This window comes from Rattus norvegicus, chromosome 15 (genome assembly GCF_021556685.1).
Source record: "Rattus norvegicus strain SHRSP/BbbUtx chromosome 15, alternate assembly SHRSP_T2T, whole genome shotgun sequence".
Lineage (NCBI taxonomy): Eukaryota > Metazoa > Chordata > Mammalia > Rodentia > Muridae > Rattus > Rattus norvegicus.
This window is the reverse complement of record NC_141548.1, coordinates 6,319,441-6,461,554: the sequence shown is the minus strand read 5'-3', so window position 1 is coordinate 6,461,554 and position 142,114 is coordinate 6,319,441. Positions and strand designations below refer to the sequence as shown.

At 42.9% G+C, this 142,114-nt stretch overlaps 6 protein-coding genes and 3 pseudogenes across 18 annotated transcripts; 8 read left to right on the top strand and 1 right to left on the bottom strand.

Moving 5' to 3' along the window:
- Positions 1-1,280: 1,280 nt before the first annotated feature.
- LOC134482247 (small integral membrane protein 14-like) lies at positions 1,281-1,580 on the bottom strand (annotated as a pseudogene).
- An 8,177-nt stretch (positions 1,581-9,757) lies between these two features.
- On the top strand, positions 9,758-16,952 carry LOC148000740 (disks large homolog 5-like). The gene is made up of 5 exons (XM_087586997.1): positions 9,758-9,899; positions 10,640-10,802; positions 11,956-12,087; positions 12,545-12,721; positions 16,362-16,952. Exons 1-5 carry the CDS (start codon positions 9,767-9,769, stop codon positions 16,444-16,446), a joined length of 690 nt encoding a protein of 229 aa, XP_087443123.1. The 5' UTR covers positions 9,758-9,766; the 3' UTR covers positions 16,447-16,952.
- A 6,761-nt stretch (positions 16,953-23,713) lies between these two features.
- On the top strand, positions 23,714-27,552 carry LOC148000739 (disks large homolog 5-like). The gene is made up of 4 exons (XM_087586999.1): positions 23,714-23,883; positions 24,634-24,793; positions 26,282-26,413; positions 26,857-27,552. The coding sequence occupies exons 1-4, from the start codon at positions 23,793-23,795 to the stop codon at positions 27,056-27,058; spliced, it is 585 nt and encodes a 194-aa protein (XP_087443125.1). The 5' UTR covers positions 23,714-23,792; the 3' UTR covers positions 27,059-27,552.
- A 16,005-nt stretch (positions 27,553-43,557) lies between these two features.
- Positions 43,558-53,734, top strand: LOC148000738 (disks large homolog 5-like). The gene is made up of 7 exons (XM_087587005.1): positions 43,558-43,783; positions 46,193-46,369; positions 46,495-46,722; positions 47,462-47,624; positions 48,775-48,906; positions 49,364-49,540; positions 53,154-53,734. The coding sequence occupies exons 3-7, from the start codon at positions 46,572-46,574 to the stop codon at positions 53,236-53,238; spliced, it is 708 nt and encodes a 235-aa protein (XP_087443131.1). The 5' UTR covers positions 43,558-43,783; positions 46,193-46,369; positions 46,495-46,571; the 3' UTR covers positions 53,239-53,734.
- Positions 53,735-58,668: 4,934 nt separating this feature from the next.
- Positions 58,669-65,078, top strand: LOC148000737 (glutaredoxin-1 pseudogene; annotated as a pseudogene).
- Positions 65,079-74,021: 8,943 nt separating this feature from the next.
- LOC148000736 (uncharacterized) lies at positions 74,022-76,377 on the top strand. Its single transcript, XM_087587003.1, has 4 exons — positions 74,022-74,156; positions 74,907-75,066; positions 75,559-75,690; positions 76,133-76,377. Exons 1-4 carry the CDS (start codon positions 74,066-74,068, stop codon positions 76,332-76,334), a joined length of 585 nt encoding a protein of 194 aa, XP_087443129.1. The 5' UTR covers positions 74,022-74,065; the 3' UTR covers positions 76,335-76,377.
- A 10,771-nt stretch (positions 76,378-87,148) lies between these two features.
- LOC148000735 (disks large homolog 5-like) lies at positions 87,149-100,215 on the top strand. Of its 4 annotated transcripts, XM_087587008.1 has the most exons (9): positions 87,149-87,195; positions 87,862-88,008; positions 89,976-90,201; positions 92,728-92,805; positions 93,078-93,158; positions 93,900-94,062; positions 95,196-95,327; positions 95,785-95,961; positions 99,621-100,211. In XM_087587008.1, the coding sequence occupies exons 5-9, from the start codon at positions 93,134-93,136 to the stop codon at positions 99,703-99,705; spliced, it is 582 nt and encodes a 193-aa protein (XP_087443134.1). In that variant the 5' UTR covers positions 87,149-87,195; positions 87,862-88,008; positions 89,976-90,201; positions 92,728-92,805; positions 93,078-93,133; the 3' UTR covers positions 99,706-100,211. The 4 variants fall into 4 exon arrangements, with proteins under 4 accessions (XP_087443134.1, XP_087443132.1, XP_087443133.1 ...); XM_087587006.1 differs by having other exon boundaries at positions 92,728-93,158; positions 99,621-100,215; XM_087587007.1 differs by lacking the exon at positions 87,149-87,195 and having other exon boundaries at positions 87,739-88,008; positions 92,728-93,158; positions 99,621-100,215.
- Positions 100,216-107,936: 7,721 nt separating this feature from the next.
- On the top strand, positions 107,937-108,363 carry LOC134482072 (glutaredoxin-1-like; annotated as a pseudogene).
- An 8,725-nt stretch (positions 108,364-117,088) lies between these two features.
- Positions 117,089-133,964, top strand: LOC120096905 (uncharacterized). 10 transcript variants are annotated; one of them, XM_087586990.1, is made up of 12 exons: positions 117,089-117,205; positions 117,956-118,115; positions 120,618-120,793; positions 122,030-122,176; positions 123,454-123,497; positions 124,227-124,480; positions 126,780-126,955; positions 127,170-127,307; positions 128,046-128,208; positions 129,380-129,511; positions 129,970-130,146; positions 133,369-133,956. In XM_087586990.1, the coding sequence occupies exons 8-12, from the start codon at positions 127,175-127,177 to the stop codon at positions 133,451-133,453; spliced, it is 690 nt and encodes a 229-aa protein (XP_087443116.1). In that variant the 5' UTR covers positions 117,089-117,205; positions 117,956-118,115; positions 120,618-120,793; positions 122,030-122,176; positions 123,454-123,497; positions 124,227-124,480; positions 126,780-126,955; positions 127,170-127,174; the 3' UTR covers positions 133,454-133,956. The 10 variants fall into 10 exon arrangements, 7 of the variants coding, with proteins under 7 accessions (XP_087443116.1, XP_087443118.1, XP_087443117.1 ...); XM_087586992.1 differs by lacking the exon at positions 123,454-123,497 and having other exon boundaries at positions 117,105-117,205; XM_087586991.1 differs by lacking the exons at positions 117,089-117,205; positions 117,956-118,115; positions 120,618-120,793; positions 123,454-123,497 and adding an exon at positions 121,306-121,402 and having other exon boundaries at positions 121,907-122,176.
- Positions 133,965-142,114: the final 8,150 nt, after the last annotated feature.

Sequence of the window (142,114 nt, the reverse complement as noted above, 5' to 3'; positions counted from 1 at the left end):
GGTCTCTTCCGCTCTGCAGCCTCAGGAGTGCCCACCTGACCAGGCGGTTGGGTCTCTCTCTCACCGGGTCTGGGAGCAGAGAGCTGCTGCGGGCCGGGATCCGCGGGTGTGGGACTTCCGGTAAACACAGACCGTGCCTCCTAGAGAAATTCTGCTTCCCTGTCCCAAGCTCACCAGGCAGCTTTCTTGCAGCAGAAAATTTGGTCTTACCTGTGGTCCCGAGGCTCAGGTTCGCTCGTGGGGTGCTGCCCAGGGGCTCTCTGCAGCGGCAGCAACCAGGGAGACCTGTGCCGCCCCTTCCGGGAGCTTCAGTGCACCAGGGTTCCAGATGGTCTTTGGCTTTTTCCTCTGGCGTCCGAGATGTGTGTGCAGGGAGCAGTCTCTTCTGGTTTCCCAGGCTTGTCTGCCTCTCTGAAGGTTTAGCTCTCCCTCCCACGGGATTTGGGTGCAGAGAACTGTTTATCCGGTCTGTTTCTTTCAGGTTCCGGTGGTGTCTCAGGCGCAGAAGTCCTGCCACTCCTGGGCCCTCCCCCACGGGAGCCCAGAGGCCTTATACAGTTTCCTCTTGGGCCAGGGATGTGGGCAGGGGTGAGCAGTGTTGGTGGTCTCTTCCGCTCTGCAGCATCAGGAGTGCCCACCTGACCAGGCGGTTGGGTCTCCTCAATCATGTTTATTTAAAGTATTAACATCAGAAATTTTTAATGGGAATTATTTTAAAAAATCATTAAACAACCAAATCGATTTTCCTATTCTAGCCATATAAGCCAGCTGGACTTTGTAAGGAAAATGATCTAAAGCATCAGTGTCAAGGACTACAGAAAACTGCCACCCACAGGTAAACTGCCACAGTAAAGTGACTACAGCATGGTTCTGTCATTCATACCAGACAACCCAGAATAAATACCTTATAAAAAGAATTAAAATCTATCCAAACAACTTAAAATACTTAAATGCAGAAACCTTAATTTTCCTTCAGTTGGGCCAGAAACCACCACAGACGCTATGGTCAGTGTTCCAGGGAGAACGAGTGGAATGTTTAAGCCTAGGCCAACCAACATAGCCCTCGACTTTTCAAAGAAATCGTTTACTCAGGTATACTGTAAACAAGGACTGTGGCAACACAGGAAACAAAGGCAGTTGGCAAGTGAAACTTCTAGAAGCTCATGAAAACAATACCATCCAAACTGCAGATGGAAAAGGAGAGACAGGTAGTGCCAGGTTCTCTGCAGTCGTTCGGTCCTGCAGGGTGTCAAACAATCGCTGCTTCCCACACCAGGATGTTAGCCCACAGGAGGGGCTGGCGGGACCTGTCCACTGTGAGGACTGGAGGGCTTTCCAGGAAGGCTGAAGCCTCTCAGGTTAGGAGGCCTCAGTAGAAAGAGGAGCACAGCGATCACCATCCAGGCCATCAAGATCACAGTGATGCTGATGCCACTGTCACCGGAGGGCCCTGGCAATTCCCGAAGGCATTCTGTGTCGGTACAATAGGCCCGGGACTGCCGGAGCAGATTGATGAGTCTTCTCATGGCGCGTTCACGAGAGCAAATACATTCACAGGGATCAAATCCTCCTTCAGTCATGGTTGGTTACCAGCTTGATTTTACTCAACTCTTTAAAGCCACCCAAACAAGTGGTGGGTGGGGAGGGAGGTGGCCTGGAGTATTCTGGACGCCCCTGTCGCTGCGGCTGCTGCTGGCCGCCACCCTCCTCCCCTCCGGATTAGATAGTCAATGTCACTCTTAGCCACTAGACCCGGATCTGCGTTTTGCCTTTTGTATGGGTGGATCACGAGGTTGTCAAGTGTGGGCAGAATCTGGGAGACAGCTTTGCCTATCGAGGTTGGTGTTAGTCTTTGTATGGTTGCCAGGAACCAATTCCAGATCCTCTGGAAGAACAGTAAGTGATTTCAACTGCTGTGATATCTTCCCTGCCCCTTCCTCTATACTTTGATCTTTCTTTCTTTTTTTTTTTTCTTTTCCGGAGCTGGGGACCGAATCCAGGGCCTTGCGGTTTCTAGGCAAGCGTCTACAACTAAGCTAAATCCCCAACCCCATACTTTGATCTTTCTGTAGTCTCTCTGACTCCATCTGCCATAATGAAAACTTCATCTCATAAAACACTGTGGACAATAGCTACTGTGAAAAATACCATAAGTTGACAGAGCCTCCATTTTCACATAAATATATAAACACATAAATACCTAAAGAAACACAGAGACACACATAAACACAAGCACAGAACACACAAAGACACACAGAGACACACACAGCCCAAGTCATCATATTCTTTAGTAATTCTGTCCAGAGCCAAGTGGTTATAGGGATAGAAGAAAGTACAATTCCCAGCAATTTCAACTGAATATCATGTAATGCATATTTATGAAATGCATACTTCACAGTATTTTAGGATTCGAGTACATTATACTATCTATCCTTTATTTTCAAAAGTATCGAAAGTTATGAAGAGAATTCCAGCCTAGTATCAGACTTGTGTCCATCAGAATCAGAACAGTTTGCTGTTTGAAACTTTCTTTTATTACAACTGTTTCCTAATGTCACATAGGAAAACCGGCTTCAGCCAGAAATGCCTTTAGCTACCACATGCATCTGAATCTCACCCTGGGAAAACCATGAGAATCCATGAGAGAATGTGTGTGGCTCTTTGATGTCCAGCTTTCCTGTAGGTCTCTTCTGGCTTGCACGAACACCACTCCTTGATTCCTCCCTCTAAATGGCCGTGCAACCTTCTTGCCTTGCTCTGCTGCTGGTCACTGACAACTTGAGGAAGGTAAAAATTGCCTAGTGTGTTAGTGAAGCAGGCCTTTGAATGTCGCTCTGAGGGGTTTTGGGGAGAGAATCGACGTAGAGCAAACTCTGAATGGTGGTAACACCATAACTCTCAGGCCAGGTGCCTGCACTGAATGGCACAGAGAGGAAGCTAAGAGCTAGAATTTCCCTATTTCTGCTCCCTGCTCCACCCACATGGTAAGAGTCTCATTCACATCCTGCCAGCCAGTCCACTTCTACCAACTGCACCTCTCACGGCTACACTCACCCCTTCTAGGATGGAGTCTGTGCTTCCCGACTCTGAGCCAATGGAACCCTCCTTTCTTAAAATGCTTCTGTGACAGAATGGGAAACACGACCAGTGCAGTCACTGCTTCCTTCTGCCTTTTGCAGTCTCCTCCCGCCTGGTTCCCTCACAGCCTTCGCAGTCCAATGTGTCTATAAGAAAACAGGCTAAAGATGTCACCTTAATTCTCCTTTGACTTGTCTCTGGGAAGAGCCTTTTGCTACATCAGCCCAGATAGAAGAGTGAACGAGGAAAAAGAGAAGAGAAGACAGTAGATGGCCTAGGCAAGGGATAACTGAAGTTCTCCTTGTAACACAAGCTACTTCCCAAGATATTACCACTAATCCAGTTTCTGTGTCAATATGACCCACAAAACCTAACCACCTATCATTAGAGCACATTTGCTGACAAAATTTTGTTGCAGTTAAATTTCTATTATATGTCTTTCAAAACACATCTAAAAGTGGAGTGGGCTTTTCCAGCTAGATTCATGACCTCCTCTCTCCCACACAGCACCCATATTCAAATCACCTGTGACATCTTGTTTCCTAAACACAGGTATGGCTGTCACTTTTACTTTTCTCCATGGGATAGTTTAGGTAGAATGACCTGACCACACCTGTCCATCAATGATTGGCCTTCTAGCTTTAATGACTTCGAAAAATTTATGTTTGTTGATAATGGAAATCCTCCCACAGTATAAAGTCATTTGCTCCTGCTCTCAAACAGAGGAAAAGAAAGAGAGAGAAGGTCTGCCTGCTAGGCATAGTCAAGGTAGGTCAAGGCCTGTTGGCAGATTTTTCAGCCTGCTGAGGTATGGAACCTTAAGAGAAGGTGTACTTGAGGCTTAAATTTCTATTGACCTTGGTGGATAAAAACGAGGTAGTTTGGGGGATGGGAATGAATGCATTGTTTATTTTAACAATTTGTTTCTGTCAGCTTGTGGTTATGCTTCCCACAGTGCTATAGTAAAATAGGGCTTTGAGAAATGTGCTTGTTGTTTCCTTGTACCCACCAGCAGCCCTTTCATAGCTGTCTCTTTCCTCTTTTTTTGGCCTTTCCTCATCTGCCCCTCAGAGAACCTTTCCACTTCCTACCAGTCAGTCCACCAAAGTAGGGCCATGCCGTTTCAGGAAACTGGAATTTCTGAAAAGCCCATTGAATATGGAAAGCAATATCCCCCAGGATATGTCCTGCAGCTCAGAGTAAGATGTTGCAAAAAGAGGATAACTAACTGATCTCCCACTTTGTGCTTTCAAAAAGAACAAATACTTCAAAACCATAGTTTCTTCCGCCTCTCCATTACAGAATCTGATTTCAGCCCTGCACACTGTGCTCTCCTGGATCCATGGATGCTAAGCTGCAGGTTCTGGAGATGCCAACCACTCAGATGAATTCAATGTCTGCTCAACTCAGTCCATTCATTCTCAGTTCCTGGAGTCAATCCGTCCACCGACCCAGACGCCCATCGCCGATCGAGAGTATTCCACGCAGCGGATCGAGTTCCAGCAAGCAGAAGGATCTTCAGTCACAGAGCACATTGCGGAACTTTCCTGACATGCTGGACAGAACTAAGAGGATAGTGAGAAACAAGTTTGTGAAAAGGATCCTATGTCGCCATCTTCTGGGAAAATACAGAATTACATCCTATTACCTTACTTTGGAGTCTGAGGCTTCCTTCTAGTCTCCCATGTGCCTCTGTTCAAGACATAGATGCAGATATTCACAGCCAACCATTGGACTAAGCCTGGGGACCACAATGAAAGAGTTAGGGAAAAGCCTGAAGGAGATGAAGGGGATTGGAACCCAATATGAAGAACAACAATATCAATTAACTGGAGCCTTCAGAGTTCCTCGGGACTAAACTACCAACTAAAGAGGATATGTGGTCCCGGCCATGGCTCCTGATACATATAGTGTAGAGCATGTGTAGCAACAACTGGCTCATCTGACATCTCTGGGATGGGAGGCAACTGGCCCTGTAGAAACTTGATGTCCCAGAGCAGGGGGATGCTAGAGGGGTGAAGTGGAAGTGGGTAGGTAGGTGGAGGAGTGGCCTCTTAGAAACAAAGAGGATTGGGAGGGTATGGGGGTTCAAAGTGGAGAGACCAATGATGGGGATGACATTTGAAATGTAAACAAATAAAATGACTAGTGTATAATAGATGGTGACAGATGTCTCCATAAGGACTAGATATTCATTATCTGTAACAGGTTCATTGAAAGTCAAAATCCATAACTGTTGTGACTTACTTATTATTGAAATTTCACATAGATGAACACAATCAACATTTTAACTTCTCTCCTTGCACCCATAATAAATCATTAGTTACCTTTATAAAACAATTTAAAAAGCAATTAGTGTTTCTACTCTCTTAGGCTTCGATACAACGCCTCATTTTACTGTCCCTCTCTATGTTCCCTCCATTGCTGCCCTCTCCCTGTCTCTTCACATTTCACATTCCTATCCCTGACAGTGTCCCTCAGCAATCCATGAGTGAACTTGTACTTCCCTAAATGAGGACAGTCTGGCCCACGTCCCTAGACCCTCACACTAAACTGATCATACAGTCACACAGATTGAAGAATCAACAGCTAACACCCACACCCACATTTCAGTGAATATGTATCCCATTTGTCTCTTTCAGTCTGGATTGTCTCATCCAGAATGACTTTTACTAGATCCATTCATTGTCCTGCATAGTGCATGCTTCCTTTTTGCCTTTTGTAATTGTTAAGCAGCAATGCAGTGTGTAAATGCACCATGTTTTCTTTATGCAGTCATCCGTTAAGGGACAACTTAAATATTTCCAAATTCTAAGCATTATAAATGAGCTTCACTGAACATGGTTGAGCAAGGGTCTGTATTCTAGGATGAATCAACATCTGGACATGAGACCTGGAGTTGTATCTTAAGGTACAACAATTTTCACCTTCCTGAAGAACCATCATACTGATCTCCGAAGTTGCTGTAGAAGTTTGCCTTTCCACCAGGAGAGTATGAATGTTCCCCTTGCTCCATAACCCAATCAGCTTGAGTTGTCACATGTGTTATTAACCTTAGTCATACTGACAAGTGTGAAAAGTGATCTCAGAGTAATTTTAATTTGCATTTGCGTGATGTAGAAGGATGATGAATATTTCTTATGAATTTCTGTCATTTGAGTTTCTTTTATTATGAATGTTATGCTTAGATATGTAGCACTTTTTAATTATTTTTCTTCATATACAGTGTTTTAGTTTTTCCAATATATATTTATATTAGCCTGTTGGGCCCTACCTTGGAGTGTTTCCCTTCCCCCTCGCTGTGCCTTTCAGCCTACTATGGCCAGAAGTTGTTTACACCCTTGGCAGCTTCTCTCGGTCCCTGATTTGGGGCCAGGACCTTCCATGGCACCCATTCCTCTTGCTGAGCCTTTCAGCTTCTTATTGTTAAGAAGTTGTTTACGCCCCTGTGTTGGGGCCGGGACTTGCCACGATGCAGATTTTTCCTGTTTTCCTATTTTCCTGGTTGGGGTTTTCACCTGCTTTATTGTTTTTCCACGGCTTTTGCCTCTGGTATATAAGGAGATCTCAGTAAAGCGTGGACAGCCTTCTTTTAACATGAATGACCCGAGTGTGTGTTTCTTCTTAACTCTTATAGGCCTATGCCCGGTTCTGAGTGTCCTGATGACACAGGCATCATCAAATGGAGGTCCCACCAAGATTGGAAAAGAGAGGACAACCTGACGAGATGGTCCCAGGAAGCCGGCCAGTGAAGGAGGGACGTATTGGGGAAAATGGGCCAGGAAAGGTCCCAGTAAGCAGGATACAGAAGCACCGTGGGCATTGAAAGCACGTGCAAAGAAAAATAAAGATTTGGGGTACTGGTGAGTAAACCTTGTAAAAAGGGACAAGGTAATAATGGTCAAATGTTTTTGTGTACGTGTTCTTTTAGAGTTATGCTAAAATCTAGAGAAGCAAAGTTAATTCTCATCGATGCTTTTAGTCTTTGGACCCTGATTAGAGACAGTTTACACCCTAGACAAGAGAGAAAATGGTTTGAGAAAAACATTCCTCCCAGACTCTCCACAGATGCTTTGGCAAAAGAAGGAAAGTGAGATTAAGCTTTTTAAGAGCTCTCCTGGGGACATCCTGCCTCCTTGCTGGCTCCTATTGGAGAAGTGCTTATTTCTGGTTCTGTGTCCTTTAGGTAGGGTATCTGCGTCCTTTTGGTGGGACACCATCTAGCTCCTTCCCTCTATGTCTATTGTCTGTCCTTGTTGCACCAAGCTGTCCATGGATGTCAATGTATGTCTGGGTTGTGCTTCTTGTTGCTTGAATGTTTTGTGTTTCATGTTTAAAAGAAAAAATGGTGAAAACTTTAAATGCTGGTTGATTTCCCCCTTGATTTAGTTTTAAGTCCTTTCAAGAAAGGAACAAATAAATAAAACAGTTTCAATTGACCTTTGGAGCCCAGCATCCTAGATAACTGGTTATCTCTGGTGTTAACTGCCATGTGTGTCTCTGACTGAATCCTGCCTCAATGGAGGAATGTAGCTAGGAGCCTAGGTCTATCCACTGGGGAAGCTCCCCAGGGGGCTGGCTCAATGTCTACACTAGCTGGCCTTAAAGGTGCCAGCAGCTTCAAAGCTTCTATGGTAATGGAGCTGTTAGCTGTTTCTCTTAGAGAAATCTTTGACTGTGATATTTGGAATCAACAGGTAACAAGGTGCTTCTTTTAAAATGACAGCTAAAGAAGTAAAAATGGTGTTTGATCTAAGTACTAAAGATATGTGTAGTCACTTCATTTTTTTCTGTTTGGTTTTAAATGTATAATAAGCTTTACATGTCTTGGCTATAAGTGACTGGCTTTTAAGTTATTGGGTATGGTTGAAAATTTGTAATATTTGTAATAGAATGTTGGCTTAAAAAAGGAGTCATTCGAGAAAACACGTGGCATGTGCCAACCCAGGGAAACAGGTCTAGATTGGGATAATATTTTAATATAACTCTTATCATGGAAACCGGACTTGTAAAAGAATTTAGGGCAATGTCTCTTTGGTGAGGTATTAGAGCCTGCAATATCGATCCTTCATATGCAAGGCTTGGCCGTCATACTTTATAGCATGAGGAATGGACTTGGTGTTTTGGAGAGACTGGATTTTGGAGGATAGTTTGGTGGAGGGTGAGTTTTGCTTTCCAAAGTTATGGCAGTGCTCTGATGTTACAAAGGAAACTTGAAGATTGTGGCTAATGATTGCCAGTGTTACATTGACTACAGTTTACAGTCTGATCACAGACAGACCTCGGAATTCTAACTCACACATATCTGTGCTTAAGAAAAAATCAAACAGGTGTAGATTGTCACAAGGGTTGATGAGGCTATGGAACTTATAAGAGCATGACAGCCTGCTTCCTCCAACTGCTATTTCAAGAAATACATATAGAATTATTATAGATTTAAAAGATTGGTCTTTTTTTCTTTTCTTTTCTTTCTTTTTTTTTTTTTTTTTTTTTTTTTGGTGCTGGGGACCGACCCGGGGCCTTGCTCTACCACTGAGCTAAATTCCCAACCCCTAAGAGATTGTTTTTATACTGTTTCTTGCACTCTTGGGTTGTTGTGAAATATTTCATTTCTTGTGTTTCCTTGGGTTTTGTTTGACTTGACCATACATTTGTATGCCTTTTTGAAAGAAAAATGTACTAATTTTTATTTATTTTGGTGAATTGTTCTTTGGATGACTTTTGTCTGTGGTTCCTCTGAATGCAGTTCCAACGGTGGCCAGAGAGACACCAGATACTGAGTTATAAATGATGGTTAAGCACCCTGTAGGTCCTCAGAGTGAAGCCAGCAGGTTGCCCAGGTTGAACTCCAATTCTAGCTCCCAGTGCACCATGATGTGCTACAGCTTCTCTGCTTCCTCCTGCTCTTCCTTGGCCAGCAGCACCTCTGCATTCTGCCCCTCCATGGCTCTCGCTTGGGTCTCAGTTCCTCCCTCACCTTTGGGGATTTTAACTTTAAGAATGGACAGAAAGTTTACAATTTGATGTTTGCTCTATACCTGAGAAGCTTTTTTGCCAGGAAAAGGGAGTTTCCATTGCACAAAATGGGATGGTAAGACAGAGATTTCAGGAAAAAACATGGGTGAATATATTGAAACCATGACCCCTCTCAAGGCACAATCCATGAAACAACAGGTCCAGCTTGCATACATTTAAAGGAGTAGGAAAAAATATTGGCCTCTAGGGAACAGTAAAAATTGTGGCAAATGGATTATATGTCACATGCACGGACCCTGGATTTATACATTTCAGGAAGAAGAATATCCCTCATCCACGGTCTTTAGATCTTTGGCTGTTAACCAAGATGTTCTATCCATTTCAAGGCCTGATACAACTCTCCCTCTCCTCAGCAACTGAGTTGTAATGAAGGAGTGAGAACTCTGAAGCTCTGGAAGGAGAGTGAGCGAATGGGTGTTCCCTGGCTCAAAAGTGAGTCTCTGGAAAAGCCACTGCAGAAACTGGTCAGTCTGGGTGGAGGTAGTTAGCAAGTAAGCTATGGCATTTCCCAGTGACATCACCGGTAGTGTCTTCCTTGGAAATTCTCTTGTATCCAGGAGACACTAGAATGTTCTGTGATGTCAGCAGTGTTGTGGTGACACCAACTGCCTGAGCGATTTCCCTTCATTTCCTAATGGGTTCCCGAGGAGGCATGTTCTCCAGGATCCTCAGTCTCTTTCGGAGGGACAATCATATCCATGCAGGCACCAGACCAAGGCAGAGGGAGGCTAGCCTTCCATCACGTTGGAGAAGAAGACGAATGGAAAGGTCCTTGAGGAGGTCAAGTGAGTACTGGGCAGGGCAAGGGGAGCTCCCTGGAGGAGGTTGGCTTGTGTTGGTCCTTCCAGGAGTAGGACGTATGATTTAGAGCCTCAGTCTTCCTAATGGCTGACCCAGACACAATAATTTCTGATCATTAGTTTGACAGAAAACCAAGAACTGTTATATGTCAAGGGGCTTTCCTTGGATCTCTTTAGTGTCCTGGGCAGTGTCAAAGAATACCAGGATGAGCCTTTATAAGAATAACAAAGTGTCTCTTCCAGGATCGGCTGTTGAAACACTTCATTCTCAGCAGTGTCCTGTAGATTACTTGGGTAATTGATGCCAAGAGGGATACTCTCCTGGTCATATATCAAGGTCTCAGTTACTTTGTCCTTGAACACACATGATTAGGGATTCAAGATGTTAAGCAGTTTGAACTCAAGGACTTACCTGCCTCACATCAGACATTAGCTGAGAAGGTCCTCCAATTCTTCTTGTTTAGGCCAGCTTTAGAATTTCAGTGACAGAGGAATGGATTTAGGAGGTGTGGTCTATATCTATGATGGCATATGTCATCATATGGCTCTGACGGTGGGAACAGGGAACTAGCTGAGTTCAGCTTAAAGATAGCTTTCTTGCTCTGTCAGGGATTCACTGTATCTGTAGAACTGTTCATCCTCAGACTTCTGTTTAGAGTAAGCATAGTTTTTCTTGACACTGTGTCCACATATATGCCTGTTTACTGGTATTTATCTACCTACAGAGTTTGATCAGAAGGCATCGTCCCAACCCTCCACGACACCTGTTGAAGAGGAGAGAATGAAGCGTTTAGAGAACATCAAAATTGCTCTCCAGAAGATGCAGAAGGAGAGAGATGAACTCAGGAGTATCCTGGCCGATTACCCGGGAAAGAATTTAAATGACAGGTAGTCACAATGCAAGTTCTGTTAAATCCACATTTCCTCACATCACAGTAGGCTACAACTCCAGGGTGTCCTCATGGTCAAAATCACTTTCCTGATTGCATCAGAATGTGAAGTTCAGATGGGAATGGGATGGTGGCACAGGCTATTTTAATTCCTACAAACGTAAATCATAGCCTGTGGCCTGATTGTATCACTGCTGAGAGTGAGGGTAGTAGTGTGTGTGCTCTCATTGTGTGGTTTAAGGAGACTGGACAGGTGTTGGCTTGTGGGAATTTCTAGGTGCTCTGATTATGACCAATCATTGTTGTAATTGACGTGGAGATGCTTTGGGTTCAATAGGTCCTGTGATGAGCTGGAGGGACCCAATCCCACTTGCTGCCTCACAGTGTGTGACTGGACTGACAACAGGGGATCATTGGTTTTCTCTGATTTTATTCATTGTATTTGGAGATAATGCCACATCCTTATATTTAATTGGCATTCTAATTGTATTTGAGAGAGAGAGAGAGAGAGAGAGAGAGAGAGAGAGAGAGTGTTTTGTGTGAGTTTGTGTGTGTGTATGCATGTGTGAGTGTGTTTGTGTGTATCACTTAAGATCTGGGTATTCTATGTATTGATTTGGCCTGAGAATTATCCTGTGTCAATTTCCATGGCATGATAATGATGAGGGTGAGAGCCTCACTGTGAGCAGTAGAACATTTCACATCTGCTCAGGTGGACGCACATGGAAATCTCCTGGTGCGTGTTATAAATTCTTTTCCCTGTAAATACTGTTCATGTTCCTTTGGGTTTTCATGTAGCAATAGATTCTATGATTGAGAATTGTTACCTAAGAACAGGAGAATAGTCTTCATGGGCTTAAGTTGGAGCCTGGATTGTGACACAGGGTCCTCGAATGTTCTTGGCAAGCTAGTCTATTCCTTCAAACCCCCTCAGGGAGCTCAAGCAAATCAGCTCCCTCCTTCTGTTTCCTGGCACTGCTGTCTCCGTGTTCACAATACTAAACTTAATAAATATCAAATGACCCAGTACCAAGAAGCAAGGGCGTGGCATGTCCTAGGCTGGGGTAGTTCAGGATTCAGTCTGAATTCATGTAATTCTTGAATCCTTCATTCATAATGTTATTTCATCTTTGGACCATGCCTTACCACAGGAACAACTTTGAGTCTGAGATGCTCACGATGCAGCACCAGGAAGTGATGACCGACATGAAGAAAATGAGCGAGCAGGTCAATAGAGCTTTGGTCAAATGTACACACCTCACACTGGAAAATGACTGGTACTGGTGAGTAACTTACAAGGTTGTGACCCCAGCACAGGGCACAGCATGTGTCAGCCCATTCTTATCTTTGAAGTAAAGTAGGATCAGGCTTTATAGGGTTTGAAGCAGACAAGGAAGCCTGTGTCTAAGGAAGGCTCTAGGACACACAGGACACAGAAAGATTGGCCTCCAAGCGACATTCTAATAAAATGGACAAATAAGCACACATGGGGATTAAGTCCTCTTCTGGGAAAAACTTGAATCAATGGTGTCAGGTTTTTGAGAAGTGCCCTGAGTCTTCTGGAATGTGGCTCTTTTCTCCATTTGACCTGTCTCTAGGTCATGCTCCATGGCTACTGTGGACTTGGACTATAATCTGAGACTCTCTTCAGATCAGGACCCTAGAAGAAGTAATGGACTTGGAGACGTGGGAGGAAGTTGGAGACTGGCTGGGAGTCACCATTTTTTCTTTGTGTCTCAGCCGCAGCTTCTGCCCCCTCCTAACTGAGTTGTTTGAGCTGAAGAACAATGCCCAGAGAGCACGGCATGAGAACAGGGAGCTTCTATGGGAACAGATTGCACTGGAAGAGTCTATTAAGGAAACAACAAGGTTCTGTGGGGAAGCCAGTATGAAAATCCGTGTAACAAGCAGCCTCAGGTAGGATGAATGAAGCATCAAGGGCAGGTTTTCCTGATATCTAAGCATAAACCAAGTCAAACCAGTTTAACCTTTCTCCACCTTATCCAGACACTCTCCTGGGTCTCATCCAGTTGTTCATCTCTTTGAACATTTACAAAACTTTCTGTGATGTTAGCTTCATGCAAGAAACTGGAGGGTTGACAACCAAATCCTCCTGCTCAACTAGAAAATGCATTTCCTTAAGGGGGATCTGTTGATCACACATTGCACACTTACATGCCATTATGCTAGAGGGATGCCATGAGGTAGCCGTCTTTGTAGTGCACAGAACTGATTAGAGTTCAGTTCAATTGCCAAAAGAATGGCTCTCATTGTCAATCATGATGGGGCTTGTGAACTTTCTCTCCTTTTCCCCGTACATTGAAAATGGTCCCTCCTGCCTGTCCAAATCGTGGTTTCTAGTGACAGAGCTTGAGAAGCAGTTTGTCCGTCCTGTTTTATGTCAGTGTTTTAGTGTTCTTTCCTGTGGCTTATGTCCTGGAGCTGACTGGATGAACAGGGATGTAGGAAAGACTTCTCTCAGGGTGAGGGTTTGTGTGAGATGTGTGAGGATTAGAGGGATATTTTTGTCCAGCTCTCTCAACCTAGTGTGCCCAAGAAGTGCATTCCCTACACAGGTTTACTCTATAAGGGATGGATAGCAGTGTCTAAGCTCTCACTTGACACATTTCCTTTGCCTCATCTGCATTCAACAACTGTTCTTCCAGCATGATGGCCTCCCCATTCTTTTCTGCTTCTCACTTATGATTTCTGTTCTCTCTCTCTCTCTCTCTCTCTCTCTCTCTCTCTCTCTCTCTCTCTCTCCCCCTCCCCCTCTCTCCCTCTCTCCCTCTCTCCATCTCTCTCTGACTCTGTGTGTGTGGGGGGGTGTTTTTTGTGTGTTTGTGGGTACATATATGTGTGATCATGTTTATGACTATGGTGCATATTGTACTTTGGAAGTTGTTTGTTTTAATTGTTTGTGATATGGGGGTCTTATATATATAAGTGTGTGTATATGTGTGCTTTTTCACATGTGTGTGTGAAGTCATCAAGTTTCTGAACACAGACACATATATATATTTATATATATTGTATAAGTCTATATGTGCATATTTAGAAACATGTAAAAGTATACACACACTAACACACACACACACACACACACACACACACACACACACCACAAACACTCTGAGAGAGAAAGAAGAAGAGAAAACATAATCTTTCCAATTACATTTTAAACTGTTCTTAATGGGGTCTTGATCACTATTCAAACTATTTACACTGGGAAAACTATTCATAAATATTGATATTACTTGGAGAAAACTTGAATAGGGTACAGGGATGTGAGGAGAGGCTGCTGTGTGAAATCTATATACCTCAGTATAGAAACTGATGACTCAGAGCTCTTCTGCCTTCTTTGCTCTCGGTGTATAGTAACACTGGAAGGTCATGTGGCTTGTTGTGTCTTCTCAGCATCCTGGTTATGTTAATCATTACCTGCCACCACTTTCTTTCCAGATTGGCCTAAACTTGGTTGAATATACCTTGGCTTTGGAGTTTGGACTGGAATTTGTTAATTGAAAGATTAATTTGCTTAGAGTTGAATCTGCAAGCAGAAGATGTCCAGGAGTTATGCTGAGGTGGAATCACATCTTTGCCTCAGACAGAAACTTAGGCTCAAAATCGTCCAAAGCACTCACCCTGTGCTGTGTTGTGGCACTCTTAACCATTGTTATTCAAAATCATTTGATCTGAGTGAAAATCATCTGTAAAGAGGGTTTAGAACAGTGATGACCCTCAGACATTGCTGGAGGTGTCAAATGGGTAGCCCTGTGAGAAGCTGTGTACAACTCTTGTGAAAGTTCAACCTTTTGACACAGCGATTCCAGAACAAGAAGTAGGTGTGAGCAGAGAAACTGTGGCATATTAGTGTTTAGTGGTTCACCTCAGAGCAGCCATGAAGCAAAATTACCCAGATGTCCATCAGTCAGAAAGTGAAAAGGTACAATGTTGTCCAGCCCTTCCATGGACTGCGGCTGAGTTTGATTATACCTGCCAGCATTTGGCTTTGAATTAGCCTTCTCTTACTCGAATTATATCTGATAGCATCCCAGTACAAGTTTTACCTTGGATTGTGGTTATGGAGATTTCCTAGCTGTTTGTGCTGGTAGTTTGTTTCCCCTGTCAGGTACTGTATGGTAAAGGGACCTCATATTGGAAAATGCAGCTCACTTTGCATGCACTGGGAAACAGTGAGCAGAGGACTGAAGAGGCTCACCTGCCCCCCCCCCCAGTGCTCTGTTGCCTGAAATCAGCCTCCTGTGCACGGCCTTGTGACCTTGCTAAGCAGGCTTGGCTAACAGGCCTAGATGTCACATTTCTAATTTCTGATTTTCAGGGGAATACACTTTATTGGCTGAGCTGTCTTTAGGCTATGCTCACTGTGTACTTACTCCACTCCAGGTTTTTTTTTTTTCTTATGCCACAATAGTAGACTGGGTGATCCCTTCTATTACCATTAACTGGGAAACTAACCACATTCTGCAAATTACTCTGCTTGTATATGTGAACAAATATATTTGGGTGAGTTCAAAAGTGTGTATGTCTGGGTGTTTGTCTGTCTATGTCTGTATACATGTATGTCTCCATGGACAATATAATCTTCTAATGACCAGGATGAGGAGAAAATGGAGGAAAGTCTGCAGGACCCCCTGAATCAGCAAAAACTGGTCACTGAGCAAAAGGCCTAGTCTGAGAAGATGCAGCATCATTTCGGTGTCACTGAGAGGATTTGAAAGCACAGGATGAGAGGACCCAAGTAGATTCCCTGTACTTATAAACTGTCTTATTGGGTGTGTGACTTTCTCCATAGTTCTCAGCACCTGTCACCTAGGAGCAGCTCAGAATATTTTTCTTGTCCATTTTAAAAGAAATTCCGTCCATGAAGTGTATGTGATCCATAGAGATTCTGGCTATTGTGTACTGATCCCTCCAGTCTGTGCTCTCTTGTATTATCTGAGCCCAGTGCCTTTAGGTCTCCCCACAAATAGTTTTACGATACACATAAACAAAGGAGTGGTATAGTTTATTTTCTGCATGAGTATCTCCTTTGGACTTCAATGCCTACCCTCGGCAAGATTTCCATGCAGCATATTCTTGCCAAGTATAATATCACTTCAGTGTTCATGTACTTCTTGAGATATTGTTCCTCTGGGTCTTTACAGATTTTGAGGTTGTCATGTGGACCCCAGGCATATTCCTGCACTGGAGGAATTATAATAGTCTTCATTTCAGTGATGGCCAGACTTCCAAGGCCTTCCTATTGTTTTCTAGTTTGTTCATATCTCTCCTCATCTGACATTGAGACATTGCTACATGATATTAAAATATAATGTATACGTATGATTGGAATTATCTGCTGTTCACTGTTTAATTTTTAGCAGTTTTAAAAGCTGGGAAAATATGCAGGCTTGTGGGATCTCTTACCCTTCTCTCTTGGGCATGAGAGAATGACCTCAGATGAAAGATCATCCTGGATTATCCTGCTGAATTGTGCTGCTGTGTATGGGATAAGTGACATGGCAGGTTCTCACCAGGCCTTTTCCACCCCTAGGTCTGAACACTGCAGCAGAAGCTTTCCCAGGGCACAGAGCAGGATTACAGCTCTCAGAGACAGGACTGTCCACCAGGAGCACTGAGGGTGCAAAGATTGACACCACCTCCCACATCTCAGTCCTTGTAACCATACCAATCTTGGGCTAAATTTGAAAGACCTTGAGATGTGGCCAGGAACACGCCTCACGTTTAACCTTTTGACGACTTGTCCATCAACAACCAACCACTCCAAGTGAGGCAGGTCTACATTCATCTTGAGGAGATTTTTACCATCTTACCTGCCGTTCTGCTGTGTTTGCAAGGCCAGCAACAGGCTGGAGTTATATGTTGAAGAATCAGCAGGAATTGAATGCTGACTAATTTACTTGTTATATTTGTTTTTAGTTTGAAGTTTGGTTTTATGCATTTGGTTTTATTTGTTTACGTTTGAAGTTTTGGTATTTATTTGTTAACTTTAGTTTTTTAATTAATATGCTATATTCTTAAGGCTATATACATTGAACTCATTGACTCCCCACTTTAAAGTGTTCTCGAATAAATCAATTTTTGCCAATAAATAAAAATGTGACCTTTAACCCTTCACTCACAAGACCGTCCTGAGTCGTGTGTGGTTCTTCCTCCTGTAACAGCACAAGTATAAGGCAACAGTGGTGCTCTGCAAGTCTCATGCAGCTTAGGCTTTACCATCAGTTCACAGCCAGCCAGAACTGCACAGGAAACTGTGCTCTTGATGTAGACAGTGTATCGTGCTCTGTGGATCCCACATACATGACGAAAATTATCCTTGCTTTATCCTTGTGCTCACAAATTTAGCTTCCTTTATAATGACAAACAAAGGAGAAACACAAGTATTTCTCTAATACATTAGAGGAAATAAAAACATTCAGTATAGGAATATAAAAAGCGATCAGGACACACAGAGCTGTATGCCTCTGCATTCCTTATAATAAAGCATCGGTTATAACTGCACATTTATTGAATTCCAGCAATTTTGGAGGAACGATATTTTTAAATTTTTTTATTAGATATATTTCTTTACTTACATTTCAAACGTTATTCCCCATCCTTGTTTCCTTCCTTAAGCCCCCATTCCCTTCCCTCTCCCTTCCCCATATGTGTATCCCCTATACATCCCCCTTATTGTTCACCACTATTCCCCTGCACTGCCCCTGGAACATTTTCTTTATTGTTTTTGTTGGTTTGTTTGTTGTTATTCTTTTTCTCCCATTTTTATTAAATTGGGCATTTCTTATTTACATTTCAAATGTTATTCCTTTTCCCGGTTTCCTGTCCATCAGCCCCCTAACAACTCCCCTTCCCGTTCTAAATGGGTGTCCCCTCCCTGTCCAACCCCCATTACTGCCCTCTCCAACATTCCCTACGCTGGGGGTTCAACCTTGGTAGTACCAAGGGCTTCCCCTTCCACTGTTGCCCCAACAATGCTATTTACTGTTACCTACGCAGGGTCAGTCCATGTGTCAGTCCAGTCTTTGGGTAGTGGTTTGGTCCCTGGAAGCTCTGGTTGGTTCTTATGGGGTTGCAAGCCCCTTCAGCTCCTTCAGTCCTTTCCCTAGTTCCTCCAATGGGTGTCCCGTTCTCAGTTCAGTGGTTCGCTTCAGGCATTTGACTCTGTATTTGACATGTTCTGGCTGTGTCTTTCAGGAGAGATCTATATCCGGTTGATGTCAGCATGCACTTCTTAGCTTCATCCATCTTATCTAGTTTTGGTGGATATATATCCATATCTATATCTATATCTATATCTATATCTATATCTATATATCTATATATCTATATCTATATCTATATCTCTATATCTATATATCTATCATCTATATATCTATCTATCCATCTATCTATCTATCTATATGGACCACATGTGGGGCAGGCTCTGAATGGCCGTTCCTTCATTCTCTGCCCTAAAATTTTCCTCCCTATCCCCTCCTGTGAATATTTTTGTTCCCCCCTTAAAGGAGTGAAGCATCCACATTTTCGTCATCCTTCTTGAGTTTCATGTGGTTTGTGCCTTAGATCTCGTGTATTTCGAGTATAACTAAGAGGCGAGGATGCAAAAGAATCAAATGAATAGCTTGAGGCCAGAGGTTAGTGGTGAACACCAGAGGGAAAGATCATTCTTCCAGAAAGAATTGGCAGGTTTCTGGTAACTCAGCTTTACCAGACTACTTGTCTTGGGTCCACAGAACTCTCTGAGTTGCCAACACCAAGGTATGTTACGCCTACATACACTGGACAGTGTAGAAGGAGATGTCAAAGCCAGATGTCACATTTACACCTATGTAAATAAAAAACAGAGATCATTTACCCAGAAAGGATTGCATACAGGTAGCCAACGCTAGGATAAATTATGGGAACCTGAATTAACTGACACATGGCCTCCTAGAGTCAGATAAAAGTACCTGCTTGTTTTTATTGATACCCTTTCTGGGTGAGTAGAAGCTCACTACATCGGACTGAAACTGATCATAGAGCAACTAGAAAGCTCTGCTAGGAACTTTCCTCCTAATTTTGCCACTCACTAGGAATGCTGTCCTATAATAGCCCAGCTCTCACGGCCAAAGCCTATGAATAACAGTCAAAGATGTATGAATAGTTTGGAGTCTTTGTTGTGCAGAATTCTGGGTAGGTGGAAATAATGAACAAGACATTAAAGGAGACACTAAGAAAACTCTCATTAGAGTCCAGGAAAGGTGGAAAGGCTCTTTTCTTATTTTGGGCCTGCTGTACTCCATACAAGGAGGGGTTGAACCCTATAATATTATGTTTAGAATACACGCCCCATTGCTTCTAAGTCTTAGAGATCAGAGGTTGGCAGAATTCTTCAACTATTTCATTCTTGAAATCCTGTCTGTCCAGTTCTCTGTAAAGTCTATTACTTTGACTATCAGAGAGACCCAGTGAACCTCTAAATCTATCTACAATATCCCCTAATTTGGACCTGGTGGTAGTGGGCAACGAAAGGACAATGAAAGCAATTTGCAATGAACTTACGTGGCGATGTTTTACACTCTTACAGTTATGAGGTTAGGTGGAATTTTAACAGGGATTCCTCACAACTAGGTCAAGAATGTTGAAGCCACAGATGACAAGGCCAAATAGACTCCCTCCAGAACTTCTGGACCTATTAAAGTTGAGCTTTCACCTGACCTCAAGTCCTTCCACTCCCTGCCCAACCTCCTGGATCTTACATTTGGCATGAATACAGGATCATGGTCCAAACTCTAACACCCTCAGGCCTGGCCCTGGGAACTCAGGAAGGTGGATACTAGAGAAGAGACGTCTAATGGAACTGCGGAAGAGCAATCTCCGTCCACGTTGTCCTTTGCTCACTAATATCTGGTTACTTTTTGGAGAAAGGATTTGAAAGTTTATCATTTGAAGTAGGTGCACAACATTTAAAGTTGTATATTCACTGTGTAACTGGGTTCACTATGTTACCAAGATCATTGCAACAGAGGGATGCAAAACAGAGACTTTGTGAGTACACATCCATGAATATATGTAAAGAAAGACACCTTGGAAGGAATGCACAATAAGAAAATGAAATCCAATATCCATTAAATTAAAGGTCTGGAGGGAAATACTGCCTTTTGGGAAACAGGAAAACCTAGGAAATTGGAATGTATGTCACAGGACTGGATCTGGGAATAAAATTATTATGCAGAAGAATCTTCCACCCCATGTCCCTTGATGTTTTCTCCCCATGCCAGGCCCCTGACACAATCTGCCCTTTCAGAGCATGTAACTACTAATGGAGCAAAGAGAAATCTCTAGCTTTAGAGGGAGGAGATATGGAAAGGGTTCCATTGTGTCACTGGAGAGCCTCCTGGACATGGCACCTCAGAATCTGGTCACCATAAGGAAAGCTGGTTAGCAGGAGGCCCTGGCAGTTCCCAGTGACGTCATCCAAATGCTCTCCTGTATGGTGGCCTTCTAGAAAGAGTAGCGTAAACTGCAATAAAAGGATACACTTGAAAGTAAAACTTGGAGGAAATGCCCTGGCTTATCTACATTATCACTGTGAACTGTGACATTGCTCTCTTGGCTTCTGTGGCCCGACATGAGGGCTCTGAAGCTATGCTGCATCCTGTGGAACTGTGAATGAGCTTGTGTCACACGAAGCATGTGAATGGAGTGAGAAGACAGTAGGAGGACATTGTGACATTGCTCTCCCAATGGAGACATGGAAGTGTTGACAATCACAGTGGGTGAGTCTCAAGCTGCACTTTGAGACCCAGCCAGGCTACGTTTCACCTGTCAGCTCACTTCCTGCACATCCACCACAGGCCAAGGGCAGGCTCAGATGAAGCTCTGTTGAAGACAGGTGCTGTCCCTTGTGAGCTGCGTCTCAGGGTATGCGGAAGACCATTCAGCCTCCGGTGATGTGGGAGATCAGAGTAGTAAGAGGCAGACAGAGGGGACAGTTCTGTGTTTGTTCTTCTGGGCTACCATAACTACATCTTCCAGGCTAAGGATTTGCTCATGGGAGTCTGCTGTGTCACATGTGTAAAGGCCAAGCTGTCGGAAGTCTCAATAACACAACTGGCTCCAGGCTGCTTTCTCAGTCACTGGGATTTTCACACAGTCCTTCGTACCTTGTCTTCTAGAACCACACATTCTTTTCTGCCTTCATATGGACAAGGCATATTTTCTCACTCTCTCTCTCTAGAGACCAGTAGGAACACATATATTGGATAGCCATGCTTACTGTCTAAACTGGCAGGCGTCCAGGTAAGGCATTAGTGGGTACAGCATCATATCTCAGGATCTCTTCCTGTAAGGGTTGGAGCAGAACTCCCCCATCTCATCCTGGGTGACGATGTAGATTAGACCCATCAGATTAAATAAAGAATTGAAAAACTCTCCTGGGGGTGAAGTGGTGAGGAAATCATGTTGCCGTCCCATAAATGCACTGCTATGAGCAAGCTTCAGACAGCCTGGGGGGTGCAGCCTGCAGCAGAGACCACAGGCCTTTGGTGGAGAATGATTCAGTTCAGAACTGGGAAGGGAGAAGGATGGTTGATATTGTTCCAGTAGATCTCACTGCCTATAAAAAGAGTTTCTTCTAGATCAATGAATGGTTCTTGTAAAGCAGCTCCTGGACTGGACTACTGAGACCAACCATGAGCCCACCAGACTGGTGCTTTCCAACCAACAGACAAAAGTATCCACTGTACAAATGATACACAGATATATACACAGAATACCAGATGGATACAGAGTTTCTTCAGTTCCATGAATGAGGGATTCAGCAGATGAGATGGCTCAGCAGATAAAGGTAATTGTTGCCAACTCCCTACACCTGAGCTCCTTCCTAGGACCTACATGATTGAAGGAAAGAACAAACCTCTCACAACTTGTCCTCAGATTGTTATGTAGTTGGATTTTTCCGGTCTTGGTCCACAGAAGCAAAGACATCAGGTTTTCCAATTCCATTTGACACGGGACCAGCACCTTCAACCGAATGTTCCTTCCTGGAAAGCTGCAGCCTGTCGGCGTGGCTCAGTGGTTTGTGAACTGCAGGTGTCCGTCTGGGAAGGTGGTCGTGTTCATCCAGCCCACCTGCCCCTATTGCAGAAAGACCCAAGAAATCCTCAGTCACCTGCCTTTCAAACCTGGTCTTATGGATTCATGAACATCACAGCCACTAACAACACCAATGAGATTCAAGATTAATTACAACAGCTCACTGGATGGAGAACAGTTCCTCAGGTCTTCATAGGTAAAGAAAGACTGCATAGGCAGACGCAGCGATCTGATCTCCATGCCACACAATGGGGAGCTGATGACCCGGCTGAAGCAGATTTGAGCTCTGCAGTTAGGAAAGGGGTGCAGGCAGAGCCCATGCCGAGAGCCATCATCCAGCTATTCTGATGGCCCGGACCCCTGAGAGATGATGTGCATCACAGAGGATGTCAGTATTTTCTGGTGACCAGACTTTTCAACAAATTGGCTTTTATATCTTCTTTTCCTCAGTGCTAAAACTTGTTGCTGTTTGCCTTTAACCATGGGGCTGAGAAGCTTAACAGACAACACTGGCTTTTCCACTCTTCCTGAGCTGACATGTCTCTGCCTCTAAGCCCATGTTTCCCATCCAGTTGATCTAAATCCCCATTGAATCTGTTTCTGGTTTCCTGCCATGCTGGTCAGCTGAAGTCATTTTGCAGAAGTCCACTTCCTGAATGGTCATTAAATCAATGGATATTGTGATTTTGTTTATGACCTACACACAGGCCTTTCCCTCCATCCTGCATGCACCGTCCCACTTCTCCATTCACAGCCCTCAGCCAGTGTTCTCAACCTTGCCCTCGCACAACCCACAGAAGTCCACACTTGTATGAGCACGCTGTTTGAAAAATCAGATGAAGAGCTTTAGCATACTTGGTCCTCACTGTAGCCATAATAACATAGACGACAGAGCAGATTGTGCATTCATCTCTATTCATAAAGGAGATTAAGAAAATCCCAAGTTTTATGTTGATCCTCGTCAGAGTACCAGCACAGTCAAATATGAAATGCAAAATTGCATCAATTGTATCAAGGGGCAACCCCCAATATCCTCATGCCTGGACTTGGAAATTAAGGAAGACAGATATTGGAGAAGTGATGGCTGTCGGGCTACAATGTAGGAACACGCAGTCCAGGTTGACCTTTACTCACTGATGACCAATTTAATTGTCTGGCTATATTTGAGAAAGGAATGATGTCCTACTTAATATGTAAAAGAAGGGACAGAAATTTATGATTTTATATTTGCCCTGTAGTTGATCCCCTATATTCCGAAGAAAAGGGAGTTTTTATTGCAAAAAGTAGGATTATTAACATTGACTTTGTGAACTACATGGACGTGTATGTGGAAATAGCCCTGGCTATCAAGCAATGCACAATAAGCAAATATTATTCAGGTTTTATAAAATTAAAATTACAGGAGGAATATATTGTCCTCTAGGAAACAGAAAAATTTGGGAATTAGACTGTATATATGTGCACCGTCTCAAGTGTAGATTTATTATTGATAGAAATCGTCCTCATTTGTGGTCCCTAGAGATTTAGATACTAACAAAAATATCTTATGCAATTCAGGGTTGTAACCAACTCTCCCCATCAAAAGCATTGATGACATCCGATGAAGCAGAGAGAAATATCTAACTCTGGAGGAGAAGTTGCCAAAGGATATTCCCTGGGTCACAGGAGAGGCTGCAGAAAAGGGCCCCATAGAAATTGGTTTCTTTTGGGAGAGCTGGTTAGCAGGTAGGCCATAGAACTTTCCAGTGACGTCATCAGTAATCTCTTCCTTGGACAATCTCTTGTATCTAAGAGAGCACTAGAATCTTCTGTGATGTCACCAGTGTTGTGGTGACACCAACTGCCTGTGGGATTCCCTCAGTGCCTTTTAGGTTCACAAACAGGCATGTTTCACCAGCTGCTCAAGCTCGTTCAGAAGGAGAGGGGAGACCAAGGAGAGACCAGACCGAGGCAGAAGAAAGCTGGCCTTCTGTCTTGTAAGTACAGAAGAATGAAATCATTCTGGGGAAGGCACAGTGAGTACTGGGTAGAGTTGGGGAACTTCCTCCAGGAGGGAGGTTTGAGCTGAGCCTTTCAGGAGTCGGCCTTACAAGCAGGAGCCTTGGAATTTGTCAATTGCAGACCAAGAGTCAAGAGTCCTGATGATTAATTTGACAGAGAGCCAGGAATTGGACAGCCTGCAGCTTCTTTTCTATGAGCTTTTTAATTTCTACTGCCAAGGAATGCCAGGAGGAAGCCCTATGAGACTAACAATGTGCCCATTCATGGTTGGGTGCTGAAGCACTTCATCCTCTAGATTCCTGTAGGTTACTAAGTCTGTGGTGACAACAACAAGGAAGGATGAACCCCCTAGTCATGAATTGAGGTCGCAGACACTTTAAGCTTGAACACACGATTAGGGTTTGATGGTGCTGTGAACTCCAGGATTGACCTGCTCCACGTCTGTTATCTGCTGACAATGTCCCAAATCTTTATGTCTGAGGTAGATTCTATCTTTCACGATGAGGGATCATGTAATAGTGAGTGAGGCTTATGTATGGCAATGGAGGTTGGGAAGAGGGAAATAGCTTAAGAGTCCACATTAAAGATAGCTTTTCTTCTCTTTCAGGGATTCAACAAGTCTCCAGCCTTTCCTCTTCCTCAACCTCCTTTTTGAGACTCAGAATGGTCTTTTCTGCCCATGGGCTATCCAATATGTACATTCACTTGTGTTTATCTATCTACAGGGTTTATTCGGAAGGCATCATCAGAAAATTTCATCAGTAACCATGAAAAGCGTATAAAGAAATTGGAGGAACTAAAACTTGAAATCCAGAAGTGTAAAATCAAGCGGGATGAACTTTCTCGAATCCTGGACCTTTATGTCAATGATGGTTTGAACTACAGGTAGTCATTATGCCCTGTAACCTATTGACTGTCTTGTGCTCTCTCTGCTAAGCCAAGATTTCCTCACATCAAGAAACTGTTTCGGGGCTGGGGATTTAGCTCAGTGGTAGAGCACTTACCTAGGAAGCACAAGGCCCTGGGTTCGGTCCCCAGCTCCGAAAAAAGGAACCAAAAAAAAAAAAAGTGTTTCACCTCTCATTCTGGATTTTAAGGAGCCTTGGCAGGTGCTGGCCTGTGAGAGAAGCTAGGTGCTGTGTGTTTAGGGTCAACCTCTCTTGTACTTGACCCTGAGCTCCTTGGAGTTGAATTGGATTTTTTCAACAGCTGGAAGGACCTGGTCACACTTGCTGCATCTAAGTGTGTGAATGAAATGCCTGAATGTCCTCACTCTTACTCTGATTTAGATCGTATATACTGATTCTATGGCACCTCCACGATAAAGTTGGCATTCTAATTATGTTTGTATATGGGTTGGTATGAACGTATGGATGTGAAAGTATTTGTGTGTGTTTTGCTCAGGATCAGGAAGTCTGGGAACTTTGATTGGGTCTGAGAATTTGTTTGATGAACAGTTTGCAGGTCATGATAGTGATGAGTCCGTGAGGCCGTCATTGATCAACAGAGCACTTTGCTCCTTCTGTTTACCTTGCTGGCAAATAGGACTCTCCTGAGGGGAGGAGGTGTTATGAATCCTCTTCCCTGTAAAAAGTAGTTTCGGCCTCTGGGAGTCTTGTAACAAGGATTGAGAATCCCTGCATTCAAAACAAGAGAAATGTCATCACATCTTTCTGTTGGACCCAAGGCTATGGCACAGACTGGAGGAAACATCTTATACTTCTTACACAACTATTCAATTCCTTCATGCTTACCTGGCCAGCTCTTCAAGGTCAGCTCCCTCCATTTGGTCCCCTAGCTCTGCTGTCCAAAGGCCAGGATAATTAATTTAACCAGCACCATTGGAAGGAGCAAGTTTGTGGTATATACTGGGCTTAGGTAGTCCAGAGAACAGTCTGAGTTCATTTATTTATTTATTTATTTATTTATTTATTTATTTATTTATTATTCATTTTCCTGCTTTGAACTTTATTTTCTTTTTTTTAATTATCCAAGGATGGTTTACTGTGACCTAGAAAAGGTCACTGTGGGAATAAATTCTTGGCACTTGTTATTCCCAAACATGCAGCTCTCAGACTTTCCCCCCTCCTATACAGAGGGTCTTTATAGGACCATATCTCACCAGCCTTTTAAGGATTACTTATTTCAAAACAAATGCATGCTGATTTGCAGAGAAATATTTTCTATGGGAGAGTGATGGTTTGAATCTCACTGTTGTGTTTTTGCTGTGGTCTTTGAGTTTTCCACTTTCTTCCCTAGCCCCCATTCCTTGAATTTGAATTTTTTATTGGCTATTTTTTATTTACACTTCACCTAATTCTGAAATCATGGGTTCAGACAGTTATTTGTTCCTTGGGTCATGTTCTAACACAGGCTGAGTGTTGAATTGCCAATGCTTAAATCCCAACATGAGATGAGAACGATGGACATGCATAAGATGACCAACTGGATAAGTGATGCCATGGAGAAGTACAAGGAGCTCATACAAGAGAACAATTCCTACCGGTGAGTCACTGACAGAAAGGAGACCCCAGCACTAGGCAGGGAATACTTCTGTCCAGCTGTGACTTTGAAAAAAGATCTGTGATCCATGAGAAACACATGGGAAGATTGTATAGCTGCTGGGTCTTCTATCAGCCCTCAGAGGGGATTGGCCCTCCACCTGCCAATGGTTTTAGAATACCATGAACACAGAAGCACCCATATGCACCATTTCCTCTTCTTTGATGTATATATACCCTCTTAGTGTCAAGATTTTCTGAAGTACTTTGATTCCCATGGAGTGCGGACTCGAGATTTGACCTGCCTCTAATTGGTGCTAACATGTAAACTGTGGCTCTAGTCTGGAGATGCCTGGGGATGGGGCCCTTGAAGGGATGATTGTACTTGCAGGAGTGGCAGGCAAATAGAAACTGCCTGGGATTTACCATTATTTGTTTTTGATTCAGCATCAGAAACTTCCACCTCCTGAATGAATGCAATGAATTGAAGAAGAATGTAAGGATTTTGATGAATGAGAACAGAAAACTGCTGGTGGAGCAGACTGAACTGCAAGCATCCTGTGAGGAGGGAAAGAGGTTCTGTGAGGAGGCCAGCAAGACCATCTACACCGCAGATATTGGATCCTTGTGTCCTGTTACTTTTGAGTAAATCGAATGTATCCTTGTGAATCAAACAGTGATCTCGAACTCGTCACTCTTAAGAACCTTCTTTATTGAGGTGTGATGTAACCATCTGAAATCCCACAGCTCTCAGGCAGAGATGGGTCTCTGCATTCTCACAGGGATTGGGCATCATAATGACTTCCCAGTCAGACTGAGATACAAAGACAATTGTACTTTCAGTGTAGATTGTGTGTCCAACTCTGAATACCAACTTCATGATGAAAAAATTATCAATGCTGTATCCTTATCAAATATTTAGTGACCACTAAAATATACTCTTTTGTGGATGAGAGTGTTGAACATATTAATGGAATATTCATCAGGTGTTCTGTAGTATCTCCCAGGAAATAAAACAATATTATAGGGAGTATAGAAGCAGTCATGAAACAGAATTGCTTGCTTTTGGTTTCCTTCAAACATGATATCAATTGTAACTGCACAGAAGAGATAATAAATTGCAAGACCTTTCAGGGGATAGGGTTTTTATGGTTGGTTGTTTTCTTGTTCTTCTTGATTAGGATGATGACTTTTGTTCTTGACAATGTACTATGTTCCATTTGGGATTTCAACTCAAGCAGACCACATAGTTTACAATTCAGTTTCTAGATTTCTTTAAAAGCCGGACAAAATATCCAGGCAAAGGTGCCCTATGAGTTTTCTCCTTTGGTTTTCCCATCTTTGGGTGCTTTTGTTTTTGTTTGTTGTTGTCGTTGATTTATTTTATATTTATGAGTGTTTTGCCTTCTGTAGGTCTGTGCGTGCTATTCCCCAAAGGCCAGAAGAGGTCATTGGGTTTCACCTGGAACTTAAGTGACAGAGGATTGTTAGGTGCCCTGCAGGCCTTTTGAGAAACAAATTCTCAAATGATGAGCCATCTCTCCAGCCCCTACCCTGGACGTTTGTCCTTCATCGTGTTCCTTATTTGTGGCAATGGATCATACCTGAACAAAGTGTTTCTTGAGATATGTAGGGACACATTTATGGGGTCTGCATGCTAATTATCTAAACTTCCAGGCATCTATGTGAAGTTTTTAGTTAGGGTTTCACTGCCGAGAACAGATACCATGACTAAGACAAATGTTATAAAGGGCAGCATTTAATTAGAGCTGGCTTAAAGGTTCAGATTTTCAGTTCTTTATCATCAAGGTGGGAGCCTGGCAGCATCTAAGCAGATATGGTGCTGTAGGAGCTGAGAGTTCTACATCTTCATCTGATGTTTGCTAGCAGAATACTCAGTTTCAGGCAGCTAGGATGAGGGTCTTAAAGGCCAGACCCACAGCTAAACACCTGACCCAACAAGGAAATACCTACTCCAAAGAGCCGTACCGTATAATAGTACCACTCCCTGGGCCAAGTGTATACAAACCTGCACATTCCACTCTGAGGCTTCCAGAGGCTTCTTCAAACATATGAGACGATGGGGGCCACATAGTGGTGTTTCTGAGACTTCCTTTTTCAATTCAATTTATCTGATTTTCTTAATCTAGGTCTCACGCAGAATCTTCAGACAAGTGCAAAAGGTAGCCACATTCTTTACCATAAAATCTCCCCAAAGAGTCTCTAAGCAAATATTGAAATTCTTCACAGTATGCTTGGGACAGAGTCACACAATTTAAACCACTTTCAGTAATAAAGTCTTCCATATTTGTTCTAGGATGGCCCATTAAGCCCTATTTAAAGCATTTCCACAGCTTTCCAGATCCAAAGTCCCCATGAAAGAGCCCGAGTTGGAACAAATCTGAGGCCGGTGGGAAAATTCGACCACCAACCTCTGAGCACAGAAGGACCCCTCCCTTCCAGGAGGAGTAGAGCTAGTGTAGTTCCTGCAACAGCTGCAAACCAGACTGTTGAAAAAGCCTCCTGTGACTCCCCATCCGACTCCCTCAGAAAGTCCCAGAACAGCCCACTGACTGCAAGTCAATTTGGAGGTTGCCTCTCCCCACTGATAGTACCCTATATAGTTACCTTTCTCCAAATTCTGCCCCAATTGTTTGAATTCTACCTTAATTGCAAGTATATAACTCCCTGGTAGACTCTACTCAGGGACTTCTCTCTCTGAAATGGGATGACCCTGATATTTTGGAATGACTAAACTCTTGCCTTTACATAGATTTCCTCCTCTGTGAGTGACATTTCAGGTGGTTCAGGTAGTGGTTCAATTTGTACCTCACATTTTGTGTATTGGCCAGTAAACTCCCCTCTTGGAGGAGACCCACAGGAGAGTGTGAATCGGGGAAGTGACAGCTTGAGCGATGTACCACAGTTGTCTACGTCTCCTCTATCTAGCTTCCATGTGTTCTGCTTTTGGTTAGATTCATATGTGCAAGCTTAAGGAGGGCTCGGACAGCCTCAGTAACAGGACTTTGATCTGGCCAGTGGCTGGAGCAGATAGCCTGAGTTATCCTGTCCGTGGCATGGACAGGCTGGTCTGTGTACTTCAGCTGTGAAAGAGGGCGCTTTGTGTTAGTTGTTCTTTTGTTTTCTGTGTTCTTGGACTTGGACTGACGAAATTTTTTGACATGGGACAGGTTGTTAGGACTAATGACCACTTAATGTAACTTAGAGTGGCCTGCTTTTGATGTTAAATGGCCACAGGACCTCCCCAAGGTGTCAGCAGTAGAGGATATAGTGTTTCAGAAGTTTTCCCTCCTCCTCCCTGCTAACACTTCTTTGTCAACGGGAACAAAATCTGAGTCCAGCCTAGCAGTTAGCTCCATCCGTGTTGACAGTGTTAGCTTTGGGGCTGGAGAGATGGCTCAATGGTTAAGAACACTGACTGCTCTTCCAGATGTCCTGAGTTCAATTCTCAGCAGTCATTTGTTGAGTTTCTTTTTCCCTCAGGACCAGCTCCAGGTTTTACATTTCTCACCGGTTTATCCCCTCTTCCCCTCTCCTTCTGCCTAGGGCAGACACAGTGCAGTCTGGCATCCAGGGTCCATGACAGGAGAGGCCCCAAGTGGTCATATGTATCCATTAACAGAGTTTGCAACTGACTCCTGCTCACATCTTTTGTTCAGTAAATGAATATCCTCTTGCCAAGAGAAATGCATGCTCCCTGTCCGAGTAAATGTGGTCTCTGAGTTTTTAAGATGAAAAAGATTTATTTTATATAAAGAAAGGGGATGCCTCTGGTAGGCTCATGTTGAGGCATCTCTTCCCCTGAGGGACCAGCCACAGGATGGCATAATGTAGAATAAACTGTATTCAGGACATGACACCAACTCCCCCGAAAAGTTCTTACAGGTTCTCTTCACCACAGACATAGGCCAAGAAACTGGCCCTTGGGCCCACAGGGAACCCACCCAGATTGGTTATTTAATGGGTGTAAGGGTTAGGGATCTCCTCCAGATTTGCCACCAGGCTCTGCAAACAGGTTTAAACAATAATTGGCCAGTGTTTAGATATGATATGAAATAAGAGAAAACAGAGAACTCTAGTACAGGGCGTTCTTCAATTAGTTAGTGCCAAATATTAGGTAAAAGTTACAGATACAAGCTAATAAAAGTTGCAAAGATTATAGAAGAGTGCAGATTAGACAAGAAGAATGAATTAGAGCCCCTCTAGCCAACAAAGCCCTGGATCCAGGAGAAAAGACTACCATAGAAATGGCCAATGGCTTATTTATCATAGAAACTGGACTCAGTGACAGCAGGATTGCCTGGTTATTATTGTTGCCACAGCACTGTTGGATAAAGATGCAGATAAGTTAACTTTGCGACTCATCACACACACACACACACACACACACACACACACACACACTTCTGATTGTTGTTCAGTAATGCCTACAGGCTTCATTTTCAGACTTTCTCAATTTACCATGGCTTACATATTTTCCAGCCACCTGTTTCCCCGAACCGTGCATTTCTGCTGCCCGACCCTGACTTGGACTGTCCACTCCATCAAAGTGATTCTCCTCTGCCAGAGACAGAACAGATCTGGTTTATTAACAAAAGCAGCTTTACCCATGAGGGTCAGAGGAGAGCAGGGGCAGTGGTGACACTGGAAATGGAGGTAGTCTGGACTCAGTCTGTTCCTCCAGACACTTGAATTCAAAGGGCCAAGCTAATAACATTAACACAAGCCCTCATCATGGAAAAAGAAACCAATGGCTAGAGATAACACATGGGCTAACAAGGCCGCTAAGGACATAGTCTTAAAGAAAACAGCATCTCTAGATTGGATACTGTTCTATCTGAACCACCTAGATCAACTGATATATGGAGAAAAAGAAATTAAATGGGATGGTGATGATCGACTGAATGTAAGCTAATATTATCCATCTCTTTAACAAGAACTCTTCTCAGAAAGATCCACAGAGTCACTCACTTGGGAGTAAAACGAATGACAAACTTTAAAGCTTATCAGCTGAGCAACACTCCCAGTCACCCCAAATATCCAAACTCCTGACTGAGAGGTAAGAGCCTGGAGGCCTCTACTAGGAAAATTGATTTTATAGAGATTAAGGAAGAAAGACATGGCTCAAAATACCTGCTGGTTTTTGTGGATATTTCCTCCTGGATAGACGGATAGAGATACTAGAAGAGATTTTCCCAGATTTGAAGCACCTAAAGTAATAGGACCAGATAATGGGCCTGCCTTCATATTTCAGAAATGTCAGTGACTAACTAAGATCTTGGGGACAAATTGGAAGCTTCATAATGCATATCATCCCCACAGTTAAGGGCAGGTAGAAAGGATAAATAGAACTCTAAATTAGACCTTAACTAAATTAGCCTTAGAGACTGCTGGGACTGGATGATGCTCCTTCCCTTTGCCCTATACTAGATGTATATGGCATTCTAGCCCCCGTTGTATCCAGCCTACAGTTGGCAGCTATTACAGAACTGAAAAATGATAATTTAATATTTAAGGTCAGCGGTACCCAATAGGATCATGACTATGTTTGCCCTAAATCATGTGCCCTCAACACCCTGGCAGTCCCCTAAATTGGGGAAATTATCCTTCACAGGACCATGAAGTTAGGGTTTTACTGCTGAGAACATATAGCATGACCAAAGTAAGTCTTATAAAGGACAACATTTAATTGGGGCTGGCTTATAGGTTCAGATGTTTAGTTCAATATCTTTAAGGTGGGGACGTGTCACCCTCTAAGCAGGTGTGGTGCTGTAGGAGTTGTGAGTTCTCCATCAGAAGGCTGCTAGCAGAATACTAACACTCAGGCATTTCTCTGACCCCAGATATCTTAATCAAGCAACTGGCTTTTGAAAATGCTAGTACAGTAGAAAAACACTGTCTCAAAAACCAACCAACCAACCAAACCAACAAAGACAAATTAAAAACAGCAGCAATGGGGTTGGTGATTTAGCTCAGTGGTAGAGCACTTGCCTAACAAGCGTAAGGCCCTGGATATGGTTCTCAGCTCTGAAAAAAAAAAAAAGACAAAATAAAAACAGGAGCAGCAGCAACAATAACAACAACAAACGAAAGAAAGAAAACACCAATGCATACTCTTATGTGACCTTACCTCCAAGTTATTTCTGAATTGTAAATTAAAACACGTATAGTCAAAAGCTGTGCAGAATTAAGATAGGTGTTCCCTGGTGGTTCCAATTGGGGGTGGGAGACCATGACAGACAAGGGTAGAAAGAAGAACATAAATAGAGGAGAAGCCACCATGAAGTAAGAATCTTTAAATAATGGACATGTGAGTGGGCTAATTGGAGTGAAAAGCATCCCAGACAAAACCATGGCAAATTATATAACAGAATTATTGGAAAAATATGCATAATAGTATAGAGGATAGCTATCTGCCCAGTTCTTGTGCTAATTAAGGATTATCATAGATATAAAGCTAGTGTGAATCTTTTATCCAGAAACTAACTGGGCAAAGGATGGGCAGAAATCCATGGTTGGGATCAAATACTTTCTACACACAAAACCAGATTCAGCACCTAGAATTACAATCTTCCCAACCCCAGATAACTACAGACCAGCATACAAACACAACCAGTAACAGCCAGGGCATTCAAATCTCTATTAGAGCCCATCAACACTATGACAGAAGGCCCTGAACATGTCAACATGACTGAAGAACAAGAATAAAACAGACTGTAAAACAGCATTTGCACATATCATAGAGGTCTTTAAAGAGAAAAATAAAGAAATCTGTGAAAACACTAACTGTGGAAGGAAATGAATGAAGGAAACCTAAACAGAGAGATGTGGATGAGTAAAATGTAGGAACTCAAATAGTCTCTCAGAGGCAGACCTTAATAACAGACTCCAACAGATGGAATAGAGAACCTCAGGCATTGAAGAGATGATAGAAGGAATGGATACGTAGATAGAGGAAATCTTAAATCCAAAGGGAGGAAAAGAGTGGAGGGGGAAAGGAATAAAGGAAAAGCAAAGGAAGAAAGGAAGGAAGGAAGTCAATCCTGGAAGAAAACATCCAAGAAATAGACAGGATTTTTCTGCAAAATAACAAATATAATAATGATAAAGACAATAAAGTATATAGGAAGGATGAAAATAAACTTGGGTCAAAGGCAAATAAAACAAAAAACAAAAACAAAAACCAACCAACAAACAAACAAACAAACAAAAATTCTCAACAAAATCATAGAAGAAAATGTCCTTAACTTAAACAAGAGACTCATCAAAGTAAAAGGAGCACACAGTATGAAATAGACTGGAGTGGAAAAGAAATTCCCCTGGGCATATATTTCCTAAGACAGTGAAGATGGAGAACAAATAAGTGTAATAAAAGCTGCAAGGGAGGGGCTGGGGATTTAGCTCAGTGGTAGAGCGCTTACCTAGGAAGCGCAAGGCCCTGGGTTCGGTCCCCAGCTCCGAGAAAAAAAAAAAAAAGCTGCAAGGGAAAAAGTACTGGTAACATACAAAGTCAGTCCTCCTATGAGAATCACACATTACTTCTCCCAGAGACTCTAAAAGCCAGAAGAGCCTGGATAGATTCACCGAAGACTAAGAGACCAGACTAATAAAGTTGGATTTTTGTTGACCCAAGGGCCTCCCTTCTTTTATCACATACAATATTATTAGATACTTCCTAAAATTGCCTTCAGAGCTTCTTTGAGGAAGCCTGAGGAGCTTAAGACCTCTGATAAAGTATTTTGTACAAAAGGACCTGCTTCCTTTTTCCTTATTTCTACTACAGCAGGATGGAGGCAAAGTTTTTTGCAAACTACTTTTAATAAGTAGCCCACATCATAGGTAATGGAAGAGAAAAGTTATTAGGATATGGGGGAAGAGGACCTGTTCAGCAATAGTTCTTCAGGAAGGAGCTTGTTTTTCTTTGGCAGCAGTTCAGGACAACAGCAAGCAGCAAACATGACTCCGGAGGGGATTTCACAGGGGAGGAAAGCAGGAGTGAGGTGGAAACATTGTGGCAGCGGCTGTGCAGACTCATGAGCTCCTGCTCAAGCTGCAACAAAGCACCCTGTGCTCTGAAGCACAGCAGCTTAGCCAGTTAGCTGGAGACCTGGCTCTCCCACTGCCCGCCTTACCTGGAATCCGCACAGAATACAAGAGGACAAACAACTGTGCCTAAGCCGAGCAGGCAGCGCAAAAGCGCCTGTGAAGGACCCGCAGATACCCACCACCTTAGTCAGCTTCATCAGAGCAGAGAGTCTAAAGTCTTTTCCTCCTTCAAGCATGGCACCCCAGCCCATTTTCTTTCATTCCCTGCCTTTATTTTGATGGCTTCTACTTCCCTTCATAAGTTTGTCGTTTAGTTTCTTTTCTCTCTTTTTTGTTTCTTTGTTACTTTCTTTCTATCAACTAATATAAAGGACCAGCAATTTGATATTTCTAACCTAATATTTGTTGTGGTTTATGCCGTACATATTTGCATATTAAAACTCTTTTTTCTTGCATTTGCCACACTTTAATCGGACTCATTAGCTTAGCTCAATTTCGGTTCTTGGGTTTTCTGAGGTAAGTGAATGTTGGGGTGACCTCATTCCCAACTCCTGATCCTTGTGCCTCTAAAGTCAAATGCTTATGAATTTTCAAAGTTTTCTTTGCCAGTGGATATGTGTGTGTCTGTGCACATATGTGCCACAATATTGAGTCCATGTTTGTACCATGGGTCCCAGGTATTGAACTCAGATAATCATACTAGGGTAGCAAGTTCTTTTACCTGCTAAGGACCTTGCTGCTATTGCACATGTGTGTGTGTGTGTGTGTGTGTGTGTGTGTGTGTGTGTGTGTCTGTCTGTGTGTCTGTGTGTCTGTGTGTTTGTGTGTGTGTCTAATTTTCATATATGTATACACCATATATTGCGCCAATCTCTGCCTCTCAATACCATTGTCCTTCCTTTCCTCACCTCTTCTATCATTTCTTTTTATCCCTCTGGACAGTTTCTCGTTGACATCAATTTAAAATGTAGGAACACACACACGCCATTTCAAACCAAGTTAAAATGAAAAAATAAAAATATGCAGTCTTTTTGATCAGTACTCCTTAGCAATAGCTTTTCTTTGATTTTTTTATACATTTGATATATAATAATTAATGGGCAATCAGCTTGCAAATTTTCCTTAATGATTATATCCTTGGAATTTTCATAAATGTTAGTATACTATCTGTGGATAAAAATGTCAACTTTTAATTTCTACTAGTGACGGGCCTTAAATTATCACCTTCCTCCATTCTGACCACAGCAGTCTGCTGTCTATAAGGGTGATCACCACTTAATAAATAAAAGGGAAACAGAAGAGTGGTCTTGTTCTGACCCCTTCTACCCAAATGGTGTTACATGTTTGTCCTGAAGAAATGAGGATATGTTTTGCTAGGTATGGGGTGCCAGCTTGTGGAAGTGAGAATTTAGTGCACCTGAGTGATGTCTTCTCCCACAGTTGCCTTGGCTGGAGGAGACCTGAATCATCCCAGTCACAAGCACTCCTCTCTCGAAAGAAACCCAACCTCAGCTTTAAAGGAAATGGACACTTAATATCCAGTGAGATTCGTGCACATCCCTCACTCTGGCATAAGTCCAAAAGACTTTCAGAAAAATGAAAGGGCACTTAGCGCCATTAGAAAATTCATGCCAGAGTCTTCTGTCTAGTCCAATGGAACAATGCCTCGAAATACCCAGCTACAAGTTGTTAATCTATACGCCATGCCGTGAATCATCTAAGGTGATAGTATATTTCATAACGCCCTAGTAGGTACTTAATTGCTTTTTTGTGGATCTTTTGTGATTTTTCATGGTGGTGGTCCACTGTTACTTCAAGAGTTCAAGCAGGAGGGCAGAGGCAGGGAGTAGAACATCCTTGTTTACATAGATAGTTCCATGCTAAATACAAATAAAAAGATCTTGGATTACAAATACAAAACCCCAAATGAACATGTCATTGCAGATGTGTGTCCCTTCTGAGCGCACAGGGTAAGACCAAACTTTATCCTGCCAAGAGAACATTCATAAGAAAATTGCTGGAGACACCAGGCAGATTAGAATAGAAGTAATGGTGCCAGAGAGGTGGTTCCACAGTTAATACTAGCTACTCTTCCAGAGGTCCTGAGTTCAATTCCCAGCAACCACATAGTGGCTCACAACCATCTACAGTGAGATCTGGCGCCCTCTTCTGGTCTGCAAGCATGCATGCAGGCAGAATGCTCTATACGTCATAAATCTTAAACAAACTAAAATAAAAATAAATAGGTTTGGAAAGCTATGTGTATTATATATAAAAAGTGCAATTACATCTACTGCTATCCTGCATAGATATACAGGGGCCTGCAGCATCCTTCTATTTCTGATAGTTCACCCACCACTTCAATATCTGAGACCAGTGTCACTTATGAAATACTTCATTTAAGTTATAAATGTACCATTGTCATTCAAGCCTGGAAATATTAACTCTTTGAATGAATGTACAGAGAATTTTAGTCAGTATGTTGCCACAGGATCTGTCAGGGGTTGGAGAGATGCTTCACGGATTAAGAGTACCAATTGTTCTCCCAGAGATCCTGAGTTCAAATCCCAACAACCACATGGGTACTTACAGAACTCTGCAATGTGATCTGATACACTCTTCTGGTGTGTTTGAAGATAACTACAATGTACTCACAAGTAGATATTATATAGTAAAAAAAAGGAAAAATAGGACTTCTCAGTTTAATCTGGCAGACCTAAATGTCATGGACTTACTGGATGGAGCAGGGTGGGCTTGATCCTGTAGGAATGTACCCAAGCACTGAAATTGGCACTTTGAGTCACTATGCCCAGTTGTGAAGAGTCCTTTCATGGTTGTGGTGAGCAACTTTGCTTATCCTTTCCCATCAGCCAATTCTTTCTATATAAATGAGATCATTTCTGTAGTGTCTGGTTTCAGGTGAATTCTGATTGGCTCTGTGATTCTGACATTTTGTGGCTCCAGTTGACTAAAGAGGAAGCCATCCATGGTTTTCTAGGTCTCTGAGTGTTTTACCTCTTTTAAAAATATTAATCAATCATGTTTATTTAAAGTATTAACATCAGAAATTTTTAATGGGAATTATTTTAAAAAATCATTAAACAACCAAATCGATTTTCCTATTCTAGCCATATAAGCCAGCTGGACTTTGTAAGGAAAATGATCTAAAGCATCAGTGTCAAGGACTACAGAAAACTGCCACCCACAGGTAAACTGCCACAGTAAAGTGACTACAGCATGGTTCTGTCATTCATACCAGACAACCCAGAATAAATACCTTATAAAAAGAATTAAAATCTATCCAAACCACTTAAAATACTTAAATGCAGAAACCTTAATTTTCCTTCAGTTGGGCCAGAAACCACCACAGTCGCTATGGTCAGTGTTCCAGGGAGAACGAGTGGAAAGTTTAAGCTTAGGCCAACCAACATAGCCCTCGACTTTTCAAAGAAATCGTTTACTCAGGTATACTGTAAATAAGGACTGTGGCAACACAGGAAACAAAGGCAGTTGGCAAGTGAAACTTCTAGAAGCTCATGAAACTGCAGATGGAAAAGGAGAGACAGGTAGTGCCAGGTTCTCTGCAGTCGTTCGGTCGTGCAGGGTGTCAAACAATCGCTGCTTCCCACACCAGGATGTTAGCCCACAGGAGGGGCTGCCGGGACCTGTCCACTGTGAGGACTGGAGGGCTTTCCAGGAAGGCTGAAGCCTCTCAGGTTAGGAGGCCTCAGTAGAAAGAGGAGCACAGCGATCACCATCCAGGCCATCAAGATCACAGTGATGCTGATGCCACTGTCACCGGAGGGCCCTGGCAATTCCCGAAGGCATTCTGTGTTGGTACAATAGGCCCGGGACTGCCGGAGCAGATTGATGAGTATTCTCATAGTGCGTTCATGAGAGCAAATACATTCACAGGGATCAAATCCTCCTTCAGTCATGGTTGGTTACCAGCTTGATTTTACTCAACTCTTTAAAGCCACCCAAACAAGTGGTGGGTGGGGAGGGAGGTGGCCTGGAGTATTCTGGATGCAACTGTCGCTACTGCTGCTGCTGGCCGCCACCCTCCTCCCCTCCAGATTAGATAGGCCATGTCACTCTTAGCCACTAGACCCGGATCTGTGTTTTGCCTTTTGTATGGGTGGGTGGATCACGAGGTTGTCAAGTGTGGGCAGAATCTGGGAGACAGCTTTGCCTATCGAGGTTGGTGTTAGTCTTTGTATGGTTACCAGGAACCAATTCCAGATCCTCTGGAAGAACAATAAGTGATTTCAACTGCTGTGATATCTTCCCTGCCCCTTCCTCTATACTTTGATCTTTCTTTTTTTTTTTCTTTTTTTTTTTGTCTTTTCCGGAGCTGGGGACCCGAATCCAGGGCCTTGCGGTTTCTAGGCAAGCGTCTACAACTAAGCTAAATCCCCAACCCCTTACTTTGATCTTTCTGTAGTCTCTCTGACTCCATCTGCCATAATGAAAACTTCATCTCATAAAACACTGTGGACAATAGCTACTGTGAAAAATACCATAAGTTGACAGAGCCTCCATTTTCACATAAATATATAAACACATAAATACCTAAAGAAACACAGAGACACACATAAACACACGCACAGAACACACAAAGACACACAGAGACACACACAGCCCAAGTCATCATATTCTTTAGTAATTCTGTCCAGAGCCAAGTGGTTATAGGGATAGAAGAAAGTACAATTCCCAGCAATTTCAACTGAATATCATGCAATGCATATTTATGAAATGCATACTTCACAGTATTTTAGGATTCGAGTACATTATACTATCTATCCTTTATTTTCAAAAGTATCGAAAGTTATGAAGAGAATTCCAGCCTAGTATCAGACTTGTGTCCATCAGAATCAGAACAGTTTGCTGTTTGAAACTTTCTTTTATTACAACTGTTTCCTAATGTCACATAGGAAAACCGGCTTCAGCCAGAAATGCCTTTAGCTACCACATGCATCTGAATCTCACCCTGGGAAAACCATGAGAATCCATGAGAGAATGTGTGTGGCTCTTTGATGTCCAGCTTTCCTGTAGGTCTCTTCTGGCTTGCACGAACACCACTCCTTGATTCCTCCCTCTAAATGGCCGTGCAACCTTCTTGCCTTGCTCTGCTGCTGGTCACTGACAACTTGAGGAAGGTAAAAATTGCCTAGTGTGTTAGTGAAGCAGGCCTTTGAATGTCGCTCTGAGGGGTTTTGGGGAGAGAATCGACGTAAAGCAAACTCTGAATGGTGGTAACACCATAACTCTCAGGCCAGGTGCCTGCACTGAATGGCACAGAGAGGAAGCTAAGAGCTAGAATTTCCCTATTTCTGCTCCCTGCTCCACCCACATAGTAAGAGTCTCATTCACATCCTGCCAGCCAGTCCACTTCTACCAACTGCACCTCTCACGGCTACACTCACCCCTTCTAGGATGGAGTCTGTGCTTCCCGACTCTGAGCCAATGGAACCCTCCTTTCTTAAAATGCTTCTGTGACAGAATGGGAAACACGACCAGTGCAGTCACTGCTTCCTTCTGCCTTTTGCAGTCTCCTCCCGCCTGGTTCCCTCACAGCCTTCGCAGTCCAATGTGTTTATAAGAAAACAGGGTAAAGATGTCACCTTAATTCTCCTTTGACTTGTCTCTGGGAAGAGCCTTTTGCTACATCAGCCCAGATAGAAGAGTGAACGAGGAAAAAGAGAAGAGAAGACAGTAGATGGCCTAGGCAAGGGATAACTGAAGTTCTCCTTGTAACACAAGCTACTTCCCAAGATATTACCACTAATCCAGTTTCTGTGTCAATAGACCCCCAAAACCTAACCACCTATCATTAGAGCACATTTGCTGACAAAATTTTGTTGCAGTTAAATTTCTATTATATGTCTTTCAAAACACATCTAAAAGTGGAGTGGGCTTTTCCAGCTAGATTCATGACCTCCTCTCTCCCACACAGCACCCATACTCAAATCACCTGTGACATCTTGTTTCCTAAACACAGGTATGGCTGTCACTTTTACTTTTCTCCATGGGATAGTTTAGGTAGAGTGACCTGACCACACCTGCCCATCAATGATTGGCCTTCTAGCTTTAATGACTTCGGAAAATTTATGTTTGTTGATAATGGAAATCCTCCCACAGTATAAAGTCATTTGCTCCTGCTCTCAAACAGAGGAAAAGAAAGAGAGAGAAGGTCTGCCTGCTAGGCATAGTCAAGGTAGGTCAAGGCCTGTTGGCAGATTTTTCAGCCTGCTGAGGTATGGAACCTTAAGAGAAGGTGTACTTGAGGCTTAAATTTCTATTGACCTTGGTGGTTAAAAACGGAGTAGTTTGGGGGATGGGAACGAATGCATTGTTTATTTTAACAATTTGTTTCTGTCAGCTTGTGGTTATGCTTCCCAGAGTGCTATAGTAAAATAGGGCTTTGAGAAATGTGCTTGTTGTTTCCTTGTACCCACCAGCAGCCCTTTCATAGCTGTCTCTTTCCTCTTCTTTTGGCCTTTCCTCATCTGCCCCTCAGAGAACCTTTCCACTTCCTACCAGTCAGTCCACCAAAGTAGGGCCATGCCGTTTCAGGAAACTGGAATTTCTGAAAAGCCCATTGAATATGGAAAGCAATATACCCCAGTATATGTCCTGCAGCTCAGAGTAAGATGTTGCAAAAAGAGGATAACTGACTGATCTCCCACTTTGTGCTTTCAAAAAGAACAAATACTTCAAAACCATAGTTTCTTCCGCCTCTCCATTACAGAATCTGATTTCAGCCCTGCACACTGTGCTCTCCTGGATCCATGGATGGTAAGCTGCAGGTTCTGGAGATGCCAACCCCTCAGATGAATTCAATGTCTGCTCAACTCAGTCCATTCATTCACAGTTCCTGGAGTCATTGCGTCCACCGACCCAGACGCCCATCGCCGATCGAGAGTATTCCACGCAGCGGATCGAGTTCCAGCAAGCAGAAGGATCTTCAGTCACAGAGCACATTGCGGAACTTTCCTGACATGCTGGACAGAACTAAGAGGTTAGTGAGAAACAAGTTTGTGAAAAGGATCCTATGTCGCCATCTTCTGGGAAAATACAGAATTACATCCTATTACCTTTGGAGTCTGAGGCTTCCTTCTAGCCTCGAATGTGCCTCTGTTCAAGTCACAGATGCAGATATTCACAGCCAACCATTGGACTAAGCCTGGGGACCACAATGAAAGAGTTAGGGAAAAGCCTGAAGGAGATGAAGGGGATTGGAACCCAATATGAAGAACAACAATATCAATTAACTGGAGCCTTCAGAGTTCCTCGGGACTAAACTACCAACTAAAGAGGATATATGGTCCGGGCTATGGCTCCTGATACATATAGTGTAGAGCATGTGTAGCAACAACTGGCTCATCTGACATCTCTGGGATGGGAGGCAACTGGCCCTGTAGAAACTTGATGTCCCAGAGAAGGGGGATGCTAGAGGGGTGAAGAGGAAGTGGGTGGGTAGATGGAGGAGTGGCCTCTTAGAAACAAAGAGGATTGGGAGGGTATGGGGGTTCAAAGTGGAGAGACCAATGATGGGGATGACATTTGAAATGTAAACAAATAAAATGACTAGTGTATAATAGATGGTGACAGATGTCTCCATATGGACTAATATTCATTATCTGTAACAGGTTCATTGAAAGTCAAAACCCATAACTGTTGTGACTTACTTATTATTGAAATTTCACATAGATGAACACAATCAACATTTTAACTTCTCTCCTTGCACCCATAATAAATCATTAGTTACCTTTATAAAACAATTTAAAAAGCAATTAGGGTTTCTACTCTCTTAGGCTTCGATACAGCGCCTCATTTAACTCTCCCTCTCTATGTTCCCTCCATTGCTGCCCTCTCCCTGTCTCTTCACATTTCACATTCCTATCCCTGACAGTGTCCCTCAGCCATCCATGAGTGAACTTGTACTTCCCTAAATGAGGACAGTCTGGCCCACGTCCCTAGACCCTCACACTAAACTGATCATACAGTCACACAGATTGAAGAATCAACAGCTAACACCCACACCCACATTTCAGTGAATATGTATCCCATTTGTCTCTTTCAGTCTGGATTGCCTCATCCAGAATGACTTTTACTAGATCCATTCATTGTCCTGCATAGTGCATGCTTCCTTTTTGCCTTTTGTAATTGTTAAGCAGCAATGCAGTCTGTAAATGCACCACGTTTTCTTTATGCATTCATCCGTTAAGGGACAACTTAAATATTTCCAAATTCTAAGCATTATAAATGAGCTTCACTGAACATGGTTGAGCAAGGGTCTGTATTCTAGGATAAATCAACATCTGGACATGAGACCTGGAGTTGTATCTTAAGGTACAACAATTTTCACCTTCCTGAAGAACCATCATACTGATCTCCGAAGTTGCTGTAGAAGTTTGCCTTTCCACCAGGAGAGTATGAATGTTCCCCTTGCTCCAGAACCCAGTCAGCTTGAGTTGTCACATGTGTTATTAAACTTAGTCATACTGACAAGTGTGAAAAGTGATCTCAGAGTAATTTTGATTTGCATTTGCGTGATGTAGAAGGATGATGAATATTTCTTATGAATTTCTGTCATTTGAGTTTCTTTTATTATGAATGTTATGCTTAGATATGTAGCACTTTTTAATTATTTTCCTTCATATACAGTGTTTTAGTTTTTCCAATATATATTTATATTAGCCTGTTGGGCCCTACCTTGGAGTGTTTCCCTTCCCCCTTGCTGTGCCTTTCAGCCTACTATGGACAGAAGTTGTTTACACCCTTGGCAGCTTCTCTCGGTCCCTGATTTGGGGCCAGGACCTTCCATGGCACCCATTCCTCTTGCTGAGCCTTTCAGCTTCTTATTGTTAAGAAGTTGTTTGCGCCCCTGTGTTGGGGCCGGGACTTGCCACGATGCAGATTTTTCCTGTTTTCCTATTTTCCTGGTTGGGGTTTTCACCTGCTTTATTGTTTTTCCACGGCTTTTGCCTCTGGTATATAAGGAGATCTCAGTAAAGCGTGGACAGCCTTCTTTTAACACGAATGACCCGAGTGTGTGTTTCTTCTTAACTCTTATAGGCCTATGCCCGGTTCTGAGTGTCCTGATGACACAGGCATCATCAAATGGAGGTCCCACCAAGATTGGAAAAGAGAGGACAACCTGACGAGATGGTCCCAGGAAGCCGGCCAGTGAAGGAGGGACGTATTGGGGAAAATGGGCCAGGAAAGGTCCCAGTAAGCAGGATACAGAAGCACCGTGGGCATTGAAAGCACGTGCAAAGAAAAATAAAGATTTGGGGTACTGGTGAGTAAACCTTGTAAAAAGGGACAAGGTAATAATGGTCAAATGTTTTTGTGTACGTGTTCTTTTAGAGTTATGCTAAAATCTAGAGAAGCAAAGTTAATTCTCATCGATGCTTTTAGTCTTTGGACCCTGATTAGAGACAGTTTACACCCTAGACAAGAGAGAAAATGGTTTGAGAAAAACATTCCTCCCAGACTCTCCACAGATGCTTTGGCAAAAGAAGGAAAGTGAGATTAAGCTTTTTAAGAGCTCTCCTAGGGACATCCTGCCTCCTTGCTGGCTTCTATTGGAGAAGTGCTCATTTCTGGTTCTGGGTCCTTTAGGTAGGATATCTGGGTCCCTTTGGTGGGACACCATCTAGCTCCTTCTCTCTATGTCTATTGTCTGTCCTTGTTGCACCAAGCTGTCCATGGATGTCAATGTATGTCTGGGTTGTGCTTCTTGTTGCTTGAATGTTTTGTGTTTCATGTTTAAAAGAAAAAATGGTGAAAACTTTAAATGCTGGTTGATTTCCCCCTTGATTTAGTTTTAAGTCCTTTCAAGAAAGGAACAAATAAATAAAACAGTTTCAATTGACCTTTGGAGCCCAGCATCCTAGATAACTGGTTATCTCTGGTGTTAACTGCCATGTGTGTCTCTGACTGAATCCTGCCTCAATGGAGGAATGTAGCTAGGAGCCTAGGTCTGTCCACTGGGGAAGCTCCCCAGGGGGCTGGCTCAATGTCTACACTAGCTGGCCTTAAAGGTGCCAGCAGCTTCAAAGCTTCTATGGTAATGGAGCTGTTAGCTGTTTCTCTTAGAGAAATCTTTGACTGTGATATTTGGAATCAACAGGTAACAAGGTGCTTCTTTTAAAATGACAGCTAAAGAAGTAAAAATGGTGTTTGATCTAAGTACTAAAGATATGTGTAGTCACTTCATTTTTTTCTGTTTGGTTTTAAATGTATAATAAGCTTTACATGTCTTGGCTATAGGTGACTGGCTTTTAAGTTATTGGGTATGGTTGAAAATTTGTAATATTTGTAATAGAATGTTGGCTTAAAAAAGGAGTCATTCGAGAAAACACGTGGCATGTGCCAACCCAGGGAAACAGGTCTAGATTGGGATAATATTTTAATATAACTCTTATCATGGAAACCGGACTTGTAAAAGAATTTAGGGCAATGTCTCTTTGGTGAGGTATTAGAGCCTGCAATATCGATCCTTCATATGCAAGGCTTGGCCGTCATACTTTATAGCATGAGGAATGGACTTGGTGTTTTGGAGAGACTGGATTTTGGAGGATAGTTTGGTGGAGGGTGAGTTTTGCTTTCCAAAGTTATGGCAGTGCTCTGATGTTACAAGGGAAACTTGAAGATTGTGGCTAATGATTGCCAGTGTTACATTGACTACAGTTTACAGTCTGATCACAGACAGACCTCGGGATTCTAACTCACACATATCTGTGCTTAAGAAAAAATCAAACAGGTGTAGATTGTCACAAGGGTTGATGAGGCTATGGAACTTATAAGAGCATGACAGCCTGCTTCCTCCAACTGCTATTTCAAGAAATACATATAGAATTATTATAGATTTAAAAGATTGGTCTTTTTTTCTTTTCTTTTCTTTTTTTTTTTTTTTTTTTTTTGGTGCTGGGGACCGACCCGGGGCCTTGCTCTACCACTGAGCTAAATTCCCAACCCCTAAGAGATTGTTTTTATACTGTTTCTTGCACTCTTGGGTTGTTGTGAAATATTTCATTTCTTGTGTTTCCTTGGGTTTTGTTTGACTTGACCATACATTTGTATGCCTTTTTGAAAGAAAAATGTACTAATTTTTATTTATTTTGGTGAATTGTTCTTTGGATGACTTTTGTCTGTGGTTCCTCTGAATGCAGTTCCAACGGTGGCCAGAGAGACACCAGATACTGAGTTATAAATGATGGTTAAGCACCCTGTAGGTCCTCAGAGTGAAGCCAGCAGGTTGCCCAGGTTGAACTCCAATTCTAGCTCCCAGTGCACCATGATGTGCTACAGCTTCTCTGCTTCCTCCTGCTCTTCCTTGGCCAGCAGCACCTCTGCATTCTGCCCCTCCATGGCTCTCGCTTGGGTCTCAGTTCCTCCCTCACTTTTGGGGATTTTAACTTTAAGAATGGACAGAAAGTTTACAATTTGATGTTTGCTCTATACCTGAGAAGCTTTTTTGCCAGGAAAAGGGAGTTTCCATTGCACAAAATGGGTTTTTTCAGGAAAAAACATGGGTGAATATATTGAAACCATGACCCCTCTCAAGGCACAATCCATGAAACAACAGGTCCAGCTTGCATACATTTAAAGGAGTAGGAAAAAATATTGGCCTCTAGGGAACAGTAAAAATTGTGGCAAATGGATTATATGTCACATGCACGGACCCTGGATTTATACATTTCAGGAAGAAGAATATCCCTCATCCACGGTCTTTAGATCTTTGGCTGTTAACCAAGATGTTCTATCCATTTCAAGGCCTGATACAACTCTCCCTCTCCTCAGCAACTGAGTTGTAATGAAGGAGTGAGAACTCTGAAGCTCTGGAAGGAGAGTGAGCGAATGGGTGTTCCCTGGCTCAAAAGTGAGTCTCTGGAAAAGCCACTGCAGAAACTGGTCAGTCTGGGTGGAGGTAGTTAGCAAGTAAGCTATGGCATTTCCCAGTGACATCACCGGTAGTGTCTTCCTTGGAAATTCTCTTGTATCCAGGAGACACTAGAATGTTCTGTGATGTCAGCAGTGTTGTGGTGACACCAACTGCCTGAGCGATTTCCCTTCATTTCCTAATGGGTTCCCGAGGAGGCATGTTCTCCAGGATCCTCAGTCTCTTTCGGAGGGACAATCATATCCATGCAGGCACCAGACCAAGGCAGAGGGAGGCTAGCCTTCCATCATGTTGGAGAAGAAGACGAATGGAAAGGTCCTTGAGGAGGTCAAGTGAGTACTGGGCAGGGCAAGGGGAGCTCCCTGGAGGAGGTTGGCTTGTGTTGGTCCTTCCAGGAGTAGGACGTATGATTTAGAGCCTCAGTCTTCCTAATGGCTGACCAGACACAATAATTTCTGATCATTAGTTTGACAGAAAACCAAGAACTGTTATATGTCAAGGGGCTTTCCTTGGATCTCTTTAGTGTCCTGGGCAGTGTCAAAGAATACCAGGATGAGCCTTTATAAGAATAACAAAGTGTCTCTTCCAGGATCGGCTGTTGAAACACTTCATTCTCAGCAGTGTCCTGTAGATTACTTGGGTAATTGATGCCAAGAGGGATACTCTCCTGGTCATATATCAAGGTCTCAGTTACTTTGTCCTTGAACACACATGATTAGGGATTCAAGATGTTAAGCAGTTTGAACTCAAGGACTTACCTGCCTCACATCAGACATTAGCTGAGAAGGTCCTCCAATTCTTCTTGTTTAGGCCAGCTTTAGAATTTCAGTGACAGAGGAATGGATTTAGGAGGTGTGGTCTATATCTATGATGGCATATGTCATCATATGGCTCTGACGGTGGGAACAGGGAACTAGCTGAGTTCAGCTTAAAGATAGCTTTCTTGCTCTGTCAGGGATTCACTGTATCTGTAGAACTGTTCATCCTCAGACTTTTGTTTAGAGTAAGCATAGTTTTTCTTGACACTGTGTCCACATATATGCCTGTTTACTGGTATTTATCTACCTACAGAGTTTGATCAGAAGGCATCGTCCCAACCCTCCACGACACCTGTTGAAGAGGAGAGAATGAAGCGTTTGGAGAACATCAAAATTGCTCTCCAGAAGATGCAGAAGGAGAGAGATGAACTCAGGAGTATCCTGGCCGATTACCCGGGAAAGAATTTAAATGACAGGTAGTCACAATGCAAGTTCTGTTAAATCCACATTTCCTCACATCACAGTAGGCTACAACTCCAGGGTGTCCTCATGGTCAAAATCACTTTCCTGATTGCATCAGAATGTGAAGTTCAGATGGGAATGGGATGGTGGCACAGGCTATTTTAATTCCTACAAACGTAAATCATAGCCTGTGTCCTGATTGAATCACAGTCTGGGAGTGAGGGTAGTAGTGTGTGAGCTCTCATTGTGTGGTTTAAGGAGACTGGACAGGTGTTGGCTTGTGGGAATTTCTAGGTGCTCTGATTATGAGCAATCATTGTTGTAATTGACGTGGAGGTGCTTTGGGTTCAATAGGTCCTGTGAAGGGCTGGAGGGACCCAATCCCACTTGCTACCTCACAGTGTGTGACTGGACTGACAACAGGGGATCATTGGTTTTCTCTGATTTTATTCATTGTATTTGGAGATAATGCCACAGCCTTGTATTTAATTGGCATTCTAATTGTATTTGAGAGAGAGAGAGAGAGAGAGAGAGAGAGAGAGAGTGTTTTGTGTGAGTTTGTGTGTGTGTATGCATGTGTGAGTGTGTTTGTGTGTATCACTTAAGATCTGGGTATTCTATGTTCTGATTTGGCCTGAGAATTATCCTGTGTCAATTTCCATGGCATGATAATGATGAGGGTGAGAGCCTCACTGTGAGCAGTAGAACATTTCACATCTGCTCAGGTGGACGCACATGGGAATCTCCTGGTGCGTGTTATAAATTCTTTTCCCTGTAAATACTGTTCATGTTCCTTTGGGTTTTCATGTAGCAATAGATTCTATGATTGAGAATTGTTACCTAAGAACAGGAGAATAGTCTTCATGGGCTTAAGTTGGAGCCTGGATTGTGACACAGGGTCCTCGAATGTTCTTGGCAAGCTAGTCTATTCCTTCAAACCCCCTCAGGGAGCTCAAGCAAATCAGCTCCCTCCTTCTGTTTCCTGGCACTGCTGTCTCCGTGTTCACAATAATAAACTTAATAAATATCAAATGACCCAGTACCAAGAAGCAAGGGCGTGGCATGTCCTAGGCTGGGGTAGTTCAGGATTCAGTCTGAATTCATGTAATTCTTGAATCCTTCATTCATAATGTTATTTCATCCTTGGACCATGCCTTACCACAGGAACAACTTTGAGTCTGAAATGCTCACGATGCAGCACCAGGAAGTGATGACCGACATGAAGAAAATGAGCGAGCAGGTCAATAGAGCTTTGGTCAAATGTACACACCTCACACTGGAAAATGACTGGTACTGGTGAGTAACTTACAAGGTTGTGACCCCAGCACAGGGCACAGCATGTGTCAGCCCATTCTTATCTTTGAAGTAAAGTGAGGATCAGGCTTTTTAGTGTTTGAAGCAGACCAGGAAGCCTGTGTCTAAGGAAGGCTCTAGGACACACAGGACACAGAAAGATTGCCCTCAAGCGACATTCTAATAAAATGGACAAATAAGCACACATGGGGATTAAGTCCTCTTCTGGGAAAAACTTGAATCAATGGTGTCAGGTTTTTGAGAAGTGCCCTGAGTCTTCTGGAATGTGGCTCTTTTCTCCATTTGACCTGTCTCTAGGTCATGCTCCATGGCTACTGTGGACTTGGACTATAATCTGGGACTCTCTTCAGATCAGGACCCTAGAAGGAGTAATGGACTTGGAGACGTGGGAGGAAGTTGGAGACTGGCTGGGATTCACCATTTTTTCTTTGTGTCTCAGCCGCAGCTTCTGCCCCCTCCTAACTGAGTTGTTTGAGCTGAAGAACAATGCCCAGAGAGCACGGCATGAGAACAGGGAGCTTCTATGGGAACAGATTGCACTGGAAGAGTCTATTAAGGAAACAACAAGGTTCTGTGGGGAAGCCAGTATGAAAATCCGTGTAACAAGCAGCCTCAGGTAGGATGAATGAAGCATCAAGGGCAGGTTTTCCTGATATCTAAGCATAAACCAAGTCAAACCAGTTTAACCTTTCTCCACCTTATCCAGACACTCTCCTAGGTCTCATCCAGTTGTTCATCTCTTTGAACATTTACAAAACTTTCTGTGATGTTAGCTTCATGCAAGAAACTGGAGGATTGACAACCAAATCCTCCTGCTCAACTAGAAAATGCATTTCCTTAAGGGGGATCTGTTGATCACACACTGCACACTTACATGCCATTATGCTAGAGGGATGCCATGAGGTAGCCGTCTTTGTAGTGCACAGAACTGATTAGAGTTCAGTTCAATTGCCAAAAGAATGGCTCTCATTGTCAATTATGATGGGGCTTGTGGACTTTCTCTCCTTTTCCCCGTACATTGAAAATGGTCCCTTCTGCCTGTCCAATACGTGGTTTCTAGTGACAGAGCTTGAGTAGCAGTTTGTCCGTCCTGTTTTATGTCAGTGTTTTAGTGTTCTTTCCTGTGGCTTATGTCCTGGAGCTGACTGGATGAACAGGGATGTAGGAAAGACTTCTCTCAGGGTGAGGGTTTGTGTGAGATATGTGAGGATTAGAGGGATATTTTTGTCCAGCTCTCTCAACCTAGTGTGCCCAAGAAGTGCATTCTCTACACAGGTTTACTCTATAAGGGATGGAGAGCAGTGTCTAAGCTCTCACTTGACACATTTCCTTTGCCTAATATGTATTCAACAACTGTTCCTCCAGCAGGATGGCCTCCCCATTCTTTTCTGCTTCTCACTTATGATTTCTGTTCTCTCTCTCTCTCTCTCTCTCTCTCTCTCTCTCTCTCTCTCTCTCTCCCTCTCTCCCTCTCTCCCTCTCTCCCTCTCTCCATCTCTCTCTGACTCTGTGTGTGTGGGGGGGTGTTTTTTGTGTGTTTGTGGGTACATATATGTGTGATCATGTTTATGACTATGGTGCATATTGTACTTTGGAAGTTGTTTGTTTTAATTGTTTGTGATATGGGGGTCTTATATATATAAGTGTGTGTATATGTGTGCTTTTTCACATGTGTGTGTGAAGTCATCAATTTTCTGAACACAGACATATATATATATATTTATATATATTGTATAAGTCTATATGTGCATATTTAGAAACATGTAAAAGTATACACACACACACACACACACACACACACACACACACCACAAACACTCTGAGAGAGAAAGAAGAAGAGAAAACATAATCTTAATGGGGTCTTGATCACTATTCAAACTATTTACACTGGGAAAACTATTCATACACATTGATATTACTTGGAGAAAACTTGAATAGGGTACAGGGATGTGAGGAGAGGCTGCTGTGTGAAATCTATATACCTCAGTGTCGAAACTGATGACTCAGAGCTCTTCTGCCTTCTTTGCTCTCGGTGTATAGTAACACTGGAAGGTCATGTGGCTTGTTGTGTCTTCTCAACATCCTGGTTATGTTAATCGTTACCTGCCACCACTTTCTTTCCAGATTGGCCTAAACTTGGTTGAATATACCTTGGCTTTGGAGTTTGGCCTGGAATTTGTTAATTGAAAGATTAATTTGCTTAGAGTTGAATCTGCAAGCAGAAGATGTCCAGGAGTTATGCTGAGGTGGAATCACATCTTTGCCTCAGACAGAACCTTAGGCTCAAAATCGTCCAAAGCACTCACCCTGTGTTGTGTTGTGGCAATCTTAACCATTGTTATTCAAAATCATTTGATCTGAGTGAAAATCAGAAAAAATTTTCACTCATCTGTAAGGAGGGTTTAGAACAGTGATGACCCTCAGACATTCCTGGAGGTGTCAAATGGGTAGCCCTGTGAGAAGCTGTGTACAACTCTTGTGAAAGTTCAACCTTTTGACACAGCGATTCCAGAATAAGAAGTAGGTGTGAGCAGAGAAACTGTGGCACATTAGTGTTTAGTGGTTCACCTCAGAGCAGCCATGAAGCAAAATTACCCAGATGTCCATCAGTCAGAAAGTGAAAAGGTACAATGTTGTCCAGCCCTTCCATGGACTGCGGCTGAGTTTGATTATACCTGCCAGCATTTGGCTTTGAATTAGCCTTCTCTTACTCGAATTATATCTGATAGCATCCCAGTCCAAGTTTTACCTTGGATTGTGGTTATGGAGATTTCCTAGCTGTTTGTGCTGGTAGTTTGTTTCCCCTGTCAGGTACTGTATGGTAAAGGGACCTCATATTGAAAAATGCAGCTCACTTTGCATGCACTGGGAAACAGTGAGCAGAGGACTGAAGAGGCTCACCTGCCCCCACCCAGTGCTCTGTTTCCTGAAATCAGCCTCCTGTGCACGGCCTTGTGACCTTGCTAAGCAGGCTTGGCTAACAGCCTAGATGTCACATTTCTAATTTCTGATTTTCAGGGGAATACACTTTATTGGCTGAGCTGTCTTTAGGCTATGCTCACTGTGTACTTACTCCACTCCAGGTTTTTTTTTCTTATGCCACAATAGTAGACTGGGTGATCCCTTCTATTACCATTAACTGGGAAACTAACCACATTCTGCAAAATACTCTGCTTGTATATGTGAACAAATATATTTGGGTGAGTTCAAAAGTGTGTATGTCTGGGTGTCTGTCTGTCTGTGTCTGTATACATGTATGTCTCCATGGACAATATAATCTTCTAATGACCTGGATGAGGAGAGAATGGAGGAAAGTCTGCAGGACCCCCTGAATCAGCAAAAACTGGTCACTGAGCAAAAGGCCTTGTCTGAGAAGATGCAGCATCATTTCGGTGTCACTGAGAGGATTTGAAAGCACAGGATGAGAGGACCCAAGTAGATTCCCTGTACTTATAAACTGTCTTATTGGGTGTGTGACTTTCTCCATAGTTCTCAGCACCTGTCACGTAGGAGCATCTCAGAATATTTTTCTTGTCCATTTTAAAAGAAATTCCGTCCATGAAGTGTATGTGATCCATAGAGATTCTGGCTATTGTGTACTGATCCCTCCAGTCTGTGCTCTCTTGTATTATCTGAGCCCAGTGCCTTTAGGTCTCCCCACAAATAGTTTTACGATACACATAAACAAAGGAGTGGTATAGTTTATTTTCTGCATGAGTATCTCCTTTGGACTTCAATGCCTACCCTCGGCAAGATTTCCATGCAGCATATTCTTGCCAAGTATAATATCACTTCAGTGTGCATGTACTTCTTGAGATATTGTTTCTCTGGGTCTTTGCAGATATTGAGGTTGCCATGTGGACCCCAGGCATATTCCTGCACTGGAGGAATAATAATAGTCTTCATTTCAGTGATGGCCGGGCTTCCAAGGCCTTCCTATTTTTTCTAGTTTGTTCATATCTCTCCTCATCTGACATTGAGACATTGCTACATGATATTAAAATATAATGTATATGTATGATTGGAATTATCTGCTGTTCACTGTTTAATTTTTAGCAGTTTTAAAAGCTGGGAAAATATGCAGTCCTGTGGGATCTCTTACCCTTCTCTCTTGGGCATGAGAGAATGACCTCAGATGAAAGATCATCCTGGATTATCCTGCTGAATTGTGCTGCTGTGTATGGGATAAGTGACATGGCAGGTTCTCACCAGGCCTTTTCCACCCCTAGGTCTGAACACTGCAGCAGAAGCTTTCCCAGGGCACAGAGCAGGATTACAGCTCTCAGAGACAGAACTGTCCACCAGGAGCACTGAGGGTGCAAAGATTGACACCACCTCCCACATCTCAGTCCTTGTAACCATACCAATCTTGGGCTAAATTTGAAAGACCTTGAGATGTGGCCTGGAACACGCCTCACGTTTAACCTTTTGACGACTTGTCCATCAACAACCAACCACTCCGAGTGAGGCAGGTCTACATTCATCTTGGAGATTTTTACCATCTTACCTGCCGTTCTGCTGTGTTTGCAAGGCCAGCAACAGGCTGGAGTTATATGTTGAAGAATCAGCAGGAATTGAATGCTGACTAATTTACTTGTTATATTTGTTTTTAGTTTGAAGTTTGGTTTTATGCATTTGGTTTTATTTGTTTACGTTTGAAGTTTTGTTATTTATTTGTTAACTTTAGTTTTTTAATTAATATGCTATATTCTTAAGGCTATATACATTGAACTCATTGACTCCCAACTTTAAAATGTTCTTGAATAAATTAATTTTTGCTAATAAATAACAATGTGACCTTTAACCCTCACTCACAAGACCGTCCTGAGTCATGTGTGGTTCTTCCTCCTGTAACAGCACAAGTGTAAGGCAACAGTGGTGTTCTGCAAGTCTCATGCAGCTTAGGCTTCACCATCAGTTCACAGCCAGCCAGAACTGCACAGGAAACTGTGCTCTTGATGTAGACAGTGTATCGTGCTCTGTGGATCCCACATACATGACGAAAATTATCCTTGCTTTATCCTTGTGCTCACAAATTTAGCTTCCTTTATAATGACAAACAAAGGAGAAACACAAGTATTTCTCTAATACATTAGAGGAAATAAAAACATTCAGTATAGGAATATAAAAAACGATCAGGACACACAGAGCTGTATGCCTCTGCATTCCTTATAATAAAGCATCGGTTATAACTGCACATTTATTGAATTCCAGCAATTTTGGAGGAACGATATTTTTAAATTTTTTATTAGATATATTTCTTTACTTACATTTCAAACTTTATTCCCCATCCTTGTTTCCTTCTTTAAGCCCCCATTCCCTTCCCTCTCCCTTCCCCATATGTGTATCCCCCTATACATCCCCCTTATTGTTCACCACTATTCCCCTGCACTGCCCCTGGAACATTTTCTTTATTGTTTTGTTGGTTTGTTTGTTGTTATTCTTTTTCTCCCATTTTTATTAAATTGGGCATTTCTTATTTACATTTCAAATGTTATTCCTTTTCCTGGTTTCCTGTCCATCAGCCCCCTAACCCCTCCCCTTCCCGTTCTAAATGGGTGTCCCCTCCCTGTCCAACCCCCATTACTGCCCTCTCCAACATTCCCTACGCTGGGGGTTCAACCTTGGTAGTACCAAGGGCTTCCCCTTCCACTGTTGCCCCAACAATATTATTTACTGCTACCTACGCAGGGTCAGTCCATGTGTAGTCTTTGGGCAGTGGTTTGGTCCCTGGAAGCTCTGGTTGGTTCTTATGGGCTTGCAAACCCCTTCAGCTCCTTCAGTCCTTTCCCTAATTCCTCCAATGGGTGTCCCGTTCTCAGTTCAGTGGTTCGCTTCAGGCATTTGACTCTGTATTTGACATGTTCTGGCTGTGTCTTTCAGGAGAGATCTATATCCGGTTCATGTCAGCATGCACTTCTTAGCTTCATCCATCTTATCTAGTTTTGGTGGATATATATCCATATCTAATATCTATATCTATATCTATATCTATATCTATATCTATATCTATATCTATATCTATATATCTATACCTATATATCTATATCTATATATCTATATCTATATATCTATATCTATATCTATCTATCTATCATCTATCTATCTATCTATCCATCTATCTATCTATATGGACCACATGTGGGGCAGGCTCTGAATGGCCGTTCCTTCATTCTCTGCCCTAAAATTTTCCTCCCTATCCCCTCATGTGAATATTTTTGTTCCCCCGTTAAAGAAGGAGTGAAGCATCCACATTTTCGTCATCCTTCTTGAGTTTCATGTGGTTTGTGCCTTAGATCTTGTGTATTTCGAGTATAACTAAGAGGCGAGGATGCAAAAGAATCAAATGAATAGCTTGAGGCCAGAGGTTAGTGGTGAACACCAGAGGGAAAGATCATTCTTCCAGAAAGAATTGGCAGGTTTCTGGTAACTCAGCTTTACCAGACTACTTGTCTTGGGTCCACAGAACTCTCTGAGTTGCCAACACCAAGGTATGTTACGCCTACATACACTGGACAGTGTAGAAGGAGATGTCAAAGCCAGATGTCACATTTACACCTATGTAAATAAAAAACAGAGATCATTTACCCAGAGAGGATTGCATACAGGTAGCCAACGCTATGATAAATTATGGGAACCTGAATTAACTGACACATGGCCTCCTAGAGTCAGATAAAAGTACCTGCTTGTTTTTATTGATACCCTTTCTGGGTGAGTAGAAGCTCACTACATCGGACTGAAACTGATCATAGAGCAACTAGAAAGCTCTGCTAGGAACTTTCCTCCTAATTTTGCCACTGACTAGGAATGCTGTCCTATAATAGCCCAGCTCTCACGGCCAAAGCCTATGAATAACAGTCAAAGATGTATGAGTAGTTTGGAGTCTTTGTTGTGCAGAATTCTGGGCAGGTGGAAATAATGAACAAGACATTAAAGGAGACACTAAGAAAACTCTCATTAGAGTCCAAGAAAGGTGGAAAGGCTCTTTTCTTATTTTGGGCCTGCTGTACTCCATACAAGGAGGGATTGAACCCTATAATATTATGTTTAGAATACACGCCCCATTGCTTCTAAGTCTTAGAGATCAGCACTTGGCAGAATTCTTCAACTATTTTATTCTTGAAATCCTGTCTGTCCAGTTCTCCGTAAAGTCTATTACTTTGACTATCAGAGAGACCCAGTGAACCTCTAAATCTATCTACAATATCCCCTAATTTGGACCTGGTGGTAGTGGGCAAGGAAAGGACAATGAAAGCAATTTGCAATGAACTTACGTGGTGATGTTTGACACTCTTACAGTTATGAGGTTAGGTGGAATTTTAACATGGATTCCTCACAACTAGGTCAAGAACGTAGAAGCCACAGATGACAAGGCCAAATAGACTCCCTCCAGAACTTCTGGACCTATTGAAGTTGAGCTTTCACCTGACCTCAAGCCCTTCCACTCCCTGCCCAACCTCCTGGATCTTACATTTGGCATGAATACAGGGTCATGGTCCAAACTCTAACACCGTCAGGCCTGGCCCTGGGACCTCAGGAAGGTGGACACTAGAGAAGTGACGTCTAATGGAACTGCAGAGGACCAATCTCCGTCCACGTTGTCCTTTGCTCACTGATATCTGGTTATTTTTTTGAGAAAGGATTTGGAAGTTTATCATCTGAAGTAGGTGCACAACATTTACAGTTTTATATTCACTGTATAACTGGGTTCACTATGTTACCAAGATCATTGCAAGAGAGGGATGCAAAACAGAGACTTTGTGAGTACACATCCATGAATATATGTAAAGAAAGACACCTTGGAAGGAATGCACAATAAGAAAATGAAATCCAATATCCAATAAATTAAAGGTCTGGAGGGAAATAATGCCTTTTGGGAAACAGGAAAACCTAGGAAATTGGAATGTATGTCACAGGAATGGATCTGGGAATAAAATTATCATGCAGAAGAATCTTCCACCCCATGTCCCGTGATCTTTCTCCCCATGCCAAGCCCCTGACGCAATCTGCCCTTTCAGAGCAGGTAACTACTAATGGAGCAAAGAGAAATCTCTAGCTTTAGAGGGAGGAGATATGGAAAGGGTTCCATTGTGTCACTGGAGAGCCTCCTGGAGATGGCACCTCAGAATCTGGTCACCATAAGGAAAGCTGGTTAGCAGGAGGCCCTGGCAGTTCCCAGTGACGTCACCCAAATGCTCTCCTGCAACCTGGCCTTCTAGACAGAGTAGCGTAAACTGCAATAAAAGGATACAATTGAAAGTAAAACTTGTAGGAAATGCCCTGGCTTATCTACATTGTCACTGTGAACTGTGACATTGCTCTCTTGGCTTCTGTGGCCAGACATGAGGGCTCTGAAGCTATGCTGCCTCCTGTGAACTGTGAATGAGCTTGTGTCACATGAAGCATGTGAATGGAGTGAGAAGACAGTAGGAGGACATTGTGACACTGCCCTCCCAATGGAGACATGGAAGTGTTGACAATCACAGTGGGTGAGTCTCAAGCTGCACTTTGAGACCCAGCCAGGCTACGTTTCACCTGTCAGCTCACTTCCTGCACATCCACCACAGGCCAAGGGCAGGCTCCGATGAAGCTCTGTTGAAGACAGGCGCTGTCCATTGTGAGCTGCGTCTCAGGGTATGCGGAAGACCATTCAGCCTCCTGTGATGTGGGAGATCAGAGTAGTAAGAGGCAGGCAAAGGGGACAGTTCTGTGTTAGTTCTTCTTGGCTACCATAACTACATCTTCCAGGCTAAGGATTTGCTCATGGGAGTCTGCTGTGTCACATGTGTAAAGGCCAAGCTGTCTGAAGTCTCAATAACACAACTGGCTCCAGGCTGCTTTCTCAGTCACTGGGATTTACACGCAGTCCTTCGTACCTTGTCTTCTAGAACCACACATTCTTTTCTGCCTTCATATGGACAAGGCATATTTTCTCACTCTCTCTTACTAGAGACCAGTAGGAACACATATATTGGACAGCCATGCTTATTGTCTAAACTGCTGGCGTCCATGTACAGCATTAGTGGGTACAGCATCATATCTCAGCATCTCTTACTGTAAGGGTTGGAGCAGAACTCCCACATCTCATCCTCCGTGACGATGTAGATTAGACCCATCAGATTAAATAAAGAATTGAAAAACTCTCCTGGGGGTGAGGTGGTAAGGAAATCATGTTGCCGTCCCATAAATGCACTGCTATGAGCAAGCTTCAGAAGCCTGGGGGGATGCAGCCTGCAGCAGAGACCACAGGTCTGTGGTGGAGAATGATTCAGTTCAAAACTGGAAAGGGAGAAGGATGGTTGATATTGTTCCAGTAGATCTCACTGCCTCTAAAAAGAGTTTCTTCCAGATCAGTGAATGGTTCTTGTAAAGCAGCTCCTGGACTGGACTACTGAGACCAACCATGAGCCCTCCAGACTGGTGCTTTCCAACCAACAGACAAAAGTATCCACTCTACGAATGATACACAGATATCTACACAGAATACCAGGATGGATACAGAGTTTCTTCAGTTCCATGAATGAGGGATTCAGCAGGTGAGATGGCAGCAGATAAAGGTGATTGTTGCCAACTCCCCACACCTGAGCTCCTTCCTAGGACCTACATGATTGAAGGAAAGAACAAACCTCTCACAACTTGTCCTCAGATTTTTATGTAGTTGGGTTTTTCCAGATCTTGGTCCACAGAAGCAAAGACATCAGGTTTTCCAATTCCATTTGACACGGGACCAGCACCTTCAACCGAATGTTCCTTCCTGGAAAGCTGCAGCCTGTCGGCGTGGCTCAGTGGTTTGTGAACTGCAAGTGTCCGTCTGGGAAGGTGGTCGTGTTAATCCAGCCCACCTGCCCCTATTGCAGAAAGACCCAAGAAATCCTCAGTCAACTGCCTTTCAAACCTGGTCTTCTGGAGTCTGTGAACATCACAGCCACTAACAACACCAATGAGATTCAAGATTAATTACAACAGCTCACTGGATGGAGAACAGTTCCTCAGGTCTTCATAGGTAAAGAAATACTGAAAGACCCCCTCCCAGAAAGGGAATTGTACAAGCCCAAGGCCCTGAACTATAGAAGTAAAAAGTAAGTTTTTAGATATGTGGGACAAGCTGACCCATCATTTAGACGAAACAGACCATAAAAGAAAACAAAATGCAGAAACCAGACTAAATTATGGGCACTGCTTCATGGGCCACCTGGCAGAAAAAAGAAAAAGTCCCTGACTCCCCGGAAGCCCTGACCACCATGTACTTTTTGCTAACTCACTGTTATGATTATAGCCAAAATAGGTAACATACACGTATGCCTCATTTACTCCACCAATCACATCCCTGTAACCATGCATCTGCTTCTGTAAGCTTGCTTCTGCTCCCCAAAATACTATAAAAAGCCCACCCTGGCTCTGCTAGGCGCGCCAGTCTTCCGAATTGACTGGGACGCCCACAGATACCTGTGTATCCTGATCAATAAAAATCCTCTTGCAGATTGCAGCCTGTGGACTCGGTCTGGTCATTGGGCTTGAGGATCTCCCTCCTGAGGGAAGATTCTCTCTGAGAGTCTTACATATGGGGGCTCGTCCGGGATCGGAGATCCTCTGCCTAGAGACCACCGACCACCCACCGGGAGGTAAGCTGGCCAGTGTTTGTCTTGTCCTGTCTTGTCTTGCTTTGTGACTTGTTCTGTAAATGCTTAGCTACTTGGCTTGGGTCTAGACCGTTTGTATTTGGGCGGGCCAGAGAAGGAGCTGACGAGCTCGAACTTCTCCCCCGCAGCCCTGGAAGACGTTCCAAGGGTGTTTAGAGCCCGGTTTTTCGGGGCTCAGCCTGTATCGGAAGGATTCGTGGTTTTGGGTTGGAGGAGAGAGGAGAGAGCCGGATCCACTGAAGGATTCAGACCCTCGTCGCCTCTGTCTGAATTTTTGGTTTCAGTTTGACACCGAAGCCGCGTGCTGCGTCTGTCTGTCTGACTGTTGGAATTGTTTGTCTTCTTTGTGTCCTAATTTTCTTTGAACACCTGTGGAAATTGGTTATAGAAATCTTTGTCTTGGTCTTGTTTGTCTGGGTTGTTTTCTGTGGTATTGTCGAGTGTCTTTTTGACTTTTGTTTCGTTTTTGAACTTTCGATAGACGACTGTGTTTAAAATCTTGGAATGACACTGTGTTTGAAATCATGAAACTGTTTGCTTTGTTTGTCAAGGAGTTTTACTTGGTCCTCTTGGTGCTTAACTTGGAAATAATTTGCTTGAGAAAAATTGTTTTATCTTTCTCTCTTAGCCTCCTCCCCAAGGAAAGATGCCCCTCCCTTTGCTCCCCTTGTCCAGTCTAGCTGCTGTTAACAGTTGTGTATGAAGAACTCCAGGTTAGTGAGTGACCCTGTCTGAAGCAGGTATTAACAAGAGCCTGAAAGCTTTACCTTAGATCCTGAAGAAAAATTCTCCCTGTTGCTTAAACATTCACAGCTTCTAAGGAAGGGACAGCACAGAGTAGGACAATATAGGGGCTGAGGGTGACAAGCATGCAGGCCTGCTAGCAAGCTGCAGGCTGCGCGTGGGCAGTGGCGCAGCTCAGGCCAAGTCAGCGTAAGAGGAGTTTCAAGGTGATGAGGCCGGCCGGGGTTGATGCTTTGACAACAAGAAGATAGCGTAGAGTTAGTGGTTGTTTTATGAGACTTTTGGCCCTGAAAAAAAAATAATAATTCCAGTTGCTGCCTTCAGTGACCAGACCTTCAACACTTGCTCACAGAAGGAGAGTGTTCATTAAGAGAAGTTCTTTAAGGGAGCCTGCCATATCTGCTGGCCCTATTCCAAGAGAGGAGTTGATCTCCAACATTAAGTAACCTTCCCTGTTAGTCATCATTGACATGGAGAGTGCCTTTGATCCTATCCCCACAGCAGCCAGTTCCTACCCCTGTGGTCAAAATGCCCCAGGTTTGGGGGCAGAGAAGCCCCTAAAATAGTTTCGAAAAGAATCTGCAACAAACTGTGAAGAACTTTGTTTTGCCAGTCAAAATTTAGAATTCAGGCTTTGGTTGTGGCCAAGGTCAGGATTAATGTTTTCTTTTCCATGGGCCTTTAGCCCACTGAGACAGTTTGGTAAAGGGCTGCTACTGAGGTCCTGAAAGTCCCAGGTGAACTGGTTACAATTCTTTTGTCAGCCACTTGGTATCTAGCACCCAGGTCCTAACCATCTCTCCATCCTTTTGTTATTAGTTCTTAAGTCCAGAGAGATGGTCGGTAACAGATCAGCTCCCTCTGCTTGCCGTTCTGTTTCACAGACACAAAGCTTGTGCTTATTTTTACAACAGCCTTTTTGTCCCAAAAAGTCCTCCTGGTTTAGCTGTGTGACTAAATGCTATTTGTCCTCTTCAGTGGACCTCTATTCTCAAGATTCTCTTGTTTTCTCACCATCCCATTTGAGATGCTTGTTAGTAACTGTTACAGGTCTTCTTTACCACTGAGGAAAGACAGAATCCTACTGGAGGCCAGAAAGAATGTTCCAGACATAGATGGAAGACCCTCACTCTTGACTGTTGACTTGAATACCCCTGAAGGTAGGGAGTGCTCCAGGTCTGCCACCAGGCTCCAAGGGTGGGTCTCTGAGGGGCTGGAAAATGCCCCACCAATCTGGCTAAGATAAGAAAAAGATATAAAGAGAGAAAGTTACAAAAATTTAAAGGGTTAAGCTAAGTTGCTGAGAGTTAGTGTAAGTTGCAGAGAAAGTAAAGTTGAAGTGTAGTTACATAAGTGGACAGCATCTAATAGCTGTAGAGGAAGATGCAGAAGATATGAGAGAGAGACTGAGGAAGAGAAAGAGGAAAGAAGGTAAAAAGAGCAGGAAGCTAAGGAAGAAAAGAGACAAAAGGAAAAAGAAGCTAGAGAGCTAAAGAGGGATAAAAGACAGGAGAGGAATATATACTGGCCACAGTAGTTAGGGAACCTAGGAAGACAGTACCTGGCAACAGAAGAGAATTCCTAGCTAAAGATCAGTGTGCCTATCGCAAGGAAAAAGGACACTGGGTCAGGGACTGCCCCAGGAAGAACAAGAAGGGCCTCTCCAGCAACCCGGAAGGCAAGCCTCTTGGTCCTAGAGTGCTGGCTATGCGCTAAGATAGAAGGGAAGCCCGCCCAGCTGTTTTGTGAATATGGGGGCCCAACACTCTGTGCTCCTACGCCCAAATGGGCTAGTGTCCAGCAAAAGACCTTGAGTACAGGGGACTACCGGCAACAAATGATACTCATGGACTACCCGAAGAACAGTGGACCTTGGCGTGGGCCGGGTATCCCACTTGTTCCTTGTGATTCCAGACTGCCCCTACGAGTCTAAACCCTGCAACCCTGCTCCCGGACCCCGACCTAGACACCCCCCTTCATGACTGTCAGCAGGAGCTCACTAAAGAGTGGCATAAAGATCGGACTGATCAGCCAGCAGAGGAGGTAGATGCCATCTGGTTCATAGATGGGAGCAGCTTCTTACAGAAGGAAAAAATGGGCTGGGGCAGCAGTGGTAGATGGAAACAGAGTCATATGGGCTCAGGCCCTACCAGAAGGCACTTCTACTCAGAGAGTAGAGCTCGCTCCCCTCACCAAAGCCCTTGAACTGAGAAAGAGACTTAACATCTCTGTGGACAGCAGCAGAGGGGCCTGCTGACATCTGAGGGCAAGAAAAAAAGAGATTCTGGCTCTGTTAAGGGCCCTACATGACCCAGCCAGGCCGAGGAAGAGACTCTGGTACACCTCAACAAGAAAGAAGATCCTGCTACAAAAATAGGCAGAGGCCATGATAAAACAAATGCATCAATAGACTCACTTAGGGGTAAGCAAACTCATCCAGACGTTTTCAAAAACTAAATATTATGTCACAGGTCTCAAGTATCTCGTGGAACAGATAGTGCACTGATGTATACCATGCCAAAAGGTAACTGTTTTCAGGAAAGTTGACTGTGGTAGGAGGCTCCGTGGGGAACGGCCTGGATACTACTGAGAAGTGGACTTCACAGAGATAAAACCAGGAAAATATGGTTATAAATGTCTCCTAGTGTTTATAGATATCTTTTCAGGAATAGATAGAAGCTTTCCCCACCAAACAAGAGACAGCCTCTACAATCATCAAGAAGATACTGGAAGAAATCTTCCCCCGATTTGGAATGCCCAAGGTAATCTGGTCAGACAACAGCCCTACTTTCGTTGCCAAGGTAAGCCAGGGTGTGGCCAAGTATTTAGAGGTCAATTGAAAATTACGTTGTATTTACAGACCTCAAAGTTCAGGACAAGTAGAGTAAATAAATAAAATTCTAAAAGAGACCCTGACCAAATTGACCATGGAGACTGGCACAGACTGGGTGACACTCCTTCCCTCTTGTTCTCTTCAGAGCAAGAAATACCCCTTCCAGATTCAGCCTTACCCCTTTGAGATCTTATATGGGGCCTCAGCTCCCCTGACTGTATTAGATGATGTTACTGAACCAACATGTCATAGTAATAATGATTTATATGCCAGGCTAAAAGACCTACAGGTGATACAGAAAGAAATCTGCTCACAGCTGACAGCAGCCTATGCCCCGGAGACCCCTGAGACATGTCATCAGCTCCAGGTTAGAGACTACAGCTACACTGAGCCCAGACACTCGAGCCTCGATGGAAAGGACCGTACCTGGTGCTGCTGACCACCCTGACAGCCGTCAATTCTCAGCCCTCACCAGCAGCGTACTAGCTGTTGGGGCTGAGAGCTGGGACCTAGAGGGACACTCAGATCTTCAAAAAGCTCCCTAGACTTAAGTGACTGGGAGGTTGCTAACAAGAATTTCATGTTTGCCTGTTTGCCCTGGGTTCCCTCGGAATAGGTGTAAGGATAGGCTTGATTTTTATTACAAATGATGTAACATTACATATGTTAGTACTCCTAACACTTCTTGGGACTGTGCCTCAGGGATCACAACCTATATAAGTTTAGAAGTTCTAAAAGACCTTGGTGTATAGGTTCAGATAGTGTCCAGATTAGAATCCTGATGCTAAAGACTTAATAAGACACAAAAGAGAGTTGAGAATTATTTAAGGCTATCCAGGTGCTACAAGGGCAGCACAAGGACATCTGCTGTTGCCTTACAATGCAAGGCTTATAGAGAATTCAGAACTGCCATTGACTCAGATATAAAAAGAGTAAAAAAGACTTTTTAGCTGACCTCCAAGAATACCTAACCTCCCTCTCAGAGGTAGTCCTTCAAAATAGGAAAAGATTAGACCTGATATTCCTTAAAGAAAGAGTCTGTGTGCTACACTAAAAGAAGAATGTTGTTTCTATGCAGATCAGACAGGAATAATAAGAGATACAGACTTTCAGTCATTCAAACTTTTGTGCTGAGAAAACAGTATCAGATGGTGAAAAAAAAAAAACCAGAGGTACCTAAAACAAGTTGAGTGGAAGATTCCACTCAAGGACAAAAAAAGAAAATGGGGGAATGAAAGACCCCCTCCCAGAAAGGGAATTGTACAAGCCCAAGGCCCTCAACTATAGAAGTAAAAAGTAAGTTTTTAGATATGTGGGACAAGCTGACCCATCATTTAGATGAAACAGACCATAAAAGAAAACAAAATGCAGAAACCAGACTAAATTATGGGCACTGCTCCATGGGCCACCTGGCAGAAAAAAGAAAAAGTCCCTGACCCCCCGGAAGCCCTGACCACCATGTACTTTTTGCTAACTCACTGTTATGATTATAGCCAAAATAGGTAACATACACGTATGCCTCATTTACTCCACCAATCACATCCCTGTAACCATGCATCTGCTTCTGTAAGCCTGCTTCTGCTCCCCAAAATACTATAAAAAGCCCACCCTGGCTCTGCTAGGCGCGCCAGTCTTCCGAATTGACTGGGACGCCCACAGATACCTGTGTATCCTGATCAATAAAAATCCTCTTGCAGATTGCAGCCTGTGGACTCGGTCTGGTCATTGGGCTTGAGGATCTCCCTCCTGAGGGAAGATTCTCTCTGAGAGTCTTACAATACTGCATATGCAGACGCAGCGATCTGATCTCCATGCAACAGAATGGGGAGCTGATGACCCAGCTGAAGCAGATTTGAGCTCTGCAGTTAGGAAAGGGGTGCAGGCAGAGCCCATGCCGAGAGCCATCATCCAGCCATTCCGATGGCCCGTGCCCCTGAGAGATGATGTGCATCACAGAGGATGTCACTACTTTTTGGTGATGGGGATTTTCAACAAATTGGCTTTTATTTCTTCTTTTCCTCAGTGCTAAAACTTGTTGCTGTTTGCCTCTAACCATGGGGATGAGAAGCTTAACAGACCACACTGGCTTGATTTTCCACTCTTCATGTGCTGACACGTCTCTGCCTCTAAGCCCATGTTTCCCATCCAGTTGATCTAAATCCCCATTGAATCTGTTTCTGGTTTCCCGCCATGCTGGTCAGCTGAAGTCATTTTGCAGAAGTCCACTTCCTGAATGGTTATTAAATCAATGGATATTGTGAATTTGTTCATGAGCCACACTCAGGCCTTTCCCTCCCTCCTGCATGCACCGTCCCACTTCTCCATTCACAGCTCTCAGCCAGTGTTCTCAACCTTGCCCTCCCACAACCCACAGAAGTTCACACTTGTATGAGCACGCTGTTTGAAAAATCAGATGAAGAGCTTTAGCATACTTGGTCCTCACTGTAGCCATAATAACATAGATGACAGAGCTGATGGTGCATTCATCTCTATTCGTAAAGGAGATTAAGAAAATCCCAAGAAGTTTTATGTTGATCCTAGTCAGAGTACCAGCAAAGTCAAATATGAAATGCAAAATTGCAGAGCTCTCCTACCAAGAATATCTGTATCAAAACTTGTTTGCAAAACACTGTCCTAAATAATTTCCTCCATTCACACTTTGACATTTTGTTTTGATGTCTTGCTATGACATTTAAGTATCATAGAACTGTAGGTCTCTTCTCTGGTCTCCAGTGAGAAGGACACATTCCTAATAATGATGTATCTGTAGATGACTAAAAAAGAAAAAAGAAGATCAGGATTAAAGTTCTGGGTTAAAGGTATGACTTCCTACCTCAAATATCCAGATTACAAGTAAATTTGAATTTACATTAAACGGAAATCCCTCACAGATTTCCCCTCTACTTTTGTGGTTTGGTAATCTCAGATGAAGACAATTTAACAACCAAGAATAACCTTTAGAGTCATATTCTCCTCCTCACTAATATTCTTGAACAAATGGCACACTAAAAGATCAAAAGGAAGGGATGGTTATAGTGAAAAGCTACATCTGGGTCAGCTCTAACTCTCTTAGTCAAGGTGACTTTGGATTCGCTCCTTAATGCCCATGGATTGCTCACATAGGACTCTGTAGAGTGTTGTTTCTACTGCCTCACTTTAAGCTCTAGGCAGACCAAGCCATCAGGTTTCTTTGGATTGCACATAAAAGACACACACATTAAGATACTTTTGATGAGATGGCTCAGTGGACAGGTTCTTCTAAGCCTCCTCCAAATAGGATGCCCTCCTTTTTACTCCCAACTCAGCACCTCTAAATCTGCCCTCAGCTCAGTTGCTCAGGTGCCTTTAGTCATAGCTCAGCTCCCCAAATCAGCTTATTGTGTTTCTAACCTCCTGCCTGCTACACCAAGCCCAGTCTGGGAGGCCACCAATTGCCACTCAGTCCTAGATCTCAAATGGCTGGTAGTTTTACTCCCTCTGAAGTATTAAATCCTTTCTCCTCCCTTGTGTCTCCTAGCCTGCCTGGAGGAAAACTAGAAGACCTGCCTATGCCACCCAGCTGGTTGGCCAACAGCATCTTTATTGAACTATCAGGGATCAGTGTTCACAGGAAGATTCCTGATCTAAGCATCAAAACCACACCCTACGGGACTCAACGCCTGTCTCTGGTTTGGGATAGGAGATAGAGTAGTTAGAATTGGATAATTGAAATTCAAATAATTATGATAGATATGTTACTAATTATGACTGGATAAAAGCATGCAAGAGAGTGAAAATGAGTAACATGTAAGGCAAAAGGGAAAAAGCCCTAATGCAGGAAACACAGTGGACCTGCCAGAAAGACTGGGGTCTTTCTGTGCATCTGAATTTGTACTTGACCTTTTTCCGACCACTTCTTGACCACTCCATGCACCCTAAGAAGAATAGAACAAAAAGAAAAACAAAACGAAATAAAACAAAATAAAATAAAAAACAACCAAAACGAAACAGAAAGCAAAAGAAAAAAAAAAAAACCCTTGCTAAAACAGGAGGACTGAGGGAAGATTGCTTGAGGTCTTCATTGTTAACTACAACTACAAGCTACCAATGGCTTTCAATGCAAAAAGTATTTATTATTTTACTTGAAGCTTCTGTCTGGGTCAAAGAAACAGGGTTTGGAGGCAGCACCACCAGGAAACTGGAACAAATAATACTATAGAGCTCACCACTGATTATTACCGTGGTGACTGAGGGCACAGCAGAGAATACTGGTGTGAGACAATGGGTCTTTTGGTGTTCTAGATGCTTGCAATATCTATGACTCTGAAATGAGTTAGAGCCATCCTGAAATCATGACTAAATGGACTCTTCCATTTCTTTGGAGCACAAGATCTGTCATCCAATTGACTGACTATGATTAGTACTTGGGACCTGGCCTCTGTACTAAGGCTAAGGCTTCTGATGGAAAAATCCTTCACCAAAACAGTGAATGGGCCATGGTGGTGCCAGCCAACAGCCATGCCCTGTGTCCACCCTGCAGCCTCAAGAAGAGGTTTGAAGAGGTCAAAGTTACCAACATTTTATTTGTGGCTTTGACTTGTCACTTTTTATTTTAAATAAAGTTTGATTTCTGTCATAATTCCTTCTAATTTCTTCCTCACATGAAACTTCACTTGTGACCTCAAATTCTATTCATGAAGTGTTACTTTTCTCTGGAATAGGCTAAGGTTTGTATTTTCCTTTTATACCTTACTGTGATGGCTAATTGTAGCTGTCTAAATGGTGCATTCTTGAGCAATTGACGCCATCAGAATGGCTGGCAGTCATGTGTCTTTGGCATTTTCTTGATGGCAGTTGATGTATTTGATTTAGCCCACTGTGGGTGGTACCAGCCCTAGTAAGGGGAGGAGAGGTCATAGAGAAAGGTAGCTGAGCAGATGAGTAAGCAGAGTTCCTCTCTGTTGTCAAGCTGCTGCCTTCTGTTCTTATCTCGTATTCCATTAATGATGAACTGTAACTTATGGGGTGAATAAAACCTTCACTTTCCCACAGTGGCATTTTTATGTTTCCTATAACAATAGGAAACTAACTTGAACAATCGGAATTTTCTTGAGATCTGCTCTGATAGTCCCTCCTCCTGCAGGTTTTAAAATCAATACACACAGTTCCTGGACACACTAATCTGTTGAAATATTCGCTCTGCCAACCGCATCACACTGCTTAGGTAACTATCACATTTTTTTCTCATGACAATTTTTCCTTCCTCTTTTTTTTCTCTTTAAAATTATCTTTCTAAACATGTTAGCTCTTTGTACTTTAAAAGTTGTCCTTTTTCCCATAGTAGAATATTTATATTCAAATTCATATGTTTCATAAAAGTGGGTGATTTATTGTAGTAAAATTTTCTAATCACTATTTATTGTATTAATTTTATTAATTCATCAAAAACTGACCTTATTATATTATCTACTTATCCATAAAGATATAAAAGCTTTGATTTATTCAAGTCTTTAAGGTCTTTCAGAACATCAGCTGGAAAGTTCTTATATGTATTCAGGATGGATCGTGGGTACTTCATATGTCTTCTTACTAATAGTATGCTTTATAAGTAAGCTAATCCACAGTATTTTGTTATATATTTTAAGAGTATTTTGAGTAGAATATTTCCCTGATTTCTTTCCCATGGTTTTTTATTGGTATACAGGAAAGATAAAGAGTTTTGTGTGTTATTTTGCATTCTACTACTTTTATGAATGTATTTTCAGCTTTAAGAAACTTAATTTTTTTAGAGACAAATTGTCTCTATTTAGCATCACCTCTAGCTAATTCATAGTTGCCTTTGCATTTTAAATGTTTTGATCCACATTATTTTATTTTATATTTTCAGATGATTATGAGGGGAATTTTTCCCAGATTTTCTCACGGTATGATTTGGATTGGCATAAAGGAAGGCTAAGAAATTTTGTGTGTTCCCATTGTATTGTGCTTTTATGAATGTATTTATCAGTCTTAAGAGACGGTGATACATTTCTAGAGTTTTTAAAATAGTATCACGCCATCTGCGAATGAGAACATTTTGACTTCTTCATTTTCTTTTTTTTTTTGTTTCTTTTTTTTTTTAATTAACTTGAGTATTTCTTATATACATTTCGAGTGTTATTCCCTTTCCCGGTTTCCGGGCAAACATCCCCCTCCCCCCTCCCCTTCCTTATGGGTGTTCCCCTCCCAACCCTCCCCCCGTTGCCGCCCTCCCCCCAACAGTCTAGTTCACTGGGGGTTCAGTCTTAGCAGGACCCAGGGCTTCCCCTTCCACTGGTTCTTCATTTTCCATTTGGGTTACCCAAGTTCACTACCCACCACTGATGCTTATTGTCATTGATTCCACTTTTCCTCTGGGTTTCTCTCTTGTCTCTTTTCATTGTTGCTACTCCCCCCACCCCTTGTCCATCCTTCCCTGCCTCTACCTAGGTCCCTCCATCCTTCTGCCTCCCATGATTATGTTCTTCCCCTTCTAAGTGGGTTCAAGCATCCACAATTTGGCCTTCTGACATGTTACCCTTCATATGATCAATGAATTGTATAGTGGGTCTTCTGAACTTTTGGGCTAACATCCATTTGTCACTAAATGCATCCCATGTTATGTCCTTTTCGATCTCTGTTACTTCACTATTTTCCAGTTCCATCCCTTTGCCTACAAAGTTCTTGGTGTATTCATCTTTGATACCCGAGTACTGTTCCTCTGTTTGAATAGAGCGCACTTCTTATACTCATTCCTCAGTTGAGTTGAGGTCTATCGTGGTTGTTCCCAGCATTTGACTAATATAAGTAAGGCTGCTATGAACATATTCATCCACACGTCCTTGTCATATGTGGATCATGTTTGAGTATATGCACTGAAGTGAGTGTTAAAGCTGGGTCTTCAGGTAAAGCTATTTGCATTGTTCCCATTATCCTCCACATTGATATCCAGAGTGGCTATACAGCTAGTAATCGCACCAACAATGGAGGAGTGTTCCACTTTCTCTACATCCCACTCTCTCAGATGTAGGGTTGGTAAAACTCTTCTCCGAATCTGTAGCTTGCTGTTTTGTCCTATTGGCAGTGTCCTTTGCTTTAAAGAAAGTTTCAGATTGTTGAGATTTCATACATTTACTGTTGATCTTAGAGCCTGACCCTTTGGTATTGTGTTCTGAAAACTTTGTCCTGTGCATATGTGTTCTAGGAACTTTGCGACACTTTCCCTTCTATTAGCTTCTGCATGTTTGGTTTTATGTGGATTTCCTTGATTCACTTGGACTTCAACTGTGTAGAGAGAGAAATGGATCCATTGGCACTCAACTACATGCAGACCACCAATTAGGGTAGCATCATTTCTTAAAATGCCTTCTGTTATGTACAAAATCCTCAGTCATTAGGGAAACACAAATCAAAATAACCCTGAGATTCCACCTCACACCAGTCAGAAAGGCTAAGATCAAAAACTCAGGTGTCAGCAGATGCTGGCGAGAATGCGGAGAAAGAGGAACACTCCTCCACTGTTGGTAGGATTGCAAATTGGACAACCTCTCTGGAAATCGGTCTGGAGTTTCCTCAAAAATTGAACATTGCACTGCCTGAGGACCCAGCTATACCTCTCCTGGACATATAACCAAAAGATGCTCCAACATACAATGAAGGCACATGCTCCACTATGTTCATAGCAGCTGTATTCATAACAGCCAGAAGTTGGGAAAAACGCAGATGCCCTTCAACAGAGGAATGGATACAGAAAATGTGGTACATCTACACAGTGGAGTACTACTCAGCTATCAAGAACAATGACCTCATGGAAATCTTACAGCAATGGAAGGAACTAGAAAATATCATCCTGAATGAGGTAACCCAATCACAAGAAAACCCACATTGTATGCACTCACTGATAAGTGGACATTAGCCACAAATCTCAGATTACCCAAGATGCAATCCACAGACCACATGAAGCTCAAGAAGGATGACCAAAGTGTGGAAGCTTCAGTCCCTCTCAGAAGGGGAAACAAAAATATTCACATGAGGAAGTATGGAGATGAAGTCTGGAGCAGAGACAGGAGGAAAGGCTACCCAGGGACTGCCCTAACTGGGGATCCAGTCTATATACATCCACCAAACCCAGACAATATTGGTGATGCCAAGAAGTGCGAGCTGACAGGTGCCTGATATAGCTGTCTTCTGAAAGGCACTGCCAGAGCATGACAAATACAGAGGCGGATGTTTGAAGTCAACCATTGAACTGAGAACAATGGAGGAGGCAGAGAAAGGATTGAAGGAGCTGAAAGGGTTAGCAACCCCATAACAACAATAATACCAACCAACTACAGATCTAAGAGACTAAACCACCATTCAAATGGTACACATGGACAGACCCAGGGCTCCAGGAGCATATGTAGAATAGGATTGGCTTGTTGGGCTTCAATGAGAGAAGAAGCCCTTGTTCCTGCGAAGGCTATATGCCCCAGTGTAGAAGAATGTCAGGGCAGTGTGGCAGAAAGTGTTGGGTGGGTGGGAGAATACCCTCAGAGAAACAGGTTGAGGGGGATGGAGTAGGGGGGATATGGGTGTGAAACAGAGAAAGGCTGTAACATTTGAATGTAACTAAAAACATATAAAGAATAAAAAAATTTAAAAGGCATAACAAATGCAAAAGGTTGGGTTGCCATTCCATAGTCGTGATGTGTTTCTTCTGTGAGAGCATACTGGTTAACTCACTTCTCTATGACTGTCTTCTTATTTGAAAGTAAATAATGGGATCATCTGTGGAGTGGTTGGTAAAAATAAAAGCATTGCCTAACATGAATAGGTTCCTCCAGAGCATGTGCTTAACATTCTAGGTATAGAGCAATTAGCTGGGGGGATTAAAAACAAAAACCAAACAAAAACAACATCAATGATTAAAATAAATTTTGAATGCTGGGATTAAGGTGTGTGCCAACTGCGATAGGCTTTGTAGATATTTCTAATAAACAAACACAGGTCCTGTCACAATTCTAGCAGTTGCTAGCAGAGAGAGCTGTGAGGTAGTGTGTTCTTCTGCCTTTCCAAGATACCCCATGGACTCAGGCCTGCATCCAGTGAGCTGGAACGTAGAGCAGCCTAGTTGAAACTCCTGATGTGTTGATTACCTGAGACCATATGAGTTAACTCTCTTTTTCATGCCTGTTTTTCTTATTTGAAAGTAAATAATGTGATCATGTGCGGTGTGGGTGGTAAGAATAAAATCTTTAACATGAAGAATAGGGCCATGAAGAGTGTGGGTAACATTCTAGGTACAGAATAAATAGAGGGAATTACCAAAGAAAACAATGGGAATTCTAACAACAATTGCAAAAAAAGAAGAGAAAAAAGGAGAAAAAAACTTTATGGGTGCTGGGATTAAAGGCATGTATCAACACTGACCAGCATTGTAGGTATTTCCAATAAAATATTAACAAACAAACAACCCTATTATTCTTTTAGCAATTGCAGCAGAGAAGACTGAGAGATCGTGTGCTGCTGCCGCCATGCCAAGATTCTGTAGCAACAACTTCCTTGGTGATAGGAGCCTGTATGCAGCAGGCCCCTTGGTGTGCCTGTCATCTCACAAAAAGATGCTTCAGTCATCCAAAAGATTGGACTCCAGTATACTTCAGGCCAGGAAAGAAGCCAGCTAACATGGGTGAAAGAAGAAAGGAAAAATTACATTGGAAAAATCTGTGCCTTATTTGGAAGAAATGACCCTAAACTTCTGAGGCGTCCATCATCTCCACTCCTCTGTTTTGAGCTTTGCATAGCGATGCTTTCCAACTCCAGGTGGGAGTCAGAGGCAGAGCCCTTCCCAGAAAAGACATACATGTTTTTGTCTCTTACATCTGTGAGGTTAGGAGGCGTCATAGCACAGACTGAGCACACCTAGGATAAGAACACAGAAGCCACAGATGACAATGCCAAATGGACTTTCCCCTGAACTTATGGACCCACTAAAATTGAGGTTTAACCTGACCTCAGGCCCTTCGACTCCCTCCCCATCCTGCTGATTCTTATGTTTGTTAGGAATAAAGTATCAAGGGGCAACCCCCAATATCCTCATGCCTGGACTTGGAAATTAAGGAAGACAGATATTGGAGAAGTGATGGCTATCGGGCTACAATGGAGGAACACGCAGTCCAGGTTGACCTTTACTCACTGATGACCAATTTAATTGTCTGAGTGTATTTGAGAAAGGGATGATGTCCAACTTAATATGTAAAAGAAGGGACAGAAATTTATGATTTTATATTTGTCCTGTATCTGATCCCCTATATTCCCAATAAAAGGGAGTTTTTATTGCAAGAAGTAGGATTATTAACCATTGACTTTGTGAAATACATGGACGTGTATGTCGAAATAGTCCTGGCTATCAAGGAATGCACAATAAGCAAATATTATTCAGGTTTTATAAAATTAAAAGTATAGGAGAAATATATTGGCCTCTAGGAAACAGGGAAACTTTGGGAATTGGACTGTATGTATGTGCATCGTCTCAGGTGTAGATTTATTATTGATAGAAATCTCCCTCATTTATGGTCCCTAGGGATTTGGGTACTAACAAAAATCTCTTCTCCAATTCAGGGTTGTAACCAACTCTCCCCATCAAAAGCATTGATGACATCCGATGAAGCAGAGAGAAATATCTAACTTTGGAGAAGTTACCAAAGGATATTCCCCGGGTCACAGGAGAGGCTGCAGAAAAGGGCCCCATAGAAATTGGTTGCTTTGGGGAGAGCTGGGTAGCAGGTAGGCCATAGAACTTCCCAGTGACGTCATCAGTAATCTCTTCCTTGGACAATCTCTTGTATCTAAGAGAGCACTAGAATCTTCTGGGACGTCACCAGTGTTGTGGTGACACCAACTGCCTGTGGAATTCTTTCAGTGCCTTTTGGGTTCGCAAACAGGCATGTTTCACCAGCTGCTCAAGCTCGTTCAGAAGGAGAGGGGAGACCAAGGAGAGACCAGACCGAGGCAGAAGAAAGCTGGCCTCCTGTCTTGTAAGTACGGAAGAATGAAATCATTCTGGGGAAGGCACAGTGAGTACTAGGTAGAGTTGGGGAACTTCCTCCAGGAGGCAGGTTTGAGCTGAGCCTTTCAGGAGTCGGCCTTACAAGCAGGAGCCTTGGAATTTGTCAATTGCAGACCAAGAATCAAGAGTCCTGATGATTAATTTGACAGAGAGCAAGGAATTGGCAGGCCTTCAGCTTCTTTTCTATGAGCTTTTTAATTTCTACTGCCAAGGAATGCCAGGAGGAAGCCCTATGAGGATAACAATGTGCCCATTCATGGTTGGGAGTTGAAGCACTCCATCCTTTAGATTCCTGTAGGGTACTAAGTCTGTGATGACAACAACAAGGAAGGATGAACCCCCTAGTCATGAATTGAGGTCTCAAACACTTTGGGCTTGAACACACGATTAGGGTTTGATGGTGCTGTGAACTCCAGGAATGACCGGCTCCACGTCTGATATCTGCTGACAATGTCCCAAATCTTTATATCTGAGGTAGATTCTATCTTTCAGGATGAGGGATCATGTAATAGTGAGTGAGGCTTATGTATGGCAATGGAGGTTGGAAAGAGGGAAATAGCTTAAGAGTCCACATTAGAGAGAGCTTTTCTTCTCTTTCGGGGATTCAACAAGTCTCCAGCCTTTCCTCTCCCTCAACCTCCTTTTTGAGACTCAGAATGGTCTTTTCTACCCATGGGCTATCCAATATGTACATTCACTTGTGTTTATCTATCTACAGGGTTTATTCGGAAGGCATCATCAGAAAATTTCATCAGTAACCATGAAAAACGTATAAAGAAATTGGAGGAACTAAAACTTGAAATCCAGAAGTGTAAAATCGAGCGGGATGAACTGTCTCAAATCCTGGACCTTTATGTCAATGATGGTTTGAACTACAGGTAGTCATTATGCCCTGTAACCTACTGACTGTCTTGTGCTCTCTCTGCTAAGCCAAGATTTCCTCACATCAAGAAAGTGTTTCATCTCTCATCCTGGACTTTAAGGAGCCTTGGCAGGTGCTGGCCTGTGAGAGAAGCTAGGTGCTGTGTGTTTAGGGTCAACCTCTCTTGTACTTGACCCTGAGCTCCTTGGAGTTGGATTGGATTTTTTCAACAGCTGGAAGGACCTTGTCACACTTGCTGCATCTAAGTGTGTGAATGAAATGCCTGAATGTCATCACTCTTACTCTGATTTTGGTCGTTATACACTGATTCTATGGCACCTCCATGATTAAGTTGGCATTCTAATTATGTTTGTATATGGGTTGGTATGTATGGATGGATGTGAAAGTATTTGAATTTTTTATTGGGTATTTTTTATTTACACTTCATCTAATTGTGAAATCATGAGTTCAGACAGTTATTTGTTCCTTGGGTCATATTCTAACACAGGCTGAGTGTTGAATTGCCAATGCTTAAATCCCAACATGAGATGAGAACGATGGATATGCATAAGATAACCAAGTGGATAAGTGATGCCATGGAGAAGTACAAGGAGCTCATGCAAGAGAACAATTCCTACCGGTGAGTCACTGACAGAAAGGAGACCCCAGCACTAGGCGGGAAATACTTCTGTCCAGCTATGACTTTGAAAAAAGATCTGGGATCCATGAGAAACACATGGGAAGATTGTATAGCTGCTGAGTCTTCTATCAGCCCTCAGAGGGGATTGGCCCTCTACCTGCCAATGACTTTAGAATACCATGAACACATAAGCACCCATATGCACCATTTCCTCTGCTTTGATGTATATATACCCTCTAGTGTCAGGATTTTCTGATGTACTTTGATTCCCATGGAGTGCGGACTCGGGATTTGACCTGCCTCTAATTGGTGCTAACATGTAAACTGTGGCTCTAGTCTGGAGATGCCTGGGGATGGGGCCCTTGAAGGGATGATTGTCCTTGCAGGAGTGGCAGGCAAATAGAAACTGCCTGGGATTTACCATTATTTGTTTTTGATTCAGCATCAGAAACTTCCACCTCCTGAATGAACGCAATGAATTGAAGAAGAATGTAAGGATTTTGATGAATGAGAACAGAAAACTGCTGGTGGAGCAGACTGAACTGCAAGCATCCTGTGAGGAGGGAAAGAGGTTCTGTGAGGAGGCCAGCAAGACCATCTACACCGCAGATATTGAATCCTTGTGTCCTGTTACTTTTGAGTAAATCGAATGTATCCTTGTGAATCAAACAGTGATCTCGAACTCGTCACTCTTAAGAACCTTCTTTATTGAAGTGTGATGTAACCATCTGAAATCCCACAGCTCTCAGGCAGAGATGGATCTCTGCATTCTCACAGGGATTGGGCATCATAATGACTTCCCAGTCAGACTGAGATACAAAGACAATTGTACTTTCAGTGTAGATTGTGTGTCCAACTCTGAATACCAACTTCATGATGAAAAAATTACCAATGCTGTATCCTTATCAAATATTTAGCAACCACTTAAATATACTCTTTTGTGGATGACAGTGTTGAACATATTAATGGAATATTCATCAGGTTTTCTATAGTATCTCCCAGGAAAAAAAAACAATATTATAGGGAGTATAGAAGCAGTCATGAAACAGAATTGCTTGCTTTTGGTTTCCTTCAAACATGATATCAATTGTAACTGCACAGAAGAGATAATAAATTGCAAGACCTTTCAGGGGATAGGGTTTTTATGATTGGTTGTTTTCTTGTTCTTGATTAGGATGATGACTTTTGTTCTTGGCAATGTTCTATGTTCCATTTGCGATTTCAACTCAAGCAGACCACATAGTTTACAATTCAGTTTCTAGATTTCTTTAAAAGCTGGACAAAATATCCAGGCAAAGGTGCCCTATGAGTTTTCTCCTTTGTTTTTCCCTCCTTTGGGAGCTTTTGTTTTTGTTTATTATTGTTGTTGAATTATTTTATATTTATGAGTGTTTTGCCTTCTGTAGGTCTGTGCATGTTATTCCCCAAAGGCCAGAAGAGGTCATTGTGTTTCACCTGGAACTTAAGTGACAGAGGATTGTTAGGTGCCCTGCAGGTCTTTTGAGAAACAAATTCTCAAATGAGGAGCCATCTCTCCAGCCCCTACCATGGACATTTGTCCTTCATCATGTTCCTTATTTGTGGCAATGGATCATACCTGAACAAAGTGTTTCTTGAGATATGTAGGGAAACATTTATGGGGTCTGCATGCTAATTATCTAAACTTCCAGGCATCTATGTGAAGTTTTTTAATTAGGGTTTCACTGCCGAGAACAGATACCATGACTAAGACAAATGTTATAAAGGACAGCATTTAATTGGAGCTGGCTTAAAGGTTCAGATTTTCAGTTCTTTTTCATCAAGGTGGGAGCCTGGCAGCATCTAAGCAGATATGGTGCTGTAGGAGCTGAGAGTTCTACATCTTCATCTGATGTTTGCTAGCAGAATACTCAGTTTCAGGCAGCTAGGATGAGGGTCTTAAAGGCCAGACCCACAGCGAAACACCTGACCCAACAAGCAAATACCTACTCCAAAGGAGCCGTACCTGATAATAGTACCACTCCCTGGGCCAAGCATATACAAACCTTCACATTCCACTCTGAGGCTTCCAGAGGCTTCTTCAAACCTATGAGACTATGGGGGCCACATCTAAACATAGCACAATGCAAAATCCATTAGGTCAACTTCCAGAATTCCCATAGTTCATAGCAGTCTTAAAAATGTTCAGTGTAAAGTTGAACGTCTCATCTGAGATCGATCCAAGCACTTAGCTGTAACACCCACGCTAGACAGGAACCCAGCTGGGTAAACTTTAAACTCTGCATCTCCATGTCTGATGTCAACGTGGTCTTCAGATCTCCAACTCCCTTTTGATCTTTGTTGATTGCAAGAAAAGTTTCCTGCTGTGCTGGTTGCACTCCGTTTTTGCAGCTTTCCTCAGTAGAGAGTCCATGGCTCTGGCATCTCAAACATCTGTATGTCTCCAAGGCGACTTCAATGTTACAGCTTCTTCCTTCAATATCTGGGACCCACACATGATCTGGGCTCCTCCGAAGAGTTGGGGTCACGTCTCCAGCTCTGCCCTCTGTAGCACTCTAACCTCAGGTTGATCCATACCACTGAAGCTTCTGTTCTTGGTGATCATCCAGTGGCACTGGAATTTCCAATGTACTGGGGTCTTTCACTGCAACTAAGCTTCACCAGAGCCTTCCATAGGCTCTTTTCGTGGTGCCTAGTCCCAGATTCTTTGCATGACCTCTTAAGTCCTGGGCCATCAAGAAAAATGGAGTCATCACCTTCACTAATGGCCTTCCATGGCATATCACAGTGTCAAGCCTCACCTCCTCTTCATGACCCTTTCGTGTCTTCAAAACCAGTACCAACTGGGTGACTGTTAGACTTTACCAAGGAGAGCTGTAGCACCAGGTTCAGCCTTGGCTCTTTCTATAACACAGCTTCTTTGTGCTCTCAAAAAGCACTCCCCGTAAGATTTTACCACTTTGATGCTGGTCTCATTTTAATCGGCACTAATTTCTTAGCTCCAGTGAACCAGCACCAATTGTCCAGTAGTCCCTTCTATTCTCTACTCTAAAGCTTTGTGGGCAAAGCTGCTGACTTCTGATGCTCGGAGGTGCTGGAATTGCTCACCTTGTTCTATGATACCATCACTAGCTTCCTCTTTTCCACTCCTTCCCTGCCTCAGCTTGCCTCTTCTTGATCTTCCTGTGTAGATTGACCTTGAACTCAGATGTTCATGCCTGTCTCAACGCCCTGGCAGTCCCCTACATTGGGGAAATGATCCTTCAGAGGACGGTGAAGTTAGGGTTTTACTGCTGTGAACATATAGCATGACCAGTGAAAGTCTTATAAAGGACAACATTTAATTGCAGCTGGCTTACAGGTTCAGATGTTTAGTCCATTATCATTAAGGTGGGGGCGTGTCACCCTCTAAGCAAGTATGGTCCAGTAGGAGTTATGAGTTCTACATCTTCATCAGAAGGCTGCTAGCAGGATACTAACATTCAGGCCTTTCTCTGACCCCAGATATCTTAATCAAGCAACTGGCTTTTGAAAATGCTAATACAGTAGAGAAATTCTGTCTCAAAAACCAACCAACCAACCAACCAACCAACCAACCAACCAATCAGACAAAGACATTAAAAACAGCAACAACAAATGAAAGAAAGAAAACACCAATGCATACTCTTATGTGACCTTACCACCAAGTTATTTCTGAATTGTAAATAAAAATGCCTATAGTCAAAAGCTGTGCAGAATTAAGACAGGTGTTCCCTGGTGGTCCCAGCTTGGGGTTGGGAGGAGACCATTACAGACAGGGGTAGAAACAAGAATGTAAATAGAGGAGAAGTCACAATGAGGTAAGAATCTTTAATGGCCATGTGAGTGGGCTAATTGGAGTGAAAAGCAACCCAGACAAAACCATGGCAAATTATACAATGGAATTATTGGAGAAATATGCATAATAGTATAGAGGATAGCTATCTGCCCAGTTCTTGTGCTAATTAAGGATTATCATAGACCTTTTATCCAGAAACTAAATGGACAAAGGATGGGCAGAAATCCATGGTTGGGATCAAATACTTTCCACCACACAAAACCAGATCCAGCACCTAGAATTACAATCTTCCCAAGCCCAGATATCTACAGACCAGCATAGAAACACAACCAGTAACAGCCATGACATTAAAATCTTTATTAGAACCCATCAACACTATGACAGAAGGCCCTGAATATGTCAACATGACTGAAGAACAGGAAAAAAAAGACTGTAAAACAGAATTTGCAAATATGATAGAGATCTTTAAAGAGAAAAATAAAGAAATCTGTGAAAACACTAACTGTGGAAGGAAATGAATGAAAGAAACCTAAACAGAGAGATGTGGATGAGTAAAATGGAGGAACTCAAATAGTCTCTCAGAGGCAGACCTTAATAACAGACTCCAACAGATGGAATAGAGAACCTCAGGCATTGAAGAGATGATAGAAGGAATGGATACGTAGATAGAGGAAATCTTAAATCCAAAGGGAGGAAAAGAGTGGAGGGGGGAAAGGAATAAAGGAAAAGTAAAGGAAGAAAGGAAGGAAGGGAGGAAGGAAAGAGGGAAGGAAGGAAGTCAATCCTGGAAGAAAACATCCAAGAAATAGGATTTTTCTGGAAAATAACAAATATAATAATAAAATGATAAAGAGAATAAAGTATATAGGACGGATGAAAATAAACTCAGGGCAAAAGGAAATAAAATAAAAACAACCAAAAAAAAAACATTCTCAACAAAATCATAGAAGAAAATGTCCTTAACTTAAACAAGAGACTCATCAAAGTAAAAGGAGCACACAGTATGAAATAGACTGGAGTGGAAAAGAAATTCCCCTGGGCATATATTACCTAAGACAGTAAACATGGAGAACAAATAAGTGTAATAAAAGCTGCAAGGGTAAAAGTACTGGTAACATACACAGTCAGTCCTCCCATGAGAATCACACATTACTTCTCGCTACAGACTCTAAAAGCCAGAAGAGCCTGGATAGATGCACTGAAGACTAAGAGACCAGACTAATAAAGTTGGAATTTAGTTGACCCAAGTGCCTCTCTTCTTTTATCACATACGATATTATTAGATACTTCCTAAAATTGCCTTCAGAGCTTCTTTGAGGAAGCCTGAGGAGCTTAAGACCTCTGATAAAGTATTTTGTACAAAAGCACCTGCTTGCTTTTTCCTTATTTCTACTACAGCAGGATGGAGGCAAAGTTTTTTGCAAACTACTTTTAATAAGTAGCCCACATCATAGTTAATGGAAGAGAAAAAATATTAGGATATGGGGGAAGAGGACCTGTTCAGCAATAGTTCTTCAGGAAGGAGCTTGTTTTTCTTTGGCAGCAGTTCAGGACAACAGCAAGCAGCAAACCTGACTCCGGAGGGGATTTCACAGGGAGAAAAGCAGGAGTGTGGTGGAAACATTGTGGCAGCGGCTGTGCAGACTCAGGAGCTCCTGCTCAAGCTGCAACAAGGCACCCTGTGCTCTGAAGCACAGCAGCTTAGCCAGTTAGCTGGAGACCTGGCTCTCCCACTGCCCGCCTTACCTGGAATCCGCACAGGATACAAGAGGACAAACAACTGTGCCCAAGCTGAGCAGGCAGCGCAAAAGCACCTGTGAAGGACTTGCAGGCACCACCTTAGTCAGCTTCATCAGAGCAGAGAGTCTAAAGTCTTTTCCTCCTTCAAGCATGGCACCACAGCCCATTTTCTTTCATTCCCTGCCTTTATTTTGATGGCTTCTACTTCCCTTCATAAGTTTGTCATTTAGTTTCTTTTCTCTATCTTTTTGTTTCTTTGTTTCCTTCTTTCAACTAAAATAAAGGACCAGCAATTTGATATTTCTAACCTAATATTTGTTGTGGTTTATGCCATGCATACTTGCACATTAAAAACATTTTTTCTTACATTTGCCTCACATTAATCGGACTCATTAGCTTAGCTCAATCTCGGTTCTTGGGTTTTCTGTGGTGAGTGAATGTTGGGGTGACCTCATTCCCAACTCCTGATCCTTGTGCCTCTAAAATCAAATGCTTAGGAATTTTCAAAGTTTTCTTTGCCTGTGGATATGTGTGGGTGTCTGTGCACATATGTGCCACAATTTTCAGTTCATGTTTCTTCTAGGAGTCCCAGGTATTGAACTCAGATAATCATACTAGTGCAGCAAGTTCTTTACCTGCTGAGTACCTTGCTGCTATTGCACAAGAGGGTGTGTGTGTGTGTGTCTAATTTTCATATATGCATATACCATATATTGTGCTTATCTCTGCCTCTCAATACTATTGTCCTTCCTTTCCTCACCTCTTCTATCATTTCTTTTTATCCCTCTGGACAGTTTCTCTTTGTTCACATCAGTTTAAAATGTAGGAACACACACACACACCGTTTGAAACCAAATTAAAATGAAAAAATAAAAATATGCAGTCTTTTTGATCAGTACTCCTTAGCAATAGCTTTTCTTTGATTTTTTATACAATTGATATATAATAATTAATGGGCAATCAGCTTGAAATTTTCCCTTAATGATTATATCCTTGGAATTTTCATAAATGTTTCATGAATGTTATACTATCTACAGATAAAAATGTCAACTTTTACTTCCTACAGTGACAGGCCTTAAATTATCACCTTCCTCCATTCTGACCACCGCAGTCTGCTGTCTATAAGGGCGATCACCACTTAGTGCTCAGTGAAAGGGGAACAGAAGAGTGGTGTTGTTCTGACCCCTTCTGGCCAATGGCCCTTATGTGTTTGTCCTGAAGAAATGTGGATATGTTTTGCTAGGTATTGGGTGCCACCTTGTGGAAGTGAGAATTTAGTGCACCTGAGCGATGTCTCCTCCCACAGTTGCCTTGGCTGGAGGAGACCTGAATCAGCCCAGTCACAAGCACTCCTCTCTCAAAAGAAACCCAACCTCAGCTTTAAAGGAAACGGACACTTAATTTCCAGTGATATTGGTGCACATCCATCACTCTGGCATAAGTCCAAAGGACTTTCAGAAAAATGAAAGGGCACTTAGCACCATTAGAAAATTCATGCCAGAGTCTTCTGTCTAGTCCAATGGAACAATGCCTCGAAATACCCAGCCATGCTGTGAGTAATCTAAGGTGATAGCATATTTCATAACGCCCTAGTAGGCACTTAATTGCTTGTTTGTGGTTTTAGGACACAAAGAAGAAAGTGCCTTTCATGGTGGTGGTCCACTGTTACTTCAAGAGTTCAAGCAGGAGGGCAGAGGCAGGGAGTAGAACATCCTTGTTTACATAGATAGTTCCATGCTAAATACAAACAAAAAGATCTTGGATTACAAATACAAAACTCAAAATGAACATGTCATTGCAGATGTGTGTCCCTTCTGAGTGCACAGGTTAAAATCAAACTTTATCATACCAAGAGAACATTCATAAGGAAATTGCTGGAGACACCAGGCAGATTAGAATAGAAGTAATGGTGCCGGAGAGGTGGTTCCACAGTTAATACTGGCTACTGTTCCAGAGGTCGGAGTTCAATTCCCAGTAACCACACAGTGGCTCACAAACATCAATAGTGAGATCTGGCGCCCTCTTCTGGTCGGCAAGCATGCATGCAGACAGAAAGCTGTATACGTCATAAATCTTAAACAAACTAAAATAAAAGTAAATAGGTTTGGAAAGGTCTGTGTGTTTTATGTAAAAAGTGCAACTACATCTACTGCTATCCTGCATAGATATCCAGTGTCCTGCAGTGTCCTTCTATTTCTGATAGTTCACCCATCACTTCAATATCTGTGACCAGTGTTACTTATGAAATACTTCATCTAAGTTATAAATGTACCATTGTCATTCAAGCCTGGAAATATTAACCCTTTGAAGGAATGTATAAAGAGTTTTAGTCAGTATGTTGCCACAGGATCCGTCAGGGGTTGGAGAGATAGTTCAGGGATTAAGAGCACCAACTGCTCTCCCAGAGATCCTGAGTTCAAATCCCAACAACCACATGGCTACTTACAGCCCTCTGGTATGGGATCTGACGCCCTCTTCTGGTGTGTTTGAAGATAGCTACAATGTACTCACACAAGTAAAAATTAAATATTAAAAAAAAAGGAAAAATGTGACCTCTCAGGATAATCTGGCAGACGTGACCATCATGGACTTGCTGGGTGAAGCAGGGTGGCCTTGATCCTACAGGAATCTACCTACTTCTTTATCCCAAGTACTGAAATTGGCACTTTGAGTCACTATGCCCAGTTGTGAAGAGTCCTTTCGTGGTTGTGGTGAGCAACTTTGCTTATCATTTCCCTTCAGCCAATTCTTTCTATGTAAATGAGACCATGTCTGTAGTGTCTGGTTTCAGGTGAATTCTGATTGGCTGTGTGATTCTGACATTTTTGTGGCTCCAGTTGACTAAAGAGGAACCCATCCACGTTTTTCTAGGTCTCTGAGTGTTTTTACCTCTTTTAAAAATATTAATCAATCATGCTTACTTAAACTATTGTTTATCAGAAATTTTTAATGGGAATTTAAAAGAAATCAGTAAACAACCAAATCGATTTTCCTATTCTAGCCATATAAGCCAGCTGGACTTTGTAAGAAAAATGATCTAAAGCATCAGTGTCAAGGACTACAGAAAACTGCCACCCACAGGTAAACTGCCACAGAAAAGTGACTACAGCACGGCTCTGTCACTCATACCAGACAACCCAGAATAAATACCTGGGGCTTCAGCACTTTGTCTGAGTCACTGTCATTGCCCACTTCACTATTGTTCTTCCCGTCACGGTGCACATTGTTCCTGCTGCTTCCATTTGAAGAAATTGCCTCATTTTACCTGATGAAGAAGAAAGAGAAAATCCTGGGACTCTTCATACTGGACGTCCAGAAAGAGTTCTATTTCCTGAGCATTCACTGTACTGGGTTATATTAACCAAGTAGGCATGTTCTCCTTCTGTCGTTCCTTCCTTTCTTCTTTCTTCCTTCCTTTTGCTAAAGCATCGAATTAAAAAGACAGGGAAATATCTACTGAATATGTACCAGTGTGCACTATTCAGGAAGACACTTTAGACCTCGCTTGCCTTTAGAAGTCCTTAGGTAGACATTATGTTCAGTGCCTCTGTGAAAGTAGAGTTTCAAGGATCAACTCTGGCTTTGCCTTCTAAGGTCAAGTCTGTGCTCTCTCGTGATGGGGAAAGTTAATGACAGAAATTGTCTTATGGGAGGTGAAGACTGATACAAACATTATCCCTACGGAATTAGCAGGGATTGGGCTGGTGCTGTAAGTCTGTTATTTCATCTACTCTTCCACTTAGGCCTGTGCACGCAGGATGGTTTGACACACAACTGACAAAAGAACCGAGTCAGTGGAAGGATTGACCATTTCACATTTCTGAAGGGTTGTTTGACTGAGTAGGAATTAGGCATTTTATTCATTTCTTTACTTTGTAGTCCAGGAGTAGAACAGGAACCAAAAGAGGAGAGGGGTATATGTTCCCTCGAAAATGTGCATCAATAATTCAGTAGGCACACCTAAGAGTTAATGAGATCTTGACTCAGGAAATATTCAGGCAAAGGTTGCCCTGTGTGGGCCAGTGAGATATCTCCATGGGTAAAGTGCTCGTCAGGCTCACAGAAGAACCTCAGTTCAGTGTGTACAACCCATGTCAAAAGCCAGGTACATATACACATGGCCAATATCAGAGAAGGAGTGATAAAGACATTTTGGTGGCCAAGTCTTCTTATCAACTTCCAAGCCAGTGAAAGACTTCATCTCATAAAGCACTGTGGACAATAGCTACTATGAAAAAAATACCATAAGTTGATAGTCTCCATTTTCACATAAATATATAGATACATAAATACACAAACATACCCAAAGAAACAAACAGACACACATAAACACACACACAGAATGCACAAAGACACACACACACACACACACACACAAACACACACACCACCCAAGTCATCATATTCCTTAGTAATTCTGTCCAGAGCAGAGTGGTTATAGGGATAGAAGAAAGTACAATTCCGAGCAATTCCAACTGAATATCATGTAATGCATATTTATGAAATACGTATTTCACGGTATTTTAGGATTCAAGTACATTATACTATCTATCCTTTATTTTCAAAAGTATCGAAAGTTATGAAGAGAATTCAGGCCTAGTATCAGACTTGGGGCCATCAGAATCAGAACAGGTTGCTGATTGAAACTTTCTTTTATTACAACTATTTCCTAATGTCACATAGGAAAACCAGCTTCAGCCAGAAATGCCTTTAGCTACCACATGCATCTGAATCTCACCCTGGGAAAACCATGAGAATCCATAAGAGAATGTGTGTGGCTCTTTGATGTCCAGCTTTCCTGTAGGTCTCTTCTGGCTTGCACGGATACCACTCCTTGATTCCTCCCTCTAAATGGCCATGCTACCTTCTTGTCTTTGCTCTGCTGATGATCATTGACAATTTGAGGAAGGTTAAAAAGTGCCTAGTGTGTTAGTGAAGCACGCCTTTGAATGTCACTCTGAGGGGTTTTGGGGAGAGAATCGACGTAAAACTCACTCTGAATGGTGGTAACACCATAACTCTCAGGCCAGGTGCCTGCACTAAATGGCACAGAGAGGAAGCTAAGAGCTAGAATTTCCCTATTTCTGCTCCCTGCTCCACCCACATGGAAAGAGTCTCATTCACATCCTGCCAGCCAGTCCACTTCTACCAACTGCACCTCTCACGGCTACACTCACCCCTTCTAGGATGGAGTCTATGCTTCCCGACTCTGAGCCAATGGAACCCTCCTTTCTTAAAATGCTTCTGTGACAGAACGGAAAACACGACCAGTGCAGTCACTGCTTCCTTCTGCCCTTTGCAGTCTCCTCCCACCTGGCTCCCTCACAGCCTTTCCAGTCCAATGTGTCTCCAAGAAAACAGGCTAAAGATGTCACCTTAATTCTCCTTTGACTTGTCTCTGGAAAGAGCCTTTTGCTACATCAGCCCAGGTAGAAGAGTGAAAGAGGAAAAAGAGAAGAGAAGACAGTAGATGGCCTAGGCAAGGGATAACTGAAGTTCTCCTTGTAACACAAGCTACTTCCCAAGATATTACCATTAATCCAGTTTCTGTGTCAATATGGCCCCCAAAACCTAATCACCTATCATTAGAGCACATTTGCTGACACACTTTTATTGCAGTTCAATTTCTAATACATGACTTTTGAAAACACATCTAAAAGTGGGGTGGGCTTTTCCAGCTGGATTCATGACCTCTTCTCTCCCACTCAGCACCCATACTCAAATCACCTGTGATATCTTGTTTCCTAAACACAGGTGTGGCTGTCTCTTTTACTTTTCCCCATGGGATAGTTTAGTTAGAATGACCTTACCGCACCAGCCCATCAATTACTGGCCTTCTAGCTTTAATGACTTAGGAAAATTTTTGTTTGTTGATAATGGAAATCGCCCGCTGTATAAAGTCATTTGCTCCTGCTCTCAAACAGAGGAAAAGAAAGAGAGAGAAGGTCTGCCTGCTAGGCATAGTCAAGGTAAGTCAAGGCCCGTGGGCAGATTTTTCAGCCTGCTGAGGTATGGAACCTTAAGAGAAGGTGTACCTGAGGCTTAAAATTCTATTGACCTTGGTGGAAAAAATGGAGAAGTTTGGGGAACGGGAACGAATGCATTGTTTATTTTAACAATTTGTTCCTGTCAGCTTGTGGTTATGCTTCCCACAGTGCTATAGTAAAACAGGGCTTTGAGAATTACGCTTGTTGTTGCCTTGTACCCACCAGCAGCCCTTTCATAACAGTGTCTTTCCTCTTCTTTTGGCCTTTCCTATTATGATCCTCATCTGCCCCTCAGAGGACCTTTCCACTTCCTACCAGTCAGTCCACCAAAGTAGGGCCATTCCGTTTCAGGAAACTGGAATTTCTGAAAAGCCCACTGAATCTGGAAGGCAATGTACCCCAGGATATGTCCTGCAGCTCAGAGTAAGATGTTGCAAAAAGAGGAAAACTGACTGATCTCCCACTTTGTGCTTTCAAACAGAACAAATACTTAAAAACTTAGTTTCTCCCTCCGCCCCATTACAGAATCCGATTTCAGCCCTGCACACTGTGCTCTCTTGGATCCGTGGATGCTAAGCTGCAGGTTCTGGAGATGCCAACCCCTCAGATGAATTCAATGTCTGCTCAACTCAGTCCATTCATTCACAGTTCCTGGAGTCATTGTGTCCACGGACCCAGACACCCATCGCCGATCGAGAGTATTCCACGCAGGGGATCGAGTTCCAGCAAGCAGAAGGATCTTCAGTCACAGAGCACATTGCTGAACTTACCTGACAAGCTGGACAGAACTAAGAGGTTAGTGAGAAACAAGTGTGTGTGAATACCATCCTATGTCGCCATCTGCTGGGCAAATTCAGAATTACATCCTATTACCTTACTTTGGAGTCAGAGGCTTCCTTCTAGCCTCTCATGTGCCTCTGTTCAAGTCACAGATGCAGATATTCACAGCCAACCATTGGACTAAGCCTGGGGACCACAATGAAAGAGTTAGGGGAAAGCCTGAAGGAGATGAAGGGGATTGGAACCCAATATGAAGAACAACAATATCAATTAACTGGAGCCTTCAGAGTTCCTCGGGACTAAACTACCAACTAAAGAGGATATATGGTCCCGGCCATGGCTCCTGATACATATAGTGTAGAGCACGTGTAGCAACAACTGGTTCATCTGACATCTCTGGGAAGGGAGGCAACTGGCCCTGTAGAAACTTGATGTCCCAGAGAAGGGGGATGCTAGAGGGGTGAAGTGGAAGTGGGTAGGTAGGTGGAGGAGTGCCCTCTTAGAACAAAGAGGATTGGGAGGGTATGGGGGTTCAAAGTGGAGAGACCAATGATGGGGATGACATTTGAAATGTAAACAAATAAAATGACTACTGTATAATAGATGGTAACAGATGTCTCCATAAGGACTAGATATTCATTATCTGAAACAGGTTCATTGAAAGTCAAAATCCATAATTGTTGTGACTTACTTATTATTGAAATTTCACATAGATGAACCCAATCAACATTTAACTTCTCTCCTTGCACCTATAATAAATCATTAGTTACCTTTATAAAACAATTTAAAAAGCAGTTAGGGTTTCTACTCTCTTAGGCTTCGATACAGTGCCTCATTTTAGCTGTCCCTCTCTATGTTCCCTCCATTGCTGCCCTCTCCCTGTCTCTTCACATTTCACATTCCTATCCCTGACACTGTCCCTCAGCAATCCATGAGTGAACTTGTACTTCCCTAAATGAGGACAGTCTGGCCCACGTCCCTAGACCCTCACACTAAACTGATCATACAGTTACACAGATTGAAGAATTAACAGCTAACATCCACATTTAAGTGAATATGTATCCCATTTGTCTTTTTCAGTCTAGATTACCTCATCCAGAATGACTTTTACTAGATCCATTCATTGTCCTGCATATTGCATGCTTCCTTTTGCCTTTTGTAATTGTTAAGCAGCAATGCAGTGTGTAAATGCACCACGTTTTCTTTATGCATTCATCCGTTAAGGGACAACTTAAATATTTCCAAATTCTAAGTATTATAAACGAGCTTCACTGAACATGGTTGAGCAAAGGTCTCTATTCTAGGATGAATCAACATCTGGACATGAGACCTGGAGTTGTATCTTAAGGTATAACAATTTTCACCTTCCTGAAGAACCGTCGTACTGATTTCAGAAGTTGTTGTAGAAGTTTGCCTTTTCACCAGGAGAATATGAATGTTCCCCTTGCTCCATAACCCAGTCAGCTTGAGTTGTCACACGTGTTATTAACCTTAGTCATACTGGCTAATATGAAAAGTGATCTCAGAGTAATTTTGATTTGCATTTGTGTGATGTACAAGAATGATGAATATTTCTTATGAATTTCTCAGTCATTTGAGTTTTTTCTATTATGAATGTTATGCTTAGATATGTAGCACATTTTAATTATTTTTCTTGATATATAGTGTTTTCATTTTTCAAATATATTTTTATATTAGCCTGTTGGGCCCTACCTTGGAGTGTTTCCCTTCCCCCTCACTGTGCCTTTCAGCCAAAAGTTGTTTACACCCTTGGCAGCTGCTCTCAGCCCCTGATTTGGGGCCAGGACTTGTCACAATGCAGATTTCTCCTGTTTTCCTATTTTCCTGGTTGGGGATTTTCACCTGCTTTATTGTTTTTCCACAGCTTTTGCCTCTGGTATATAAGGAGATCTCAGTAAAGCCTGGACAGCATTCTTTTAACACGAATGACCCCAGTGTGTGTTTCTTCTTAACTCTTATAGGCCTATGCCCGGTACTGAGTGTCCTGATGACACAGGCATCATCAAATGGAGGTCGCACGAAGATTGGGAAAGAGAGGACAACCTGACGAGATGGTCCCAGGAAACCGGCCAGTGAAGGAGGGACACATTGGGGAAAATGGGCCAGGAAAGGTCCCAGTGAACAGGATACAGAAGCACCGTGGGAATTGAAAGCACATGCAAAGAAAAATAAAGATTTGGGGTAGTGGTGAGTAAACCTTGTAAAAAGGGACAAGGTAATAATGGTAAAATGTTTCTTTGTGTGTGTTCTTTTAGAGTTATGCTACAATCTAGAGAAGCAAAGTCAATTCTCATAGATGCTTTTAGTCTTTGGACCCTGATTAGAGACAGTTTACACCCTAGATAAGAGAGAAAATGCTTTGAGAAAAGCATTCCTCCCAGACGCTCCACAGATGCTTTGGCAAAAGAAGGAAAATGAGATTAAGCTTTTTAAGAGCTCTCCTAGGGACATCCTGCCGCCTTGCTGGTTCCTATTGGAGAAGTGTTTATTTCTGGTTCTGGGTCCTTCAAGTAGGGTATCTGGGTCCTTTTAGTGGGACACCATTTGCTCCTTCCTCTATGTCTATTGTCTGTCCTTGGTGTACCAAGCTGTCCATGGATGTCAATTTATGTCTGGGTTTTGCTTCTCGTTGCTTGAATGTTTTATGTTTCATGTTTAAAAGAAAAAATGGTGAAAACTTTAAATGCTGGTTGATTCCCACCTTGATTTAGTTTTAAGTCCTTTCAAGAAAGGAACAAATAGGGGTTGGGGATTTAGCTCAGTGGTAGAGCGCTTGCCTAGGAAGCGCAAGGCCCTGGGTTCGGTCCCCAGCTCCGAAAAAAAGAACCAAAAAAAAAAAAAAAAGAAAGGAACAAATAAACAAAAACAGTTTCAATTGACCTTTGGAGCCCTGCATCCTAGATAACTGGTTATCTCTGGTGTTAACTGTCATGTGTGTCTCTGACTGGATCCGGCCTCAAAAGAGGAATGTAGCTAGGAGCCTAGGTCTTTCCACTGGGGAAGCTCCCCAGGGGGCTGGCTAAATGTCTACACTAGCTGGCCTTAAAGGTGCCAGCAGCTTCAAAGCTTCTATGGTAAGGGAGCTGATGTCTGATTCTCTTAGAGAAATCTGTGACTGTGATTATTGGAATCAACAGGTAACAAGGTGCTTCTTTTAAAATGACAGCTAAAAAAGTAAGAATGGTGTTTGATCTAAATACTAAAGATATGTGTACTCACTTCATTTTTTTGTTTTAAATGTATAATACGCTTTACATGTCTTAGCTATAGGTGATTGGCTTTTAAGTTATTGGTTATGGTTGAAAATTTGTAACATTGGTAATAGAGAGTTGGCTTAAAAAAGGAGTCATTCTAGACAACACGTGGCATGAGCCAACCCAGGGAAACAGGTCTAGATTGGGATAATATTTTAATATATTTCTTATCATGGAAACTGGACTAATAAAAGAATTTAGGGCAATGTCTCTTTGCTGAGGTATTAGAGCCTGCACCATCGTTCCTTCATATGCAAGGCTTGGCCGCCATACTTTATAGCATGAGGAATGGACTTGGTGTTCTGGAGAGACTGGATTTTGGAGGATAGATAGTTTGGTGGAGGGTGAGTTTTGCTTTCCAAAGTTATGGCTGTGCTCTGGTGTTAGGAGGGAAACTTGAAGATTGTGGCTAATGATTGCTAGTGTTACATTGACTACAGTTTACAGTCTGATCCCAGACAGACTCGGGATTCTAACTCACACATATTTGTGCTTAAGAAAAAGTCAAACAGGTGGAGACTGTGACAAGGGATGATGGGGCTATGGAACTTATAAGAGCATTACAGCCCGGTTGCTTACTGCAACTGCTATTTCAAGAAATACATATAGAATGATTATAGATTTAAGAGATTGTTTTTATGCTGTTTCTTGCACTCTTGGGTTGTTGTGAAATATTTCATTTCTTGTGTTTCCTTGGGTTTTGTTTGACTTGCCCATACATTTGTATGTCTTTTTGAAAGAAAAATGTATTTATTTTTATTTATTTTGGTGAATTGTTCTTTGTATGACTTTTGTCTGTGGTTCCTCTGAATGCAGTTCCGTCGGTGGCCAGAGGAGGGCATCAGATACCGAGTTATAAATGATAGTTAAGCACCCTGTAGGTCCTCTGAGTGAAGCCAGCAGGTTGTCCAGGTCCAACTCTAGTTGTAGCTCCCTGTGCACCATGATGTGCTATAGCTTCTCTGCTTCCTCCTGCTCTTCCTTGGCCAGCAGCACCTCTGCATTCTGCCCCTCCATGGCTCTCGCTTGGGTCTCAGTTCCCTCACTTTTGGGGATTTTAAATTTTAAGAATGGACAGAAAGATTACAATTTGATGTTTGCCCTATACCTGAGAAGCTTTTTGCCAGGAAAAGGGAGTTTCCATTGCACAAAATGGGATGGTAAGGCCAAGATTTCAGGAAAAACATGGGTGAATATATTGAAACCATGACCCCTCTCAAGGCACACTCCATGAAACAACATTCTCCAACTAGCATACATTTAAAGGTGTAGGAAAAAAATATTGGCCTCTGGGGAACAGTAAAAATTGTGGCAAATGGATTATATGTCACATGCATGGACCCTGGGTTTATACATTTCAGGAAGAAGAATATCCCTCATCCACGGTCTTTAGATCTTTGGCTGTTAACAAGGATGTTCTATCCATTTCAAGGCCTGATACAACTCTCCCTCTCCTCAGCAACTGCGTTGTAATGAAGCAGTGAGAACTCTGAAGCTCTGGAAGGAGAGTGTGCGAATGGGTGTCCCTGGCTCAAAAGTGAGTCTCTGGAAAAGCCACTGCAGAACCTGGTCAGTCTGGGTGGAGGTAGTTAGCAAGTAAGCTATGGCATTTCCCACTGACATCACCGGTAGTGTCTTCCCAGGAAATTCTCTTGTATCCAGGAGACACTAGAATCTTCTGTGATGTCACCAGTGTTGTGGTGACACCAACTGCCTGAGCGATTTCCCTTCAGTTTCTAATGGGTTTCCGAGGAGGCATGTTCTCCAGGATCCTCAGTCTCTTTCAGAGGGACAATCATATCCATGCAGGCACCAGACCAAGGCAGAGGGAGGCCAGCCTTCCATCACGTTGGAGAACAAGACGAATGGAAAGATCCTTGAAGAGGTCAAGTGAGTACTGGGCAGGGCAAGGGGAGCTTCCTGGAGGAGGTTGGCTTGAGGTGGTCCTTCCAGGAGTAGGACGTATGATTTAGAGCCTCAGTCTTCCTAAATGGCTGACCCAGACTCAACAATTTCTGATCATTAGTTTGACAGAAAACCAAGAACTGTTATATGTCAAGGGGCTTTCCTTGGATCTCTTTAACATCATGGGCAGTGTCAAAGAATACCAGGATGAGCCTCTGTAAGAATAACAAAGTGTCTCTCTCAGGATCGGCTGTTGAAGCACTTCATTCTCAGCAGTGTCCTGTAGATTACGTGGGTAATAGATGCCAAGAGGGATACTCTCCTGGTCATATATCAAGGTCTCAGTCACTTTGTCCTTGAACACACAGACTAGGGATTCAAGATGTTAAGCAGCTTGGACTCAAGGACTTACCTGCTTCACATCAGACATTAGCTGAGAATGTCCTCCAATTCTTCTTGTTTAGGCCAGCTTTAGAATTTCAGTGCCAGAGGAATGGCTTTAGGAGGTGTAGTCTATATCTATGATGGCATGTGTCATCCTATGGCTATGATGGTGGGAACAGGGTCCTAGCTGAGTTCAGCTTAAAGATAGCTTTCTTGCTCTGTCAGGGATTCACTGTATCTGTAGAACTGTTTATCCTCAGACTTCTGTTTTAGACTAAGCATAGTTTTCCTTGACACTGTGTCCACATATATGCCTGTTCCTTGGTGTTTATCTACCTACAGAGTCTGATCAGAAGGCATCGTCCCAACCCTCCATGACACCTGTTGAGGAGGAGAGAATGAAGCGTCTGGAGAACCTCAAAATTGCTCTCCACAAGATGCAAAAGGAGAGAGATGAACTCAGGAGAATCCTGGCGGATTACCCGGGAAAGAATTTAAATGACAGGTAGTCACAATGCAACTTCTGTTATATCCACATTTCCTCACATCACAGTAGGCTACAACTCCAGGGTGTCCTCATGGTCAAAATCACTTTCCTGATTGCATCAGAATGTGAAGTTCAGATGGGAATGGGATGGTGGCACAGGCTATTTTGATTCCTACAAATGTAAATCATAGCCTGTGGCCTGAATCACAGTCTGGGAATGAGGGTATAGTGTGTGAGCTCTCATTGTGTGGTATAAGTAGCCTGAACAGGTGTTGGCTTGTGGGAATTTCTAGGTGCTCTGATTATGACCAATCATTGTTGTAATTGACGTGGAGGTGCTTTGGGTTCAGTAGGTCCTGTGAAGAGCTGGAGAAGCCCAATCCCACTTGGTGCCTCACAGTGTGTGACTGGACTGACAACAGGGGATCATTGGTGTTCTCTGATTTTATTCATTGTATTTGGAGATAATGCCACATCCTTGTATTTAATTGGCATTCTAATTGTATTTGAGAGAGAGAGAGAGTGTGTGTGTGTTTTGTGTGAGTTTGTGTGTGTGTATGCATGTGTGAGTGTGTTTGTGTGTATCACTTAAGATCTGGGTATTCTATGTACTGATTTGGACTAAGAATTATCCTGTGTCAATTTTCATGGCATGATGATGATGAGGGTGAGAGCCTCACTGTGATCAGTAGAACATTTCACATCTGCTCAGGTGGACGCACATGGGAATCTCCTGGTGCGTGTTATAAATTCTTTTCCCAGTAAATACTGTTCATGTTCCTTTGGGTTTTCATGTAGCAATAGATTGTATGATTGAGAATTGTTACCTAAGAATAGGAGAATAGTCTTCATGGGCTTAAGTTGGAGCCTGGATCGTGGCACAGGGTCCTCGAATGTTCTTGGCAAGCTTGTCAATTCCTTCAAACTCTCTCAGGGAGCTCAAGGAAATCAGCTCCCTCCTTTTGTTTGCTGGCACTGCTGTCCCTGTGTCCATAATAATAAACTTATAAATACCAAATGGACCCAGTACCAAGAAGCAAGGGCGTGGCATGTCCTAGGCTGGGGTAGTTCAGGATTCAGTCTGAATTCATGTAATACTTGAATCCTTCATTCATAATGCTATTTCATCCTTGGACCATGCCTTACCACAGGAACAACTTTGAGTCTGAGATGCTCACGATGCAGCACCAGGAAGTGATGACCGACATGAAGAAAATGAGCGAGCAGGTCAATAGAGCTTTGGTCAAATGTACACACCTTACACTGGAAAATGACTGGTACTGGTGAGTAACTTACAAGGCTGTGACCCCAGCACAAGGCACAGCATGTGTCAGCCCATTCTTATGTTTGAAGTAAAGTGAGGATCAGGCTTTATAGTGTTTGAAGCAGACCAGGAAGCCTGTGTCTAAGGAAGGCTCTAGGACACACAGGACACAGAAAGATTGCCCTCAAGCGACATTCTAATAAAATGGACAAATAAGCACACATAGGGATTAAGTCCTCTTCTGGGAAAAACTTGAATCAATGGTGTCAGGTTTTTGAGAAGTGCCCTGAGTCTTCTGGAATGTGGCTCTTTTCTCCATTTGACCTGTCTCTAGGTGATGCTCCATGGCTACTGTGGACTTGGAGTATAATCTGGGGCTCTCTTTGGATCAGGACCCTAGAAGGAGTAATGGACTTGGAGACGTGGGAGGAAGTTGGAGACTGGCTGGGATTCACCATTTTTTCTTTGTGTCTCAGCCGCAGCTTCTGCCCCCTCCTAACTGAGTTGTTTGAGCTGAAGAACAATGCCCAGAGAGCACAGAATGAGAACAGGGAGCTTCTATGGGAACAGATTGCACTGGAAGAGTCCATTAAGGAAACAACAAGGATCTGTGGGGAAGCCAGTATGAAAATCCGCATAACAAGCAGCCTCAGGTAGATGAATGAAGCATCAAGGGCAGGTTTTCCTGATATCTAAGCATAAACCACGTCAAACCAGTTCAACCTTCTCCACCTTATCCAGACACTCTCCTAGTTCTCATCCAGTTGTTCATCTCTTTGACCATTTACTAAACGTTCTGTGATGTTAGCTTCATGCAAGAAACTGGAGGATTGACAACCAAATCCTCCTGCTCAACTAGAAAATGCATTTCCTTAAGGGGGATCTGTTGATCACACACTGCACACTTACATGCCATTATGCTAGAGGGATGCCATGAGGTAGCCGTCTTTGTAGTGCACAGAACTGATTAGAGTTCAGTTCAATTGCCAAAAGAATGGTTCTCATTGTCAATCATGATGGGGCTTGTGGACTTTCTCTCCTTTTCCCCGTACATTGAAAATGGTCCCTTCTGCCTGTCCAAATCGTGGTTTCTAGTGACAGAGCTTGAGAAGCAGTTTGTCAGTCCTGTTCTATGTCAGTGTTTTAGTGTTCTTTCCTGTGGCTTATGTCCTGGAGCTGACTGGATGAACAGGGATGTAGGAAAGACTTCTCTCAGGGTGAGGGTTTGTGTGAGATATGTGAGGATTAGAGGGAAATTTTTCTCCAACTCCCTCAACCTAGTGTGCCCAAGAAGTGCATTCCCTACACAGGTTTACTCTATAAGGGATGGAGAGCAGTGTCTAAGCTCTCACTTGACACATTTCCTTTGCCTAATCTGCATTCAACAACTGTTCTTCCAGCATGATGGCCTCCCCATTCTTTTCTGCTTCTCACTTATGATTTCTGTTCTCTCTCTCTCTCTCTCTCTCTCTCTCTCTCTCTCTCTCTCTCTCTCTCTCTCTCTCTCTCCCTCACCCCGGCCTCTCTCTCACTCTGTGTGTGTGCGTGTGTGTGTGTGTGTGTGTGTGTGTGTGTGTGTGTGTGTTTGTCTGTGGGCACAGATGTGTGAGCATATTTATTGCTATGGTGCATATTGAACATTGGGAGTTTTAAGTGTTTGTGGTATGGGTGCTTATATATAGAAGTGTGTGTATATGTGTGTATTTGTGCATGTGTGTGTGTGTGTATGAGAGAGAGTGTGTGTGAACTCATCTAGTTTCTGAACACAGACACATATATTTATATATGTTGTATTAGTCTATATGAACATATATAGAACCATGTTAAAGTATATATATATATATATATATATATATGTATATATATGGAGAGAGAGAGAGAGAGAGAGAGAGAGAGAGAGAGAGAGAGAGGAGACACAATTTTTCCAATTAGTTTTAAACTGTTCTTAATGGGATTTTGATTACTATTAAAATTATTACACTGGGGAAACTATTCATCAACATTGACAATATTTGGAGAAAAACTCAGGAATGGGGTACAGGGATGTGAGGAGAGGCTGCTGTGTGATATTCATGTACCTGAGTGTGGAAACTGCTGACTCAGGGCTCTTCTGCCTCCTTTGCTCTCGGTGTATAGTAACACTGGAAGGTCATGTGCTTGTTGTCTCTACTCAACATCCTGGTTATGTTAATCGTTACCTGGCACCACTTTCTCTCCAGAATCGCCTAAACTTGGTTGAATACACCTTGGCTTTGGAGTTTGGCCTGGAATTTGTTAATTGAAAGATTAATTTGCTTAGAGTTGAATCTGCAAGCAGAAGATGTCCAGGAGTTATGCTGAGGTGGAATCACATCTTTGCCTCAGACAGAAACTTAGGCCCAAAATAGTCGACAGCACTCACCCTGTGTTGTGTTGTGGCAATCTTAACCATTGTTATTCAAAATCATTTGATCTGAGTGAAAATCATCTGTAAGGAGGGTTTAGAACAGTGATGACCCTCAGACATTGCTGGAGGTGTCAAATGGGTAGCCCTGTGAGAAACCATGTACAACTCTTGTGAAAGTTCAACCTTTGACACAGCGATTCCAGAACAAGAAGTCGGTGTGAGCAGAGAAACTGTGGCACATTAGTGTTGTAGTGGTTCACCTCACAGCAGCCATGAAGCAAAATTATCCAGATGTCCATCAATCAGAAAGGGAAAAGGTACAATGTTGTCCAGCCCTTCCATGGACTGTGGCTGAGTTTGATTATACCTGCCAGCATTTGGCTTTGAATTAGCCTTCTCTTACTCGAATTATATCTGATAGCATCCCATTACAAGTTTTACCTTGGATTGTGGTTATGGAGATTTCCTAGCTGTTTGTGCTGGTAATTTGTTTCCCCTGTCAGGTACTGTATGGTAAAGGGACCTCATATTGAAAAATGCAGCTCACTTTGCATGCACTGGGAAACAGTGAGCAGAGGGCAGAAGAGGCTCACCTGCCCCCACCCAGTGCTCTGTTGCCTGAAATCAGCCTCCTGTGCACAGCCTTGTGAACTTGCTAAGGAGGCTTGGCTAACAGGCCTAGATGTCACATTTCTAATTTCTGATTTTCAGGGGAATACACTTTATTGGCTGAGCTGTCTTTAGGCTATGCTCACTGTGTACTTACCCCATTCCAGGTTTTTTTTTTTTTTCTTATGCCACAATAGTAGACTGGGTGATCTCTTCTATTGCCATTAACTGGGAAACCAACCACGTTCTGCAAAATACTCTGCTTGTATGTGTGAACAAATATATTTGGGTGAGTTCAAAAGTGTGTATTTCTGGGTGTCTGTCTGTCTGTGTCTGTATACATGCCTGTCTCCATGGACAATATAATCTTCTAACGACCAGGATGAGGAGAGCATGGAGGAAAGTCTGCAGGACCCCCTGAATCAGAAAAAACTGGTTACTGAGGAAAAGGCCTTGTGTGAGAAGATGCAGCATCATTTCAGTGTCACTGAGACGGTTTGAAAGCACAGGATGAAAGGACCCAAGTAGATTCCCTGTACTTATAAACTGTCTTATTGGGTGTGTGACTTTCTCCATAGTTCTCAGCATCTGTCAGCTAGGAGCAGCTCAGAATATTATTCTTGTGCATTTAAAAGAAATTCCGTCCATGAAGTGTATGTGATCCATAGAGATTCTGGCTACTGTGTACTGATCCCTCCAGTCTGAGCTCTCTTGTATTATCTGAGCCCAGTGCCTTTAAGTCTCCCCATAAATAGTTTTACGATACCCATAAACAGAGGAGTGTATAGTTTATTTTCTGCATGAGAATCTCCTTTAGAGTTCAATGCTTAGTCTTGGCAAGATTTCCATGCACCATATTCTTGCCAAATATAATATCACTTCGGTGTGCATGTACTTCTTGAGATATTGTTTCTCTGGGTCTTTGCAGACATTGAGGTTGTCAGGTGGACCCCAGGCATATTCCTGCACTGGAGGAATAATAATAGTCTTCATTGCAGACATGGCCAAGCTTCCAAGGCCTTCCTATTGTTTTCTAGGTTGTTCATATCTCTCCTCAAATGACATTTAGACATTGTTACATAATATTAAAATATAATATATATGAACGATTAGAATTATCTGCTTTTCACTGTTCAATTTTTAGCAGTTTTAAAAGCTGAGAAAATATGCAGGCCTGTGGGATCTCTTACCCTTCTCTCTTGGGCATGAGTTAATGGCCTCAGATGAAAGATCATCCTGCATTATCCTGCTGAATTGTGCTGCTGTGTATGGGATAAGTGACATGGCAGGTCCTCACCAGGTCTTTTCCACCCCTAGGTCTGAACACTGCAGCAGAAGCTTTCCCAGGGCCCAGACCAGGACTACAGCTCTCAGAGACAGGACTGTCCACCAGGAGCACTGAGGGTGCAAAGATTGACACCACCTCCCGCATCTCAGTCCTTGTAACCATACCAATCTTGGGCTAAATTTGAAAGACCTTGAGATGTGGCCTGGAACATGCCTCACGTTTAACCTTTTGATGACTTGTCCACCAACAACCAACTACACTGAATGAGGCGTCTACATGCCTCTTGAAGAGATTTTTACCATCTTACCTGCCGTTCTGCTGTGTTTGCAAGGCCAGCAACAGGCTGGAGTTATATGTTGAAAAATCAGCAGGAATTGAATGCTGACTAATTTACTTGTTATATTTAGTTTTTAGTTTGAAATTTGGTTGTTTTATGCATTTGGTTTTATTTGTTTACATTTGAAGTTTTGTTATTTATTTGTTAACATTAGATTTTTAATTAATATGCTATATTCTTAAGGCTATATACATTGAACTCATTGACTCCCTACTTTAAAATTTTCTTGAATAAATTAATGTTTGTCTATAAATAAAAATGTGACCTTTAATCCCTAACTCACAAGACCGTCCTGAGTCGTGTGTGGTTCTTCCTCCTGTAACAGCACAAGTGTAAGGCAAGAGTGGTTTTCTGCAAGTCTCATGCAGCTTAGGCTTCACCATCAGTTCACAGCCAGCCAGAGCTGCACAGGAAACTGTGCTCTTGATGTAGACAGTGTGTCGTGCTCTGTGGAACCCACCTTCATGATGAAAAATATCCTTGCTTTATCCTGGGGCTCACAAATTTGGCTTCCTTTATAATGACAGACAAAGGAGAAACACAGAAGTATTTCTCTAATACCTTAGAGGAAATAAAACCATTCAGTAGGGGAATATAAAAAGCGATCAGGACACACGGAGCTGTATGCCTCTGCATTCCTTGTAATATAGCATCGGTTATTACTGCAGATTTATTGAATTCCAGCAATTTTGGAGGAACGATATTTTTAAAATTTTTTATTATATATATCTCTTTACTTACATTTCAAACGTTATTCCCCATCCTTGTTTCCTTCCTTAAGCACCCATTCCCTTCCCTCTCCCTTCCCCATATGTGTATCCCCCTATACATCCCCCTTATTGTTCACCCATATTCCCCTGCACTGCCCCTGGAACATTTTCTCTATTGTTTTTGTTGGTTTGTTTGTTGTTATTCTTTTTCTCCCATTTTTATTAAATTGGGCATTTCTTATTTACATTTCAAATGTTATTCCTTTTCCCGGTTTCCTCTGCATCAGCCCCCTAACCCCTCCTCTTCCCGTTCTAAATGGGTGTCCCCCCCCCACCCTACCCCCGTTACTGCCCTCTCCAAAATTCCCTTCACTGTGGGTTCAACCTTGGTAGTACCAAAGGCTTCCCCTTCCAGTGTTGCCCCAACAATGCTATTTACTGCTACCTATGGAGGGTCAGTCCATGTGTAGTCTTTGGGCAGTGGTTTGGTCCCTGGAAGCTCTGGTTGGTTTTTATGGGGTTGCAAGCCCCTTCAGCTCCTTCAGTCCTTTCCCTAGTTCCTCCAATGGGTGTCCCGTTCTCAGTTCAGTGGTTTCCTTCTGGCAGTTGACTCTGTATTTGACATGTTCTGGCTGTGTATTTCAGGAGAGATCTATATCTGGTACATGTCAGCATGCACTTCTTAGCTTCATCCCTCTTATCTAGTTTTGGTGGACATAGATAGATAGATAGATAGATAGATAGATAGATAGATAGATAGATAGATAGATAGATAGAAAGATAGGTGTGGACCACATGTGGGGCAGGCTCTGAATGGCGTTCCTTCATTCTCTGCTCTAAAATTTGCCTCCCTATCCCCTCCTGTGGATATTTTTGTTCCCCCTTTAAAGAAGGAGGCTTCACTCCTTCTTTAAAGGGGGAACAAGAATACCCTTGGCAGGGAAGAGAGAGGCAAAGATTAAAACAGAGACTGATGGAACACCCATTCAGAGCCTGCCCCACATGTGGCCCATATATATACAGCCACCCAATTAGACAAGATGGATGAAGCAAAGAAGTGCAGACTGACAGGAGCCGGATGTAGATCGCTCCTGAGAGACACAGCCAGAATACAGCAAATACAGAGGCGAATGCCAGCAGCAAACCACTGAACTGAGAATAGGACCCCCGTTGAAGGAATCAGAGAAAGAACTGGAAGAGCTTGAAGGGGCTCGAGACCCCATATGAACAACAATGCCAAGCAACCAGAGCTTCCAGGGACTAAAGACTAAATAACTTCCAATACCTAAAGACTATACATGGACTGACCCTGGACTCTGACCTCATAGGTAGCAATGAATATTCTAGTAAGAGCACCAGTGGAAGGGGAAGCCCTGGGTCCTGCTAAGACTGAACCCCCAGTGAACTAGACTGTTGGGGGGAGGGCAGCAATGGGGGGAGGGTTGGGAGGGGAACACCCATAAAGAAGGGGAGGGGGGAGGGGGATGTTTGCCCGGAAACCCGGAAAGGGAATAACACTCGAAATGAATATAAGAAATACTCAAATTAATAAAAAAAAATGGAGTGAAGCATCCACATTTCAGTCATCCTTCTTGAGTTTTATGTGGTCTGTGCCTTAGATCTTGTGTATTTCGAGTATAACCAAGAGGTGAGGATGCAAAAGAATCAAATGGATAGCTTGACGCCAGAGGTTGGTGGTGAACACCAGAGGGAAAGATCATTCTTCCAGAAATAATTGGCAGGTTTCTGGTAACTCACCTTTACCAGACTACTTGTTTGGGTCCACAGAACTCTCTCAGTTGCCATCAGCAAGGTATGTTATACCCACATACACTGGACAGTGTAGAAGGAGATGTCAAAGCCAGATGCCACATTTACACCTATGTAAATAAAAAACAGAGATCATTTACCCATAAAGGATTGCATACAGGTAGCCAACGCTATAATAAATTATGGGAACCTGAATTAACTGACACATGGCCTCCTAGAATAAGATAAAAGTACCTGCTTGTTTTATTGATACCTTTTCTGGGTGAGTAGAAACTCACTACATCAGACTGAAACTGATCATAGAGCAACTAGAAAGCTCTGCTAGGAACTTTCCCCCTAATTTTGCCACTCACTAGGAATGCTGCCATATAATAGCCCAGCTCTCACAGCCAAAGCCTGTAAATAACAGTCAAAGATGTATGCATAGTTTGGAGTCTTTGTTGTGCAGAATTCTGGGCAGGTGGAAATAATGAACAAGACGTTAAAGGAAACACTATGGAAACTCTCATTAGAGTCCAGGAAGGGTGGAAAGGCTCTTTTCTTATTTTGGGCCTGCTGTACTCCATACAAGGAGGGATTGAACCATATGATATTATGTTTACAATACACCCCCCCCATGGCTTCTAAGTCTTAGAGATCAGCACTTGGCAGAATTCTTCAACTATTTTATTCTTGAAATCCTGTCCGTCCAGTTCTCTGTAAAGTCTATTACTTTGACTATCAGAGAGACCCAGTAAACCTCTAAATCTATCAACAATATCCCCTAATTTGGACCTGGTGGTAGTGAAACTGCATGAGCCAAGTGGGCATCGAAAAGGACAATGAAAGCAATTTACAAGGACCTACGTGGCGATGTTTTACACTCTTACAGTTATGAGGTTAGGTGGAATTTTAACATGGATTCCTTACAACTAGGTCAAGAAGGTAGAAGCCACAGATGACAAGGCCAAATAGACTCCCTCCAGAACTTCTGGACCTATTAACGTTGAGCTTTCACCTGACCTCAAGCCCTTCCACTCCCTGCCCAACCTCCTGGATCTTATGTTTGGCATGAATACAGGGTCATGGTCCAAACTCTAACACCCTCAGGCCTGTCCCTGGGAACTCAGGAAGGTGGACACTAGAGAAGTGACGTCTAATGGAACTGCAGAGGACCAATCTCCGTCCACGTTGTCCTTTGCTCACTGATATCTGGTTATTTTTTGGAGAAAGGATTTGGAAGTTTATCATTTGAAGTAGGTGCACAACATTTAAAGTTTTATATTCACTGTATAACTGGGTTCACTATGTTACCAAGATCATTGCAACAGAGGGATGCAAAACAGAGACTTTGTGAGTACACATCCATGAATATGTGTAAAGAAAGACACCTTGGAAGGAATGCACAATAAGAAAATGAAATCAATATCCAATAAATTAAAGGTCTGGAGGGAAATACTGGCTTTTGGGAAACCAGGAAAACCTAGGAAATTGGAATGTATGTCACAGGACTGGATCTGGGAATAAAATTATTATCCAGAAGAATCTTCCACCCCGTGTCCCTTGATGTTTTCTCCCCATGCCAGGCCCCTGACGCAATCTGCCCTTTCAGAGCAGGTAACTACTAATGAAGCAAAGAGAAATCTCTAGCTTTAGAGGGAGGAGACATGGAAAGGGTTCCATTGTGTCACTGGAGAGCCTCCTGGAGATGGCACCTCAGAATCTGGTCACCATAAGGAAAGCTGGTTAGCAGGAGGCCCTGGCAGTTCCCGGTGACGTCGTCAGTAGACCCTTCCCTGAACAATCTCTTGTATCCAGGAGAGCCCTGGCATCTTCTGTGGTGTCACAAGTGTTGTGGTGGCACCAACTGCCTGTGGGATATTCCTTCAGTGCCTCTATGGTTCACTGATTGACCTGTTGTCCAGGCTAAGCAGGCCATTTGTGAGAAAGAACAAAGAGCATGAAGAGATGAGAGTTGGGGAGAAGGAAGATGCCCTTCTGTCTTGTCGTATAAAAGGAAGAAATAAATGGTCCTTGGGAAAGCTCAGTGACCTCTGGGCAAAGGGTGAGGAGGTTCCTTGAGGAGAGAGCCTTGAGCTGAGGCTTCCAGGTATGGAAATCTGGAGCTGGGAGCATATAAGAAGCAGCTGGACTTCCCTGCTTGTTATGGTTCCTGGAAGTCAGAGCCTTTACATCATTAATTTCTCTATTTCAGAAGCCAGTTGTTGGGAAGGACACCACTGTTTTCCTGAGACATTATGCCTTTTACTCCTTTTACTTAGAAGACAAAGGTCCTTAGGAAGAAGGGAGAGACTAGTGTCGTATCCTCGGCTCAGAGCTGACTCTTCCCCCTTTGGATTGGTTCAGTTTGTGTCTGACACTCATATCTGGGAGAGAGAAGACTTCTAGATGAGACCTCATCATCTCTGGCTTTCCACTAGAGTTATTCTGACTACCATTCCCTGATAGTGGTCCCCTTAGATTTCTGAGTCAACACGTGTGAGTGTCATGCAGTTTTCTAGTGCAGTGAAGAACTGTTAGTCAGTGAACCAGAACCAGGACTGGCTCCTTCCTGACTTCTCTAGGTGTCCTGAGCAGTAAGTGGGTGCACTAAACGATCATGTTCTACCAATACAAGGCATCTATTACTACAGTCCTGGGGTCTAGAGAGATCGATCTGTGATTCTGGGCATCACCACAGCAAATGAGTGCTGATGGAGTTTGTATTTTCATCCTGGCTTTGTACCTACAGACTACGGTGTTCTGAAGCCAAGTTCCATCCTGTGCAGCTGTGAATATGCCTGAGGAGGCTGTCTCCTTGGTTTTCTGAAGCATTGCTAAGGGAGCCAGAGGAAATCAGCTCCCCCTGCTCAACAGAGCTCTGGGGATGTTGACATTCTCAGCTTCAGCTACATATTAAGCTAGGTCAAAAGATCACCTGTCAGGTCCATTCTTAAATACCCTTCAGGGTGCTAGGGGTGGACTATAATGAAGTAGTATGCAGGAGAGGCGCTTGCCCTCTGGTGCTACAAAGCAGTGTGTGTGAGAAACACCTGAACTCTTCTATTACAGATCAGAGAGATGAGCTGCGATCACATTCAATAGACTGTGTACATTCCTGGGCTTTGGCTTTGACCATGCAGGTCTGTTGTTTCTCACTGCATTGTTCATGTGGCCAAGGTGTGGGAAAGCCCCACTCACAATTGTTTCCCATCCTCTATCCTAGGGTCTTAGAGTTTAGCACAACACTTCACCTCTTATCTTCTAGATCCACTGTCCTAACTTTACTTCAACATGCACATCTCTATTATCCTTGCACCGTGTGTGTGTGTGTGTGTGTGTGTGTGTGTGTGTGTGTGTGTGTGTGTGCGTGTGTGTATGGTTAGTTTGCATACAACTTTAGGGAAACCTTGCCACTGAATTCCTCTAGGAGTCTATATAAGTAATCTGTAAACTGTGGATGGGGCAAAATCCAAATGCTCTCCCGCAACGTGGCCTTCTAGAAAGAGTAGCATAAACTGCAATAAAAGGATATACTTGAAAGTAAAACTTGGAGGAAATGCCCTGGCATATCTACATTGTCACTGTGAACTGTGACATTGCTCTCTTGGCTTCTGTGCCCAGACATGAGGGCTCTGAAGCTATGCTGCATCCTGTGGAACTGTGAATGAGCTTGTGTCACACGAAGCATGTGAATGCAGTGAGAAGACAGTAGGAGGACATTGTGACACTGCCCTCCCAATGGAGACATGGAAGTGTTGACAATCACAGTGGGTGAGTCTCAAGCTGCACTTTGAGACCCAGCAAGGCTACGTTTCACCTATCAGCTCACTTCCTGCACATCCACCACAGGCCAAGGGCAGGCTCAGATGAAGCCCTGTTGAAGACAGGTGCTGTCCCTTGTGAGCTGCGTCTCAGGGTATGCGGAAGACCATTCAGCCTCCTGTGATGTGGGACATCAGAGTAGTAAGAGGCAGACAGAGGGGACAGTTCTGTGTTTGTTTTCTTGGCTACCATAACTACATCTTCCAGGCTAAGGATTTGCTCATGGAAGTCTGCTGTGTCACTTTTCTAAAGGCCAAGCTGTCTGAAGTCTCAATAACACAACTGGCTCCAGGCTGCTTTCTCAGTCACTAGGATTTTCACGCAGTCCTTCGTACCTTGTCTTCTAGAACCACAAATTCTTTTCTGGCTTCATATGTACAAGGCATATTTTCTCACTCTTGCCCCGACCCGCAGGGCAGTCGACCAGGGTCTGGGGTCCACCTAGGAGAGAATGGGGGACAAGAGACACATAGAACGGACAGCAAGTCAAGAAGTCTGATCAAGCTGACAATTTTTAATTTTTCTCAGGCTGAAGATATACTGGTAGAAGCAAAATGTGGGGAGGGGTTGGGTGACCAGAAAGAATGGGCCTGGCTTGATAACCAGGATATTGGCCAGGTAAATCGGCCAAGCGGGGGAACAGCAGGGTGGGTTGCTTAGTGACCTGACCATCAGTGCCTGACCACCGGTACTCAGTGATCTGACACCTAGATTTATGCTATCTATTGAATTTATGTAGAGCTGCAGGTGCTGCTTTGATCTAACCTAAGGCTATTGTTTTTTGTTCTATCATAAGGCTAAAATATAATGCTTTTTAGCCTGAAGAATATTGCTTATTATTCCAGCATAAGGCTAGAACACAATTGCTTTTTAACTTGAAGGCTGCTTTCGCCATCTTGAGGCTGCTCCCAACACACTCTCTCTTACTAGAGACCAGTAGGAACACATATATTGGACAGTCGTGATTATTGTCTAAACTGCTGGTGTCCATGTACGGCATTAGTGGGTACAGCATCATATCTCAGCATCTCTTACTGTAAGGGTTGGAGCAGAACTCCCACATCTCATCCTGCGTGACGATGTAGATTAGACCCATCAGATTAAATAAAGAATTGAAAAACTCTCCTGGGGGTGAGGTGGTAAGGAAATCATGTTGCCGTCCCATAAATGCACTGCTATGAGCAAGCTTCAGACACCCTCAGGGATGCAGCCTGCAGCAGAGACCACAGGCCTTTGGTGGAGAATGATTCAGTTCAAAAAGGGGAAGAGAGAAGGATGGTTGATATTGTTCCAGTAGATCTCACTGCCTATAAAAAGAGTTTCTTCCAGATCAGTGAATGGTTCTTGTAAAGCAGCTCCTGGACTGGACTACTGAGACCAACTATGAGCCCTCCAGACTGGCCTTTCCAACCAACAGACAAAAGTATCCACTCTGCGAATGATACATAGATACATACACAGAATACCAGGAAGGATACAGAGTTTCTTCAGTTCCATGATTGAGGGATTCAGCAGGAGAGATGGCTCAGCAGATAAAGGTAAACGTTGCCAACTCCCTACACCTGAGCTCCTTCCCTAGGACCTACATGATTGAAGGAAAGAACAAACCTCTCACACCTTGTCCTCAGATTTTTATGTAGTTTGGTTTTCCGGTCTTGGTCCACAGAAGCAAAGACATCAGGTTTTCCAATTCCATTTGACACGGGACCAGTACCTTCAACCGAATGTTCCTTCCTGGAAAGCTGCAGCCTGTCAGCGTGGCTCAGTGGTTTGTGAACTGCAAGTTCCCATCTGGGAAGGTGGTCGTGTTCATCCAGCACACCTGCCCCTATTGCAGAAAGACCCAAGAAATCCTCAGTCAACTGCCTTTCAAACATGGTCTTCTGGAATCTGTGAACATCACAGCCACTAACAACACCAATGAGATTCAAGATTAATTACAACAGCTCACTGGATGGAGAACAGTTCCTCAGGTTTTCATAGGTAAAGAAAGACTGCATAGGCAGACGCAGCGATCTGATCTCCATGCAACAGAATGGGGAGCTGATGACCTGACTGGAGGAGATTTGAGCTCTGCAGTTAGGAAAGGGATGCAGGCAGAGCCCATGCCAAGAGCCATCATTCAGCCATTCTGACGGCCAGTGCCCCTGAGAGATGATGTGCATCACAGAGGATGTCAGTATTTTCTGGTGACCAGACTTTTCAACAAATTGGCTTTTATTTCTTCTTTTCCTCAGTGCTAAACCCTGTTGCCGTTTGCCTCTAACCATGAGGATGAGAAGCTTAACAGACAACACTGGCTTGATTTTCCACTCTTCATGTGCTGACACGTCTCTGCCTCTAAGCCCATGTTTCCCATCCAGTTGATCTAAATCCCCATTGAATCTGTTTCTGGTTTCCTGCCATGCTGGTCAGCTCAAGTCATTTTGCAGAAGTCCACTTCCTGAATGGTTATTAAATCAATGGATATTGTGAATTTGTTCATGAGCCACACTCAGGCCTTTCCCTCCCTCCTGCATGCACCGTCCCACTTCTCCATTCACAGCTCTGAGCCAGTGTTCTCAACCTTGCCCTCCCACAACCCACAGAAGTTCACACTTGTATGAGCACGCTGTTTGAAAAATCAGATGAAGAGCTTTAGCATACTTGGTCCTCACTGTAGCCATAATAACATAGACGACAGAGCTGATGGTTCATTCATCTCTATTCTTAAAGGAGATTAAGAAAATCCCAAGAAGTTTTATGTTGATCCCAGTCAGAGTACCAGCAAAGTCAAATATGAAATGCAAAATTGCAGAGCTCTCCTACCAAGAATATCTGTATCAAAACTTGTTGGCAAAACACTGTCCTAAATAATTTCCTCCATTCACACTTCGACATTTTGTTTTGATGTCTTGCTATGACATTTAAGTATCATGGAACTGTAGGTCTCTTCTTTGGTCTCCAGTGAGAAGGACACATTCCTAATAATGATGTATCTGTAGATGACTAAAAAAGAAAAAAGAAGATCAGGATTAAAGTTCTGGGTTAAAGGTGTGACTTCCTACCTCAATTATCCAGATTAGAAGTAAATTTGAATTTACATTAAACAGAAATCCCTCACAGATTTCCCCTCTACTTTTGTGGTTTGGTAAATCTCAGATGAAGACAATTCAACAACCAAGAATAACCTTTAGAGTCATATTCTCCTCCTCACTAATATTCTTAAACAAATGGAACACTAAAAGATCAAAAGGAAGGGATGGTTATAATCAAAAGCTACATCTGGGTCAGCTCTAACTCTCTTAGTCAAGGTGACTTTGGATTCGCTCCTTAATGCCCATGGATTGCTCACATAGGACTCTGTAGAGTGTTGTTTCTACTGCCTCACTTTAAGCTCTAGGCAGACCAAGCCATCAGGTTTCTTTGGATTGCACATAAAAGACACACACATTAAGATACTTTGGATGAGATGGCTCAGTGGCCAGGTTCTTCTAAGTCTCCTCCAAATAGGATGCCCTCCTTTTTACTCCCAACTCAGCACCTCTAAATCTGCCCGCAGCTCAGTTGCTCAGGTGCCTTTAGTCATAGCTCAGCTCCCCAAATCAGCTTATTGTGTTTCTAACCTCCTGCCTGCTACACCAAGCCCAGTCTGGGAGGCCACCAATTGCCACTCAGCCCTAGATCTCAAATGGCTGGTAGTTTTTACTCCCTCTGAAGTATTAAATCCCTTCTCCTCTCCTGTGTCTCCTAGCCTGCCTGGAGGAAAACTAGAAGACCTGACTATGCCACCCAGCTGGTTGGCCAACAGCATCTTTATTGAACTATCAGGGATCAGTGTTCACAGGAAGATTCCTGATCTAAGCATCAAAACCACACCCTACAGGACTCAACGCCTGTCTCTGGTTTGGGATAGGAGATAGAGTAGTTAGAATTGGATAATTGAAATTCAAATAATTATGATAGATATGTTACTAATTATGACTGGATAAAAGCATGCAAGAGAGTGAAAATGAGTAACATGTAAGGCAAAAGGGAAAAAGCCCTAATGCAGCAAACACAGTGGACCTGCCAGAAAGACTGGGGTCTTTCTGTGCATCTGAATTTGTACTTGACCTTTTTCCGACCACTTCTTGACCACTCCATGCACCCTAAGAAGAATAGAACAAAAAGAAAAACAAAACAAAATAAAACAAAATAAAATAAAAAACAACCAAAACGAAACAAAAAGCAAAAGCAAAAGCAAAAAAAAAAAAATACCCTTGCTAAAACAGGAGGACTGAGGGAAGATTGCTTGAGGTCTTCATTGTTAACTACAACTACAAGCTACCAATGGCTTTCAATGCAAAAAGTATTTATTATTTTACTTGAAGCTTCTGTCTGGGTCAAAGAAACAGGGTTTGGAAGCAGCACCACCAGGAAACTGGAACAAATAATACTATAGAGCTCACCACTGATATTACCGTGGTGACTGAGGGCACAGCAGAGAATACTGGTGTGAGACAATGAGTCTTGTGGTGTTCTAGATGCTTGCGATATCTATGACTCTGAAGTTAGTTAGAGCCGTCCCCAAGTCAAGGCTAAATGGATTCCTCCATGTCTTTGGAGCACAAGATCTGTCATCCAATTGACTGACTATGGTTTGTACCTGGGACCTAGGCTCTGTAGTAAGGCTAAGGCTTCTGATGGAAAATCCTCCACCAAAACTCTGGATGGTCCATGGTGGTGCCAGCCAACAACCATGCCCTGAGTCCACCCTGCAGCCTCCAGAAGAGGTTTCAAGAAGTCAAAGTTACCAACATTTTATTTGTGGCTTCAGCTTGTTGTCACTTTTTATTTTAAATAAAGTGCAATTTCTGTCATAATTCCTTCTAATTTCTTCCTCACATGAAACTTCACTTTTGACCTCAAATTCTATTCATGAAGTGTTACTTTTATCTGGAGCAGGCTAAGGTTTGTATTTTCCTTTTATAACTTACTGTGATGGCTAATTGTAGTTGTCTAAATGATGCATTCTGGAGCAATTGACGCCATCAGAATGGCTGGCAGGCTGTGTCTTTGGCATTTTCTTGATGGCAGTTGATGTATGGGGACTTAGCCCACTGTGGGTGGTACCAGCCCTAGTAAGGGGAGGAGAGGTCATAGAGAAAGGTAGCTGAGCAGATGAGTAAGCAGAGTTCCTATCTGTTTTGAAGCTGCTGCCTTGTGTTCTTATCTCGTATTCCATTGATGATGAACTGTAACTTATGGGGTGAATAAAACCTTCACTTTCCCACATTGGCATTTTTATGTTTCCTATAACAATAGGAAACTAACTTGAACATTCGGAATTTTCTTGAGATCTGCTCTGATAGTCCCTCCTCCTGCAGGTATGGGACCTCAGTTTTTAAATCAATAAACACAGTTCCTGGACACCCTAAACTGTTGAAATATTCGCTCTGCCAACCGCATGACACTGCTTAAGTATCTATCACATTTTTTCTCATGACAATTTTTCCTTCCTCTTTTTTTCTCTTTAAAATTATATTTCTAAACATGTTAGCTCTTTGTACTTTAAAAGTTGTCCTTTTTCCCATAGTAGAATATTTATATTCAAATTCATGCGTTTCATAAAAGTGGGTGATTTATTGTAGTAAAATATTCTAATCACTATTTATTGTATTAATTTTATTAATTCATCAAAAACTGACCTTATTATATTATCTACTTATCCATAAAGATATAAAAGCTTTGATTTATTCAAGTCTTTAAGGTCTTTCAGAACATCAGCTGGAAAGTTCTTATATGTGTTCAGGATGGATCGTGGGTACTTCCTATGTCTTCTTACTAATAGTATGCTTTATAAGTGTGCTTATCCAGGGTGTTTTGTTATATATTTTAAGACTATTTTGAGTAGAATATTTCCCTGATTTCTTTCCCATGGTTTGTTTTTGGTATACAGGAAAGGTAATGAGTTTTGTGTGTTATTTTGCATTCTACTACTTTAATGAATGTATTTTCAGCTTTAAGAAACTTAATTTTTTAGAGACAACTTGTCTGTTTAGCATCACCTGTAGCTAATTCATAGTTGTCTTTGCATTAAATATTTTAATCCACATCATTTTATTTTATATTTTCAAATTATTATGAGGGGAATTTTTCCCAGATTGTCTCATGGTATGAATTGGATTGGCATAAAGGAAGGCTAAGGAATTTTGTGTGTTCACATTGTATTGTGCTTTTATGAATGTATTTATCAGTCTTAAGAGACGGTGATACATTTTTAGAGTTTTTAAAATAGAATCAGGTCATCTGTAAATGAGGACATTTTGACTTCTTCATTTTTCATTTGGGTTACCCAAGTTCACCACCCACCACTGGTGCTTATTGTCATTGATTCCACTTTTCCTCTGGGTTTCTCTCTTGTCTCTTTTCATTGTTGCTACTCCCCCCGCCCCTTGTCCATCCTTCCCTGCCTCTACCTAGGTCCCTCCATCCCTCTGCCTCCCATGATTATGTTCTTCCCCCTTCTGAGTGGGTTTCAAGCATCCACAATTTGGCCTTCTGACATGTTACCGTTCATGTGATCAATGAAGTGGCTATGCAGCCAGTAATGGCACCAGCAATGGAGGAGTGTTCCACTTTCTCTACATCCCAGCCCACTCTGCTGCTGCCCCAGTTTTTTATCTTTGCCATTCTGATTGGTGTAATGAAGAATCTCAGGTTCGTTTTGATTTTCCTTTTTCTGATAAGTAAGGATGTTCAACATTTCTTTTTTTTTTTTTTTTTTTTGGTTCTTTTTTTCGGAGCTGGGGACCGAACCCAGGGCTTTGCGCTTCCTAGGCAAGCGCTCTACCACTGAGCTAAATCCCCAACCCCGGCATTTCTTGATCTGTTTCTCAGGCATTGAGATACCTCAGGTGAGAATTCTTAGTTTAGCTCTCTGTCCCAGTTTAAAAGTCGGGTTATTTGGTTGTCTGGGAGTTTACCTTTTTGAGTATTTTGTTTATTTTGAATTTTGGCACTCTCTCAGATATAGGGTTGGTAAAACTCTTCTCTGAATCTGTAGCTTGCTGTTTTACCTATTGGCAGTGTCCTTTGCTTTAACGAAAGTTTTCAGATTGTTGAGATTTCATACATTTACTGTTGATCTTAGAGCCTGACCCTTTGGTATTCTGTTCTGAAAACTTTCTCCTGTGCAACTGTGTTCTAGGAACTTGGCGACAGTTTCCCTTCTATTAGCTTCTGCATGTTTGGTTTTAAGTGGATTTCCTTCATTCACTTGGACTTGAACTGTGTAGAAAGAGATAGAAATGGATCCATTGGCACTCAACTACATGCAGACCACCAGTTAGGGTAGCATCATTTCTTAAAATGTCTTCTGTTATGTTCAAAATCCTCAGTCATCAGGGAAATGCAAATCAAAACAACCCTGAGATTCCACTTCACACCAGTCAGAATGGCTAAGATCAAAAACTCAGGTGTCAGCAGATGCTGATGAGAATGTGGAGAAAGAGGAACACTCCTCCACTGTTGGTAGGATTGCAAACTGGACAACCTCTCTGGAAATCAGTCTGGAGTTTCCTCAAAAATTGAACATTGCACTGCCTGAGGACCCAGCTATACCTCTCCTGGGCATATACCCAAAAGATGCTCCAACATACAATGAAGGCACATGGTCCACTATGTTCATAGTAGCCACATTCATAGCAGCCAAAAGCTGGGAAAAACCCAGATGCCCTTCAACAGAGGAATGGATACAGAAAATGGGGTACATCTACACAGTGAATACTACTCAGCTATTAAGAACAATGACTTCATGGAAATCTTACGGCAATGGAAGGAACCAGATAATTATCATCCTGAGTGAGGTAACCCAATCACAAGAAAAGACACATGGTATGCACTCACTGATAAGTGGAGTTTAGCCCAAGATCTCAGATTACCCAAGATGCAATCCACAGACCACATGAAGCTCAAGAAGGATGACCAAAGTGTGGAAGCTTCAGTCCCTCTCAGAAGGGGGAACAAAAATACTCACAGGAGGAAGTGTGGAGATGAAGTCTGGAGCAGAGACTGGAGGAAAGGCTACCCAGGGACTGCCCTAACTGGGGATCCAGTCTATATACATCCACCAACCTCAGACAATATTGGTGATGCCAAGAAGTGCGAGCTGACAGGAGCCTGATATAGCTGTCTTCTGAAAGGCACTGCCAGAGCATGACAAATACAGAGGCGGATGTTTGAAGTCAACCATTGAACTGAGAACAATGGAGGAGGCAGAGAAAGGATTGAAGGAGCTGAAGGGGTTTGCAACCCCATAACAACAATAATACCAACCAACTACAGCTCCAAGAGACTAAACCACCATTCAAATGGTACACATGGACAGACCCAGGGCTCCAGCAGCATGTGTAGAAAAAGATTGGCTTGTTGGGCATCAATGAGAGAAGAAGCCCTTGGTCCTGCGAAGGCTCTATGCCCCAGTGTAGAAGAATGTGAGGGCAGGGTGGCAGGAAGGGTTGGGTGGGTGGGAGAACACCCTCAGAGAAACAGGGTGAGGGGGATGGGGTAGGGGGGATATGGGTGTGAAACAGAGAAAGGCTGTAACATTTGAATGTAACTAAAAACATATAAAGAATAAAAAAATTTAAAAGGCATAACAAATGCAAAAGATTGTGGTGCCATTCCATAGTCGTGATGTGTTTCTTCTGTGAGAGCATAATGGTTAACTCACTTCTCTATGACTGTCTTCTTATTTGAAAGTAAATAATGGGATCATCTGTGGAGTGGTTGGTAAAAATAAAAGCATTGCCTAACATGAATAAGTTCCTCCAGAGCATGTGCTTAACATTCTAGGTATAGAGCAATTAGCTGGGGGGATTAAAAAGAAAAACCAAACAAAAAACAACATCAATGATTAAAATAAATTTTGAATGCTGGGATTAAGGTGTGTGCCAACTGTGATAGGCTTTGTAGATATTTCTAATAAAGAAACACAGGTCCTGTCACAATTCTAGCAGTCGCCAGCAGAGAGAGCTGTGAGGTAGTGTGTGCTTCTTCCTTTCCAAGATACCCCATGGACTCAGGCCTGCATCCAGTGAGCTGGAAGGAAGAGCAGCCTAGTTGAAACTGCTGATGTGTTGATTACCTGAGACCATATGAGTTAACTCTCTTTTTCATGCCTGTTTTTCTTATTTGAAAGTAAATAATGTGATCATGTGCGGTGTGGGTGGTAAGAATAAAATCTTTAACATGAAGAATAGGGCCATGAAGAGTGTGGGTAACATTCTAGGTACAGAGTAAATAGAGGGAATTACCAAAGAAAACAATGGGAATTCTAACAACAATTGCAAAAAAAGAAGAGAAAAAAGGAGAAAAAAACTTTATGGGTGCTGGGATTAAAGGCATGTATCAACACTGACCAGCATTGTAGGTATTTCCAATAAAATATTAACAAACAAACAACCCTATTATTCTTTTAGCAATTGCAGCGGAGAAGACTGAGAGATCGTGTGCTGCTGCCGCCATGCCAAGATTCTGTAGCAACAACTTCCTTGGTGATAGGAGCCTGTATGCAGCAGGCCCCTTGGTGGGCCTGTCATCTCACAAAAAGATGCTTCAGTAATCCAAAAGATTGGACTCCAGTATACTTCAGGCCAGGAAAGAAGCCAGCTACCATGGGTGAAAGAACAAAGGAAAAATTACATTGGAAAAATCTGTGCCTTATTTGGCAGAAATGACCCTAAACTTCTGAGGCGTCCACCATCTCCACCCCTCTGTTTTGAGCTTTGCATAGCGATGCTTTCCAACTCCAGGTGGGAGTCAAAGCCAGAGCCCTTCCCAGAGAAGCCATACGTGTTTTTGTCTCTTACATCTGTGAGGTTAGGAGGCGTCATAGCACAGACTGAGCACACCTAGGATAAGAACACAGAAGCCACACATGACAATGCCAAATGGACTTTCCCCTGAACTTATGGACCCACTAAAATTGAGGTTTAACCTGACCTCAGGCTGTTCGACTCCCTGCCCATCCTGCTGATTCTTATGTTTGTTAGGAATAAAGTATCAAGGGGCAACCCCCAATATCCTCATGCCTGGACTTGGAAATTAAGGAAGACAGATATTGGAGAAGTGATGGCTATCGGGCTACAATGGAGGAACACGCAGTCCAGGTTGACCTTTACTCACTGATGACCAATTTAATTGTCTGAGTGTATTTGAGAAAGGGAGGATGTCCAACTTAATATGTAAAAGAAGGGACAGAAATTTATGATTTTATATTTGCCCTGTATCTGATCCCCTATATTCCCAAGAAAAGGGAGTTTTTATTGCAAGAAGTAGGATTATTAACCATTGACTTTGTGAAATACATGGACGTGTATGTGGAAATAGTCCTGGCTATCAAGGAATGCACAATAAGCAAATATTATTCAGGTTTTATAAAATTAAAAGTACAGGAGAAATATATTGGCCTCTAGGAAACAGGGAAACTTTGGGAATTGGACTGTATGTATGTGCATTGTCTCAGGTGTAGACTTATTATTGAGAGAAATCTCCCTCATTTATGGTCCCTAGAGATTTGGGTACTAACAAAAGTCTCTTATCCAATTCAGGGTTGTAACCAACTCTCCCCATCAAAAGCATTGATGACATCCGATGAAGCAGAGAGAAATATCTAACTTTGGAGGAGAAGTTGCCAAAGGATATTCCCTGGGTCACAGGAGAGGCTGCAGAAAAGGGCCCCATAGAAATTGGTTGCTTTGGGGAGAGCTGGGTAGCAGGGAGGCCATAGAACTTCCCAGTGACATCATCAGTAATCTCTTCCTTGGACAATCTCTTGTATCTAAGAGAGCACTAGAATCTTCTGTGACGTCACCAGTGTTGTGGTGACACCAACTGCCTGTGGAATTCTTTCAGTGCCTTTTGGGTTCACAAACAGGCATGTTTCACCAGCTGCTCAAGCTAGTTCAGAAGGAGAGGGGAGACCAAGGAGAGACCAGAACGAGGCAGAAGAAAACTGGCCTTCTGTCCTGTAAGTACGGAAGAATGAAATCATTCTGGGGAAGGCACAGTGAGTACTAGGTAGAGTTGGGGAACTTCCTCCAGGAGGCAGGTTTGAGCTGAGCCTTTCAGGAGTTGGCCTTACAGGCAGGAGCCTTGGAATTTGTCAATTGCAGACCAAGAGTTAAGAGTCCTGATGATTAATTTGACAGAGAGCCAGGAATTGGCAGGCCTGCAGTTTCTTTTCTATGAGCTTTTTAATTTCTACTGCCAAGGAATGCCAGGAGGAAGCCCTATGAGGATAACAATGTGGCCATTCATGGTTGGGTGCTGAAGCACTTCATCCTCTAGATTCCTGTAGGTTACTAAGTCTGTGGTGACAACAACAAGGAAGGATGAACCCCCTAGTCATGAATTGAGGTCTCAGACACTTTAAGCTTGAACACACGATTAGGGTTTGATGGTGCTATGAACTCCAGGATTGACCTGCTCCACATCTGATATCTGCTGACAATGTCCCAAATCTTTATGTCAGAGGTAGATTCTGTCTTTCACGATGAGGGATCATGTAATAGTGAGTGAGGCTTATGTATGGCAATGGAGGTTGGGAAGAGGGAAATAGCTTAAGAGTCCACATTAGAGATAGCTTTTCTTCTCTTTCAGGGATTCAACAAGTCTCCAGCCTTTCCTCTTCCTCAACCTCCATTTTGAGACTCAGAATGGTCTTTTCTACCCATGGGCTATCCAATATGTACATTCACTTGTGTTTATCTATCTACAGGGTTTATTCGGAAGGCATCATCAGAAAATTTCATCAGTAACCATGAAAAGCGTATAAAGAAATTGGAGGAACTACAATCTGAAATCCAGAAGTGTAAAATCGAGCGGGATGAACTTTCTCAAATCCTGGACCTTTATGTCAATGATGGTTTGAACTACAGGTAGTCATTATGCCCTGTAACCTACTGACTGTCTTGTGCTCTCTCTGCTAAGCCAAGATTTCCTCACATTAAGAAAGTGTTTCACCTCTCATCCTGGACTTTAAGGAGCCTTGGCAGGTGCTGGCCTGTGAGAGAAGCTAGGTGCTGTGTGTTTAGGGTCAACCTCTCTTGTACTTGACCCTGAGCTCCTTGGAGTTGGATTGGATTTTTTTCAACAGCTGGAAGGACCTGGTCACACTTGCTGCATCTAAGTGTGTGAATGAAATGCCTGAATGTCCTCACTCTTACTCTGATTTAGATCGTATTGAAAGACCCCCTCCCAAAAAGGGAATTGTACAAGCCCAAGGCCCTCAACTATAAAAGTAAAAAATAAGTTTTTAGATATGTGAGACAAGCTGACCCATGATTTAGACGAAACAGACCAGAAAAGATAACAAAATGCAGAAACCAGACTAAATTATGGACATTGCTCCATGGGCCACCTGACAAGAAAAAAAGACAGTCCCTGAGCCCCCAGAAGCCCTGACCACCCTGTACTTTTTGCTAACTCACTGTTATGATTATAGCCAAAATAGATAACATACACGTATGCCTCATTTACTCCACCAATCACATCCCTGTAACCATACATCTGCTTCTATAAGCCTGCTTCTGCTCCCAATACACTATAAAAACCCGTCCCTGGTTCTGCTAGGCGCGCCAGTCTTCCGAATTGACTGGGACGCCCACAGATACCTGTGTATCCTGATCAATAAAAATCCTCTTACAGATTACAGCCTGTGGACTCGGTCTGGTCATTGGGCTTGAGGATCTCCCTCCTGAGGGAAGATTCTCTCTGAGAGTCTTACATATGGGGGCTCGTCCGGGATCGGAGATCCTCTGCCTAGAGACCACCGACCACCCACCGGGAGGTAAGCTGGCCAGCATTTGTCTTGTCCTGTCTTGTCTTGCTTTGTGACTTGTTCTGTAAATGCTTAGTTACTTGGCTTGGGTCTAAACCGTTTGTATTTGGGCGGGCCAGAGAAGGAGCTGATGAGCTCGGACTTCTCCCCCGCAGCCCTGGAAGACGTTCCAAGGGTGTTTGGAGCCCAGTTTTTTGGGGGGGCTCAGTCTGTATCGGAAGGATACATGGTTTTGGGTTGGAGGAGAGAGGAGAGAGTCGGATCCACTGAAGGATTCAGACCCTCGTCGCCTCTGTCTGAATTTTTTGGTTTCAGTTTGACACCGAAGCCGCGTGGTGCGTCTGTCTGTCTGACTGTTGAAATTGTTTGTCTTCTTTGTGTCCTAATTTTCTTTGAACACCTGTGGAAATTGGTTATAGGATTCTTTGTCTTGGTCTTGTTTGTCTGGGCTGTTTTCTGTGGTATTGTCCAGTGTCTTTTTGGCTTTTGTTTCGTTTTTGGACTTTGGACAGACGACTGTGTTTAAAATCATGAAACTATTTGCTTTGTTTGTCAAGGAGTTTTACTTGGTCCTCTTGGTGCTTAACTTAAAAGTTAAAAGTTAAAAATAATTTGCTTGAGAAAAATTGTTTTCTGCCGGGGAGTTTTATCTTTCTCTCTTGAGCCTCCTCCCCAAGGAGAGATGCCCCTCCCTTTGCTCCCCTTGTCCAGTCTAGCTGCTGTTAACAGTTGTGTATGAAGAACTCCAGGTTAGTGAGTGACCCTGTCTGAAGCAGGTATTAACAAGAGCCTGAAAGCTTTACCTTAGATCCTGAAGAAAAATTCTCCCTGTTGCTTAAACATTCACAGCTTCTAAGGAAGGGACAGCACAGAGTAGAAAAATATAGGGGCTGAGGGTGACAAGCATGCAGGCCTGCTAGCAAGCTGCAGGCTGCACGTGGGCAGTGGCGCAGCTCAGGCCAAGTCAGCGTAAGAGGAGTTTCAAGGTGATGAGGCCGGCTGGGGTTGACGCTTTGACAACAAAAAGATAGGTATAGAGTTAGTGGTTGTTTTATAAGACTTTTGGCCCTGAAAAAAAATAATAATTCCAGTTGCTGCCTTCAGTGGCCAGACCTTCAACACTTGCTCACAGAAGGAGAGTGTTCATTAAGAGAAGTTCTTTAAGGGAGCCTGCCATATCTGCTGGCCCTATTCCAAGAGAGGAGTTGATCTCCAACATTAAGTAACCTTCCCTGTTAGTCATCATTGACATGGAGAGTGCCTTTGATCCTATCCCCACAGCAGCCAGTTCCTACCCCTGTGGTCAAAATGCCCCTGGTTGGGGGACAGAGAAGCCCCTGAGATAGTTTCGGAGGGAATCTGCAACAAACTGTGAAGAACTTTGTTTTGCCAGTCAAAATTTAGAAGTCAGGCTTTGGCTGTGGCCAAGGTCAGGATTAATGTTTTCTTTTCCATGGGCCTTTAGCCCACTGAGACAGTTTGGTAAAGGGCTGCTACTGAGGTCCTGAAAGTCCCAGGTGAATAGGTGTACAATTCTTATGTCAGCCACTTGGCATCTAGCACCCAGGTCCTAACCATTTCTCCATCCTTTTGTTATTAGTTCTTAAGTCCAGATGCTTCTGTGACAGAATGGGAAACACGACCAGTGCAGTCACTGCTTCATTCTGCCTTTTGCAGTCTCCTCCCGCCTGGTTCCCTCACAGCCTTTCCAGTCCAATGTGTCTCCAAGAAAACAGGCTAAAGATTTCACCTTAATTCTCCTTTGACTTGTCTCTGGTAAGAGCCTTTTGCTACATCAGCCCAGGTAGAAGAGTGAAAGAGGAAAAAGAGAAGAAAAGAGAGTAGATGGCCTAGGCAAGGGATAACTGAAGTTCTCCTTGTAACACAAGCTACTTCCCAAGATATTACCACTAATCCAGTTTCTGTGTCAATATGACCCCCAAAACATAATCACCTATCATTAGAGCACATTTGCTGACACACTTTTATTGTGGTTAAATTTCTAATACATGCCTTTTGAAAACACATCTAAAAGTGGGGTGGGCTTTTCCAGCTGGATTCATGACCTCCTCCCTCCCACTCAGCACCCGTACTCAAATCTCCTGTGGACATCTTGTTTCCTAAACACAGGTGTGGCTGTCTCTTTTACTTTTCTCCATGGGATAGTTTAGTTAGAATGACCTTACCGCACCCGCCCATCAATGACTGGCTTTCTAGCTTTAATGACTTAGGAAAATTTCTGTTTGTTGATAATGGAAATCACCCACTGTATAAAGTCATTTGCTCCTGCTCTCAAACAGAGGAAAAGAAAGAGAGAGAAGGTCTGCCTGCTGGGGATAGTCAAGGAAGGTCAAGGCCTGTTGGCAGATTTTTCAGCCTGCTGAGGTATGGAACCGTAAGAGAAGGTGTACCTGAGGCTTAAACTTCTATTGACCTTGGTGGAAAAAACGGAGAAGTTTGGGGAATGGGAATGAATGCATTGTTTATTTTAACAATTTGTTCCTGTCAGCTTGTGGTTATGCTTCCCACAGTGCTATAGTAAAACAGGGCTTTGAGAAATGTGCTTGTTGTTTCCTTGTACCCACCAGCAGCCCTTTCATAACTGTGTCTTTCCTCTTCTTTTGGCCTTTCCTATTATGATCCTCATCTGCCCCTCAGAGGACCTTTCCACTTCCTACCAGTCAGTCCACCAAAGTAGGGCCATGCCGTTTCAGGAAACTGGAATTTGTGAAAAGCCCATTGAGTCTGGAAAGCAATATCCCCCAGGATATGTCCTGCAGCTCAGAGTAAGATGTTGCAAAAAGAGGAAAACTGACTGATCTCCCACTTTGTGCTTTCAAAAAGAACAAATACTTCAAAAACTTAGATTCTCCCTCCTCCCCATTACAGAATCTGACTTCAGCCCTGCACACTGTGCTCTCCTGGATCCGTGGATGCTAAGCTGCAGGTTCTGGAGATGCCAACCCCTCAGATGAATTCAATGTCTGCTCAACTCAGTCCATTCATTCACAGTTCCTGGAGTCATTGTGTCCACCGACCCAGACGCCCATCGCCGGTCGAGAGTATTCCACGCAGCGGATCGAGTTCCAGCAAGCAGAAGGATCTTCAGTCACAGAGCACATTGCGGACCTTACCTGACATGCTGGACAGAACTAAGAGGTTAGTGAGAAACAAGTGTGTGTGAATACGATCCTATGCGCCATCTTCTGGGCAAATACAGAATTACATCCTATTACCTTTTTTTGGAGTCCGAGGCTTCCTTCTAGCCTCTCATGTGCCTCTGTTCAAGACATAGATGCAGATATTCAGAGCCAACCATTGGACTAAGCCTGGGGACCACAATGAAAGAGTTAGGGAAAAGCCTGGAGGAGATGAAGGGGATTGGAACACAATATGAAGAACAACAATATCAATTAACTGGAGCCTTCAGAGTTCCTCGGGACTAAACTACCAACTAAAGAGGATATATGGTCCTGGCCATGGCTCCTGATACATAAAGTGTAGAGCACGTGTAGCAACAACTGGCTCATCTGACATCTCTGGGAAGGGAGGCAATTGGCCCTCTAGAAACTTGATGTCCCAGAGAAGGGGGATGCTAGAGGGGTGAAGTGGAAGTGGGTGGGTAGATGGAGGAGTGCCCTCTTAGAAACAAAGAGGACTGGGAGGGTATGGGGGTTCAAAGTGGAGAGATCAATGATGGGGATGACATTTGAAATGTAAACAAATAAAATGACTAGTGTATAATAGATGGTGACAGATGTCTCCAAAAGGACTAGATATTCATTATCTGTAACAGGTTCATTGAAAGTCAAACTCCATAATTGTTGTGACTTACTTATTATTGAAATTTCACATAGATGAACCCAGTCACCATTTTAACTTCTCTCCTTGCATTAGTTACCTTTATAAAACAATTTAAAAAGCAATTAGGGTTTCTACTCTCTTAGGCTTTGATACAGTGCCTCATTTTAGCTGTCCCTCTCTATGTTCCCTCCATTGCTGCCCTCTCCCTGTCTCTTCACATTTCACATTCCTATCCCTGATAGTGTCCCTCAGCAATCCATGAGTGAACTTGTACTTCCCTAAATGAGGACAGTCTGGCCCACGTCCCTAGACCCTTACACTAAACTGATCATACAGTTACACAGATTGAAGAATCAACAGCTAACATCCATATTTAGGTGAATATGTATCCCATTTGTCTTTTTCAGCCTGGATTACCGCATCCAGAATGACTTTTACTAGATCCATTCATTGTCCTGCATATTGCATGCTTCCTTTTTGCCTTTTGTAATTGTTAAGCAGAAATGCAGTCTGTAAATGCACCACATTTTCTTTATGCATTCGTCCGTTAAGGGACAACTTAAATATTTCCAAATCCTAAGTATTATAAACGAGCTTCAGTGAACATGGGTGAGCCAAGGTCTCTATTCTAGGATGAACCAACATCTGGACATGAGACCTGGAGTTGTATCTTAAGGTACAACAATTTTCACCTTCCTGAAGAACCATCATACTGATCTCTGAAGTTGCTGTAGAAGTTTGCCTTTCCACCAGGAGAGTATGAATGTTCACCTTGCTCCATAACCCAGTCAGCTTGAGTTGTCACACGTGTTATTAACCTTAGTCATACTGACTAATATGAAAAGTGATCTCAGAGTAATTTTGATTTGCATTTGTGTGATATACAAGAATGATGAATATTTCTTATGAATTTCTCAGTCATTTGAGTTTTTTCTATTATGAATGTTGTGCTTAGATATGTAGCACATTTTAATTATTTTTCTTGATATATAGTGTTTTAGTTTTTCAAATACATTTTTATATTAGCCTGTTGGGCCCTACCTTGGAGTGTTTCCCTTCCCCCTCGCTGTGCCTTTCAGCCTGCTGTGGCCAAAAGTTGTTTACACTCTTGGCAGCTGCTCTCGGACCCTGATTTGGGGCCAGGACCTTCCATGGCACCCATTCCTCTTGCTGAGCCTTTCAGCTTATTGATGTTAAGAAGTTGTTTATGCCCCTGTGTTGGGGCCAGGACTTGCCACGATGCAGACTTCTCCTGTTTTCTTACTTTTCTGGTTGGGGATTTTCACCTGCTTTATTGTTTTTCCACGGCTTTTGCCTCTGGTATATAAGGAGATCTCAGTAAAGCCCGGAGAGCATTCTTTTAACACGAATGACCCAAGTGTGTGTTTCTTCTTAACTCTTATAGGCCTATGCCCGGTCCTCAGTGTCCTGATGACACAGGCATCATCAAATGGAGGTCCCACCAAGATCGGGAAAGAGAGGACAACCTGATGAGATGGTCCCAGGAAGCCGGCCAGTGAAGGAGGGACACATTGGGGAAAATGGGCCAGGAAAGGTCCCAGTAAGCAGGATACAGAAGGACCGTGGGAATTGAAAGCACATGCAAAAGAAAATAAAGATTTGGGATAGTGGTGAATAAACCTTGTAAAAAGGGACCAGGTAATAATGGTAAAATGTTTTTGTGTACGTGTTCTTTTAGATTTATGCTAAAATCTAGAGAAGCAAAGTCAATTCTCATAGATGCTTTTAGTCTTTGGACCCTGATTAGAGACAGTTTACACCCTAGACAAGAGAGAAAATGGTTTGAGAAAAACAGTCCTCCCAGACTCTCCACAGATGCTTTGGCAAAAGAAGGAAAATGAGATTAAGCTTTTTAAGAGCTCTCCTAGGGACATCCTGCCTCCTTGCTGACTCCTATTAGAGAAGTGCTTATTTCTGGTTCTGGGTCCGTTAAGAAGAATATCTGGGTCCTTTTGGTGGGACACCATCTAGCTCCTTCCCTCTATGTGTATTGTCTGTCCTTGTTGCACCAAGCTGTCCACGGATGTCAATTTATGTCTGGGTTTTGCTTCTCGTTGCTTGAATGTTTTGTGTTTCATGCTTAAAAGAAAAAATGGTGAAAACTTTAAATGCTGGTTGATTCCCCCCTTGATTTAGTTTTAAGTCCTTTCAAGAAAAGAACAAATAAATAAAAACAGTTTCAATTGACCTTTGGAGCCCTGCATCCTAGATAACTGGGGGCTGGCTAAATGTGTACACTAGCTGGTCTTAAAGGTGCAAGTAGCTTCAAAGCTACTATGGTAAGGGAGCTGGTGTCTGTTTCTCTTAGAGAAATCTGTGACTGTGATTATTGGATTCAACAGGTAACAAGGTGCTTCATTTAAAATGATAGCTACAAAAAGTAAAAATGGTATTTGATCTAAATACTAAAGATATGTATAATCACTTCATTTTTTTCTGTTTGGTTTTAAATGTATAATACGCTCTACATGTCTTGGCTATAGGTTACTGGCTTTTTTTTTTTTTTTGGTTCTTTTTTTCTGAGCTGGGGACCAAACCCAGGGCCTTGCGCTACCTAGGCAAGAGCTCTACCACTGAGTTAAATCCCCAACCCCAGGTCACTGGCTTTTAAGTTATTGGGTATGGTTAAAATTTTTAACATTGGTAACAGAAAGTTGGCTTAAAACTGGAGTCATTGTAGACAACATGTGGCATGAGCCAAGCCAGGGAAACAGGTCTAGATTGGGATAATATTTTAATATAACTCTTATCATGGAAACCGGACTTTAAAAGAATTTAGGGAAATGTCTCTTTGCTGAGGTATTAGAGCCTGCACCATCGTTCCTTCATATGCAAGGCTTGGCTGCCATACTTTATAGCATGAGGAATGGACTTGGTGTTTTGGAGAGACTGGATTTTGGAGGATAGATAGTTTGGTGGAGGGTGAGTTTTGCTTTCCAAAGTTATGCTTGTGCTCTGGGGTTAGGAGGGAAACTTGAAGATTGTGGCTAATGATTGCCAGTGTTACATTGACTACAGTTTACAGTCTGATCACAGACAGACTCGGGATTCTAACTCGTACATATTTGTGCTTAAGAAAAAGTCAAACAGGTGGAGACTGTGACAAGGGTTAATGGGGCTATGGAACTTATAAGAGCATGACAGCCTGCTTCCTCCAACTGCTATTTCAAGAAATACATATAGAATGATTATAGGTTTAAGAGATTGTTTTTATGCTGTTTCTTGCACTCTTGGGTTGTTGTGAAATATTTCATTTCTTGTGTTTCCTTGGGTTTTGTTTGACTTGACCATACATGTGTATGGCTTTTCGAAAGAAAAATGTATTCATTTTTATTTATTTTGGTGAATTGTTCTTTGGCTGACTTTTGTCTGTGGTTGCTCTGAATGCAGTTCCCTCGGTGGCCAGAGGAGGGCACCAGATACCGAGTTATAAATGATGGTTAAGCACCCTGTAGGTCCTCTTGAGTGAAGCCAGCAGGTTGCCCAGGTCGAACTCCAGTTCTAGCTCCCTGTGCACCATGCTGTGCTAAAGCTTCTCTACTTCCTCCTGCTCTTCCTTGGCCAGCAGCACCTCTGCATTTTGCCCCTCCATGGCTCTGGCTTGGGTCTCAGTTCCCTCACTTTTGGGGATTTTAACTTTAAGAATGGACAGAAAGATTACAATTTGATGTTTGCCCTATACCTGAGAAGCATTTTGCCAGGAAAAGGGAGTTTCCATTGCACAAAATGGGATGGTAAGACAGAGATTTCAGGAAAAAACATGGGTGAATATATTGAAACCATGCCCCCTCTCAAGGTACACTCCATGAAACAACATACTCCAGCTTGCATACATTTAAAGGTGTAGGAAAAAAATATTGGCCTCTGGAGAACAGTAAAAATTGTGGGAATTGGACTATTTGTCACATGCATGGACCCTGGGGTTTATACATTTCAGGAAGAAGAATATCCATCATCCACGGTCTTTAGATCTTTGGCTGTTAACAAAGATGTTCTATCCATTTCAAGGCCTGATACAACTCTCCCTCTCCTCAGCAACTGAGTTGTAATGAAGCAGTGAGAACTCTGAAGCTCTGGAAGGAGAGTGAGCGAATGGGTGTTCCTGGCTCAAAAGTGAGTCTCTGGAAAAGCCACTGCAGAACCTGGTCAGTCTGGTAGAGGTAGTTAGCAAGTAAGCTATGGCATTTCCCACTGACATCACCGGTAGTGTCTTCCCTGGAAATTCTCTTGTATCCAGGAGACACTAGAATGTTCTGTGATGTCACCAGTGTTGTGGTGACACCAACTGCCTGAGCGATTTCCCTTCTTTTCCTAATGTGTTCCCCAGGAGGCATGTTCTCCAGGATCCTCAGTCTCTTTCGGAGGGACAATCATATCCATACAGGCACCAGACCAAGGCAGAGGGAGGCCAGCCCTCCATCACGTTGGAGAAGAAGACGAATGGAAAGGTCCTTGAGGAGGTCAAGTGAGTACTGGGCAGGGCAAGGGGGATTCCTGGAGGAGGTTGGCTTGAGCTGGTCCTTCCAGGAGTAGGACGTATGATTTAGAGCCTCAGTCTTCCTAAATGGCTGACCCAGATTCAACAATTTCTGATCATTAGTTTGACAGAAAACCAAGAACTGTTATATGTCAAGGGGCTTTCCTTGGATCTCTTTAACGCCATGGGAAGTGTCAAAGAATACCAGGATGAGCCTTTATAAGAATAACAAAGAATAACAGGATCGGCTGTTGAAACACTTCATTCTCAGCAGTGTCCTGTAGATTACTTGGGTAATTGATGCCAAGAGGGATACTCTCCTGGTCATATATCAAGGTCTCAGTTACTTTGTCCTTGAACACACATGATTAGGGATTCAAGATGTTAAGCAGTTTGAACTCAAGGACTTACCTGCCTCACATCAGACATTAGCTGAGAACGTCCTCCAATTCTTCTTGTTTAGGCCAGCTTTAGAATTTCAGTGCCAGAGGAATGGCTTTAGGAGGTATGGTCTATATCTATGATGGCATATGTCATCCTATGGCGATGATGGTGGGGAACAGGGACCTAGCTGAGTTCAGCTTAAAGATAGCTTTCTTGCTCTGTCAGGGATTCACTGTATCTGTAGAACTGTTCATCCTCAGACTTCTGTTTTAGACTAAGCATAGTTTTCCTTGACACTGTGTCCACATATATGCCTGTTCACTGGTGTTTATCTACCTACAGAGTCTGATCAGAAGGCATCATCCCAACCCTCCATGACACCTGTTGAGGAGGAGAGAATGAAGCGTCTGGAGAACATCAAAATTGCTCTCCAGAAGATGCAGAAGGAGAGAGATGAACTCAGGAGAATCCTGGCAGATTACCCGGGAAAGAATTTAAATGACAGGTAGTCACAATGCAACTTCTGTTAAATCCACATTTCCTCACATCACAGTAGGCTACAACTCCAGGGTGTCCTCATGGTCAAAATCACTTTCCTGATTGCATCAGAATGTGAAGTCCAGATGGGAAAGAGATGGTGGCACAGGCTATTTTTACAAACGTAAATAATAGCCTGTGGCCTGAATCACAGTCTGGGAGTGAGTGTACTAGTGTGTGAGCTCTAGGTGTGTGGTTTAAGAAGCCTGGACAGGTGTTGGCTTGTGGGAATTTCTAGGTGCTCTGATTATGACCAATCATTGTTGTAATTGACGTGGAGGTGCTTTGGGTTCAGTAGGTCCTGTGAAGAGCTGGAGGGGCCTAATCCCACTTGTTGCCGCATAGTGTGTGACAGGAATGACAACAGGGGATCATTGGTGTTCTCTGATTATATTCACTGTATTTGGAGATAATGCCACAGCCTTGTATTTAATTGGCATTCTAATTGTATTTGAGAGAGAGAGAGAAAGAGAGAGAGAGAGAGAGAGAGAGAGAGAGAGAGAGAGAGAGAGAGAGAATGTGTTTTGTGTGAGTATGTGTGTGTGTATGCATGTGTGAGTGTGTTTTTGTGTATCACTTAAGATCTGGGTATTCTATGTTCTGATTTGTCCTGAGAATTATCCTGTGTCAATTTCCATGGCATGATAATGATGAGGGTGAGAGCCTCACTGTGAGCAGTAGAACATTTCACATCTGCTCAGGTGGATGCACATGGGAATCTCCTGGTGCGTGTTATAAATTCTTTTCCCTGTAAATACTGTTCATGTTCCTTTGGGTTTTCATGTAGCAATAGATTCTATGATTGAGAATTGTTACCTAAGAACAGGAGAATAGTCTTCATGGGTTTAAGTTGGAGCCTGGATCGTGGCACAGGGTCCTCGAATGTTCTTGGCAAGCTAGTCAATTCCTTCAAACTCCCTCAGGGAGCTCAAGCAAATCAGCTCCCTCCTTTTGTTTGCTGGCACTGCTGTCCCTGTGTCCATAATAATAAACTTATAAATAGCAAATGGACGCAATACCAAGGATCAAGATGTGGCATGTCCTAGGCTGGGGTAGTTCAGGATTCAGTCTGAATTCATGTAATTCTTGAATCCTTCATTCATAATGTTATTTCATCCTTGGACCATGCCTTACCACAGGAACAACTTTGAGTCCGAGATGCTCACGAAGCAGCACGAGGAAGTGATGACCGACATGAAGAAAATGAGCGAGCAGGTCAATAGAGCTTTGGTCAAATGTACACACCTCACACTGGAAAATGACTGGTACTGGTGAGTAACTTACAAGGCTGTGACCCCAGCACAAGGCACAGCATGTGTCAGCCCATTCTTATGTTTGAAGTAAAGTGAGGATCAGGCTTTATAGTGTTTGAAGCAGACCAGGAAGCCTGTGTCTAAGGAAGGCTCTAGGACACACAGGACACAGAAAGATTGGCCTCCAAGCGACATTCTAATAAAATGGACAAATAAGCACACATGGGGATTAAGTCCTCTTCTGGGAAAAACTTGAATCAATGGTGTCAGGTTTTTGAGTAGTGCCCTGAGTCTTCTGGAATGTTGCTCTTTTCTCCATTTGACCTGACTCTAGGTCATGCTCCATGGCTACTCTGGACTTGGACTATAATCTGGGGCTCTCTTCCGATCAGGACCCTAGAAGGAGCAATGGACTTGGAGAAGTGGGAGGAAGTTGGAGACTGGCTGGGAGTCACCATTTTTTCTTTGTGTCTCAGCCGCAGCTTCTGCCCCCTCCTAACTGAGTTGTTTGAGCTGAAGAACAATGCCCAGAGAGCACGGCATGAGAACAGGGAGCTTCTATGGGAACAGATTGCACTGGAAGAGTCCATTAAGGAAACAACAAGGATCTGTGGGGAAGCCAGTATGAAAATCCGTGTAAAAAGCAGCCTCAGGTAGGATGAATGACGCATCAAGGGCAGGTTTTCCTGATATCTAAGCATAAACCAAGTCAAACCAGTTTAACCTTTCTCCACCTTATCCAGACACTCTCCTAGGTCTCATCCAGTTGTTCATCTCTTTGAACATTTACAAAACTTTCTGTGATGTTAGCTTCATGCAAGAAACTGGAGGATTGACAACCAAATCCTCCTGCTCAACTAGAAAATGCATTTCCTTAAGGGGGATCTGTTGATCACACACTGCACACTTACATGCCATGAGGTAGCCATCTTTGTAGTGCACAGAACTGATTAGAGTTCAGTTCAATTGCCAAAAGATGGCTCTCATTGTCAATTATGATGGGGCTTCTGGACTTTCTCTCCTTTTCCCCGTACATTGAAAATCTTCCCTTCTGCCTGTCCAAATCGTGGTTTACAGTGACAGAGCTTGAGAAGCAGTTTGTCCGTCCTGTTTTATGTCAGTGTTTTAGTGTTCTTTCCTGTGGCTTATGTCCTGGAGCTGACTGGATGAACAGGGATGTAAGAAAGACTTCTCTCAGGGTGAGGGTTTGTGTGAGATATGTGAGGATTAAAGGGAAATTTTTCTCCAACTCTCCCAACCTAGTGTGCCGAAGAAGTGCATTCCCTACACAGGTTTACTCCATAAGGGATGGATAGCAATGTCTAAGCTCTCACTTGAAACATTTCCTTTGCCTCATCTCTATTCAACAATATATATATATATATATATATATATATATATATATAGAGAGAGAGAGAGAGAGAGAGAGAGAGTGAGAGAGAGAGAGGGAGGGAGAGAGAAAGAAGAGGAAACACAATTTTTCCAATTAGTTTTAAACTGTTCTTAATGGGGTCTTGATCACTATTGAAATTATTTACACTGGGAAAACTATTCATCAACATTGACATTACTTGGAGAAAAACTCAGGAATAGGGTACAGGGATGTGAGGAGAGGCTGCCGTGTGAAATCTATATACCTCAGTATAGAAACTGCTGACTCAGGGCTCTTCTGCCTTCTTTGCTCTCGGTGTATAGTAACACTGGAAGGTCATGTGGCTTGTTGTGTCTTCTCAGCATCCTGGTTATGTTAATCATTACCTGCCACCACTTTCTTTCCAGATTGGCCTAATTGGTTGAATATACCTTGGCTTTGGAGTTTGGCCTGGAATTTGTTAATTGAAAGATTAATTTGCTTAGAGTTGAATCTGCAAGCAGAAGATGTCCAGGAGTTATGCTGAGGTGGAATCACATCTTTGCCTCAGACAGAAACTTAGGCTCAAAATAGTCCACAGCACTCACCCTGTGTTGTGTTGTGGCACTCTTAACCATTGTTATTCAAAATCATTTGATGTGAGTGAAAATCATCTGTAAGGAGGGTTTAGAACAGTGATGACCCTCAGACATTGCTGGAGGTGTCAAATGGGTAGCCCTGTGAGAAGCCATGTACAACTCTTGTGAAAGTACAACCTTTTGACACAGCGATTCCAGAACAAGAAGTAGGTGTGAGCAGAGAAACTGTGGTACATTAGTGTTGTAGTGGTTCACCTCAGAGCAGCCATGAAGCAAAATTACCCAGATGTCCATCAGTCAGAAAGTGAAAAGGTACAATGTTGTCCAGCCCTTCCATGGACTGCGGCTGAGTTTGATTATACCTGCCAGCATTTGGCTTTGAATTAGCCTTCTCTTACTGGAATTATATCTGATAGCATCCCAGTCCAAGTTTTACCTTGGATTGTGGTTATGGAGATTTCCTAGCTGTTTGTGCTGGTAGTTTGGCTCCCCTGTCAGGTACTGTATGGTAAAGGGACCTCATATTGGAAAATGCAGCTCACTTTGCATGCACTGGGAAACAGTGAGCAGAGGACTGAAGAAGCTCACCTGCCCCCCCCCCCCCCCAGTGCTCTGTTTCCTGAAATCAGCCTCCTGTGCACAGCCTTGTGAACTTGCTAAGCAGGCTTGGCTAACAGGCCTAGATGTCACATTTCTAATTTCTGATTTTCAGGGGAATATACTTTATTGGCTGAGCTGTCTTTAGGCTATGCTCACTGTGTACTTACCCCATTCCAGGTTTTTTTTTTTCTTATGCCACAATAGTAGACTGGGTGATCTCTTCTATTACCATTAACTGGGAAACTAACCACATTCTGCAAAATACTCTACTTGTATGTGTGAACAAATATATTTGGGTGATTTCAAAAGTGTGTATGTCTGGGTGTCTGTCTGTCTGTGTCTGTATACATTCCTGTCTCCATGGACAATATAATCTTCTAACGACCAGGATGAGGAGAGAATGGAGGAAAGTCTGCAGGACCCCCTGAATCAGAAAAAACTGGTCACTGAGCAAAAGGCCTTGTCTGAGAAGATGCAGCATCATTTCGGTGTCACTGAGATGGTTTGAAAGCACAGGATGAGAGGACCCAAGTAGATTCCCTGTACTTATAAACTGTCTTATTGGGTGTGTGACTTTCTCCATAGTTCTCAGCATCTGTCAGCTAGGAGCAGCTCAGAATATTATTCTTGTGCATTTAAAAGAAATTCTGTCCATGAAGTGTATGTGATCCATAGAGATTCTGGCTACTGTGTACTGATCCCTCCAGTCTGAGCTCTCTTTTATTATCTGAGCCCAGTGCCTTTAAGTCTCCCCATAAATAGTTTTACGATACCCATAAACAGAGGAGTGGTACAGTTTATTTTCTGCATGAGAATCTCCTTTAGAGTTCAATGCTTAGTCTTGGCAAGATTTCCATGCACCATATTCTTGCCAAATATAATATCACTTCAGTGTGCATGTACTTCTTGAGATATTGTTTCTCTGGGTCTTTGCAGACATTGAGGTTGTCAGGTGGACCCCAGGCATATTCCTGCACTGGAGGAATAATAATAGTCTTCATTGCAGACATGGCCAAGCTTCCAAGGCCTTCCTATTGTTTTCTAGGTTGTTCATATCTCTCCTCAAATGACATTTAGACATTGTAACATGATATTAAAATATAATATATATGTACGATTGGAATTATCTGCTTTTCACTGTTCGATTTTTAGCATTTTGAAAAGCTGAGAAAATATGCAGGCCTGTGGGATCTCTTACCCTTCTCTCTTGGGCATGAGTGAATGACCTCAGATGAAAGATTATTCTGCATTGTCCTGCTGAATTGTGCTGCTGTGTATGGGATAAGTGGCATGGCAGGTCCTCACCAGGCCTTTTCCACCCCTAGGTCTGAAAACTGCAGCAGAAGCTTTCCCAGGGCCCAGACCAGGACTACAGCTCTCAGAGACAGGACTGTCCACCAGGAGCACTGAGGGTGCAAAGATTGACACCACCTCCCGCATCTCAGTCCTTGTAACCATAGCAATCCTGGGCTGAATTTGAAAGAACTTGAGATGTGGCATGGAACATGCCTCACGTTTAACCTTTTGACGACTTGTCCACCAACAACCAACTACACCGAATGAGGCATCTACATTCCTCTTGAAGAGATTTTTACCATCTTACCTGCCGTTCTGCTGTGTTTGCAAGGCCAGCAACAGGCTGGAGTTATATGTTGAAAAATCAGCAGGAATTGAATGCTGACTAATTTACTTGTTATATTTAGTTTTTAGTTTGAAATTTGGTTGTTTTATGCATTTGGTTTTATTTGTTTACATTTGAAGTTTTGTTATTTATTTGTTAACATTAGTTTTTAAATTAATATGCTATATTCTTAAGGCTATATACATTGAACTCATTGACTCCCCACTTTAAAATTTTCTTAAATAAATTAATGTTTGTCTATAAATAAAAATGTGACCTTTAATCCCTCACTCACAAGACCGTCCTGAGGCGTGTGCGGTTCTTCCTCCTGTAACAGCACAAGTGTAAGGCAACAGTGGTTTTCTGCAAGTCTCATGCAGCTTAGGCTTCACCATCAGTTCACAGCCAGCCAGAGCTGCACAGGAAACTGTGCTCTTGATGTAGACAGTTTGTCATGCTCTGTGGAACCCACCTTCATGATGAAAAATATCCTTGCTTTATCCTGGGGCTCACAAATTTAGCTTCCTTTATAATGACAGACAAAGGAGAAACAGAGAAGTATTTCTCTAATACATTAGAGGAAATAAAACCATTCAGTGTGGGAATATAAAAAGCGATCAGGACACACAGAGCTGTATGCCTCTGCATTCCTTGTAATAAAGCATCGGTTATAACTGCAGATTTATTGAATTCCAGCAATTTTGGAGAAACGATATTTTTAAAATTTTTTATTATATATATATCTCTTTACTTACATTTCAAACGTTATTCCCCATCCTTGTTTCCTTCCTTAAGCCCCCATTCCCTTTCCTCTCCCTTCCCCATATGTGTATCCCCTATACATCCCCCTTATTGTTCACCACTATTCCCCTGCACTGCCCCTGGAACATTTTCTCTATTGTTTTTGTTGGTTTGTTTGTTGTTGTTCTTTTTCTCCCATTTTTATTAAATTGGGCATTTCTTATTTACATTTCAAATGTTATTCCTTTTCCCGGTTTCCTGTGCATCAGCCCCCTAACCCCTCCTCTTCCCGTTCTAAATGGGTGTACCCTCCCCACCCTACCCTCATTACTGCCCTCTCCAAAATTCCCTTCACTGGGGGTTCAACCTTGGTAGTACCAAAGGCTTCCCCTTCCAGTGTTGCCCCAACAATGCTATTTACTGCTACCTATGCAGGGTCAGTCCATGTGTAGTCTTTGGGTAGTGGTTTGGTCCCTGGAAGGTCTGGTTGGTTCTTATGGGGTTGCAAGCCCCTTCAGCTCCTTCAGTCCTTTCCCTAATTCCTCCAATAGGTGTCCCGTTCTCAGTTCAGTGGTTTGCTTCTGGCAGTTGACTCTGTATTTGACATGTTCTGGCTGTGTCTTTCAGGAGAGATCTATATCTAGTACATGTCAGCCTGCACTTCTTAGCTTCATCCCTCTTATCTAGTTTTGGTGGACATAGATAGATAGATAGATAGATAGATAGATAGATAGATAGATAGATAGACAGATAGATAGATAGATTGATAGACAGATAGAAAGATAGATATGGTCCACATGTGGGGCAGGTTCTGAATGGCATTCCTTCATTCTCTGCTCTAAAATTTGCCTCCCTATCCCCTCCTGTGGATATTTTTGTTCCCCCTTTAAAGAAGGAGGCTTCACTCCTTCTTTAAAGGGGGAACAAGAATACCCTTGGCAGGGAAGAGAGAGGCGAAGATTAAAACAGAGACTGAAGGAACACCCATTCAGAGCCTGCCCCACATGTGGCCCATATATATACAGCCACCCAATTAGACAAGATGGATGAAGCAAAGAAGTGCAGACTGACAGGAGCCGGATGTAGATCGCTCCTGAGAGACACAGCCAGAATACAGCAAATACAGAGGCGAATGCCAGCAGCAAACCACTGAACTGAGAATAGGACCCCCGTTGAAGGAATCAGAGAAAGAACTGGAAGAGCTTGAAGGGGCTCGAGACCCCATATGAACAACAATGCCAAGCAACCAGAGCTTCCAGGGACTAAGCCAATACCTAAAGACTACACATGGACTGACCCTGGACTCTGACCTCATAGGTAGCAATGAATATCCTAGTAAGAGCACCAGTGGAAGGGGAAGCCCTGGGTCCTGCTAAGACTGAACCCCCAGTGAACTAGACTGTTGGGGGGAGGGCAGCAATGGGGGAGGGTTGGGAGGGGAACACCCATAAAGAAGGGGAGGGGGATGTTTGCCCGGAAACCGGGAAAGGGAATAACACTCGAAATGAATATAAGAAATACTGAAGTTAATAAAAAAAAAGGAGTGAAGCATCCACATTTCAGTCATCCTTCTTGAGTTTTATGTGGTTTGTGCCTTAGATCTTGTGTATTTCGAGTATAACCAAGAGGTGGGGATGCAAAAGAATCAAATGGATAGCTTGACGCCAGAGGTTGGTGGTGAACACCTGAGGGAAAGATCATTCTTCCAGAGTCAATTGGCAGGTTTCTTGTAACTCAGCTTTGCCAGACTACTTGTCTTGGGTCCACAGAACTCTCTGAGTTGCCAACACCAAGGTATGTTCTACCTAATACACTGGACAGTGTAGAAGGAGATGTCAAAGCCAGATGTCACATTTGCACCTATGTAAATAAAAAACAGAGATCATTTACCCAGAGAGGATTGCATACAGGTAGCCAATGCTCTGATAAATTATGGGATCCTGAGTTAACTAACACATGGTCTCCTAGAGTAAGATAAAAGTGCCTGCTTGTTTTTATTGATTCCTTTTCTGGGTGAGTAGAAGCTCACTACATCGGACTGAAACTGATCATAGAGCAACTAGAAAGCTCTGCTAGGAACTTTCACCCTAATTTTGCCACTCACTAGGAATGCTGTCATATAATAGCCCAGCTCTCACAGTCAAAGCCTGTAAATAACAGTCAAAGATGTATGCATAGTTTGGAGTCTTTGTTGTGCAGAATTCTGGGCAGGTGGAAATAATGAACAAGACATTAAAGGAAACACTATGAAAACTCTCATTAGAGTCCAGGAAGTGTGGAAAGGCTCTTCTTACTTTGGGCTTGCTGTACTCCATACAAGGAGGGATTGAACCATAGAATATTCTGTTTAGAATATACACCCCCCCATTGCTTCTGAGTCTTAGAGATCAGCAGTTGGCAGAATTCTTCAGCTTTTTTATTCTTGAAATCCTATCCGTCCAGTTCTCCGTAAAGTCTATTAATTACTTTGACTATCGGAGAGACCCAGTGAACCTCTAAATCTACCAACAATATCCCCTAATTTGGACCTAGTGGTAGTGAACCTGCATGAGCCAACTGGGCATCAAAAAGGACAAAGCAATTTGCAAAGGACCTATGTGGTGATGTTTTACACTCTTACAGTTATGAGGTTAGGTGGAATTTTAACATGGATTCCTCACAACTAGGTCAAGAACGTAGAAGCCACAGATGACAATGCCAAATAGACTCCCTCCAGAACTTCTGGACCTATTAACGTTGAGCTTTCACCTGACCTCAAGCCCTTCCACTCCCTGCCCAACCTCCTGAATCTTATGTTTGGCATGAATACAGGATCATGGTCCAAACTCTAACACCCTCAGGCCTGGCCCTGGGACCTCAGGAAGGTTGATACTAGAGAAGTGACATCTAATGGACCCGCGGAAGAGCAATCTCCATCCACGTTGTCCTTTGCTCACTAATATCTGGTTATTTTTTTGAGAAAGGATTTGGAAGTTTATCATCTGAAGTAGGTGCAAAACATTTAAAGTTGTATATTCACTGTGTAACTGGGTTCACTATGTTACCAAGATCATTGCAACAGAGTCTCTGCAAAACAGAGACTTTGTGAGTACACATCCATGAATATATGTAAAGAAAGACACCTTGGAAGGAATGCACGATAAGAAAATGAAATCCAATATCCAATAAATTAAAGGTCTGGAGGGAAATACTGCCTTTTGGGAAAGAGGAAAACCTAGGAAATTGGAATGTATGTCACAGGACTGGATCTGGGAATAAAATTATTATGCAGAAGAATCTTCCATCCCGTGTCCCGTGACCTTTTCTCCCCATGCCAAGCCCCTGACGAAATCTGCCCTTTCAGAGCATGTAACTACTAATGGAGCAAAGAGAAATCTCTAGCTTTAGAGGGAGGAGATATGGAAAGGGTTCCATTGTGTCACTGGAGAGCCTCCTGGAGATGGCACCTCAGAATCTGGTCACCATAAGGAAAGCTGGTTAGCAGGAGGCCCTGGCAGTTCCCAGTGACGTCATCCAAATGCTCTCCCGCAACCTGGCCTTCTAGAAAGAGTAGCGTAAACTGCAATAAAAGGATACACTTGAAAGTAAAACTTGGACGAAATGCCCTGGCTTATCTACATTATCACTGTGAACTGTGACATTGCTCTCTTGGCTTCTGTGGCCAGACATGAGGGCTCTGAAGATATGCTGCCTCCTGTGAACTGTGAATGAGCTTGTGTCACACGAAGCGAAGCATGTGAATGCAGTGAGAAGACAGTAGGAGGACCTTGTGACACTGCCCTCCCAATGGAGACATGGAAGTGTTGACAATCACAGTGGGTGAGTCTCAAGCTGCACTTTGAGACCCAGCAAGGCTACGTTTCACCTGTCAGCTCACTTCCTGCACATCCACCACAGGCCAAGGGCAGGCTCAGATGAAGCTCTGTTGAAGACAGGTGCTGTCCCTTGTGAGCTGCGTCCCAGGGTATGCGGAAGACCATTCAGCATCCTGTGATGTGGGAGATCAGAGTAGTAAGAGGCAGACAGAGGGGACAGTTCTTTGTTAGTTCTTCTTGGCTACCATAACTACATCTTCCAGGCTAAGGATTTGCTCATGGAAGTCTGCTGTGTCACATGTGTAAAGGCCAAGCTGTCTGAGTCTCAATAACACAACTGGCTCCAGGCTGCTTTCTCTCTCTCTCTCTCTCTCTCTCTCTCTCTCTCTCTCTCTCTCTCTCTCTTTTTCTTTTTTATTAACTTGAGTATTTCTTATATACATTTCGAGTGTTATTCCCTTTCCCGGTTTCCGGGCAAACATCCCCCTCTCCCCTCCCCTTCCTTATGGGTGTTCCCCTCCCAACCCTCCCCCCATTGCCGCCCTCCCCCCATAGACTAGTTCACTGGGGGTTCAGTCTTAGCAGGACCCAGGTCTTCCCCTTCCACTGGTGCTCTTACTACTCAGCTATCAAAAACAACGAGTTTATGAAATTCGTAGGCAAATGGTTGGAACTGGAAAATATCATCCTGAGTGAGCTAACCCAATCACAGAAAGACATACATGGTATGCACTCATTGATAAGTGGCTATTAGCCCAAAGGCTTGAATTACCCTAGATCCCTAGAACAAACGAAACTCAGGCTGCTTTCTCAGTCACTGGGATTTACACGCAGTCCTTCGTACCTTGTCTTCTAGAACCAGACATTCTTTTCTGGCTTCATATGGACAAGGCATATTTTCTCACTCTCTCTTACTAGAGACCAGTAGGAACACATATATTGGACAGCCATGCTTATTGTCTAAACTGCTGGCGTCCATGTACAGCATTAGTGGGTACAGCATCATATCTCAGCATCTCTTACTGTAAGGGTTGGAGCAGAACTCCCACATCTCATCCTCCGTGACGATGTAGATTAGACCCATCAGATTAAATAAAGAATTGAAAAACTCTCCTGGGGGTGAAGTGGTAAGGAAATCATGTTGCCGTCCCATAAATGCACTGCTATGAGCAAGCTTCAGACAGTCTGGGGGGATGCAGCCTGCATCAGAGACCACAGGCCTTTGGTGGAGAATGATTCAGTTCAAAACTGGGGAGGGATAAGGATGGTTGATATTGTTCCAGTAGATCTCACTGCCTATAAAAAGAGTTTCTTCCAGATCAATGAATGGTTCTTGTAAAGCAGCTCCTGGACTGGACTACTGAGACCAACCATGAGCCCACCAGACTGGTGCTTTCCAACCAACAGACAAAAGTATCCACTCTGCGAATGATACATAGATATCTACAAAGAATACCAGGATGGATACAGAGTTTCTTCAGTTCCATGAATGAGGGATTCAGCAGGTGAGATGGCAGCAGATAAAGGTAATTGTTGCCAACTCCCTACACCTGAGCTCCTTCCTAGGACCTACATGATTGACGGAAAGAACAAACCTCTCACAACTTGTCCTCAGATTTTTATGTAGTTGGATTTTTCCGGTCTTGGTCCACAGAAGCAAAGACATCTGGTTTTCCAATCCCATTTGACACGGGACCAGTACCTTCAACCGAATGTTCCTTCCTGGAAAGCTGCAGCCTGTCAGCGTGGCTCAGTGGTTTGTGAACTGCAAGTTCCCATCTGGGAAGGTGGTCGTGTTCATCCAGCCCACCTGCCCCCATTGCAGAAAGACCCAAGAAATCCTCAGTCAACTGCCTTTCAAACCTGGTCTTATGGATTCGTGAACATCACAGCCACTAACAACATCAATGAGATTCAAGATTAATTACAACAGCTCACTGGATGGAGAACAGTTCCTCAGGTCTTCATAGGTAAAGAAAGACTGCATAGGCAGACACAGCGATCTGATCTACATGCAACAGAATGGGGAGCTGATGACCCAGCTGAAGCAGATTTGAGCTTTGCAGTTAGGAAAGGGATGCATGCAGAGCCCATGACGAGAGCCATCATCCAGCCATTCCGACGGCCAGTGCCCCTGAGAGATGATGTGCATCACAGAGGATGTCACTACTTTTTGGTGATGGGGATTTTCAACAAATTGGCTTTTATTTCTTCTTTTCCTCAGTGCTAAAACCTGTTGCCGTTTGCCTTTAACCATGGGGCTGAGAAGCTTAACAGACAACACTGGCTTGATTTTCCACTCTTCATGTGCTGACATGTCTCTGCCTCTAAGCCCATGTTTCCCATCCAGTTGATCTAAATCCCCATTGAATCTGTTTCTGGTTTCCTGCCATGCTGGTCAGCTCAAGTCATTTTGCAGACGTCCACTTCCTGAATGGTTATTAAATCAATGGATATTGTGAATTTGTTTATGACCCACACTCAGGCCTTTCCCTCCCTCCTGCAAGCACCGTCCCACTTCTGCCTTCACAGCTCTCAGCCAGTGTTCTCAACCTTGCCCTCCCACAACCCACAGAAGTTCACACTTGTATGAGCACGCTGTTTGAAAAATCAGATGAAGAGCTTTAGCATACTTGGTCCTCACTGTAGCCATAATAACATAGACGACAGAGCTGATGGTTCATTCATCTCTATTCGTAAAGGAGATTAAGAAAATCCCAAGAAGTTTTATGTTGATCCTAGTCAGAGTACCAGCAAAGTCAAATATGAAATGCAAAATTGCAGAGCACTCCTACCAAGAATATCTGTATAAAAACTTGTTTGCAAAACACTGTCCTAAATAATTTCCTCCATTCACACTTTGACATTTTGTTTTGATGTCTTGCTATGACACTTAAGTATCACGGAACTGTAGGTCTCTTCTCTGGTCTCCAGTGAGAAGGACACATTCCTAATAATGATGTATCTGTAGATGACTAAAAAAGAAAAAAGAAGATCAGGATTAAAGTTCTGGGTTAAAGGTGTGACTTCCTACCTCAAACATCCAGACTAGAAGTAAATTTGAATTTACATTAAATGGAAATCCCTCACAGATTTCCCCTCTACTTTTGTGGTTTGGTTAATCTCAGATGAAGACAATTCAACAACCAAGAATAACCTTTAGAATCATATTCTCCTCCGCACTAAAATACTTGAACAAATGGCACACTAAAAGATCAAAAGGAAGGAATGGTTAGAATCAAAAGCTACATCTGGGTCAGCTCTAACTCTCTTAGTCAAGGTGACTTTGGATACGCCCCTTAATGCCCATGGATTGCTCACATAGGACTCTGTAGAGTGTTGTTTCTACTTCCTCACTTTAAGCTCTAGGCAGACCAAGCTATCAAACCTGCCCAGGTCTCTTTGGATTGCACATAAAAGACACATACATTAAGATACTTTTGATGAGATGGCTCAGTGGCCAGGTTCTTCTAAGCCTCCTCCAAATAAGATGCCCTCCTTTTTACTCCCAGCTCAACACCTCTAAGTCTGCCCTCAGCGCAGTTGCTCAGTTGCCTTTAGTCATAGCTCAGAGCCCAAATCTGCTCTCAACTTATTGTGTTATAGCCTCCTGCCTGCTACGCCAAGCCCAGTCTGGGAGGCCACCAATGGCCACTCAAACCTAGATCTCAAATGGCTGGTAGCTCTTACTCCCTCTGAAGTATTAAATCCCTTCTCCTCTCCTGTGTCTCCTAGCCTGCCTGGAGGAAAACTAGAAGACATGCCTATGCCACCCAGCTGGTTGGCCAACAGCATCTTTATTGAACTATCAAGAATCAGTGTTCACAGGAAGATTCCTGATCTAAGCATCAAAACCACACCCTACAGGACTCAACGCCTGTCTCTGGTTTAAAG

What these genes read in the sequence shown, in the direction of transcription:
- LOC148000740 (XM_087586997.1), top strand. Translation starts at nt 9,767, where the DNA reads ATGTTCTCCAGGATCCTCAGTCTCTTTCGGAGGGACAATCATATCCAT. An exon ending in GGAAAGAATTTAAATGACAG is followed by an intron (nt 10,803 to 11,955) that starts GTAGTCACAATG and finishes GCCTTACCACAG; the next exon opens with GAACAACTTTGAGTCTGAGA. An exon ending in CTGGAAAATGACTGGTACTG is followed by an intron (nt 12,088 to 12,544) that starts GTGAGTAACTTA and finishes TTTGTGTCTCAG; the next exon opens with CCGCAGCTTCTGCCCCCTCC.
- LOC148000739 (XM_087586999.1), top strand. Translation starts at nt 23,793, where the DNA reads ATGTTTCACCAGCTGCTCAAGCTCGTTCAGAAGGAGAGGGGAGACCAA. An exon ending in GAAAGCTGGCCTTCTGTCTT is followed by an intron (nt 23,884 to 24,633) that starts GTAAGTACAGAA and finishes ATCTATCTACAG; the next exon opens with GGTTTATTCGGAAGGCATCA. An exon ending in AATGATGGTTTGAACTACAG is followed by an intron (nt 24,794 to 26,281) that starts GTAGTCATTATG and finishes GTTCTAACACAG; the next exon opens with GCTGAGTGTTGAATTGCCAA.
- LOC148000738 (XM_087587005.1), top strand. Translation starts at nt 46,572, where the DNA reads ATGGGTTCCCGAGGAGGCATGTTCTCCAGGATCCTCAGTCTCTTTCGG. An exon ending in AAGGTCCTTGAGGAGGTCAA is followed by an intron (nt 46,723 to 47,461) that starts GTGAGTACTGGG and finishes ATCTACCTACAG; the next exon opens with AGTTTGATCAGAAGGCATCG. An exon ending in CTGGAAAATGACTGGTACTG is followed by an intron (nt 48,907 to 49,363) that starts GTGAGTAACTTA and finishes TTTGTGTCTCAG; the next exon opens with CCGCAGCTTCTGCCCCCTCC.
- LOC148000736 (XM_087587003.1), top strand. Translation starts at nt 74,066, where the DNA reads ATGTTTCACCAGCTGCTCAAGCTCGTTCAGAAGGAGAGGGGAGACCAA. An exon ending in GAAAGCTGGCCTCCTGTCTT is followed by an intron (nt 74,157 to 74,906) that starts GTAAGTACGGAA and finishes ATCTATCTACAG; the next exon opens with GGTTTATTCGGAAGGCATCA. An exon ending in CAAGAGAACAATTCCTACCG is followed by an intron (nt 75,691 to 76,132) that starts GTGAGTCACTGA and finishes TTTTTGATTCAG; the next exon opens with CATCAGAAACTTCCACCTCC.
- LOC148000735 (XM_087587006.1), top strand. Translation starts at nt 93,008, where the DNA reads ATGGGTTTCCGAGGAGGCATGTTCTCCAGGATCCTCAGTCTCTTTCAG. An exon ending in GGAAAGAATTTAAATGACAG is followed by an intron (nt 94,063 to 95,195) that starts GTAGTCACAATG and finishes GCCTTACCACAG; the next exon opens with GAACAACTTTGAGTCTGAGA. An exon ending in CGCATAACAAGCAGCCTCAG is followed by an intron (nt 95,962 to 99,620) that starts GTAGATGAATGA and finishes TTCCACCCCTAG; the next exon opens with GTCTGAACACTGCAGCAGAA.
- LOC120096905 (XM_087586989.1), top strand. Translation starts at nt 127,157, where the DNA reads ATGTGTTCCCCAGGAGGCATGTTCTCCAGGATCCTCAGTCTCTTTCGG. An exon ending in GGAAAGAATTTAAATGACAG is followed by an intron (nt 128,209 to 129,379) that starts GTAGTCACAATG and finishes GCCTTACCACAG; the next exon opens with GAACAACTTTGAGTCCGAGA. An exon ending in CTGGAAAATGACTGGTACTG is followed by an intron (nt 129,512 to 129,969) that starts GTGAGTAACTTA and finishes TTTGTGTCTCAG; the next exon opens with CCGCAGCTTCTGCCCCCTCC.